This window comes from Rutidosis leptorrhynchoides, chromosome 7 (assembly GCF_046630445.1).
Source record: "Rutidosis leptorrhynchoides isolate AG116_Rl617_1_P2 chromosome 7, CSIRO_AGI_Rlap_v1, whole genome shotgun sequence".
In the NCBI taxonomy this organism is placed as follows: Eukaryota; Viridiplantae; Streptophyta; class Magnoliopsida; order Asterales; family Asteraceae; genus Rutidosis; species Rutidosis leptorrhynchoides.
Window position 1 is genome coordinate 267,047,875 of NC_092339.1, and position 144,179 is coordinate 267,192,053.

Below are 144,179 nucleotides of genomic sequence, written 5' to 3' on the forward strand. Positions count from 1 at the left end.
TATCATTTTTGTCAGAAATTATCTGCTTATCATTCTTAGTCTAGACACGTCTTACTGCATTGATTGCATGAATAGTGTATAGACAAAATTCATATCTTAGCGTATCTGCTAATTCACATCTTAGCATATCTGTTACTGTAAACTTTGCCTGTCATATTCTATAAATTTCTCCGTAATCAACGAAATCTTTTGCTCTATATATATAGATATTCTATGTAATTAGAAAACCATCCGATACCCGGAAATCATTTCATATCGAAAAATCCTTTATTCAATTGTACGAAATGGAATTCGCCACTAGTTCAAGTCCCTCGGATTCCGATATGGAGTTTCACTCGAGCTCCGAAAGCAGTGTGACCAGAATGGATCAACCAATTAGCCATCATCTATTCTGGATGAATTAGGGATGGGTTTGTAGTCTACTTAATCATTGGAGACAAGAAGAAGGTGATCCCTTCCATCCACCACATTTTCCTCTCGAGGAAGAACCTGAAGCACTTACCGGCGAACCTGTCCGTAATACCATTTTCTCTCTCATTTCCAGAGTATCTCGTTATGATTATATACTATCTCAAATTCTGGATCTTATTCGTCCGTTCGTCCGAACTGACAATCATACTGGTATAATAGAAGAAGTCAACGAGCTTCGCGCTCGAATATTGACTCTAGAAAATATGGTGCAATATCTACGAGCATCAGTATAACGACTCTCATTTTTCCATTCTATATTTCTCATTTTTCCATTCTATACTTTTCCTTATTAAATGCCCAACAAAATAATTAAACTTTAATCGATAAAGGTTAAGCGTTAAGAATTATAAAATATGAAAATTAACTTTGTACAAGTTAATAAAATAATAAGTTAATAACTTTTGTGAGTAAATAAATAACTATAAAGACTTGTCTATTTAAAATAAATAAACTTGGATAATTAAGGGTTATTAAGCTAAATTAAAGTGCAAGGTTTAAAGTGAAAAATGTAAACCCTAATCACCTAAAAGCCCTAGCCGATTTTTAAAGGGTAAAATTACCCATTTACCCCTCAAGTTTTCGGCACCCATCACCACCATAACCTCCTCATCAAGTCTAACTTGTTCCCTAAGTAATTCCTTATAAAACCCTAATTCTAGAATAATCCTAACACTCCTATAAATAGGGACCTAGGCTAAACCATTCCATGTACCAAATCACAAACAAATCCCTCACTCAAAAATCTCTCTCTCCCTCTCTAGATTTCGGCCAAAACCGAAATCCACCACCATCCATCGAAATCCTTGAGGGTTTCCAAGAAATCTTCAAGTGTTCTTCGCGTTCTTCGTGTTCTTCAAGAATCTTCAAGGTGTTCTTCAAGATATTCAAGGCTTTGATCTTCTATCTTCATCAAGTTCTTCTTTTCTTTGTTAATCTTCTTGGATCTTCAAAGGTATAACATAAACCCTAAACTATTTTCATAAACTTTGATCTTTGTTAATTCGTATGCATATTATAAACATGTTATACATAAGTAATTACATAAACACCTAGATCTTCACATGTAAAAAAAAAATATAAATATACACATATACATATACATGTCGACTAGAAAAAAAAAGGGAAAGAAACTTTGATCTTTAAAACCCTAGATACAATTAGGAGATTTGTTAGTGGTTAATTAAAGAAACAAAATAACTATATATACATATGCATATATATGGACACATATACATATATATACATGTACAAACTAAGTTTTTATATACATATATACATATACACGACATTATATACATATATACACTAAAACCCTAAACCCTAATTTAAATTATACTACTTTAATCAAAACCCTAGTTTTATTCAAAACCTAATTAATTATTAAACCCTAATTCATTAAACCTAACCCTAATTAATTAATACCACTTTAATTATTAAACCCTAATCATTACTACATTAAATAAAACCCTAAATTTACTAAACCCTAATTTATGAAACCCTGGGATATTAATTACTAAAACCTAGTTAATTAATTACTACTCTAATTAACTAACTTTAATTAATGAAACCCTAATGCTACTTATACTATTAATTAACATGTATACACTGTTACTATTATTAGCACCTATAACCTACTACTTATATTGTAACACATAAAAACCTTTTTGGGATATGTATTAGAGATGTATAGATCTTCGAAATTTCTTGACGAATGGTTTCTACGAGACTCTAGGCAGAGGGTTTGGATTTCCGATTTAAAGGGTCCTATGGCTTAACCCCCTAGATCTGAAAAGGCCATTCGAAGAGAAAGGGGTGATTGGAAGCTTATCTAATACGACAAGTATCCTAAAATGGAAAACACTCTTTAAGTAGAAACTTTCTAAGTATAGAAACCTACTAAAAATAGGAAACTTTCTAAAAATGGAAAGTTTCTAAAAATAGAAACTTACTAGGAATAGAAACTTACTAGGAATAGAAACTTAGTGAAACAAACTATACATAAACACGTACTTAAACTCAAACATGGGCAGAACACTTAACTACTCTTAAATGTCATAGGTTGACTTTTTTGCTCACTCGTTCAACTCTCTATTCCGAGGAATAACTCTCTCTTTACTTACTAAGGTGAACTTTATAGCCCCACTTTCTATTGTGCACAACTTACTTACTTTACTTGGGGTGAGACACATGCTGTTTTTACTTTTTACACTTTAGACACAAGTACCAAACTGTTAAACTATGCTATACCCGGCTATATCCGACTAAGTCCCTACAGTGATATTTTTAATTGCTGCGGCATGCTTAATTATTGGGGGTAGGCCTATCGGGAGTAACGTCCCCGATACATTTGACTAAATCTTTGTATTACTTGATAATGAAATTAAAACCGACATGGACAGACACAGCTTGTCATGAGGCAAACTTAAACGTTTAGTCTAAATATCACGCTTTGGAATAACTTTAGATCCTGCGGGAGATCAACTTTACAAACTAAATCTTGTGGTCTAAAACAACGGTCAAACTTTTTGTTAAACCTATGAACTTCACTCAACCTTTTTGGTTGACACTTTAGCATGTTTTGTCTCAGGTGCTGTCTGATTCAAGCTTACTTATCTACTGCTTATGTGATGCTACTTGGACATAGGATCAAGAGATTATCGCATATTTTACTATTGCATTTAAACATTTACTTATTTCCTTTGTAACGACATTTCATTTTCCACTGCGTACTCATCAAAGTTAATTTTCTCATTTAGTATTGTTCTCGTTATTATAATATGTTGGTATATTTTGGTATTAAGTCATATTTCGCCCAGGCCCTAACTGGAGGTGTGATAGATTGGTATCAGAGCATAACCAGGCTGTTATAGAGAACCAGGATTGCATTTTTATGTGTGCCTTATTTGCTAGCTAGGGTGCCTTAGTAATCTAGGAAACTATAACCTTTCCTACCTTAGACTTTAAAGCACTTAGGATTGCCCTATAATCTTAACATTTATGCTTTCCTAAACTTGACTAAAAGATTCTAATCAAAGTCTCTTTCCTAATGATAGGATGTCAAGCTCAAGCATTAATAAACCAACTCTCATCAAGCCAACCGAAGAAGATACTAAAGGGTCTTCCACGGAAAAATCAGTCCAAAGTCCACCTTATGGCTTTGGTGGTCCTCGTTCACCAAACTATAGTCCGGATACTCTACCTGCTCCTCTTGAATTTCACCCAACTCAAGGATCTGAAAGCGAAGGAAAAAGCCCTGCTGATTCTGTTAACTCTGGCTCTATTCACTCATTGGTACATAAATCGATGAGTACTCCTGAATGGGATGCTCTTCAAAACCTCCCTAACTACGACAGTGACTTCTCAAATGATGAACCTGAAGAAGAGCCTATTGAAGAATCGTCTAAAAACTCAATTCTAAAGAGAAAGTAACCCGAACCCGCTACCAGTCCATTATTCTGTAATAACGAGAAGCAAGTAAGGGTGAAGACTGATATCATCAACCTTCAGAATAGCTGTGAGGAGAATAGGGAGTTTAGTAGACGTCATGTTGCTCGAATGGAAGTGCGTCTAAACAACCTGGAAGAAGAAAACAAAATCTTGAAGGAAATTATCCAAGAATCTCTCGAATCTCAAACAGAAAGGATAGAGAAACTTGTGAAGGATAACATGGAAAAAGTGATGAAGCAGTTTGAGGACGAGAAGAAGAAATATGAAGACTATTTCAATCTTAATATTCTTTAGTTATCTTTCCTATTTTTCCATCTATGTAAAGGCTATGCCTTAAAACTATTTCAAATTCCGAATCATGTATTAAGGCTATTTAATGCCTCGTTCCTTAATAAAATAAAGTGTTTTATTTATATCATGTGATATTAATACTTCATCTTATTCCTACTTGTAATTGCTCAACCCTATAATTTGTTAACTTATCCGACTTATGTTCACTTATGTAGCGACATAATGGTTCGTCCAGCTGCAACCACTGTTAACAATATTGTCTTGACTACTGAGCAATTCCAACAACTACTCACTGTCGCACAAGGCAACAATCAAGCTAACAATGTTAATCCTCAACCAAAACCTTGTTCCTACAAGGATTTTTTCAAACTGTCATCCTCCTGCATTTAAGGGAACTGAGGAAGCTGTCGAACTAGTCCGTTGGTTCGAGAAGATGGAATCCATTTTTTGTATTTGCAACTATGGTGATGACGATCGAGTAAAGTATGCCACTAGCTCATTGGGTGGTAATGCTTTAACTTGGTGGACTGCTCATGCCAAGTCCGTAGGAATTGATAATACTAATCCAATTCCATGGGACAAACTCAAAAGCATGATGGTCAACAAATTTTGCCCGAGGAGTCAAGTTCAGAAACTTGAAGCGGAGTTCTGGGAACTCAAGGTCAAGGGTACTGATATTGAGAACTACACCAATCGTTATTTGGAACTTTCTACTCTATGTCTTGAGATGTTTCCTACTGAAGCTAGAAGAATTGAGCGGTATATTGAAGGTCTTCCCGAGGATGTTCAAGGGAATGTTATAGCTGCCGAGAAGGTTACTCTGGATACTGTGATTGATAATGCTAAAAATGAACATATATTTCATAGCATTATCCCTCAAGAAAGGCAAGCTTTTAGTTGCAATTGTTCTATTTACAAGTAATATTCGTTTAAATAATAAAAGGTGAAGACAAAAGATAGATTCGACGAATTGAAGACGCAAACGACCAAAAAGCTCAAAAGTACAAAGTACAATCAAAGTTGTTCAAATTATTGATGAGAAACGTCTCAAAATTACAAGAGTACAAGTCGTAAAACGCAAAATACAAGATATTAAATTGTACGCAAGGACGTTCGAAAATCCGGAACTGGGACCAGAGTCAACTCTCAACGCTCGACGCAACGGACTAAAAATTACAAGTCAACTATGCACATAAATATAATATAATATTTTAATAATTCTTAAAATTATTTATATATTATATATTATATTTAAAACCTTCGGCAAGATAGAAACAAGCTCATGTGAGCTGGAAAAAGTGGCCATGCGATCGCTTGGCCTGAAAGCCTAAACTCCATGCGATCGCATGGTGAATAGTACCAGGCCACATCCTATAAAAAGCAATGAATTTGGTCGAATATATCCATCTTTATCCTATCTCTCTATCTATCACGTATAATATATATAGATATATATATATATATATATATATATATATATATATATATATATATATATATATATATATATATATATATATATATTATAATTTTTATTTTTATTTTTATTTTAAATTCTAATAATAAGGGTATGTTAGCGAATGTTGTAAGGGTGTAAGTCAAAATTCTGTCCGTGTAACGCTACGCTATTTTTAATCATTGTAAGTTATGTTCAACCTTTTTAATTTAATGTCTTGTAGCTAATTTATTATTATGCTTATTTAATGCCGAAGTAATCATGATGTTGGGCTAAATATTAAAATTGGGTAATTGGGCTTTGTACCATAATTGGGGTTTGGACAAAAGAACGACACTTGTGGAAATTAGACCATGGGCTATTAATAGGCTTTATATTAACTAAATGATACCTCGTTGATTTAATATATAGACTTATAATTTGACGTATTTATGTATAACCACATACGCTTGACTGGGCACGGTGGACGGGATATCTATAAATACCAATAATTATTCATTTTACCGGACACGGAACTGGATTAATAGTTAATAGACTTGTTGAAACAGGGGTGGATTACATTCAAGGGTAATTGGTGTAATTGTTAACAAAGTAGTAAAAAACCTTGGTTTACACGCAGTCGATAACCTGGTGTATTCATTAAACAAAGTATTAAGACCTTGTTACAATTCGAATCCCTAATTAGTTGGAATATTTGACTTCGGAAATAAGAATAATTTGACGAAGATTTTCGCACTTTTTGATTATGACCGATGGACTATTATGGACAAATCCGTATGGACATATCGAATAATCCAGGACAAAGGACAATTAATCCATGGGAATAAACTAAAATCAACACGTCAAACATCATGATTACGGAAGTTTAAATAAGCATAATTTATATATTTCATATTTAATTGCACTTTTAATTATCGCACTTTTATTTATTGTCATTTTATTTAATTGCATTTTTAATTATCGTACTCTTTAATTATCGCAATTTTATTTTATCGCACTTTTATTTATCGCAATTTCATTATCGTTATTTACTTTACGTTTTACATTAAGTTATATTTATTTTTAACATTTTACATTAGGTTTTAACTGCGACTAAAGTTTTAAAATCGACAAATCTGTCATTAAACGGTAAAAACCCCCTTTTATAATAATAATACTACTTATATATATTTTTGTATTTTTACAATTATAAGTTAAAACTAATATAGCGTTAAGCTTGTTTAAAAGATCCATGTGGAACGAACCGGACTTACTAAAAACTACACTACTGTACGATTAGGTACACTGTCTATAAGTGTTGTAGCAAGGTTTAGGTATATCCACTATATAAATAAATAAATTACTTGTGTAAAATTGTATCGTATTTAATAGTATTTTGTAGCAAATATATAACTATTTTATACACCACCTCGCACACATCAAGTATTTTTGACGCCGCTGCCGGGGAACTTCTTGCTTAAACGCCGGAAGCGCAACGCTATATATAAAAAAAATATTTTTAGTTTCCTTTTGTAAAAATACGTTTTAAATTTTATTAAAAATTCAAAAATATAAAAAGAAAAGAAAAACAAAAATTATATATTTTTAATAGTTTGTTAAATATATATACAATTATAAAGTTTTTATTTTTATTTAAAAATTAAGTTTTTATTCAAATTATATATATATTCTATATAAATATTTTAAAATAGAAAAAAAAATTAAATATAAAAATTACTCGGTCCAGTACTGTAGTAGCCCAGCATTTGGCCCGAAACCCTAGCTCATGCGATCGCATGAGCCAGAAGGCAAAAGTACATGCGATCGCATGAACCCTTCTGACACGCCACATTTGACTGAATTCTGTAATAATTACGGTGTATTAATTATTATTATTATTTAATTATAACCCTAATTAGGTTTTACATATTTTAATATTTAGTTTTAGTGTTATTTAATTAATTTGTATTATTTAGTTTATTTAGTTTTAATAAATTATAAAATTAATAGTTTTATAAAATAAATAATATAAAATAAATAATATTTTTATAAAAATTGTACTTTTTACAACTTTAAGTTTATTTTTATATTTTGTATCTTTTTATTCGTTTTAGCGTAATTTTTGTATTTTTCGCTCGTAGTTAGTTTTAAGACATAGTTTTTGCCATAGTTATTTTTATTTCTAGATTTTTAGGCTTAGCCGTAAAATCCCTTAAGTGCTTTTTCTTTAGACTAAGATTTAGGTGCTTTAGAATTTTGCGACGCCGTTTTTATATTTTAGTACTTTTTAAGTTATTGCCGTTTTGGATTTAGTATTTCTTGTAAGCTTTAATATTTTTATACGCAACTTTTAATTATTAGTTTTTAGACTTTTAAGTTTAGACACGCTACGTTCTTTTTATTATTTTTCGACTATTTATTTTTCGACGTTTTTCGACGCGCTCTTTTTCTTTCTTATTTTTCGCCGCTCTAGTTTTTAGGACTTAGATTTTTTCTATTTCTTCTCTAAAATTTCTTTAAATTTCAACGAAAAATTATTTTAAGTGGTTAAATTGATAGACATCCCAAATTTTCTGCTTCGTAGTAATAGTTGGATTTGTTAGTGGCTGAGTTGTGAGCTTCCGATTTAAAGGGTTCTGGCTCCCTGCTGCATCTTTTGGCTATTCGAAACGTGGGGAAAAGCAGAAAAGTCTGTTAATTTGATAACTTATATAATTTTTATCTTTTATAACTAATAGGATATTCAGTGAATGCACCGAGCAAAACGTTCACCACCTTTTGTACGTTCACCACCTGTAACTCGACCAAGACATCTAGCAAATATTGTCGCCGTTGATTTTTCTTTAGAATCGTCATCCAGTCGACCAAGTACTCCAATTCAAATTTCCGATAATCTATTTTTTGAACCCGACCTCATAATTGAGAATTCGGAGAATATTCAAGGACAATTCAGAGATCCTGAACCATTAATCTTTCCTCCGGAACCACCAATCATTCAAACAGAGATTGTTAAAGGAACCTACCATTAAATCAGAATCCTATAGTGATTCAGATTCAACAAATTCAATAATGGAGAATCTGGAACCTCTAAGTATGGAAGACCAAATGAGAGCTAAACGCACTGGCCAAGGTCACGCAATTACTCAACCAGACATTAATGCCCCAGATTATGAAATCAAAGGACAAATCCTACACATGGTAACTAATCAATGCCAATTTAGTGGTGCGCTAAAGGAATATCCAAATGAACATCTTCGTACCTTTAATAGGATCTGTACTCTATTCAAAATCCGAGAAGTGGAGGATGAACAGATATATCTCATGTTATTTCCCTGGACTTTAAATGGAGAAGCCAAAGATTGGTTGGAATCGTTACCTGAAGGGGCGATTGATACATGGGACGTCTTAGTTGAAAATTTTCTTAAACAATTCTTTCCGGCATCTAAAGCCGTAAGACTTCAAGGAGAAATTGTTACGTTCACGCAAAAGCCAAATGAAACTTTATATGAAGCTTGGACCAGATTTGGAAAATTATTGAGAGGATGTCCGCAACATGGTTTAGACACTTGTCAAATAGTATAAATATTCTACCAAGGATGCGACATCACTACAAGGAAAGACATAGATATAGCAGCTGGTGGTTCCATTATGAAGAAAACCGCAACTGATGCTTACAAAATTATTGATAACACTGCTTCCCACTCACATGAGTGGCACCAAGAAAAAGATATCATTTGATCATCTAAAGCAGCTAGAGCCGATTCTAGCCATGACTTAGATTCCATTTCTGCAAAGATAGATGCTGTCGAGAGACGAATGGAAAAGATGACTAAAGATATTCACTCAATACGAATTAGTTGTGAGCAGTGTGGAGGACCACATTTAACAAAAGATTGTCTCAGTATTGAACTAACAATGGAACAAAGTGAGAATGTTTCATACATAAACCAAAGGCCTGGAAATAATTATCAGAATAATTATCAACCGCCAAGACCAATCTACAATCAAAATCATAATTATAACCGAAATGTTCCATACAACAACCAACAAGGTCCAAGCAATCAACAAGTATCCAATAATACTTAAAATCAGCAAAGACCTATTTTTCAAAATAAACCACCACAAACCGATGATAAAAAGCCAAATTTAGAAGATATGATGTCGAAGCTAGTTGAATCTCAAATGCAATTTTTCACATGTCAGAAACAAACTAATGAACAAAATGCTCAAGCATTTAGAAATCAACAAGCTTCTATTCAAAATTTGGAACAAGAAGTAAGTAACCTAGCAAGGTTAATAGGTGAAAGAAAACCGGGAAGTCTACCTAGTGATACAAATGCTAACCCCCGGAATGAAACAGCTAAAGCCATTATCACAAGAAGTGGTATTACACTTAAACCACCCGAAATACCTGTAATTTCTGATGACGCTATTTCTATTCCACAAGAACCACAACCTGAGCAAGATAAGGAAACAGAACCGGTAGTTGAAAAGGTTAATGAAGATAACACAGTTAAGGCTAAACCTTATGTTAAACAATACCAACCACCACTTCCTTACCCGAGTAAAATGAGAAAAGAAAGACTTAAAGCCGAGCAATCTAAATTCTTGGATATGTTTAAACAAATAAATGTCAATATTCCTTTCATTGATGTAATTTCAGGAATGCCTAGATATGCTAAATTTCTGAAAGATCTAATCACAAATAGAAAGAAAATGGAAGAACTCTCGGCTGTTACTATGAATGCTAATTGTTCTGCAGTGCTGTTGAATAAGATACCAGAAAAACTTTCAGATCCAGGAAGTTTCACAATTCCATGTTTTCTGGGAAGTCTTAGTTCAATAAAAGCATTGGCAGATTTAGGTGCTAGTATAAATTTATTGCCATATTCACTATACGCTAAACTAGACCTTGGAGAACTGAAACCAACACGAATAAGCATACAACTAGCCGATCGATCAGTAAAATATCCTAGAGGGATAATGGAGAACATGCTAGTTAAAGTTGGTAATTTAGTATTTCCAGTAGATTTTGTTATTCTGGACATGGAAGAAGATTCTCGAGTACCTCTCATATTAGGAAGACCATTCTTAAACACGGCCAAAGAAATAATAGACGTGTTTGGTAAGAAACTGACCCTAAGTATAGAGGACGAGAGTGTTACCTTTTCTGTTGATAGAGCCGTGCAACAACTGCAATCTGCAGATAATACATGCTATTATATTCAAACTATAGATTTACATGCAGAATTATTAGAAGAATTTCCAGAATTACAAGGAACAGGAGAATGTTCTTTAGGAGAAGGAACTGAACCAATTGATGAAACTGAAATGTTAGATACACTTATGGCTAATGGATATGAACCAACAATAGAAGAAATTCAAATGCTAAAAGAGGAAGACAGATATCGATACAAATCATCGATAGAAGAACCACCGACATTAGAGTTAAAGCCACTTCCAAACCATTTGGAATACATTTATTTACATTACCTGTAATAATATCGTCTTCTCTTACTGAAAATGAAAAATCTCAACTCATTTCTGTGCTAAAAGCTCATAAACCAGCTACTGTATGGAAAATTCATGATATTAAAGGAATAAGTCCTTCGTATTGCACACATAAAATCCTTATGGAAGAAGGTCATAAAACGTATGTACAACGCCAACGAAGACTAAATCCAAACATGCAAGATGTTGTTAAGAAAGAAATTATTAAACTGCTTGATACAGGTTTAATTTATCAAATCTCTGATAGTCCATGGGTAAGCCCAGTTCAATGCGTACCTAAGAAGGGTGGCATGACTGTCATCACAAATGAGAAAAATGAGCTTATTCCTACTAGGACTGTAACAGGATGGCATGTTTGTATTGATTATAGAAAATTAAATGAAGCCACCAGAAAAGATCACTTTCCCTTACCTTTCATTGATCAAATGTTGGAAAGATTAGCCGGAAACAGTTACTATTGTTTTCTTGACGTTTTCTCCGGATACTTTCAAATCCCAATAGCACCCGAGGACCAAGAGAAAACCACATTCACGTGCCCTTATGGTACTCTTGCTTACAAACGAATGCCATTTGGACTTTGCAACGCCCCTGCAACCTTTCAAAGGTGCATGATGGCGATTTTTCACGACATGATAGAAGAATGCATGGAAGTTTTCATGGATGACTTTTCAGTCTTCGGTGATACATTTGAATCACGTCTAGTCAATCTTGAACGAATGCTTATTAGATGCGAACAATCAAACCTAGTACTTAATTGGGAGAAATGCCATTTCATGGTTAAAGAAGGCATCGTTCTTGGTTATAAAATTTCAAAGGAAGGAATTGAAGTGGATAGAGCTAAAGTAGATGTAATTGCTAAACTTCCACATCCCACCAATGTTAGAGGAGTTAGGAGTTTTCTAGGGCATGCCGGTTTTTACCGACGTTTCATAAAAGATTTTTCTAAAATTGCCACTCCTATGAATAAACTCCTAGAAAAGAATGCTCCATTCATCTTTTCAGATGAATGCATCAAATCTTTTAATATTCTTAAAGAAAAACTCACTAATGTGCCGATCATGATAACTCCAAATTGGAATCTACCATTTGAACTAATGTGCGATGCAAGTGATTTTGCAATGGGAACCGTTTTAGGACAAAGGATTGAAAAATGATTTCAACCTATTTATTATGCTAGTAAGACGTTACAAGGAGCACAAACGAATTATATAACTACTGAAAAAGAACTCCTTGCTATTGTCTTTGCTTTTGACAAATTTCGTTCATATCTCGTTCTAGCTAAAACGGTGGTCTATACTGACCATTCTGCTCTTAGATACCTATTTTCGAAACAAGATGCTAAACCAAGATTAATTCGTTGGATCTTACTCTTACAAGTGTTCGATATTGAAATTTGAGATAAAAAGGGAGCAGAAAATCTCACCGCTGATCATCTTTCTCGTCTTGAAAATCCTGAATTAGAAGTTCTAAATGAATCGGCCATACAAGACAACTTTCCTGATGAATATCTATTGAAGATAGATTATAATGAAATTCCATGGTTTGCAGACTATGCAAACTACTTAGTATGTGGATTCTTTGAAAAATGATTATCGTACCAAAAACGAAAGAAATTCTTTAGTGATATAAAACACTATTTCTGGGAAGATCCACATTTGTTTAAAAGTTGTCCCGATGGAATAATACGCCGATGTGAATTCGGAGATGAAGCTAGTAAAATCTTAAACCATTGTCACACTGGACCAACAGGAGGGCATTATGGGCCTCAACTCACAGCAAGAAAAGTTTACGATGCTGGATTCTATTGGCCTACAATTTTCAAAGACGCACACCTTCTTTGCAAATCCTGTGATGCTTGTCAAAGGGCCGAAAAAATAAGTCAACGAGATGAAATGCCACAAAATGTCATTCAAGTATGTGAAGTATTTGACATTTGGGGTATTGACTTTATGGGTCCATTTCCAAAATCTCATAATAATCTCTACATTCTTATTGCCATTGATTATGTATCTAAATGGGCGGAAGCACAAGCTCTCCCGACTAACGATGCACGAGTTGTAGTCAACTTTTTAAAACATCTTTTTGCTAGGTTTGGAACACCGAAAGCTTTAATAAGTGATCGGGGTACTCATTTTTGTAATAATCAACTTGAGAAAGTTCTTAAAAGATATGGAGTAACTCATAAAATCTCCACTGCTTATCATCCACGGACAAGTGGACAAGTTGAAAATACCAACCGATCTTTAAAACGTATTCTAGAGAAAACCGTAGGATCAAATCCGAAGGAATGGTCCATGAAATTGGAGGATGCACTCTGGGATTTTAGAACAGCCTACAAAACTCCAATTGAAACCACACCTTTTAGACTCGTTTACGGAAAAGCATGTCATCTTCTAGTAGAAATTGAACACAAAGCATTTTGGGCTTTGAAGACATGTAATCTTGATTTATATGAAGCCGGACGTCTACGATTAAGTCAACTAAACGAATTAGAAGAATTGAGACATGAAGCATACGAAAATTCGTTAATCTATAAAGAAAGAACGAAGAAATGGCATGATAAAAGAATCAGAAGTACAAAAGAACTTAAGGAAGGAGACCGAGTTCTTCTTTTCAATTCACGATTCAAGCTATTTCCTGGAAAATTGAAATCAAGATGGTCTGGACCATTCATAGTCAAAAGAGTTTTCCCCTATGGAACAATAGAGTTAATTAATTCAAATGGGATTGAATTTAAAGTTAATGGTCACAAAGTTAAACATTACGTACATGATCCGATGGAAGTTGACAACGAAGTTAATCACAATTTCAACACCACATCTAACTAAGTGTGGGGAGAATCAAGTCTTTAAAGGATAATATGTATTTCTGTTAGAGTTAGATATTCTGTTTTCGTGTAGTTCTCGAGAATGGAATCCGAATGGTCTTTCCCTAGCAGACCCTAAAGAACTAGTCTTCTCCCCCCATTCTGAATTTTTAGTTTTTGGGTTTTACAAGATGAAGACTTCCTGTGAACTAAACCATGGTCTAATGCTACACGCTTTAATCACTAAACGGAATAATGACACCCTTCCAAGTGAATTGGTATCATTAATCAGAGGCAAATTGGACGGAGTAAGAAAAGAATCCAGGAACGAAAATAATAAGTTACATTTTGGTAAAGGAAAATCAAAATCCGCAGCGAAAAGAAGAGAACGACACTTTGAAAGATGTCACAAATGCGGAAAATGGTCACACGAAGGTAAATGTTCAAATAATCAAACATATTCAAATACCGAATTTGTTACTTTATGCAGAGAAGGACCGTTCATATGTTTCGAAGAAAAAACGTTGAATGCTCGAGGTTACGCCTATGTAGCTATGGAAAACCAATTAGTCCGACTATCTTATGAGTGGGCTAAAACAGGTCACTGAGAATTCTATCTCACAGGTAAGTATGTATAGTTTTTATTTTTATTTTTATTTTTAACCTCTTGATAATAAACGCTAAATCGTTCGCTATAAAGTATTAAATTGGTTTTCAATAAAATTAGGTTTTGCGACCGAAATTATTGATATCATACAAAAATTTATTACATCACTGCGAAATTTACCGTTTATTCTTAAGGTATAAATATCTTTAATCGATCAAACCAAAATATTTCAAAAATTCGTCATGAGTTAAACTAGGTTATGGAACCGAAATTACTTTACCGAAAAGAGGGGCGTATATTTTTGATAATATTTGATTGATTAAAGTGGGATAAAAGACCAAAAAGATTTTAAATTTTATTTTTACTTTATTTTTAAAATTAATATTAATTTATTAATGTAACTTTTTAAAATCAATATATTTAAGTTTGTAAATATTTGAAAAATTTATGTTTTTAATATAAGTTTGTATGTATAAAAACAAAATTATAATATAAATTTGGTGTGAATTTTTAAAATTTTAAATATATGAATTTTTAATTTTATGCATTTAAGTTTGGTGTGAAAAAAAAAAAATTTCTTTATTTCGTTAAGTTAAAAATATGATTTTTAAAATTCGTCGTGAGTTAAAAACTAGGTCGTTGAACCGAAATTGCTCTACCCAAGGGAGGGACGAGAACTTTTATTATCATTATTTTTAATCTTATTGAATTAAAGTAAGCCAAAAACATTAAAAAAAAAAAAACTCAAAAATCTTTACTTTTAAAAACCGCGCTTAAAAATGACAAATTTTAAAATTTTGTCGAGGGACGGACTAGGACATCGTTCCGAAACGCCCTCACTCCTAAAAAGAAACAAATTTTTAAAAATTAGTTTAAATATATGTTTTATTAAGTAAGGGTTTTTATAAAATAAAAAAAATGGTACTGTACTCGGACCTCATGCGATCGCATGGGGTTTGCACTGGAGCCTCATGCGATCGCATGGGGCTGGAAATCAGGCCAGAAACAAAAAGGCAGTCGTGAGAGGCATCACCCGGGGAAGAGAAGAAGAGCGTAGGCCAATAAGCAGGTTGAAACCAAGGGTAATGATGGTAAGAGGAAGTTTGAGCCATCTCAAGGTTCGGCTCAGAATGATAGTAAGAAGTCTGCAGATGGTACAAGGTCGAATTATAAGGGTACTTATCCCTTCTGTATTTGTTGTGAGAGGCATCACCCGGGGAAGTGTACTACGATTTGTGCGTTGTGTAAGAAAGTGAGACACGTTGCTAAGACGTGTAAGACTCCTCCAAAGGATAAGGCTATTATTCCAGCCAAAGCTCCTCCAACCTGCTATACTTGTGGAGAGAAGGGACACATTAGTCCTAATTGTCCTAAGAAGAAGGATAATCCCGCTCCTGGAGCTAATGCTACTGCTGCGAAGGGTTGTGTGTTTGTTATCACTGCTGCTGAAGCTCGAGATGAGGATGAGGTCATCACGGGTACGTATCTTGTCAATAATTGTGATGCAACTATTTTATTCGATACTGGTGCCGACCGAAGTTATGTGTCTAGTGATTTTTGTACCCTATTTACTGAAAAGCTTCAACCCTTAGAAACTAAATAATTAGTAGAAGTAGCCAATGGAAAGATCATGCAAGTCGATAAAATCTATAAAAACTGCAACTTAATCTTAGCCGATAAGGAATTTAAAATAGACCTTTTGCCGGTCGAACTCGGAAGTTTTGACGTTGTAGTCGGAATGGATTGGTTACGTCCATTACATGCTACTATCATGTGTTACGATAAAACTGTTCATGTTCCATTGGGAAATGGAGAGACTCTCATCATCCAAGGTGAAAAGAGAGGTTCCAATCTCAACATCATCTCCTGAATTAAAACTCGCAAATACCTTATGAAAGGTTATCCAGCTATTTTAGCTCACGTTAAGATGATTGAATCGAAAGAGAAGCTTATTGAAGATATACTGGTGGTTAAAGACTTTCCCGATGTGTTTCCCGAAGATCTTCCTGGTCTTCCACCTCCTCGACAAGTTGAATTTCAAATTGATTTAACTCCTGGTGCTGCTCCTATTGCTAAAGCGCTGTATCGTTTAGCACCCTCCGAGATGAAGGAATTATCCAACCAGCTCTAAGAACTATTGGATAAAGGTTTCATTCATCCTAGCTCGTCCCCATGGGGAGCTCCTATTCTGTTTGTTAAGAAGAAAGATGGTACGTTAAGGATGTGTATAGATTATGGCGAACTTAACAAGCTTACTATCAAGAACCGTTATCCATTGCCACGTATTGATGATCTATTCAACCAACTTCAAGGGTCAAGCGTCTATTCAAAGATTGATTTGAGATCTGGTTATCACCAACTCCAAGTCAAGGAATCCGATATTCCTAAGACTGCTTTTCGCACTCGCTATGGACACTATGATTTTTGTGTTATGCCTTTTGGTTTGACCAATGCTCCTACTGTATTCATGGATCTTATGAATCGTGTTTGCAAACCTTACCTCGATAAATTCGTTATTGTGTTCATTGACGATATTTTGATCTATTCCAAGAGTGAGAAGGAACATGAGCAACATTTGCATATGATTCTTGAACTCTTAAGAAAGGAACAACTCTATGCTAAATTTTCTAAGTGCGAGTTTTGGCTCAAAACCGTACAATTTCTTGGACATGTTGTTGATAGAGAAGGAATACATTTCGATCCAGCTAAGATTGCTGCTATTCGGAACTGGGAGATACCAAAGACTGCGAAACATATTCGCCAATTTTTGGGACTTGCCGGTTACTATCGAAGGTTCATAAAAGATTTTTCTCTCATTACTAAACCTCTTACGAAGCTAACTCAAAAAGGGAAGAAATTTGAGTGGTCCGAAGAACAGGAGTCTGCTTTTAATATTCTGAAGGAGAAATTGACCACAACCCCGATTCTATCTTTACCTGAAGGTACTGATGACTTTGTTGTTTACTGCGATGCTTCGAAGAAAGGCTTTGGTTGTGTTTTAATGCAATGAGAAAAGGTTATTGCCTATGCATCTATGTAGTTAAAGAAACATGAAGAGAACTATACCACACATGACCTTGAGTTAGGTGCCATGGTATTTTCATTAAAGATATGGAGACATTATTTGTATGGTACCTATTTTACGGTGTACACTAATCATAAAAGTCTTCGACACATCTTTGATCAAAAATAGCTGAACATGAGGCAAAGCCGATGGCTCGAGTTATTGAACGATTATCACTGTGAGCTGAAATATCATCCTGGCAAGGCGAATGTAGTTGCCGATGCCCTTAGTCGGAAAGACGATGTTAAACATGTTCGTGCTCTAAACGTGAAAATCAAATCAAATCTTATCTCACGAATCTGTGAAGCTCAATTGGAAGCCATTAAACCGACACTTATCGAAGGTGAAGGACCCATTGGTTTCAAGAACCAACTTTAAATGAAAGCTAATGGTATACGGTACTTTGGCAACAGAATTTGGGTTCCTCGTTTGGGTAATCTCCGTGAACTAGTCTTGGATGAAGCTCATAAGACTAGATATTCTTTTCATCCCGGTTCCAGTAAAATGTATCACGATGTGAAGCAATTCTACTGGTGGTCTAACATGAAAGCCGAAATTGCTACTTATGTTAGTAAGTGTCTTACTTGTTTGAAGGTTAAGGCTAAACATCAAAAGCCTTCTGGTCTGTTGACACAACCCAATATTCCGCAGTGGAAGTGGGACTGTATCACTATGGACTTTGTTACTAAGTTACCTAAGACTGCGAATGGTAGTGATACTATTTGGGTCGTAGTTGATCGTCTTACTAAATCTGCACATTTCATACCGATCAAGGAAACCGACAAGATGGAGAGATTAGCACAACTTTATATTAAAGAAATCGTCTCACGTCATGGTGTTCCTATCTCGATTATTTCTGATCGCGATAGTCGATTCGTATCCAGATTTTGGAAAACTTTACAATCTGCTCTTGGAACTCAACTCGACATGAGTACAGCTTATCATCCTCAAACTGATGGTCAAAGTGAACGGACTATTCAAACCATGGAAGATATGCTACGTGCTTGTGCAATCGATTTCGGCAAAGGTTGGGATAAACATCTACCTTTGATTGAATTTTCCTACAATAACAGTTATCACTCTAGCATTAAAGCTGCACCTTTTGAAGCTTTATATGGACAGAAGTGTAGATCCCCTCTGTGTTGGGATGAACTTGAGGACAGAAATTTAACTGGTCCTGAAATTATCCATGAAACTACCGAAAAGATCGTTCAGATTAAGCAACGTTTAGAAACTGCCCGTAGCCGACAGAAGAGCTATGCCAATAAGAAACGAAAAGACATCGAATACCAAGTTGGAGATAATCATGTTGAAAGTATCCCCTTGGAAAGGTGTTGTTCGCTTCGGTAAGTGAAGTAAACTCAGCCCACGATATGTAGGACCTTTCACAATCACTGAAAGGGTCAGTCCTGTGGCATATCGATTAGAACTACCAACCGAACTCAGTCAGGTGCATGATGTGTTTCATGTCTCAAATCTTAAATGGTGTCTTGCTGATGACACACTCGTTATTCCTCTGGATGATGTTCGCATTAATGAGCAAATGCATTTCGTTGAAAAACCTATAGAAATTATGGAAGGAGAAGTCAAACAAATGCGTAAAAGCAACATACCTATCGTTAAAGTCCGGTGGAATTTGCGTAGAGGCCCCGAATATACCTGGGAACGCAAAGACCACATGAAATGGAAATATCTCCATCTCTTCTCAACTGCTGATGCAAACGAGGAATCTACCTAAAAACTTCGGGACGTAGTTTTCAATAACGGGGAGGTACTATAACGACTCTCATTTTTCCATTCTATATTTCTCATTTTTCCATTCTATACTTTTCCTTATTAAATGCCCAACAAAATAATTAAACTCAATAATTAAACTTTAATCGATAAAGGTTAAGCGTTAATAATTATAAAATACGAAAATTAACTTTGTACAAGTTAATAAAAATAATAAGTTAATAACTTTTGTGAGTAAATAAATAACTATAAAGACTTGTGTATTTAAAATAAATAAACTTGGATAATTAAGGGTTATTAAGCTAAATTAAAGTGCAAGGTTTAAAGTGAAAAATGTAAACCCTAATCACCTAAAAGCCCTAGCCGATTTTTAAAGGGTAAAATTACCCATTTACCCCTCAAATTTTCGGCACCCATCACCACCATAACCTCCTCATCAAGTCTAACTTGTTCCCTAAGTAAATCCTTATAAAACCCTAATTCTAGAATAATCCTAACACTCCTATAAATAGGGACCTAGGCTAAACCATTCCATGTACCAAATCACAAACAAATCCCTCACTCAAAAATCTCTCTCTCCCTCTCTAGATTTTGGCCAAAACCAAAATCCAACACCATCCATCGAAATCCTTGAGGGTTTCCAAGAAATCTTCAAGTGTCCTTCGCGTTCTTCGTGTTCTTCAAGAATCTTCAAGGTGTTCTTCAAGATATTCAAGGCTTTGATCTTCTATCTTCATCAAGTTCTTTTTTTCTTTGTTAATCTTCTTGGATCTTCAAAGGTATAACATAAACCCTAAACTATTTTCATAAACTTTGATCTTTGTTAATTCGTATGCATATTATAAACATGTTATACATAAGTAATTACATAAACACCTAGATCTTCACATGTAAAAAAAGTATATAAATATACACATATACATATACATGTCGACTAGAAAAAAAAGGGAAAGAAACTTTGATCTTTAAAACCCTAGATACAATTAGGAGATTTGTTAGTTGTTAATTAAGGAAACAAAATAACTATATATACATATACATATGTATCGACACATATACATATATATACATGTAAAAAATAAATTTTTATATACATATGCACTACATTATATACATATATACACTAAAACCCTAAACCCTAATTTAAATTATACTACTTTAATCAAAACCCTAGTTTTATTAAAAACCTAATTAATTATTAAACCCTAATTCATTAAACCTAACCCTAATTAATTAATACCACTTTAATTATTAAACCCTAATCATTACCTAATCATTACTACATTAAATAAAACCCTAAATTTACTAAACCCTAATTTATGAAATCCTAGGACATTAATTACTAAAACCTAGTTAATTAATTACTACTCTAATTAACTAACTTTAATTAATGAAACCCTAATACTACTTATACTATTAATTAACATGTATACACTGTTACTATTATTAGCACCTATAACCTACTACTTATATTGTAACACATAAAAACCTTTTTGGGATATGTATTAGAGATGTATAGATCTTCGAACTTTCTTGACGAATGGTTTCTACGAGACTTTAGGCAGAGGGTTTGGATTTCCAATTTAAAGGGTCCTATGGCTCAAGCCCCTAGATCTAAAAAGGCCATTCGAAGGGAAAGGGGTGATTGGAAGCTTATCTAATACGACAAGTATCCTAAAATGGAAAACACTCTTTAAGTAGAAACTTTCTAATGATAGAAACCTACTAAAAATAGGAAACTTTCTAAAAATGAAAACTTTCTAAAAATAGAAACTTACTAGGAATAGAAACTTAGTGAAACAAATTATACATAAACACGTACTTAAACTCAAATATGGGAAAACACTTAACTACTCTTAAATGTCATAGGTTGACTTTTCTGCTCACTCGTTCAACTCTCTAATCCGAGGAATAACTCTCTCTACTTACTAAGGTGAACTTCATAGCCCCACTTTCTATTGTGCACAACTTACTTACTTTACTTGGGGTGAGACACATGCTGTTTTTACTTTTTACACTTTAGACACAAGTACCAAACTGTTAAACTATGTTATACCTGGCTATGTTCGACTAAGTCCCTACAGTGATATTTTTAATTGCTGCGGCATGCTTAATTATTGGGGGTAGGCCTATCGGGAGTAACTGATAAGGCTAAAAAGGAACATATATTTCATAGCAAAATCCCCCAAGAAAGACAAGATTTTAGTTGCAATTGTTCCATTTTCGAGTAATATTCATTTATTTTAAATAAGTGCGAAGACAAAAGGCGAAAACGAAGATTTGAAGACGCAAAGGTCCAAAAAGCTCAAAAGTACAAGATACAATCAAAAAGGTTCAAATTATTGATGAAGAACGTCTAAAAATGACAAGAGTACAAGTTACAAAACGCAAAGTACACGATATAAAATTGTACGAAAGGGCGTTCGAAAATCCGGAACCGAGGCATGAACCAACTTTCAGCGCTCGACGCAACGGTGTAAAAATTACGAGTCAACTATGCACAAGAATAAAATATAATATTTAAATAATTCATAATAAGAATAATATTAAATAATAAAAAGTTGTTAATTGAGCATAGTTCAGGGGTCGTAAATGAAAATTTCAATTCTAATTTCGCTATAAAAGCGATGTATTACGATCGATAGAGGGACTTTTCTTTCGATCAATTTTTCTATCTTTTTCTTACTTTTCTATATCAAATATCAATATCTATATTTATAATTCTCTATCATAATGTTAATGTAATAAGATATAACAATAATCTTAATTTTAAGTTTAAATTATGATAATAATAAGATTTATGATAGAGATCATTTGAGTGTGTAAGTCGAAATTCTGTCCATGTAACGCTACGCTATTTTTAATCATTGTAAGTTATGTTCAACCTTTTTACATTAATGTCTCGTAGCTAAGTCGTTATTATGCTTATTTAAAATGAAGTACTCATGATGTTGGGCTAATTACTAAAATTGGGTTATTGAACATTGGACCATAATTAAGGTTTGGGCAAAAGACCGACACTTGTGGAAATTGGATTATTGACTATTAATAGATGGGTGGTATTGTCTAATTGAGTGACAACTCATTGGAGTCTGTCGAACCTATCTTCAAATTAATTAACCTAATAATTAATAATGATTATGGTTGTCCTATTTAGTGACGTTCATATGGAATCTGTTATAATCATTTAATTAATCAATTGGGTTGGGTAATTGATTATTCATTCTGATCAAGTGGATGAATTAATATTCATAAACTAATTAAAACAGGGGTGGATTACATACAGTGATAACTGGTGTAATTGTTGACAGAAGTGATAGCTGCGTCACAGTTTAAATCCTTAATCAGTTGGAATATTTGACTTCGGGTATAAGGGTAATTTGACGAGGATACTCGCACTTTATATTTATGACCGATGGACTATTATGGACAAAAACCAGATAGACGTATCAAATAAACCAGGACAAAGGACAATTAACCCATGGTAATAAATTAAAATCAACACGTCAAACATCATGATTACGGAAGTTTAAATAAGCATAATCCTTTTATTTCATATTCTATCGCAATTTTATTTATTGTTATTTTATTTATCGTCATTTATTTATTTTACGCACTTTAATTATTGTCATTTATCTTTACGCTTAAAAATATAAAATCGACAAACCGGTCATTAAACGGTAAAAACCCCCCCTTTTATAATAATATTACTACTTATATATATATATATATTTATATAAATATAGTTTTATAAAAATATAGTACGTAATCACTAGCTCCCTGTGGAACGAACCGGACTTACTAAAAACTACACTACTCTACGATTAGGTACACTGCCTATAAGTGTTGTAGCAAGGTTTAGGTATTTCCCATCCGTAAAAATAATAAAACTTGTGTAAAATTTCGTCGAATTTCGTATTAAAAATAAACACTATTTCGTACCCCTCACGCTACATCATCAGTAACGTCCCCGATACATTTGACTAAGTCTTTGTATTACTTGATAATGAAATTAAAACCGACATGGACAGACATAGCTTGTCATGGGGCAAACTTAAACGTTTAGTCTAAATATCACGCTTTGGAATAACTTTAGATCCTGCGGGAGATCAACTTTACAAACTAAATCTTGTGGTCTAAAACAACGGTCAAACTTTTTGTTAAACCTATGAACTTCACTCAACCTTTTTGGTTGACACTTTAGCATGTTTTGTTTCAGGTGCTATCTGATTCAAGCTTACTTATCTACTGCTTATGTGATGCTACTTGGACATAGGATCAAGGGATTATCGCATATTTTACTATTGCATTTAAACATTTACTTATTTCCTTTGTAACGACATTTCATTTTCCGCTGCGTACTCATCAAAGTTAATTTTCTCATTTAGTATTGTTCTCGTTATTATAATATGTTGGTATATTTTGGTATTAAGTCATATTTTGCCCAGGCCCTAACTGGGGGTGTGATAATCAGCAGCACCAGCAGCATAACCAGTACCATCATCCACAACAACCACATCCGCACCGCAAACCTCAACTTCACAATCTGTTCCAAGGGCATCAAAGTCATACGCACCATAGATGCAAAGGAGTACCGACAATCATAACTGATGAAGTATTGATTCATAACTTCATTGGAGAAACATTTTGTGGCGATTATGTAATCTTCAAAGTCTTAGAGATTATTTATTCTAGCTCAAACCGAAAATCAAATGAGATTAATATCATATTAACTCATTAAATTCATGATTACATCTGAAGAAAATATATATGTATATATATTTTCATAAAGATTATAATTGAAAATTCTTTTGTACAAACTGTTAATGGTGAAAATATTTTAACGGGTAGGTAATACCCGAGGAACATTTAGATTTCACATTAATAATTTACACTGTACATTCTTTCAATCTGATTCAACAGCCATTTACTATCCTACTTACATCCACAAATATACGTATCCGTTCACCGCAGAATAACTATTTTCATTCAATTTCATATTTAGATTTTGACCTATCAGAATCGAACAAGTGGCATAATGAATAAAACATTGGACAAAATAAAATTGTTAGAAACAAACAAATTAACTATGAGAAATTCTGTTAAGCATCCATGCTAACTATTCCTAGCTAACTGTTTCCAGCTAACTATTAATTCCGTATTACATTTTAATTATCGCAATTTAATTACCGTAATTTATTTATCCCAAATTTAATTCTCAAAATTTTATTTATCGTCATTTAATTTCTGTTATTTATTTTACGCATTTTAAATATCGTCGTATAAATCGGGACACATATACAATGTTTTGATATATCATATTGACGTCATCTATATATATTATTTGGAATAACCGTAAGTCCCTCTATATCGCGGTAATGCTCGAGTTAGCATATAAAGGGTCGAGGTTGATTGTAAATAATATATATACTTTGAACATGTATACAATGGGTCACGATACGTATTAATTAATTCGAATATTATATATTAAACTATATCTGAATTATTGAATTACTAACTGTGGACTACTAACTGTGGACTACCAACATTAGACAATTACAATGAATTATAATATTGATTATAACATATGAAACTAAAAATTTCTTCAAGTTTGCCACTTGATTTCATCTTAAACCTCATTTGTATCTTGATGATTACAATCTGCGTTCAAACCTTTCATGATTCTTGAAAACACCTCAATTAAGAGGATGAACCAACCGCACTTCATCTACAGAAGGAAAGATTTATGCATATAGTTATGCACCTGAAAAACTCTCAGAAACTGAATAAACGTTTAACACGTAGCTGTGCTAATTCCTTTAGCGTTATTATTACCGAAAATAACTTTGCAACTCCTGTTTGAGGTAGCCAGTTTTGTCACAGCTCTAGCAAGCCAACTTCGACTTTTCGTTCGAAACAAATTTATTATAACCTTGATATATATGCGTGCTCTTTTATTGTTACTGGGAAACCTTTTATATTCTGCAATATTACCAACAGATGTACCAGCAACCTCGTTGCTCCTTGGCTTAAATATCTCCGACAAATCACTATATTTATCTATTGAAGTCTTATCATGAACTCATCAGCATCTGGTAACGATAATTAACATACCAAATACCGAGAAGCATCAATCGATAATCTCGGATTTCTCAGCGATTCTATGACAACAATTATATATATATATATATATATATATATATATATATATATATATATATATATATATATATATATATATATATATATATATATATATATATATATATATATATATATATATATATATATATATATATATATATATATATATATATATATATTATGAAATGCAATTCTGAATTTCTGAAAAGCTTTTTAGCCTACCAATCGGTTTTCCAAGTTTTGAAAAAGCTAATGAAGCAGTGAAAACTGAAGACTACCTTTATAGTCAAAAGTTTGATGATAAAGAATAGAGTGTTGAAAAAGCTCAAAGATTTAGATACTAAGAAATGAATTGAGCAAACCATGAAGGAGACTCTGAACAAATCACAAGGACTAAACTTGTACATAAAAAATCCTAATGATTATGTTCTGATGAAATCTTCAGCGAATACCTCGCTCCTTAATTATTCTATATCATTGTGAATTAATTTCTTCATCACAATTTGATTCTAAAATCATAAGATATCATCGTATCTTTCATTATAAATATCCTAAATATTTCTGAAGATATCTTCATAAATATTGTTGTCCGATATTAATTATCTCTCTACGCTATCTGCGTTATATCATAAAAGACAATTGTTTTAGTTTCTAAATCTCTTAAAACTTAGAGTTTGAATTATGAATTATTTTGAAGTAGTGTTGGAAATTGATGCATGAGTTAGTATAATATAATGACACTTGATCAACGTGATTGTATTACAGTAAGTCATGCTGAGTTTCTAATGAAACATGATGATTCACAGACTATAACGTCATCATGTGCCATGTTACACGACTCTTACATTCTACCTAATCTCTAAACATATCAAGAACATAATTTCTTGATAGTTCTATCTTTTCTCCTGAATTCTGGTAATTTAACCAATCAAGATCGTGCTATTACAATTTCTCTCTTGGAACGTTAATCATGTTCATTCGAAACTTCATACCTACGAATTCTGGACCATTATTTGCTGTACTTAAAATCAAGGAAAGAAAAGTATAGAAGTGATGAAGATAATGGAACGGTAGAGGTAAATTTATAATGGAAGTATCCGACAGCAATCGAGGCAGATGACCGCATTTAATTAAAGAGATCTTAATTTCTTTATTCACCGAAGAATCATATCTTATAGATTATGAAGAAATTTCTGTAAATTCCTTGAATTCCGGAAATCCACTGTGACTATGTCAAAAGTTAAATCCCTATCCCAATCTTTTGTGACAGCTTCACTCGTACGCTTCACCTAATCGAATCGTATTATCTATATTAATCTATAATGATAAAACTTTATTTATCAACTTATATTTGTCATGAAAACATTCTTATTGTTAGCCATGATGACCTCGATCAAATTTCGGGATGAAATTTATTTAACGGGTAGGTACTGTGACAACCCGGAAATTTTCGACCAAATTTAAACTTAATCTTTGTATGATTTCGACACGATAAGCAAAGTCTGTAATGTTGAGTCTCAAAATTTTTGAATTGTTTATATGGATTCATTTAATCTGTGACCATTTCTGACGATTCACGAACAATTATTTGTAAATAGATACATGAATATTAATTATAAATATATAAGATTAAATATTAAATTTATTTATTTGAAAATGTATATTTAATATATTTAGTTATATAATGAAATTGATATTTAAAATGTATTTATATATACATATAGTAAATTAAAAAAAATGATTTCGAGCTTAAATAGTAATACTCGGTTGGCATTTCGCTAGTGTTCATATAGATCTAATACATGTTTATGATGATTTAAAATAAAGGTTAGACTGTAAATTGATTACGAAGATTTTAGGTTTGATGAAAATATTTTTACCTTTTGAGTTTAAATTTTAGTACTCCGTACATAATATTTGGAATAGAAAATAAATAATTAACGAACCTTTTTGATCAGGTTTCAAACAGTTAATGACTGAAATAATTAAATATAATTAAACTAAAAATTTGGGATTTTTAGGAACACTTTTATATATTAACTGTTTAGCAATGGACACGATAGCACTCTGTGAGAAAACTGTCTATAGGATTACTCGGTTGCTAACTGCTCCTTTCTTTAAGTAAATATCAATTATCAATTATCATTATTATATTAATTGTAGTACCATTATTGTAACTATCCAATTATATGTACATTATTACATACATGATAATCACACACACAAACTCATCTATCTCTTCTTCTTCTTCTGAGATAAACAGCCAACATCCTCCAACCCACTTCAACCATCAACACCCAGGTTCATCTTCAATGGCCCCAGACAACCATCAAACTCAACCCACAAACTAATTATCTTATACTACTCGTGTACTAGTGTTTGTTTACTTTCGGTTAGAACTTACAACCACCCTCATCACCACCATAAACTTTGAATCTCCACCAACCCCACCTTTATAATGTTCAATCTAGCTATTTCTATTGCTAAGTATCCTTCTGTTTGTATTTGGTTTGAACAACCACTTGTTTGAACAACCATCATAACCAACGAAGGCCATCACCCTAAACCACCTTCAACGATCATTATCATTTTTTTTATGAAGAACAACTTGTTAATATCATTTTGTTTTCCTGTTTGAGTTTATCAGAACCCAACCACATCCACCAACATCTCTCGGTTACCACTCTCACCACCTAGTAAACAACTGACAACCATCCACCATGAGCAACCACCTTCTCCCGTTACCATCTTCCTTAAACCACCAACGTAAACCCACATAATTTTTAGTTTTATGTCGAGAAAAAATCAACCCATTTAAAACACCACCACCACCGGTGTAATGACCCGCACTTTTTCGATCGTTCTATACTTATAAGATTAATATTTACATAAATTAAACCTTACCAACATGATAAGCAATCCAAATTGTTGAGACTTATGTTTTCGAAAAGAGATTTACACAACGTTTGACCGTCTAGTTTGACCGATGATATCACGAACTATACAATATATGATAATTATACGTTTGTGTATATATATGTATATATACATATTTAACATGATCTAAGAATGTTTTAATATCTCATTTTGTATTAATAACAATAAGTTATAAGTATATTTTGAAACTACTAACTTAAGTTTTCAAAACGATAACCATACGTAACGTTATTTGACATTAATACTTATGACTTATAATGTTTATACATATATCGTATAAGTAATGTATTTAATCACTTTTAATAACTTAAATACATAAAACAATATAAGTGTATTTACAAAAGATAGCTATATTTGAATCCTCGTTCCGTTTTCTCAAAGATTTCTACACGTATATCTAGGGTATATGTACCCGTATCATACGCAGCTTCTAGATGTATTTACTATTGGTATATACCAATAAAAATCTGCTCCTTAGCAGCCTTAAATGATTAAGAAACATGTGGAACCAACCATTTGTCAAGTAGCATGAATTATTTAGCAAGAAAACAAAGTTAGGTATTTTTTTTTTCCTTTATAACCTAAAAACGTTTTTATGCATGCACACCATTTCTTCACCCCATTTTCTCATACTTACACTCCCATTTCTCTCTCAAAATACTCTTAACTTCATACTTGATCATCTCCAAGCATTTTCCCCATCATTTAGCTTCAAAAACATCACTTAATCACCATAAGAAAACCCTTACAAAAACACTTCAAGAATCCTTCCAAGAACACAAACTTACTTCCAATCTTTCATCCAATTCCATCACCCTTTTAGTTCTAGGTTCTTACTCCTCTTTTACAGCAACCTTGTCCAAGGAACTTGAGGTAGTAACTATGTTCATAACCTTATTCGATTCATATATATATAGCTATCTTATTTTGTGGTATAAAATTTTAACAACAAGAACATAGTTTGAAAGTTTTCAAACTTGTTTGCAAACTAAATAGAACCTTCTAACTTAACTTTTAAAATACTTCAAGACCTGTAATATAACTTAATTACATGCTAATTTAACAAGGTATAACTTGGTTTTTCAAAGAACACCTTAAAAACTGTTTTTACGACGTCGGAGTGCAACCGGGGACTGTTTTGGGTTGGATAATTAAAAACCATCTTAAACTTTGAATTGGAAGTTTATCTTCTGGAAAAATGATTTTTAATATGAATATGATAACACATAAAAATTTCATGATTTAATTCAAAGTATAAGTATTTTTAGAAAAATAATCATTTAAGGTTGTTTACATAAAGGAAAATGTTTAACTTCATAAGTTTCACTAAAGTTTCACCTATGCCGTGTGATTTTGAATACAAACCAAGGTATTTTCAGTTCATAGTCTTAAAGAGGAACTCGATCCAAGGAGATGGCAAGTTGAATCAACGAAAACGGATTTGTAACGAAGAAACTATGACCGAAACAAAATTGGTTATCCAAGACTTGTTTAACTTCGGGATTAATTGGGAAAAATTAAATAAAATCACATCTTTCTAAGATAACATGATATTTTATATATATGTACTTATAATTCAATTTTATATGGTTCAGGATCACCCATAAACAATACGAGAAGATTAATCATAAGATCCCATGTTTGTACGCAACACGTCATTTGACAACACCGGTACTTTATGTACGCAACACGTCATTTGACAACACCGGTACCGTGGGTCAAGATTAATCTCGACCAATACATATACGATGGGGTTTTATTTATTTCGTTGGGGGTTTTATTTATTTCATTGCGGGTATATTAAACATCTACAAATGAACCATTAAAATTGAATTACTAACAACGAAATGCTAACTACGGACTAAGGAATTATTCAAAGTATTAAAAGTATAACAAGTATATATATGAGACGTTTGTTTAAAAAGAAAAGGTATTGATATATTATATATGGATAGGTTCGTGATATCAACCGGAAGACCAAGTCAAAAATATATATATATCTTCAAGACGAACGTGAGTATATAGTCCCACTTTTAAACTCTAAATATTTCGGGATGAGAATACATGTATTTTATGTTTTACGTTATGGACACAAGTAACTGAAAAATATATTCTTCGTTGAGTTGTACCACTGGCATACTTCCCTGTAGCTTGGTAACTAATATTTACAGCGGTATTGTAAACGCGAATCCTGTTGATAGATCTATCGGGCCTGACAACCCCAACCGGACTGGACGACCAGTATTCAACGGTTGCACAGTACTTCGTTTTGTGACTACACTTGGTACGGTGTAGTAAGATTTCATATTAAAGGGAATATGCGACGTGATTAAATGTTAAGTATGGTTACCAAGTGCTCAACCACTTAGAATATTTTTATTAAACTGTTTATATACGAAATCTTGTGGTCTATATATATATATATTGCTGCCGGCACTAAACCTATATCTCACCAACTTTATGTTAACCTTTTAAAACATGTCTATTCTCAGGAGATTACTAAAGCTTCCGCTGCATAATGTTGAATTTGAGCAGGATCTTGCGTACGCATATTTGTGTCAAAAATAAAATTGCATACCCGAGGATCTGTGTTGTAAAATATGCTAGAAACCGTGTTGTTATCATTATATGTAAAGTTTGTAAGTCGAAGATATCGCTAAACGATAATCATTTTTATGTTGTCCAAAGCTTGTAACAAAAATAAGAATCATGGTTTGTAATGTATAATATATGCAGTTTTTCTTTTAAAAATGTCGCATATAGAGGTCAATACCTCGCAATGAAATCATACGTTATTTAACACGTTCTTATGGTTAAGGACGGGTTATGACATGTGGTATCAGAGCGGTTGTCTTAGCGAACCAGGTTTGCATTAGTGTGTCTAACCGAGAAGTCGTTAGGATACATTAGTAAGTCTGGACTTTGACCGGGTCTGATTTTAAAAACCATTGCTTATCATTGTTGGTTAAAATTTATATGTAAATATTATGTAGTACTAATGGGTTAGTTGTTGTAGATGTCGGGCTCAAAACTTATTATCACATTCAGCGACTCCGAATCAGAATCTTCAGATGTTGTTTCAGTCATTAACCTATCCGATGACGAAAATAATATCTTTGGGGAAGACTCACAAATTCCAGATGAACCAACTGTAAAGAACCCGGAAAGTGAACCCGAGGAGGAAAGTGAACCCGAGGAGGAAAGTGAACCCGAGGAAGAAATACAGGAAATTACGAAAGACAAGTTCGAACTAGGAAAGAAACGAAAGGCTAATGAATTAGAAAATTCAAATCTTGAGTTTAATAAGGATGATGTGGCACCAACTCCACTAGACACTACCACCCCTATTCCCGCTATTCCTATTCGTTCTATCCCGGCATCCAGTTCTTCAGTCCCACAGCCAAAATATAGGCAGACAGCTAGGATGAGCGTTAGGCGATTCATTGAACCTAAACGTCTTAGAAAATAGACCAAACGATGCGCTGCCTTATTAAACCATGGGATCATATAATGTTTTGTATAATATTATTAGTGTGGTTTGCTTAATGTTTGATGTAAGATAAGCATATGTAAAATAGTGAAGTGTGAAATGCAATAATTTTCCATGGTTAAGTATTATTTAGATGGTAGTAATTGATTCTGTACTAAGCTATTAAGTATGGACATTAACGGGTAGGTACTACCCTAGATATAATTATAAAACGCTAATAAGAAGAAAAGGCTTTTATAATAATACCTGGTTCATATAATTAATAAGCTATAATGTACTGTAAATATACACTACATCTATAATATTCCATGTGAATAATTATTTTCTTTTCATTCTTATAGAAGAATATGGCGCGATTGAACCGAATGACGGAACAAGAAATCCAGGAACTCATCAATCAGCGAGTGAACGACAGAATGTTATGGGTTGAGGCTGCAAGAGGTGCTGCAGTTAACCCAAATCCTCGTGTGGGGTGCACTTACAAAACTTTTCAAGCTTGCAAGCCCTCATCATTCAGTGGAACAGAAGGACCGATCGGTTTAACCCGGTGGATAGAAAAGATGGAGACTGTGTTTAAAATAAGTGGTTGTGTTGAAAAGGACATGACCAAGTATGCATCGTGCACTTTACAAGATAGTGCACTCACGTGGTGGAAAAATTATGTGAAGGCTGTAGGAGGAGATGTAGCTTATGATACTCCTTGGGAAGAATTCAAAACAATGTTAATCAACGAGTATTGTCCAAGGAACGAGGTTAGGAAGTTGGAAGATGAATTACGAAGCCTGAAGGTTGTTGGTACTGAAATCACCAACTACAATCAGCAATTCATGGAATTAGTTTTGCTATGTCCTGAATTGGTCCCAACCGAAGAACGGAAGATTGAAATGTACAAAGATGGTTTGCCCAAAAAGGTCAAGGCAAATGTTACAGCATCGAAACCTAAGACAATTCATGAAGCTATAACCATGGCAAACGAGCTAATGGATCAGGTCATCATGGATAAGAAAGTATCCAATACTGATGTGAAGGTATCAGGTAACAAAAGAAAGTGGAATGGAAATTATGATCGAGGTAACCAACAACAATCTTTTAAGAAACAAGAAATCACGCAAGGTGCGGGTAGTGGTTTAAGCTTTGGTTACAAATGACAAAATCCTTTATGTAACCGATGCCACAAACATCACTCTGGCTACTGTAATGTGGTATGCAACAAATGTAATCGAAAGGGTCATCTTGCTGAAGATTGTAGGGCCCTCGTTACAAATACAAATGGTACCAAGACTCCTGCCACCAATGCAAATAGAACTGCTTTGGCTACCATTACTTGTTATGGGTGTGGAAAACAAGGTCACTATAAGAGCCAGTGTCCGAATCCAGAGAAGAATAATGGATCTGCACGTGGAAGAGCATTTGTTATTAATGCTAGAGAGGCGTGTGAAGACCCGGAGCTTGTTACGGGTACGTTTACCATTAATAACTTATCCGCATCTATTATATTTGATACTGGTGCCGATAGAAGTTACGTGAGTAGAGGTTTTTACGCTAAATTGAATTGTTCATCATTACCTCTAGATGCTAAGTACATGATTGAGTTAGCTAATGGTAAACTAATTAAAGCCGATAAAATTTTCCGTGATTGTAAAATAAATTTAGCCGGAGAAACATTTAAAATTGACTTAATACCCGTAGAATTAGGAAGTTTTGATGTAATAGTCGGCATGGACTGGATGTCCAAAGTAGGAGCTGAAGTTGTGTGTGCCAAGAAGGCAATTCGCATTCCTTGTAAGGATAAAATGCCGGTGATGATTTATGGAGAGAAGGGTAACTCAAAGCTAAAACTCATTAGCTGTTTGAAAGCCAAGAAGTGTTTAGAAAAGGGATGTTATGCTATTCTAGCACATGTTAATAAAGTCGAAAAGAAAGAAAAAGAGAAGTGCATCAACGACGTGCCTGTGGCAAGAGATTTTCCTGAAGTTTTTCCGGAAGAGTTGCCGGGACTACCTCCATTTAGATCTGTAGAATTTCAAATAGATTTAGTACCAGGAGCTGCACCAGTTGCCCGTGCTCCATATAGACTTGCACCGTCCGAGTTAAAAGAACTTCAGAGTCAGTTAAAAGAATTACTGGATCGTGGATTCATACGACCAAGTACTTCACCGTGGGGAGCTCCAATTTTATTCGTCAAGAAGAAAGATGGATCTTTCCGAATGTGTATAGATTATCGTGAATTAAATAAGTTAACTATCAAAAATCGGTATCCACTACCGAGAATTGACGACTTATTTGATCAACTCCAAGGATCATGTGTTTATTCGAAAATTGACCTAAGATCAGGCTATCATCAATTACGCGTCAAAGAAGAAGATATACCGAAAACTGCTTTTCGGACACGTTACGGTCATTACGAATTTTTGGTCATGCCGTTTGGATTGACGAATGCGCCAGCTGTATTCATGGACCTCATGAATCGAGTTTGTAGTCCATATTTAGATAAGTTTGTTATTGTTTTCATTGATGACATTCTTATCTATTCCAAGAGTGAGCAAGAGCATGAGCAGCATTTAAGTTTAATATTAGAGTTGTTGAGAAAAGAACAGCTATACGCTAAATTTTCTAAGTGTGCTTTCTGGTTGAAAGAAGTGCAATTTCTTGGCCACGTTGTTAGTAGCAAAGGAATTCAGGTTGATCCAGCAAAAATTGAAGCCATTGAAAAATGGGAGACTCCTAAGACACCAATACAGATACGCCAATTTTTGGGTTTAGCCGGTTATTATAGAAGGTTTATTCAAGATTTTTCCCGAATAGCTAAGCCGTTAACAGCGTTAACGCAAAAAGGGAAGAAATATGAATGGACTTCTGAGCAGGAGAGTGCATTTCAATTACTGAAAAAGAAGTTGACTACGGCGCCTATTTTATCGTTACCAGAAGGGAACGATGATTTCGAAATATATTGTGACGCTTCGCGACAAGGTTTTGGTTGCGTTCTTATGCAACGGAAGAAAGTTATTGCATACGCATCCCGACAATTAAAGATTCACGAGCAGAATTATACGACGCATGATCTAGAATTGGGAGCAGTTGTGTTTGCATTGAAGATATGGAGACACTACTTGTATGGGGTTAAATGCACTGTGTTTACTGATCATAAAAGCCTTCAACATATTTTCGATCAAAAACAGCTGAACATGAGGCAACGTAGGTGGGTTGAGTTAATAAATGACTATGATTGTGAAATTCGTTATCATCCCGGGAAAGCAAACGTGGTGGCCGACGCTCTAAGCAGAAAGGAACGAGAACCAATTCGAGTACGAGCGATGAACATAAAAATTCGCATGAATCTCAACTCACAAATCAAAGAAGTTCAACGAGAAGCACTTACTAAAGAAAATATAGGAAATGAAATAATGAAGAAGTATGAGAAGCAACTCGTTATGCGGGAAGATGGAATTCGATATTTTGCAAATCGTATTTGGGTACCAAAGTTGGGTGGATTAAGGAAGTTGATATTGAACGAGGCACATAAGACAAGATACTCGATACATCCCGGAGTCGGAAAGATGTATCAAGATCTTAAGACACATTATTGGTGGCCTAATTTAAAGACAGACGTTGCAACATATGTTGGGGAATGTTTAACTTGTTCCAAAGTCAAAGCTGAACACCAAAAGCCGTCAGGGTTACTTCAACAACCAGAAATCCCAGAATGGAAATGGGATGGTATTACCATGGATTTCATCACGAAGTTACCAAAGACTGCCTGGGGATACGACACCATTTGGGTGATTGTTGATCGTCTCACCAAGTCTGCACATTTCTTGCCTATAAAGGAAACGGATAGAATGGAGAAACTATTACGATTGTATATAAAGGAAATTGTTTCAAGGCATGGAATACCTATTTCCATTATATCTGATCGTGATAGTAGATTTACCTCAAAGTTCTGGCAATCACTACAGGAGGCCCTAGGAACTCGTTTGGATATGAGCACCGCATATCATCCGCAAACTGACGGGCAGAGTGAAAGAACAATTCAGACTCTTGAAGACATGCTCAGGGCATGTGTGATCGATTTTGGAAACGGATGGGATAAGTATTTACCGTTAGCAGAATTCTCGTATAATAATAGTTATCATGCGAGCATTAAAGCTGCGCCATTTGAAGCACTGTATGGGAGGAAGTGTAGATCTCCTATCTGTTGGAATGAAGTAGGAGATCGACAATTAACTGGTCCCGAGATCATACATGAAACTACTGAAAAGATAGTACAAATTAAGGAGAGATTGAAAACAGCCCGTAGTCGCCAAAAGAGCTACGCTGATGTTCGAAGGAAACCATTAGAGTTTCAGATCGGTAACATGGTTATGTTAAAGGTATCACCATGGAAAGGTGTAATACGTTTTGGCAAAAGGGGTAAACTGAACCCAAGGTACGTAGGCCCGTTCAAGATCATCGAACGCATTGGACCGGTAGCTTATCGACTCGAGTTACCGCAACAACTCGCCGGAGTACATAATACTTTTCACGTCTCAAACCTTAAGAAGTGTCTTGCAAAGGAAGACCTCACCATTCCTCTTGAAGAAATCCATGTCGACGAGAAACTACAATTCATCGAAGAACCAATCGAAATCATGGATCGTGAAGTTAAACGGCTCAAGCAGAGCAACATACCGATCGTTAAGGTTCGTTGGAATGCTCGAAGAGGTCCTGAGTTTACTTGGGAACGAGAGGATCAAATGAAACAAAAGTATCCACACTTGTTTCCCGATGACGCAAAATAGGTACAATTTTAAAATTTCGGGACGAAATTTATTTAACGGGTAGGTACTGTAATGACCCGCACTTTTTCGATTGTTCTATACTTATAAGATTAATATTTACATAAATTAAACCTTACCAACATGATAAGCAATCCAAATTGTTGAGACTTATGTTTTCGAAAAGAGATTTACACAACGTTTGACCGTCTAGTTTGACCGATGATATCACGAACTATACAATATATGATAATTATACGTTTGTGTATATATATATGTATATATACATATTTAACATGATCTAAGAATGTTTTAATATCTCATTTTGTATTAATAACAATAAGTTATAAGTATATTTTGAAACTACTAACTTAAGTTTTCAAAACGATAACCATACGTAACGTTATTTGACATTAATACTTATGACTTATAATGTTTATACATATATCGTATAAGTAATGTATTTAATCACTTTTAATAACTTAAATACATAAAACAATATAAGTGTATTTACAAAAGATAGCTATATTTGAATCCTCGTTCCGTTTTCTCAAAGATTTCTACACGTATATCTAGGGTATATGTACCCGTATCATACGCAGCTTCTAGATGTATTTACTATTGGTATATACCAATAAAAATCTGCTCCTTAGCAGCCTTAAATGATTAAGAAACATGTGGAACCAACCATTTGTCAAGTAGCATGAATTATTTAGCAAGAAAACAAAGTTAGGTATTTTTTTTTCCTTTATAACCTAAAAACGTTTTTATGCATGCACACCATTTCTTCACCCCATTTTCTCATACTTACACTCCCATTTCTCTCTCAAAATACTCTTAAATTCATACTTGATCATCTCCAAGCATTTTCCCCATCATTTAGCTTCAAAAACATCACTTAATCACCATAAGAAAACCCTTACAAAAACACTTCAAGAATCCTTCCAAGAACACAAACTTACTTCCAATCTTTCATCCAATTCCATCACCCTTTTAGTTCTAGGTTCTTACTCCTCTTTTACAGCAACCTTGTCCAAGGAACTTGAGGTAGTAACTATGTTCATTTATTCGATTCATATATATATAGCTATCTTATTTTGTGGTATAAAATTTTAACAACAAGAACATAGTTTGAAAGTTTTCAAACTTGTTTGCAAACTAAATAGATCCTTCTAACTTAACTTTTAAAATACTTCAAGACCTGTAATATAACTTAATTACATGCTAATTTAACAAGGTATAACTTGGTTTTTCAAAGAACACCTTAAAAACTGTTTTTACGACGTCGGAGTGCAACCGGGGACTGTTTTGGGTTGGATAATTAAAAACCATCTTAAACTTTGAATTGGAAGTTTATCTTCTGGAAAAATGATTTTTAATATGAATATGATAACACATAAAAATTTCATGATTTAATTCAAAGTATAAGTATTTTTAGAAAAATAATCATTTAAGGTTGTTTACATAAAGGAAAATGTTTAACTTCATAAGTTTCACTAAAGTTTCACCTATGCCGTGTGATTTTGAATACAAACCAAGGTATTTTCAGTTCATAGTCTTAAAGAGGAACTCGATCCAAGGAGATGGCAAGTTGAATCAACGAAAACGGATTTGTAACGAAGAAACTATGACCGAAACAAAATTGGTTATCCAAGACTTGTTTAACTTCGGGATTAATTGGGAAAAATTAAATAAAATCACATCTTTCTAAGATAACATGATATTTTATATATATGTACTTATAATTCAATTTTATATGGTTCAGGATCACCCATAAACAATACGAGAAGATTAATCATAAGATCCCATGTTTGTACGCAACACGTCATTTGACAACACCGGTACTTTATGTACGCAACACGTCATTTGACAACACCGGTACCGTGGGTCAAGATTAATCTCGACCAATACATATACGATGGGGTTTTATTTATTTCGTTGGGGGTTTTATTTATTTCATTGCGGGTATATTAAACATCTACAAATGAACCATTAAAATTGAATTACTAACAACGAAATGCTAACTACGGACTAAGGAATTATTCAAAGTATTAAAAGTATAACAAGTATATATATGAGACGTTTGTTTAAAAAGAAAAGGTATTGATATATTATATATGGATAGGTTCGTGATATCAACCGGAAGACCAAGTCAAAAATATATATATATCTTCAAGACGAACGTGAGTATATAGTCCCACTTTTAAACTCTAAATATTTCGGGATGAGAATACATGTATTTTATGTTTTACGTTATGGACACAAGTAACTGAAAAATATATTCTACGTTGAGTTGTACCACTGGCATACTTCCCTGTAGCTTGGTAACTAATATTTACAGCGGTATTGTAAACGCGAATCCTGTTGATAGATCTATCGGGCCTGACAACCCCAACCGGACTGGACGACCAGTATTTAACGGTTGCACAGTACTTCGTTTTGTGACTACACTTGGTACGGTGTAGTAAGATTTCATATTAAAGGGAATATGCGACGTGATTAAATGTTAAGTATGGTTACCAAGTGCTCAACCACTTAGAATATTTTTATTAAACTGTTTATATACGAAATCTTGTGGTCTATATATATATATTGCTGCCGGCACTAAACCTATATCTCACCAACTTTATGTTGACCTTTTAAAACATGTCTATTCTCAGGAGATTACTAAAGCTTCCGCTGCATAATGTTGAATTTGAGCAGGATCTTGCGTACGCATATTTGTGTCAAAAATAAAACTGCATACCCGAGGATCTGTGTTGTAAAATATGCTAGAAACCGTGTTGTTATCATTATATGTAAAGTTTGTAAGTCGAAGATATCGCTAAACGATAATCATTTTTATGTTGTCCAAAGCTTGTAACAAAAATAAGAATCATGGTTTGTAATGTATAATATATGCAGTTTTTCTTTTAAAAATGTCGCATATAGAGGTCAATACCTCGCAATGAAATCATACGTTATTTAACACGTTCTTATGGTTAAGGACGGGTTATGACAACCGGATAATCCATGATTAATTAATTTTCACGAACGTTGCAGTTAAACCACAATCATCAACACACCTTTGTATACGCGGTTATGTTCTTGTTACCTGTAACTTTACGAACAACCAACCACCATCACAACCCTCATAAAGTTGCTGTAAGTTTTTCTGTTTTACTAGAACCATAACTCCACTTTAAGATCGCTACTGTAGTTGTTGTGTTTTTCTGTTTAAATCGTAGCAAACCACCACGAACCGTCGCAATTTTACTGCAACATTCTGCTGCTATGATTATTATTTTTCCTGTTTTCAGTCGACAAGAACCCCACAAAATTTTGGAATAACTCGCTGCTGTATTTTTTTTTCATACATTCTAGCCGACAAACTCTAATCATAAAACCACTTGATCAATTATTTATGTTGCTTTTTCGGTGGTGGGTCAAGATTATCAAACACACACAACTTGTGATTATAAAAGTAATGACTACCAACCTGCCACTAGTCATTTTTATTTTCTGTTTCTTTTATATTTTTGGTTCTCGAAAACAAACCATAAAGAGTCGGGCTGTTATGATTTATTTTTCTATATTGGACTGTAAAAGGGGTCGTGAGCTGTTATTGCAGATTGGGCCATGAAGCTTTATTTTACTGTTGGGCCGAGGGCCAACTTACATCTTTATTTGGGCCGTGACCCAAACTCAGGCTCTGTTGGGCTGTGAACAAATTTCTGGTTGCTTGTTGGACTGAATTCTGGCCCGTGCCTACTAAAAGTATAACTAGAGCTAGATAATGATAATTATGAAAACAATAATAATATATGGGTGATGATGATCATTATGATGATAATTATGAAAAAGATGATGATTATGATCGAAAAATTTAATGAGGATGAAGTGACGAAGATAATAATAAGATGATTAATTTACTAAATTATGATCATGATAATGATTAGACGATAGAGATGATGATAAAGGTTAAGTTTATGAGGATGATAATAATATGATAAAGATGATGATAATTAAGTTTGATAATATTCGCGGTATAGATGAACGAAATAGGTGATGGTGAGGAGTGTTGACAGTGAAAATTATATGATGATGATGAAGTAAGATGATGATAATGATCATAAAGATGACAATGTATATTGATTATGATAAAGCCGCATGAAAATGATAATGTTAATATGATACATGAAATCATGAAGGTGATAATGATATAAATGTGATCGATGATTATGATGATGTTAAGTATGATGATGAAATGATAAGTGTTTGATGAAGATGAACTAGTTAATCATGCGGGTTGATACCAAAACAAATCGTTGGTTCATGGGCTTAAAGGTGTTAACGGGTTAGCGGGAGGTCGTGGGTTCAAACCCGAACTTCGGCATTTTTTTAAAGGCTACTTCTTTGAGGTAATTTACTTATTACTCATTTTTTTTACTATTATTATTATTATTGTCATTATTAATTATTATTGCTATTAGGTTATTACAAATATTAAAAATATAATTATTAGTATCATTCATACAATTAATATTATTATCATTAGTATTAAAATGATTAATAAAATTTTTGTTATTCTTATTAATAACTTTAGTATTAGTATTAATATTATTATCAGCATTATTATGATTATTATCATTACTAGTATTAATATTATTATTAGTATTATTATGATTACTATCATTATTAGTATTAATAACATTATTAGTATCATTATTATTAAAAATTATAAATTTTCATTTTTGTTATTAGTATTACTATTATTAATAAAATTATTATTATTATTATTAAATCAATATTATCAAAACTATCATTCTAACAAATAAATATTTTGTAAATTAAAAATACATATTACATAACTATATTAATATTACGTATAACAAATTATTGATTTTTGATATAATACCAATTATATATATATATATATATATATATATATATATATATATATATATATATATATATATATATATATATATATATTAATATAACTATGTGTATAAATATTAATAAGTTTACAACATAAATATATATAACATATAACTGAAAATATAATATATCAATCTATTCGATTTCGATTATATGTGTTAATATATATAAATGGTATAGGTTCGTGAATCCAAGGCCAACCCTGCATTGTTCAGTTTCGTCGTATGAATATTTTTACTACAAAATATTGGATTGTGAGTTTTATTTGCTCCCTTTTTAAATGCTTTTACAATATATATTTTTGGGACTGAAAATACATGCGATGTTTTTATAAATGTTTGACAAAATAGACACAAGTACTCAAAACTATATTCTATGGTTGGATTATCGAAATCGAATATCACCCCTTTAGCTTGGGAACCTAAGAATTAGGGAACAGTACCCCTAATTGACGCGAATTCTAAAGATAGATCTATGGGCCTAACAAACCCCATCCGAGGTACGGATGCTTTAGTACTTCGACTTATTATACAGACGAGAGGATTCTGTTTTGGGAATATTCTATATGCATCTTTTAATGTCGATTATCAGGTGTTCACCATATAAATGATTTTACCTTAATGCAGACGAGAGGATTCTGATTGGGGATTATGTTTATAAAATGAAAATCTTGTGGTCTATTAAAATAATGGAAATGATTGTTTATGATAAACTAATGAACTCACTAACCTTTTGGTTGACACTTGAAAGCATGTTTATTCTCAGGTATGAAAGAAATCTTCCGCTGTGCATTTGCTCATTTTAGAGATATTACTTAGAGTCATTCATGACATATTTCAAAAGACGTTGCATTCGAATCGTTGAGTTCATCATGATTATTATTAAGTCCATTATAGTTGGATGTATTATGGAATGGTATGCATTCCATCAACTTTCGATGTAAAGAAAGTTTTTCTTTTAAAAACGAATGCAATGTTTGTAAAACGTATCATATAGAGGTCAAATATCTCGCAATGAAATCAACTATTGTGCATCATTTATAATCGGTATGAACGGGTCCTTTCATTGTACGAATCAAACAATCAACCAAAGATTACATCAAAAAACCTTGGTTATTAGTCTAGACAAACATATGGATTTAGCCAACAATCATGTTCAAAGAAACAATCACACAAAAATAAATCGATGAAATCATTATGAGAGAACAAGAGATCAAATTAGTAGTAATCGTATTCTTGAATGATGAATAGATCGAAGATTGTTACCAGAATGATTGAGGTGTTTAGATGATCTTGGAATTCCTCAAAAATCACCTATTTTCACCTCTCTATGCTCTAGAAATGCCCAAGTGAAAGTTAGAATGATAAATGACCTAAAAAGTGCTTAAAAATCCCGAAATCCCATCCAAAGTCGGCGCGGAGCGCAACAGTGAAACAAGGCTCCTGATATGAAAACACGTTAAGCTAACTTTTTTCTATCACACGTCGCGTAACGTAAAAGGCTAGTTTTCTAAACGTACGAAAGTGCGTTCGAAAAACCGAAAGTGGTACATGAGTCGAGTAACAATGTACGAGTCATTTGAAAAAAAATTACATTTTTACTACGCATGTAAATATAATATAATATTTAATTAATTCTAAAGATTAAATATATTATTTATTAAATATTATAAAAAAAGGGTGTCGGTAGCAAAATGTGCATATGTGCGATGTATATGGAGCTCATGCACTTGCATGAGAATCCTCTCACAAACTCATGCAAGTGCATGAGGGGGTTAGGTGAGTAAAACATGCATATAAACGGATCGAATTCTCATTTTGGTTACACAATTCATTTATCTATATCTCGAGTCCTCTACATATATATATATATATATATATATATATATATATATATATATATATATATATATATATATATATATATATATATATATATATATATATATATATATATATATATATATATATATATATTATTAAGATTAATATTATTATTATTAATCTTATTATTATTATTATTAAACTTAATATTATTATTAGTAGGATTAATATTATTATTTATACATAAAATACTACGACGAGGACATGAGCGAATTATTTCAAGACGGGTTTTTCGAGTAGAATAGGGCTAAGGAGATTATGGGTTATAGCTATGGAGGTTATGGGTATGAATCAAGGGTATAGCTCGTAAGGTTCATCTAGTGTTTATCGTCTCCATTGCGTCTACGTACCTTTCCTACAATATTGAATCTCAATATTGATACGTGAGCACTCATAACTTAACTTTTATATATTATTAGAGTATCCATGACTAGTGCTCGAGTATATAGGATTGTGCATGCTTGTATGTTTAATATTGTCGTTAGATAGGTTATGTTGAATCCTGAATTAGATACATATACTACTGAGATAAGGTATATGATATGCATGTCGTTGGAAAGCTAGCGAAAAATTAAGAACTTTTCATTTAGAACTCGTGTGATTTCGATGAACGGAATAGAAGTTATAGTCAACTGAATTTTAGTATTGTTGTTAAAATGATTATTATTACTATCGTCGTTATTATTATTATCTAATTATTATTATTATTATTATTATTATTATTATTATTATTATTATTATTATTATTATTATTATTATTATTATTATTATTATTATAATTAATATTATCATTATTAATATAAGTATTATTATTAAAAATTGTTATTTTCATTATTATTATTATTGTTATTATCAATAAAAATTATTATTTATATTATCATTATTATTATAATTATTAGTATTATCATAAATATTATTATAATACTTATTAGTATCATTATCATTAAAACTAATATTAGTATCATCTAATTATTATGATTACTATAATTATCATTATTATGAATGCGATATGAAAGAGTACTAAAAGCTATTAAACAAATCGATTAGGAAATAATAAGTATGAGTATCATGATGAAATTAAAATATTGTAAGATATTGATTTAGATAAAAATTATCGTTCTTATTATTTTTATCATCATTATTATTATTAAAAGTATTATTAATATTAAAACTATCATATTTACTAAAATTATTATTTTTAATAGAAATATATTTGTTATTATAAATTATCATTTTATCATAATTAATATCATTTTTAGTAAATATAAATTTTGTTATTTTTATTAGTAGAATAATAATAATTATTATTATTACAAGATAATACAACTTTTACTTATTATTGTTATTATCAATATTATTTTAATAAATAAATATGTGATTCAAAGATATTTTTACCACATGTAATATACCTACATTAATATTACATACCACTATATTTTTATGATATTAAGTGAACTTTATAAATTTTATTATTTAAGATATACAAAAGTATATTTTTATCATATATAGATTTTAAATATAATTTTATTAACAAATGACTTTTATTATTTACTTTAATAAAATCTGATAAATATATTTAAATATATATAAAATGACTATATTTAAGTTATATAATAATCATGTATAGATTTTGGAATTCATTTTGAGTCAAATTGATTTTTATTGACTTTTGCATATTAGTCTTGAGCATTAAGATTGTGATACACTACGGTTTAAACTAAATTGTTAGACAAATATTGACCAACATATAAATGTATATAATTAATTTAGGTTCGTGAATCCGAGGCCAACTTTGAACTTGTTCAATGACGTTATATGTATTTTTACTACGAAATACAATAGGTGAGTTTCATTTGCCTTTTTACCCTTTATATTTTTGGGCTGAGAATAATGCGCAAATTTTATAAATGTTTTACGAAATAGACACAAGTAATTGAAATTACACTATATGGGTGAATGATCGAAGCTGAATATGCCCCTTTTTAGCTTGGTAGCCTAAGAATTTGGGAACAGGCCCCCAAATTGACGCGAATCCTAAAGATAGATCTATTGGGCCCAACAAGCCCCATTCCGGAATTTGGAATGCTTTAGTACTTCGATTTTATCATGTCCGATGGGCGTCTCAAAATGATGGGGATATTCTATATACATCTTGTTAATGTCGGTTACCAGGTGTTCACCATATGAATGATTTTTGTCTCTATGCATGGGACGTATATTATGAGAACTGGAAATGAAATTCTTGTGGTCTATTAAAATGATGAAAATGATCGTAGCCTCCTCAATCATTGGAGACAAGCAGTGTGACCGGAATGGATCAACTAATCAGTCATCATCTATTCTGGATGAATTGGAGATGGGTTCGTAGCCTCCTCAATCATTGGAGACAAGAAGAAGGCGATCCTTTCCATCCACCACATTGCCCTCTTGGCGGAGAACCTGAAGCACTTACCGGCGAACCTGTTCGAGACGCCATTTTCTCTCTCATTTTCAGGGTATCTCGTCACGATTATATACTACATCAAATACTAGACTTTATCTATCCGCTCGTCCGAACCGACAATCACCCCGGTGTAATAGAAGAAGTCAACGAGCTTAGCGCTCGGGTAGTGGCTTTGGAGAATATGGTGCAGAGATTACAAACACCAGCAGCAGCACCAACAGCATAACCGCTACCACCATCATCAACGCCATCAGTACCATTGCCACCTCTAACCACAACCGCGTCGTAAACCTCAACTTCACAATCTGTCCCACGAGCATCAACGTCATACGCACCATAGATATTAAGAAGTACCAACAACAATAACTGACGAAGTATTAACTCATAACTTCATTGGTGAAACATTCCGCGGTGATTATGTAATCTCTAAAGTCTTAGAGATTATCAAATCTAGCCTTAACCATATATCAGTTAAGCGAACCAAAATGATAGAAGGAAGAGTGGAGACTCTGACAAAAATGATGTGTGATTAACAAGCTAAACTTGTTTTACCAACAGCATCAACAGTACCGTCAGCGTCACCAGCATCGCCAGTACTGTCAACATCAGAATCAACAACACCTATAACATCACAAACTCCGTCAGCTCAAGAATCACTGTGGACATCATTACGAATCAATAACGCGTATATTGTATCAATAAGTTATGAAGAATTAACTCATTCTCTCTGAAGAAATTATATGTATATTTTATATATATATTTTGAAATAAAAATAAATCCTTCTGTGCTAAGCTATTGTGTGTGAATCTTAACTACTCGGTTAATTCATATTACAAATATGCAATAATGTACGTCCCTCGCCCGTGACTTAACCATCGTTAACTACAATCTCTGTCTCAATTCAACAAATTCCAATTCCTAATAAATCAAGTATATATTTGATTTTACACTTCATCATTGATGTAACTGAAACTTTTCAGATAACATCATTCGTACTTTGCAAAGTTCACAAGAATTTAACGAAAACCAACATCATATCTCAACAAATAACGAAGTATTGATTCATAATTTCAATATTATTAAAGAAATACTTATGTAATCTCTAAAGCCTTCAAGGGATTATTCAATTCTAATTTCAACCATAAATCAAATAAGTTTAATTTAGTATTAACTCATTAAAATCTATATTACATCTGAAGATAATATATATACATATATATTTTCATAAAGATAGAAAAAAATTCTTTTGTACAAAATATTAATTGTGGAATTTTTTTTAACGGGTAGGTAATACCCGAGAGATATATATATTCACAATTAATATGTTACATTCTTCGAATTTGATTAAACAAATTATCAACTATACTTCCTACTTTCACAATAATATACATTCTTTCATAGAAATCAAAACAACCATACTCATTCAAACTCAATTACATATTCTGATTTTGAAACCTCAGAATTCAATTTGAGATATAACCGGTACCATCACTTTTAGATTCCTACATCTTTCAAAGCTATACTTTGACTTCAAAGCTGTGTTAGAACATTAAATTTATATTAACGATTACAATCTGTGTTTAAACCCTTCGAAAATTTCTGAAGACACTTTAAATAATGAGCAATCGAGATGATGATCCAACCACATATTACCCACAGTTATGTACTTAAAAAAAAGCTCACGAAACCAAAGTCATAATTCAACACATATCTGTGTCAGATCCTTTGGCATTTATTAGCAAAAATAACTTTGCAATTTCTTTTCAAATTAGCAAATTCTATCACCGCTCCAGTAAGACAACTTCGGTTTTTCATTCAGAGTAGCCTTATCATAATCTTGATATATATGGTTACCCTTTTGTTACCGGAGAACCTTTCATATTCCACCACATTAGCAATAAACTTATTCACAACTTCACTGATCTTTGACCTTCCAAAGAATCATTATATTTATCGAAACCCCATCATTTACTCATTCGCATCTTGTAATGAGAATTGCTATACGAATCATCAGGAATTAGCAATCAGTATTTTGAAATCTCACAGCATATCTACGCCAACAGTTATATGTGTACGTACAACGTCTATCTCCTAGACTTACATACTTTGAATGTGAAATTTTTGAGAAACACCATGAACTGCGAACTAGTTCTTGAAATGCTGACGAAGTAGCAACAACTGTAAACGATCTTAACAGTAAAAGGTTTGATGATAAAGAATAGTGTATTGGCAAAACTCAGAAAAAGAGAAGTTTTGGAACTGGAAAACGGATTGAGCAAAGTATGAAAGAGGCTGTGGACAAATCACAAGGACGAAACCTACATTCAAAGAATCTAAATGATTCAGTATCTACTGAAGTCATTAACAAATATCTTACTCCTGATCATAAACCCCTGCGGACAATATTCTTCATCATCCTCTGATATTAGAAATTCTAAGATATCATCGTATTTTTCATTATAAATATCCTCCATATTTCTGAAGATATTTTCTTAGTTATTCTTATCTAAAATTATTTACCTCTTCGCGCTATCTGTATTACATCATAAAAGAAACTATTTTAGTTTCTAAATTCTGAAACCTTCGAGTTTAAAATAAGAATATTTTTGAAGTAGTGTTGGGAACTGAAGCATGAATTAGTATAATATAATGACACTTGATCAACGTGATTATATTACAGTAAGTCATGCTAAGTTTCTAATGAAACATGATGATTCACAGACCATACCGTCATCATGTGCCATGTTACACGACTCTAGTATTCTACTTAACCTCTAAAATATCAAGAAAATATTTCTTGATGATTCGACTTTTTCCAAGGTATTCTGGTAATTTGACAAGTTAAGATCGTGTCATTACAATTTCCTTCCTAGAACATTAACAATGTTCATTCCGAAATTCATATCTGCGAATTCTGTACCATTACAAGCGGTGCTTAATCGCAAGAAGAAGAAACGAAAGGACAAAGCTTCGAAACAAAAATTGGGGTATAAATCGCAGCAAATAAAAGAAAACATTAACTGGAGATGACAATGTTTATGGGAAACAGAAGCGGGGACATTGAAATATAAGAGAAGATATAAAACCCAACAACCACCTAGAAATTATAAACCGTATATATCAATACATATAGCAATATAAAGACACAGGAGAACTAAAAACACTATAAAACCAAGTGTATAGTAGAAGTAAATAGATTCTTCCGGCGGTAGATGAAAAAGAAGAATGACAGATATGAAGGTAAGGAGTATATCAAGAATCAGAACTGGATGGAGCATATTAACAAGTACTTTAAAGTATGAGCTGAGAGAGAAAGAAGAGAAGGTGTGAATTGTAAGGAAACGAAGGATATGGATTTATAGTAAAATATTCGACAGAGCAATCAAAATGGATGATCGCATTTAAAGCGGATCCTAATTTTCCTTAATCAAATCCTATTACGAAGATTTTCTCCAAATCTATTGAACTTGGAAATCCACCCTATCTACGTCAAAAGATATGACGAATCTATACCTACTCATCTCACTCTTTTGGTAATAGCTTCACTCGTACTCTTCCCAAAATCAAATGGTTTTATCCATACTACTCAATGATGATAAAACCCTAATCTTCAGCTTATATGCGTCATAAAAACATACTTATTGTCAGCCATGACCATCCCAATCAAATTTCGGGACGAAATTTCTTTAACGGGTAGGTACTGTGACAACCCGGAAATTTCCGACCAAATTTAAAATTTTATTTTTTTATGATTCCGACACTATAAGCAAAGTTTGTAAGTTGAATCTCAAGAATTTTAAACTGTGTTCATACATTCATTTAAACTCGACCAAATTTCGACGATTCACGAACCATTATATAATTGAATATGAATATGTATATGTATGTATATGTATATATATTATAACTTGAGAACGTTAATAAAGTATTAAACGTATAATAATTTACGTGAACGTATTTGTTTCAATATGATTATCGATGGAATTAGAAGATAAGATCAAATGATTGATTTATCAGATACATTGTATGATTACGAGTCTCTGTTGAGAGGTCCACTTTGATTTAGGAAACTTTTTCTTTTTAACGGTATTCGGAATAAATGGTAAAGTGATTAATAGTAAGAACATAGTATCACTTAACAAGAGTTAGACAAAAGTTAGTGGAGATTCTTGTTTGATTTTTACAATACATGCTTTATTATATTTCACTCGTGACTTTTGTTAAGATAACGATTTAGTTTTCATATTATTTAACGTGAAAGTGAAATTAGGGAATGTAAATAACTTATAAAATAGATATTGACAAGTTAAATAGATCGACATTTTACATTAAGATGATTCCTTACGTTTGATTTTTCCTTTAGACTTAATCCTACGAGTCATGATTAAAATGGAAATTAAAACCTTGAAACCAGATATGATTCATATATGATTTTACTTTCTTAAACGGAAACGTCTTTTCGATATAATAGACTTTTATTATTAAAAACGTCTTATGACATAACAACTTCTACTATTATAACCTTTGTAATAAAATGATTTTTGAATATAAAATAATTTGGTTATTAAAATGTTTTATGAACGTTTGTATATAAATGAACTATATCAATTTTAAACTTTAAAATACAAATGTTACGAAATAGTAATTCTTAATATTTAAACGATTTCTAAATATATAAGTTTTGAATGACATTAGTTTTAAAAAACTATATTAATTAAATAATTCAAATTTATATTTAGAAATGAAAATATAAATATATATAACTTAGTCATAAAACGTCCTGATTTAAAATAATATATTTTGATAAACAATGAGTCACTGATTTATAGAAGCAAATGATCACAACGCTCAATTTTATAAGTTTCATTTTTTATAAGGTAATTTATTGATGAGTAAGTCAAATTATTAATAAGGGTACACGTCGCGTAACGTAAAAGGCTAGTTTTCTAAACGTACGAAAGTGCGTTCGAAAAACCGAAAGTGGTACATGAGTCGAGTAACAATGTACGAGTCATTTGAACAAAAATTACATTTTTACTAAGCATGTAAATATAATATAATATAATATTTAATTAATTCTAAAGATTAAATATATTATATATTAAATATTATAAAAAAAGGGTGTCGGTAGCAAAATGTGCATATGTGCGATGTATATAGAGCTCATGCACTTGCATGAGAATCCTTTCACAAACTCATGCAAGTGCATGAGGGGGTTAGGTGAGTAAAACATGCATATAAACGGATCGAATTCGCATTTTGGTGACACAATTCACTTATCTATATCTCGAGTCCTCTACATATATATATATATATATATATATATATATATATATATATATATATATATATATATATATATATATATATATATATATATATATATATATATATATATATATATATATATATATATATTATAGGATTGTGCATGCTTGTATGTTTAATATTGTCATTAGATAGGTTATGTTGAATCCTGAATTAGATACATATGCTACTGAGATAAGGTATATGATATGCATGTCATTGGATAGCTAGCGAAAAAATTAAGAACTTTTCATTTAGAACGCGTGTGATTTCGATGAACGGATTAGAAGTTATAGTCAACTGAATTTTAGTATTGTTGTTAAAATGATTATTATTACTATCGTCGTTATTATCGTCGTTATTATTATTATCTAATTATTATTATTATTATTATTATTATTATTATTATTATTATTATTATTATTATTATTATTATTATTATTATTATCATTATTAATATAAGTATTATTATTAAAAATTGTTATTTTCATTATTATTATTATTGTTATTATCAATAAAAATTATTATTTATATTATCATTATTATTATAATTATTAGTATTATCATAAATATTATTATAATACTTATTAGTATCATTATCAATAAAACTAATATTAGTATCATCTAATTATTATGATTACTATTATTATCATTATTATGAATGCGATATGAAAGAGTACTAAAAGCTATTAAACAAATCAATTAGGAAATAATGAGTATGAGTATATGATGAAATTCAAATATTGTAAGATATTGATTTAGATAAAAAATATCGTTCTTATTATTTTTATCATTATTATTATTATTAAAAGTATTATTAATATTAAAACTATCATATTTACTAAAATTATTATTTTTAATAGAAATATATTTGTTATTATAAATTATCATTTTATCATAATTAATATCATTTTTAGTAAATATAAATATTGTTATTTTTATTAGTAGAATAATAATAATTATTATTATTACAAGATAATACAACTTTTACTTATTATTGTTATTATCAATATTATTTTAACAAATAAATATGTGATACAAAGATATTTTTACCACATGTAATATAACTACATTAATATTACATACCACTATATTTTTATGATATTAAGTGAACTTTATAAATTTTATTATTTAAGATATACAAAAGTATATTTTTATCATATATAGATTTTAAATATAATTTTATTAACAAATGACTTTTATTATTTACTTTAATAAATCTGATAAATATATTTAAATATATATAAAATGATTATATTTAAGTTATATAATAATCATGTATAGATTTTGGAACTCATTTTGAGTCAAATTGATTTTTATTGACTTTTGCATATTAGTCTCGAGTATTAGGATTGTGATACACTACGGTTTAAACAAAATTGTTAGACAAATATTGACCAACATATAAATGTATAAAATTAATTTAGGTTCGTGAATCCGAGGCCAACTTTGCACTTGTTCAGTGACATTATATGTATTTTTACTACGAAATACAAAGGTGAGTTTCATTTGCCTTTTTACCCTTTATATTTTTGGGCTGAGAATACATGCGCAAATTTTATAAATGTTTTACGAAATAGACACAAGTAATTAAAATTACATTACATGGGTGAATGATCGAAGCCGAATATGCCCTTTTTAGCTTGGTATCCTAAGAATTTGGGAACAGACCCCCAAATTAACGCGAATCCTAAAGATAGATCTATTGGGCCCAACAAGCCCCATTCTGGAATTTGGAATGCTTTAGTACTTCAATTTTATCATTCCGATGGGTGTCCCGGAATGATGGGGATATTCTATATGCATCTTGTTAATGTCGGTTACCAGGTGTTCACCATATGAATGATTTTTGTCTCTATGCATGGGACGTATATTATGAGAAATGGAAATGAAATTCTTGTGGTCTATTAAAATGATGAAAATGATCGTTTATGATAAACTAATGAACTCACCAACCTTTTGGTTGACACTTTAAAGCATGTATATTCTCAAGTATTAAAGAAATCTTCCGCTGTGTATTTGCTCATTTTAAAGATATTACTTTGAGTCTTTCATGGCATATTTCAAAGAACGTTGTATTCGAGTCATTGAGTTCATCAAAGATTATTATTAAGTCAATTTATAGTTGGATAGTGGATATTATGAAATGGTATGCATGCCAGTCAATTTTTGATGTAAAGAAAGTTTATCTTTTAAAAATGAATGCAATGTTGGTAAAATGTATCATATAGAGGTCAAATACCTCGCGATGTAATCAACTATTATGAATCATTTATAATGTATATGAACGGGTCCTTTCATTTATGAGCAGAACAAGAACAGAACGAAGCGAAACAAGCAGAACAAGAACAGAATAAGCAGAAACAAAAAAACGTGTGTATTTTTTTGAATACATTTTTTATATTATATATAAATTTAATAATAATCTTGTTTAAGGTATATAAAATTTTATATTATTATAATTATATTATATATAGGATATACTTATCAAAATCCATTCCTAAATCAAATTATTTCCTGATTCAAACTCTTCTCTTACTAAGTTCCTATTAATTTGGTCCGTTAGTGATGTGTTAGTTTATTAGAACTGTTTGTTTAATTAGACGTGTTCGGTTGATTAAACAGAGATCGTTAACTTATATAACATGTTAACTTATTTAGACGTGTTCTAGTTAAAAGGCGTTTTTGCAAACTAATTAGACGTGTTTTTTGTAACTTATTAGACGTGTTCGGCATATAGACGTGTTCCTAGAAAAACTTATTAGACGTGTTTCCAATTAGACGTGTTGTATTTTCATTTAGACGTGTTTCAGGTAAAAGTTATTAGACGTGTTGTTAATTAGACGTGTTCCTTGAAATATTTGTTACACGTGTTGTCAATTAGAGGTGTTCCTGGTAAAAGTTATTAGACGTGGTTACCAATTAGAGGTGTTAAACTTTTTAAAACGTGTTGCAGGTTTCTAATTAGACGTATTGTGAATATTAATTAGACGTGTTCCGTGTTTTTTTTTTTTTTGTAAAAATCTTAATTAGACGTGTTCCGTTTGATAAATTAGACGTGTTATGTATTGAACACGTCTAAATGAAGGGCTCTAAATGAGCCGAAATGTAGTAGTGTAATTACAAGTGAATAAAAGACACATTTTATGCTGATTAAGACTTTTACGTGATGATTGGTATAGTAGATAAACTATGGGTGATGATCGGAAAGTAGACTTGATGTATTAGCTATTCTCAATTTAACTTTCTAATAAATAATTTCATGTGTATAGAATGCAAATATTTAGCATTCGAATGGTCATTTAGATACCGAATGCGATAGATTTGTTGTATTTATCTCATGTACCTAACTACCTATACATATAAACTTTTCATGCTGTCAAATTCAGAGTAACTAAATTTCATATATTATTGCATAAATTGGATGTACTAATATCAATTTTTAATTTTTCTTTATATATTTGATTTAAACAAACCCTTGAATTCGGGAGTCTATTTACTAATACAGAGTAATATAAATATACATATACACTATAATTCATTTGAGAACCCAAATTATGAACACACTACTACTGCCATTCTGTATGCGATCTGCACCTGCTGGCCAAAATCTAAAAAACATCATGTTGCACACTCTGTTATGCTTCTCGACCAGTCCTCATATTTCTAACTATCCCATTATTTCTAATTAGTTGCAGGTAGTAGTACTTGTAGTACTGATGGCTATCAGTTATTATTTAAGCTTTACTTTCAAGCTTCATGTTGATGAAACTAGGGGTTAGATGTTTACATCTCAAACTCATAGTCCCACATCGACTTGGGATAGAATTTCAAGCATATAAGACCACTCACATTCATGACACCATTCCGCACTTTTTTTAGCGCCACGCCAATTTTTCTCTTCACCATCCTCACTGCTTCCTCCATAACACTCTCATAGCACACCATTGCCAACCATGACATACTTCTTTAGAATTTATTATTATTATTATTATTTAAAAGATAGTGATGTACTATCTTATAAAAGACTAAAATGATGATGTCATGATATGCTTTAAAAGATAGTAACATGAGCTTTTAAAAGTTGTAATTTTAATTTAGTGATGTACTATTTAAATTATTAATATAAATAAAAAAGTTTCCTTTTTTGTATTTAATGCTTTAACTTTTTGATTAGTACTCATTAAGTTATCTACAAAATCATTGTCACATTTCTTCAATTGCCTTTTTTACCGTGTTTTTTTTTTCTTTAAATTTGAATTTGAATTCAACAATTACTAAAATTTATTAATCGATTCGGGTTCCTTAACCTGAGTTTATTTCTGCATCTTTTGCTACGGTTAGATATGTATCTATATCTCCAGGTCAGTACTTATTTAGGTTTATGTTAATTACTAGATTTACATTTGTGTACAGAAACCTATAAATGGCCTTAGTAAAATGCGTATCACTGATGAAAAATTTCAAGGAAATATTGGATGGTTTAGAAGAGATAAATCTTTGCGTATTCTTTATAGTATGTATATGTATGTATGCTATATAGATTTGGATTTTCTTAGATGAATTTGGCTATGGTACTGCGTTTTGTGTCCAACTTTCTTTTGATTTTTTTCTGATTGCTCAGGGGATGCCAAAGAAGGTATTATCTCATGTCCTCCATTGAATTACTATCTCCTTTTCTATTTATCTTTCAGAAGTAGTGCTTTGTAATTCATCAGCTAATTACAAGTGAATAAAAGACACATTTAATGCTGATTAAGACTTTTACGTGATGATTGGTAAAGTAGATAAACTATGGGTGATGATCGGCAAGTAGACTTGATGTATTAGCTATTCTCAAATTGACTTCTAATAAATAATTTCACGTGTATAGAATGCAGCTATTTAGCATTCGAATGGTCATTTAGATACCGAATGAGATAGATTTGTTGTATTTATCTCATGTACCTAACTACCTATGCATATAAACTTTTTATGGTGTCAAATTCAGATTAACTAAATTTCATATATTATTGTATAAATTGGATGTACTAATATCAATTTTTAATTTTATTTTATATAATTGATTTAAATTCACGGGTCTATTAACTAATACGGAGTAATATAAATATACATATACACGATAATACATTTGAGAACCCAAATTATGAACACACTACTACTGCCATTCTGTATGCGACCTGCACTTGCTGGCCAAAATCTAAAAAACATCTTGTTGCACACTCTGTTATGCTTCTCGACCTGTCCTCATATTTCTAACTATCCCATTATTTCTAGTTAGTTGCAGGTAGTAATACTTGTAGTACCGATGGCTATCAGTTATTTAAGCTTTACTTTCAAGCTTCATGTTGATGAAACTAGGGGTTAGATTTTTACATCCCAACCTCTCAGTCCCATATCGACTTGGGATAGAATTTCAAGCATATAAGACCACTCACATTCATGACACCATTCCTCACTTTTTTCAGCGCCACGTCAGTTTTTCTCTTCACCTTCCTCATTGCTTCCTTCATAACACTCCCATAGCATACCATTGTCAACAATGACATACTTCTTCAGAATTTATTATTATTATTATTATTATTATTATTATTATTATTATTATTATTATTATTATTATTATTATTATTATTATTATTTATTATTATTATTATTATTATTATTATTATTATTATTATTATTATTATTATTATTATTATTATTATTTAAATAGATATAATAATATTTTTAAACAACACTTTTATTAAAAAAACGCATATACAATTACATTATTTTAAAAAAACGACATAATTAAAAGACATTACAATCTAAAACGTGGGATCAGTATCATCTTTGTAACATCCCGCATTTTTCCGTTAAATTATTTTAACGCCCGTCTTTTTCTTTTTAAATAATACCCTTCGTATCTAGATTCGTATCCTTTGTTATGTAACATTTTAAATATTCTCGTTGTTGGAAGATAACGTCTCCCGTACTCTCGTGTAATTTAAAATAATTCGTTTGGTTAATTCACGCACCCGCACCCGAACTAGAGGGACCATTTTTGCCAAGTGATCAAAGGTGTGACTAGGTCAACTAGTCAACACCCTTTCTCATCCATTCATTCATTTCCATTTTCATTTCCATTTTCCTTTAACACTTTCAATTTTTCTTTCAATCTTCATCATCAAGATTCATCATCCATTCATGATCTAGCAAGCTTCAATCAAAACAAAATACATATTTGGAATCCTCTCTTCATCCTCTTCAATTTGATACCAACTTCATCTCATTTGGGTAACTTTCTAAAATCACTAATTTTATGTGTTCTTGAGATTTTTGAGTTATAAAGTTGTTAATTAGTGTCTATGGCTCATTGTGATGTCGTGTATGTAATTTGTATGCTCGATTCGTTATTTTTGGTGTAACTAGTTCAATATGAAATTACTTGCTAAATCCTTGATTTTGGATGAACAAATGTTGTTAGATTGTTAAAGTGCATGTTTTAAAAGTGTTACTAGTATCATTAGCTTCATTTTGATGTATAGGGTGATTAAGGAAACTCCAAAAACATGATTATTGATTTTGAGATGTTTGACTAGGGTTTGATAGTTCTTGAGATGAATTTTTGGATGCTTGAATGCCATGGAATGTTAATTGTTAGTGTTTTGTTGTAATGTATGTTTCATTACCTTCAAAACGGCATATTATATGTGTGAATTGGTTTCCCGAAACTCAAATTGCATTTGAAGAACTTGAAACCTTAAAAATGAACGTTTAATGATCACTTGATGAGTTTTCGGCTATTATAAATGATGTTTTTGTTTGGTGAAATATGTTTAGTTGTGTTCCTTGTCAAAAGAGCTTTCCAACGGTATAAGATACGCCTTCTAGTTGTTTACGGTTTGAGTTTTGCGTTTGTTTGAAAATTGACCAAGCCTTGAACAAGTGAAACAGGCCTGGGACCAGGCCACGGCCATTGTCGCGGCGCGACAGTCCTGGCCGCGGCGCGGCATAAGCCGTGCCCAGCTTCTGTCTCCAATGTCCGTTTCACGTGAAATGTTTGCCATGTTTTAGACTTCCAATTCGCATGCAACTTGTTCTAACATGCTTATATATGAATAACTAGCATAGAAAATTTGTCCGAGACCCGACCCGAACATGTTGACTTTTTCGTTGACTTTGACCAAGTTTGACTTTTTGTCAAACTTAACCAATTAATTATGCAATCTTTCTAACATGATTCTATACTTGTATCTTGCATGAAACTTGACAATTTGACTCACATGCTTCATAATCGAGTCGTAACGAGCCATAGGACTAATTGAACATCTTTGACCGTTTGTGTTTACCGTTATTGATATAACCTATATGTTTAGGTCAAGACTAGCCTTGTCCTTGCACACGGTTACTTGTTGAAGTACTTTATTAACTCTTGTACTCAAGGTGAGATCATAGTCCCACTTTTACTCTTTTTGAACTTATATTTGGGATGAGAAAACATAAACGATTCTTTTGAACTAAGTGAACACAAGAACGGGAAAACAAACATTCTACATACGAGTTTAGAACAAAATCCTCAATTCGATTATCATTAGTTACACTTGCCGGGTGTAAGCGAGAACTTATGTTATATGGCCATATGGGTTGACAACCCTCATCCTTGACGGTTCGCTACCGTCTACGGATGAAATATATTTTCGAGAATCAGTGTTTGTTCTAGCACTAAGTGATGGGGTATACAATGGAAGGAATGTTAAGCTTTGATAATTGGGTGCTCGTGAAACAAACTTTTGGAATGTATTACTATTATTTCATTGATGCAAATCTTGTGGTTCACTTGTACTTACTTACTTAAACCTATGATTTCACCAACGTTTTCGTTGACAGATTTCTATGTTTTTCTCAGGTCCTTGAACGATACATGATACATGCTTCCGCTCATTATTTGATACTTGCATTGGATGTCGAGTATACATGCATTTCATGGAGCGTCTTTTGACTTTACTTTAAACCGTGTCGCCTAGATTTCAATCGTATCTATAACGTTGTAACTTAACTTTTGGTTGAACAATTCTTGTAAACTTTGAAACAAGCTTTATTTTGAAATGAAGGCGACATATTTTGGTCAAACGTTATCTTAAAGACTTATAATCAGGTAATGGGACCCACGTAGCTGACGCCGTCACTTGACGATTTGTCGGGGTCGCTACAGGTGGTATCAGAGCCTTGGTTGTAGGGATTTAGAGTTCATTTGTGTTCACCCCGAGTCATAGGGTACATAGGTGAATCTAGACTACAACCGGCATATAGACTGAAGTAGGAATTATTTGACTAACTGTGCATTTATACTCGAACTCTTCTATCATATCTAACTCGTATTCGATCTTGATCTTACGTTGATAAATTTTGTTGGTGCGCCACCTTGACTTTATGAAGTAATGTTAAATGCACATGAGAATCAGGGTAATATAATTTCCGGGATTATATTACGGTGATTCACATGGACGTTCCGACATTATGACATAGAGAATTTAAGGCGAGTCAAGGAAAAATTTTCTCTCTATCCTTATTCCATGCCACGGTTAGTATTGTTGAAAATACTAACCAACGATATTCTTGTCTCATGAAGGAACAATGGCTCACCAAGGTCAACACAATACTCCTCTCGAAACTCTAGAACAAGCTCTTCAACGAATGATAACCACCGCCGTGGGTACGGCCGTGGCCGATCACTTTTCTAACAACAACAATCATGGAGCCGGTAATTCAATCGAAGGTTGCTCCTACAAGAACTTCATGAAGTACAATCCTCCCACTTTCGATGGAACCGGAGGACCGGTTACTCTCACCCGATGGTTTGAACAAATGGAGACCGTTTTTAACACAAGCGGTTGTCGAGACCAAGATAAGGTCAAGTTTTCCACCCTCACTTTCACCGGTATTGCTCTCTCATGGTGGAACACGTATGTACAATCAGTGGGTATCGATGAAGCCCTTACACTCTCTTGGACCGAATTAAGAGAAAGAATGATCACCGAATACTTCCCGCGCGATGAGACTCGAAGGCTCGAGCAAGGGCTAAGGAATTTAAGAACGGTCGGGAATGACCTCGGAGCTTATAATCAACGGTTTACCGAACTAGTCTCAATGTGTCCAAATCTCATGACTCCCGAATCCCTAAGAGTCGAACTTTACATGGATGGCCTCCCTAAGAGCATTCAACACAAGTTAATGACATCTCAACCCACTAACCTACAAGAGGCTTTAACAATGGCCCGCCAAGCCTTAGAAACGGTGAATGAAATGGAAGCACCGGCACCAATGGTCGAGAACCACCCGAGTAACAACAAAAGAACATGGGAAGCCTCTCAATCAAGCAACCACAACAATAACAACAACCCCGCCAAGAAGCCTTTTACCTCCAACGACAAGAGAGGCTATGCCGGAAAACTGCCTTTTTGTAACGAATGCCACAAGCATCACTTTGAAGGATGTGGCAGGTTTCGCCACCGGCGCCAAGGACCCGTCGCTCGAAAGATGCCCAACGCACACAGAACGGGTGCTTGCTTCGAATGTGGCCAACTGGGTCATTTTAGGAATGTGTGCCCAAATAAGAAAATCAACCCCAACGCACGCCGTTGAACCTTCGACATCGACACCAAGGATGCCCGGAATGACGATGGACTAGTAACGGGTACGTTTCTTCACAACAAACCGTATATTTCATACTTGTTCGATTCGATTACCGCTAGACGTTTTATAACCAAGGATTTGACTCATGCTCTTTATATTCCACCTCTTTCCCCCAGATACTATTTAGACGATTTAAGTGACCGACGGAAAAATATTGTGTGCCTATAAATTTTATTGGAGGAAATACGTTAAGACTTTTGACTTGACACCTATAGAACTAGGGAGCTCGGAACCTATTCGTAAAAAAAAAAAAAAAAAAAAAAAAAAAAAAAAATGTTTCCCCATCATCTTGTATAGATTATTGTGAACTGAGTAATTTTTGGGTTGGAAACCGATACCCTCTCCCTCGCATCCATGACCTCATGATTATTTGCACGAATCCCGTATGTTCCAAATCGACCTCCGTTCCGGTTATCATCAATTGGGGGTTAAGTGAGACGATGTCTCCTAAGCCACTTTCCGAACTCGCAACGTTAGTTGTAAACCTCTCTTAGTACCGCTTGATTTATTTAGGACTCGCCCGTATCCATAAACCTCTTGAACCGCGTATGCAAATTCATATAGACTAATCTGTTATCGTATTTATAGATGACATCTTAACTTATTTAAGTAAAGAAGGAAAACGAACAACATCACCATCTTACGCTCGAACTTTTGAGAAAAGAGCAACTCTATACCAAATTCTCCGAGTGAGAATTTCTGTTGAACGAAGTCCAATTTTCTAGACCATGATGTCAATGGTCAAGGCATTACAATCAATCTCGAAATCAAGCCACACGTGATCATGAAACTCTCTCAACTCAGACTTGTATTCGTAAAATCTTAGAACTCGCCTGTTATCACCGAAGATTCATTTCTGACTTTTCTCGTGTTACCCGACTTTTAAACTCGTTAACTCACTAAGGGAAAACTTTAAACCTCTCCGTGTTCGAACCTTGAGCGTGATTCTTCACACCAACATTTCTAGTTAAAATCGTATAGCAACAGATGGAACTCAAACATGGAAATATTTCTACATGAACGCCGAAAGGCATACTCTCTCGACTCAAAAATTAACGTAACTAAAATTCGTTATTTTGCACGAAGAAGTCGAATACTAAATTGTGGATCCGATCAATTTTCTCGTCATCACGTACCACACTACACACCTCTGATATTTCACCGTTACCGTCTGATATTACTGGAACTTAAGATAACACACAATCCAATGATACTTCACTCTTCTTTGACTTAATGTCATTGTGTTCCTGATAATCGGCCAACTATTATTCAACCCCGAACTATACAACTACGTGTACTATCTCGTTTCTCTTTCAGACTTCAACTTTTGACAACTAGAGGCACGTTATGGCAACCTCGAGATGTAAACTCATCCTATTCTAAGTCCTCATTTCACTCCTATCTTTATCGCTCGCATTTCCGTTTAAGGAAACTCCTTGTAACATTTCTCCATGGGTAGAGAAACTCCTCACATTACATTAGTATTCGCCACGAGGGTGAATAGTCCTAACGAACATTTTTTTGTGAACCCTAACTGACTTGTTCAAACATATCTTAAGAGATTCTATTCCAACACGGTGTATCCTTGTCAATTATCCCGTATCGAAATACTCGTTTCACTTCTAGTTTTACAAGAAACCTTGGAGACCCGCTTAGACATGAGTACCGCGTACCACCCACAAACAGACGAACCGAACAAACGAACGATTTACGTCTTCGAAAGACATGTTTCAAACTTGCATGGTCGCTTTTAGTAGATCCCTCTTACAACAGTAGTTACCACTCGTGTGTTCACACGCACTTTCCGAAACCCTATATGACCGCTAATGTCATACCCCTGTTCATTTAACCAAAGCATCAACCACCGAAATCTGAACTCCATCAAGAAACAACAATCGAGATCATTCAAGTCCGAGAAGGGCTCGAGACAACCCATTGTCGCCAGAAGAGTTATACCAAACTTAGAGGAGAACCTCACAAATCCCAGTGTGTAACCGCGTAATATTGAGAACCCGCACCTTGGAAGGGTGTAATCCGTTTCAGGAATCAGGGAAAGTTAAACCCGCGACATGTTAACCCTTTTGAAACCTTGGGGCGTATTGGAACCGCTCCCTACCGTTTAGAACTTCCGACTCAATTAAGTTTCCGTTTACCCTACATTTCGTGTAACAAACTTAGAAACGTGTCCTGCGGAACAGGAACGCGCAATCCTGCTGGATACATCAACTATCAATGACAAACTTCTCTTCATAGGAAAACCAGTTGAAACCGAGGATCGTAAAAACCGAACCTTAATGCAACGTAAAACCCTGACTATCCAACTCATGAGAACACTCAAGGACGTACTTTCACTTATTCATTGCATGGACAACGTAAAGTCTCGAGTAAGAGATATCGACTACTACTTCCAACTAAATTTCGGGACGAAATTTCTTTTGAGGTGTGGATAATGTAACATCCCGCATTTTTCCGTTAAATTATTTTAACGCCCGTCTTTTTCTTTTTAAATAATACCCTTCGTATCTAGATTCGTATCCTTTGTTATGTAACATTTTAAATATTCTCGTTGTTGGAAGATAACGTCTCCCGTACTCTCGTGTAATTTAAAATAATTCGTTTGGTTAATTCACGCACCCGCACCCGAACTAGAGGGACCATTTTTGCCAAGTGATCAAAGGTTTGACTAGGTCAACTAGTCAACACCCTTTCTCATCCATTCATTCATTTCCATTTTCATTTCCATTTTCCTTTAACACTTTCAATTTTTCTTTCAATCTTCATCATCAAGATTCATCATCCATTCATGATCTAGCAAGCTTCAATCAAAACAAAATACATATTTGGAATCCTCTCTTCATCCTCTTCAATTTGATACCAACTTCATCTCATTTGGGTAACTTTCTAAAATCACTAATTTTATGTGTTCTTGAGATTTTTGAGTTATAAAGTTGTTAATTAGTGTCTATGGCTCATTGTGATGTCGTGTATGTAATTTGTATGCTCGATTCGTTATTTTTGGTGTAACTAGTTCAATATGAAATTACTTGCTAAATCCTTGATTTTGGATGAACAAATGTTGTTAGATTGTTAAAGTGCATGTTTTAAAAGTGTTACTAGTATCATTAGCTTCATTTTGATGTATAGGGTGATTAAGGAAACTCCAAAAACATGATTATTGATTTTGAGATGTTTGACTAGGGTTTGATAGTTCTTGAGATGAATTTTTGGATGCTTGAATGCCATGGAATGTTAATTGTTAGTGTTTTGTTGTAATGTATGTTTCATTACCTTCAAAACGGCATATTATATGTGTGAATTGGTTTCCCGAAACTCAAATTGCATTTGAAGAACTTGAAACCTTAAAAATGAACGTTTAATGATCACTTGATGAGTTTTCGGCTATTATAAATGATGTTTTTGTTTGGTGAAATATGTTTAGTTGTGTTCCTTGTCAAAAGAGCTTTCCAACGGTATAAGATACGCCTTCTAGTTGTTTACGGTTTGAGTTTTGCGTTTGTTTGAAAATTGACCAAGCCTTGAACAAGTGAAACAGGCCTGGGACCAGGCCACGGCCATTGTCGCGGCGCGACAGTCCTGGCCGCGGCGCGGCATAAGCCGTGCCCAGCTTCTGTCTCCAATGTCCGTTTCACGTGAAATGTTTGCCATGTTTTAGACTTCCAATTCGCATGCAACTTGTTCTAACATGCTTATATATGAATAACTAGCATAGAAAATTTGTCCGAGACCCGACCCGAACATGTTGACTTTTTCGTTGACTTTGACCAAGTTTGACTTTTTGTCAAACTTAACCAATTAATTATGCAATCTTTCTAACATGATTCTATACTTGTATCTTGCATGAAACTTGACAATTTGACTCACATGCTTCATAATCGAGTCGTAACGAGCCATAGGACTAATTGAACATCTTTGACCGTTTGTGTTTACCGTTATTGATATAACCTATATGTTTAGGTCAAGACTAGCCTTGTCCTTGCACACGGTTACTTGTTGAAGTACTTTATTAACTCTTGTACTCAAGGTGAGATCATAGTCCCACTTTTACTCTTTTTGAACTTATATTTGGGATGAGAAAACATAAACGATTCTTTTGAACTAAGTGAACACAAGAACGGGAAAACAAACATTCTACATACGAGTTTAGAACAAAATCCTCAATTCGATTATCATTAGTTACACTTGCCGGGTGTAAGCGAGAACTTATGTTATATGGCCATATGGGTTGACAACCCTCATCCTTGACGGTTCGCTACCGTCTACGGATGAAATATATTTTCGAGAATCAGTGTTTGTTCTAGCACTAAGTGATGGGGTATACAATGGAAGGAATGTTAAGCTTTGATAATTGGGTGCTCGTGAAACAAACTTTTGGAATGTATTACTATTATTTCATTGATGCAAATCTTGTGGTTCACTTGTACTTACTTACTTAAACCTATGATTTCACCAACGTTTTCGTTGACAGATTTCTATGTTTTTCTCAGGTCCTTGAACGATACATGATACATGCTTCCGCTCATTATTTGATACTTGCATTGGATGTCGAGTATACATGCATTTCATGGAGCGTCTTTTGACTTTACTTTAAACCGTGTCGCCTAGATTTCAATCGTATCTATAACGTTGTAACTTAACTTTTGGTTGAACAATTCTTGTAAACTTTGAAACAAGCTTTATTTTGAAATGAAGGCGACATATTTTGGTCAAACGTTATCTTAAAGACTTATAATCAGGTAATGGGACCCACGTAGCCGACGCCGTCACTTGACGATTTGTCGGGGTCGCTACAATCTTCATGAAACAAAACGTCCGTGTGCTCAAACGGAACCTTTTCTTTCAAAATGGCTAACATGTCTTGCAAACCAAAGTCGCGCACGTCAATATATTCGAACGAAACTTTAGAACCGCACGGGGAATCCTAATTTTGATTCTCACTACAAAATGCACCACCGTAGTAAACGTCGAATGAAACAATAATTGGAGGAAGTACCGACATTTTTTAGTGAAATGTATGTTTTTGATTTTGATTTTGAAGTGTTTTGTTAAATGTGTAATGTAGTGTAGTGTTTTGTTTATGTGTGTGTGTGTGTGTGTGTGTGTGTATATATATATATATATATATATATATATATATATATATATATATATATATATATATATATATATATATATATATATATATATTTATATATTGAAGATAATATATCCGTTACACTTTAAAATATATCTGTTGAAACACAAAAAATCATCAAACTGGCGCGCACTCGAACATGCTTAGTGAGGAAATGAGGCAGGGCGGCGAGCTAAGACACTTGTCAGGGAGTTCGATAGCACAGGGATTGCCATCAGCGCCCTGGATAGCACATTTGAGGGAGGCTTCTATTCTTGTCCATTGGGAGTAGCCTAAGATGCCTTATAAATAGACATGGGAGATAATGTTAATACTACATTCATTTTTCCTAGACACATTGATTTAGACCATTCACAATGCAGCGTGATTATCGCCACCATCACACCTCGACGGCGCCCTAACGCGGTGTGATCGGAGTAAAATTGAGTCGGCGCGATGGCTGCATCACGGAAGAAGGTTGGTGGCGTGAGGGAGTCTTGCCCAATCAAAAGCTTCCATATGTATTTATATGTTCTATTTTGATTTTAATAGTTTCGTGTCTTGTAATTTTTATGGATGATAGGATGATGAAAACAAAGATGAACTAGAAAAGAAACAATTTGGGTGACTTGTAATTCTCTAGATCTGTACCGATGAAGGAGAAGATAAAAGAAACAAGTTTACACATTTTATCCCTATACTTTGTATAAGCTTACAATTTAACCTTAAATTTGAAAAAAAAATAAAAAAAAATACAACATAAATGGAATATCTATGTAATAATTATTTGACACCCATGCAACATAAATTAGTATATACTCCGTAATACTAAGTAACAAAAAAAATTAATTAATTTAATTAATATATTGAAACTAATAGTAAATAACTCAAACAAAAATGAAATAGAAAATATAAAATGTGGGACCAATTACTCCACCATACAACCACACAACCACACAACCATCACGTCATACCACAACAAATTTCATCACGTCATCACCCCATCACATTTGCCAAATCACTATTATACCCCACAAAAACACCCATCACACTCCATCACGCCCATCACCACTAATAATGGTCTTAGTGATCCTACTTTAGCACACGAGAATCTTTATAGATCAAGATTTTACAATGCGACATTTTCAATGAGGGCCTTATTTTTACAGCCGATTATTTTTTTGAAAAAGAAAAAAGCCAAATCGTATGTACATTACTACAAAAAATGACCTTTGGAACCGGTTTTTTGAAATGTCTCGTTCTTATTAATTAAAAACGTTCCATATTAATTGATTTTGTTGCGAGGTTTTGACCTCTATATGAGACGTTTTTCAAAGACTGCATTCATTTTTAAAACAAACCATAACCTTTATTTCATAAATAAAGGTTTAAAAGCTTTACGTAGATTATCAAATAATGATAATCTAAAATATCCTGTTTACACACGACCATTACATAATGGTTTACAATACAAATATGTTACATCGAAATCAGTTTCTTGAATGCAGTTTTTACACAATTTCATACAAACATGGACTCCAAATCTTGTCCTTATTTTAGTATGCAACAGCGGAAGCTCTTAGTATTCACCTGAGAATAAACATGCTTTAAACGTCAACAAAAAATGTTGGTGAGTTATAGGTTTAACTTATATGTATCAAATCATAACAATAGACCACAAGATTTCATATTTCAATACACATCCCATACATAGAGATAAAAATCATTCATATGGTGAACACCTAGTAACCGACATTAACAAGATGCATATTTAAGAATATCCCCATCATTCCGGGACACCCTTCGGATATGATATAAATTTCGAAGTACTAAAGCATCCGGTACTTTGGATGGGGTTTGTTAGGCCTAATAGATCTATCTTTAGGATTCGCATCAATTAGGGTGTCTGTTCCCTAATTCTTAAATTACCAGACTTAATAAAAAGGGGCATATTCGATTTCGATAATTCAACCATAGAATGTAGTTTCACGTACTTGTGTCTATTTTGCAAATCATTTATAAAACCTGCATGTATTCTCATCCCAAAAATATTAGATTTTAAAAGTGGGACTATAACTCACTTTCACAGATTTTTACTTCGTCGGGAAGTAAGACTTGGCCACTGGTTGATTCACGAACCTATAACAATATATACATATATATCAAAGTATGTTCAAAATATATTTACAACACTTTTAATATATTTTGATGTTTTAAGTTTATTAAGTCAGCTGTCCTCGTTAGTAACCTACAACTAGTTGTCCACAGTTAGATGTACAGAAATAAATCGATAAATATTATCTTGAATCAATCCACGACCCAGTGTATACATATCTCAGTATTGATCACAACTCAAATTATATATATTTTGGAATCAACCTCAACCCTGTATAGCTAACTCCAACATTCACATATAGAGTGTCTATGGTTGTTCCGAAATATATATAGATGTGTCGACATGATAGGTCGAAACATTGTATACGTGTCTATGGTATCTCAAGATTACATAATGTACAATACAAGTTGATTAAGTTATGGTTGGAATAGATTTGTTACCAATTTTCACGTAGCTAAAATGAGAAAAATTATCCAATCTTGTTTTACCCATAACTTCTTCATTTTAAATCCGTTTTGAGTGAATCAAATTGCTATAGTTTCATATTGAACTCTATTTTATGAATCTAAACATAAAAAGTATAGGTTTATAGTCGAAAAAATAAGTTACAAGTCGTTTTTGTAAAGGTAGTCATTTCAGTCGAAAAAACGACGTCTAGATGACCATTTTAGAAAACATACTTCCACTTTGAGTTTAACCATAATTTTTGGATATAGTTTCATGTTCATAATAAAAATCATTTTCTCAGAATAACAACTTTTAAATCAAAGTTTATCATAGTTTTTAATTAACTAACCCAAAACAGCCCGCGGTGTTACTACAACGGCGTAAATCCGGTTTTACGGTGTTTTTCGTGTTTCCAGGTTTTAAATCATTAAGTTAGCATATCATATAGATATAGAACATGTGTTTATTTTATTTTAAAAGTCAAGTTAAAAGGATTAACTTTTGTTTGCGAACAAGTTTAGAATTAACTAAACTATGTTCTAGTGATTACAAGTTTAAACCTTCGAATAAGATAGCTTTATATGTATGAATCGAATGATGTTATGAACATCATTACTACCTTAAGTTCCTTGGATAAACCTACTGGAAAAGAGAAAAATGGATCTAGCTTCAACGGATCCTTGGATGGCTCGAAGTTCTTGAAGCAGAATCATGACACGAAAACAAGTTCAAGTATGATCATCACTTGAAATAAGATTGTTATAGTTATAGAAATTGAATCAAAGTTTGAATATGATTATTACCTTGTATTAGAATAATAACCTACTGTAAGAAACAAAGATTTCTTGAGGTTGGATGATCACCTTACAAGATTGAAAGTGAGCTAGCAAACTTGAAAGTATTCTTGATTTTATGTAACTAGAACTTGTAGAATTTATGAAGAACACTTAGAACTTGAAGATAGAACTTGAGAGAGATCAATTAGATGAAGAAAATTGAAGAATGAAAGTGTTTGTAGGTGTTTTTGGTCGTTGGTGTTGAAATGTCCCGTTCTTATTGATTAAAAACGTTCCATATTAATTGATTTCGTTGCGAGGTTTTGACCTCTATATGAGACGTTTTTCAAAGACTGCATTCATTTTTAAAACAAACCATAACCTTTATTTCATAAATAAAGGTTTAAAAAGCTTTACGTAGATTATCAAATAATGATAATCTAAAATATCCTGTTTACACACGACCATTACATAATGGTTTACAATACAAATATGTTACATCGAAATCAGTTTCTTGAATGCAGTTTTTACACAATATCATACAAACATGGACTCCAAATCTTGTCCTTATTTTAGTATGCAACAGCGGAAGCTCTTAATATTCACCTGAGAATAAACATGCTTTAAACGTCAACAAAAATGTTGGTGAGTTATAGGTTTAACCTATATATATCAAATCGTAACAATAGACCACAAGATTTCATATTTCAATACACATCCCATACATAGAGATAAAAATCATTCATATGGTGAACACCTGGTAACCGACATTTACAAGATGCATATATAAGAATATCCCCATCATTCCGGGACACCCTTCGGATATGATATAAATTTCGAAGTACTAAAGCATCCGGTACTTTGGATGGGGTTTGTTAAGCCCAATAGATCTATCTTTAGGATTCGCGTCAATTAGGGTGTCTGTTCCCTAATTCTTAGATTACCAGACTTAATAAAAAAGGGGCATATTCGATTTCGATAATTCAACCATAGAATGTAATTTCACGTACTTGTGTCTATTTTGTAAATCATTTATAAAACCTGCATGTATTCTCATCCCAAAAATATTAGATTTTAAAAGTGGGACTATAACTCACTTTCACAGATTTTTACTTCGTCGGGAAGTAAGACTTGGCCACTGGTTGATTCACGAACCTATAACAATATATACATATATATCAAAGTATGTTCAAAATATATTTACAACACTTTTAATATATTTTTATGTTTTAAGTTTATTAAGTCAGCTGTCCTCGTTAGTAACCTACAACTAGTTGTCCACAGTTAGATGTACAGAAATAAATCGATAAATATTATCTTGAATCAATCCACGACCCAGTGTATACGTATCTCAGTATTGATCACAACTCAAACTATATATATTTTGGAATCAACCTCAACCCTGTATAGCTAACTCCAACATTCACATATAGAGTGTCTATGGTTGTTCCAAAATATATATAGATGTGTCGACATGATAGGCTGAAACATTGTATACGTGTCTATGGTATCTCAAGATTACATAATATACAATACAAGTTGATTAAGTTATGGTTGGAATAGATTTGTTACCAATTTTCACGTAGCTAAAATGAGAAAAATTATCCAATCTTGTTTTACCCATAACTTCTTCATTTTAAATCCGTTTTGAGTGAATCAAATTGCTATGGTTTCATATTGAACTCTATTTTATGAATCTAAACAGAAAAGTATAGGTTTATAGTCGGAAAAATAAGTTACAAGTCGTTTTTTTAAAGGTAGTCATTTCAGTCGAAAGAACGACGTCTAGATGACCATTTTAGAAAACATACTTCCACTTTGAGTTTAATCATAATTTTTGGATATAATTTCATGTTCATAATAAAAATCATTTTCTCAGAATAACAACTTTAAAATCAAAGTTTATCATAGTTTTTAATTAACTAACCCAAAACAGCCCGCGGTGTTACTACGACGGCGTAAATCCGGTTTTACGGTGTTTTTCGTGTTTCCAGGTTTTAAATCATTAAGTTAGAATATCATATAGATATAGAACATGTGTTTAGTTGATTTTAAAAGTCAAGTTAGAAGGATTAACTTTTGTTTGCGAACAAGTTTAGAATTAACTAAACTATGTTCTAGTGATTACAAGTTTAAACCTTCGAATAAGATAGCTTTATATGTATGAATCGAATGATGTTATGAACATCATTACTACCTTAAGTTCCTTGGATAAACCTACTGGAAAAGAGAAAAATGGATCTAGCTTCAATGGATCCTTGGATGGCTCGAAGTTCTTGAAGCAAAATCATGACACGAAAACAAGTTCAAATAAGATCATCACTTGAAATAAGATTGTTATAGTTATAGAAATTGAACCAAAGTTTGAATATGATTATTACCTTGTATTAGAATGATAACCTACTGTAATAAACAAAGATTTCTTGAGGTTGGATGATCACCTTACAAGATTGGAAGTGAGCTAGCAAACTTGAAAGTATTCTTGATTTTATGAAACTAGAACTTTTGGAATTTATGAAGAACACTTAGAACTTGAAGATAGAACTTGAGAGAGATCAATTAGATGAAGAAAATTGAAGAATGAAAGTGTTTGTAGGTGTTTTTGGTCGTTGGTGTATGGATTAGATATAAAGGATATGTAATTTTGTTTTCATGTAAATAAGTCATGAATGATTACTCATATTTTTGTAATTTTATGAGATATTTCATGCTAGTTGCCAAATGATGGTTCCCACATGTGTTAGGTGACTCACATGGGCTGCTAAGAGCTGATCATTGGAGTGTATATACCAATAGTACATACATCTAAAAGCTGTGTATTGTACGAGTACGAATACGGGTGCATACGAGTAGAATTGTTGATGAAACTGAACGAGGATGTAATTGTAAGCATTTTTGTTAAGTAGAAGTATTTTGATAAGTGTATTGAAGTCTTTCAAAAGTGTATAAATACATATTAAAACACTACATGTATATACATTTTAACTGAGTCGTTAAGTCATCGTTAGTCGTTACATGTAAGTGTTGTTTTGAAACCTTTAGGTTAACGATCTTGTTAAATGTTGTTAACCCAATGTTTATAATATCAAATGAGATTTTAAATTATTATATTATCATGATATTATCATGTATGAATATCTCTTAATATGATATATATACATTAAATATCTTTACAACGATAATCGTTACATATATGTCTCGTTTAAAAATCATTAAGTTAGTAGTCTTGTTTTTACATATGTAGTTCATTGTTAATATACTTAATGATATGTTTACTTATCATAGTATCATGTTAACTATATATATATCCATATATATGTCATCATATAGTTTTTACAAGTTTTAACGTTCGTGAATCACCGGTCAACTTGGGTGGTCAATTGTCTATATGAAACATATTTCAATTAATCAAGTCTTAACAAGTTTGATTGCTTAACATGTTGGAAACATTTAATCATGTAAATATCAATCTCAATTAATATATATAAACATGGAAAAGTTCGGGTCACTACAGGTGTATGGATTAGATATAAAGGATATGTAATTTTGTTTTCATGTAAATAAGTCATGAATGATTACTCATATTTTTGTAATTTTATGAGATATTTCATGCTAGTTGCCAAATGATGGTTCCCAAATGTGTTAGGTGACTCACATGGGCTGCTAAGAGCTGATCATTGGAGTGTATATACCAATAGTACATACATCTAAAAGCTGTGTATTGTACGAGTACGAATACGGGTGCATACGAGTAGAATTGTTGATGAAACTGAACGAGGATGTAATTGTAAGCATTTTTGTTAAGTAGAAGTATTTTGATAAGTGTATTGAAGTCTTCCAAAAGTGTATAAATACATATTAAAACACTACATGTATATACATTTTAACTGAGTCGTTAAGTCATCGTTAGTCGTTACATGTAAGTGTTGTTTTGAAACCTTTAGGTTAACGATCTTGTTAAATGTTGTTAACCCAATGTTTATAATATCAAATGAGATTTTAAATTATTATATTATCATGATATTATCATGTATGAATATCTCTTAATATGATATATATACATTAAATGTCTTTACAACGATAATCGTTACATATATGTCTCGTTTAAAAATCATTAAGTTAGTAGTCTTGTTTTTACATATGTAGTTCATTGTTAATATACTTAATGATATGTTTACTTATCATAGTATCATGTTAACTATATATATATATATATCCATATATATGTCATCATATAGTTTTTACAAGTTTTAACGTTCGTGAATCACCGGTCAACTTGGGTGGTCAATTGTCTATATGAAACATATTTCAATTAATCAAGTCTTAACAAGTTTGATTACTTAAAGTGTTGGAAACATTTAATCATGTAAATATCAATCTCAATTAATATATATAAACATGGAAAAGTTCGGGTCACTACAGTACCTACCCGTTAAATAAATTTCGTCCCGAAATTTTAAGCTGTTGAAAGTGTTGACGAATCTTCTAGAAATAGATGCGGGTATTTCTTCTTCATCTGATCTTCACGCTCCCAGGTGAACTCGGGTCCTCTACGAGCATTCCATCGAACCTTAACAATTGGTATCTTGTTTTGCTTAAGTCTTTTAACCTCACGATCCATTATTTCGACGGGTTCTTCGATGAATTGAAGTTTTTCGTTGATTTGGATTTCATCTAAAGGAATAGTGAGATCTTCTTTAGCAAAACATTTCTTCAAATTCGAGACGTGGAAAGTGTTATGTACAGCCGCGAGTTGTTGAGGTAACTCAAGTCGGTAAGCTACTGGTCCGACACGATCAATAATCTTGAATGGTCCAATATACCTTGGATTTAATTTCCCTCGTTTACCAAATCGAACAACGCCTTTCCAAGGTGCAACTTTAAGCATGACCATCTCTCCAATTTCAAATTCTATATCTTTTCTTTTAATGTCAGCGTAGCTCTTTTGTCGACTTTTGGCGGTTTTCAACCGTTGTTGAATTTGGATGATCTTCTCGGTAGTTTCTTGTATAATCTCAGGACCCGTAATCTGTCTATCCCCCACTTCACTCCAACAAATCGAAGACCTGCACTTTCTACCATAAAGTGCTTCAAACGGCGCCATCTCAATGCTTGAATGGTAGCTGTTGTTGTAGGAAAATTCTGCTAACGGTAGATGTCGATCCCAACTGTTTCCAAAATCAATAACACATGCTCGTAGCATGTCTTCAAGCATTTGTATCGTCCTTTCGCTCTGCCCATCAGTTTGTGGATGATAGGCAGTACTCATGTCTAGACGAGTTCCTAATGCTTGCTGTAATGTCTGCCAAAATCTTGAAATAAATCTGCCATCCCTATCAGAGATAATAGAGATTGGTATTCCATGTCTGGAGACAACTTCCTTCAAATACAGTCGTGCTAACTTCTCCATCTTGTCATCTTCTCTTATTGGCAGGAAGTGTGCTGATTTGGTGAGACGATCAACTATTACCCAAATAGTATCAAAACCACTTGCAGTCCTTGGCAATTTAGTGATGAAATCCATGGTAATGTTTTCCCATTTCCATTCCAGGATTTTGGGTTGTTGAAGTAGACCTGATGGTTTCTGATGCTCAGCTTTGACCTTAGAACTCTTCAAATATTCTCCTACGTATTTAGCAACATCGGCTTTCATACCCGGCCACCAAAAATGTTTCTTGAGATCCTTGTACATCTTCCCCGTTCCAGGATGTATTGAGTATCTGGTTTTATGAGCTTCTCTAAGTACCATTTCTCTCATATCTCCAAATTTTGGTACCCAAATCCTTTCAGCCCTATACCGGGTTCCGTCTTCCCGAATATTAAGATGCTTCTCCGATCCTTTGGGTATTTCATCCTTTAAATTTCCCTCTTTTAAAACTCCTTGTTGCGCCTCCTTTATTTGAGTAGTAAGGTTATTATGAATCATTATATTCATAGATTTTACTCGAATGGGTTCTCTGTCCTTCCTGCTCAAGGCATCGGCTACCACATTTGCCTTCCCCGGGTGGTAACGAATCTCAAAGTCGTAATCATTCAACAATTCAATCCACCTACGCTGCCTCATATTCAGTTGTTTCTGATTAAATATGTGTTGAAGACTTTTGTGGTCGGTATATATAATACTTTTGACCCCATATAAGTAGTGCCTCCAAGTCTTTAATGCAAAAACAACCGCGCCTAATTCCAAATCATGCGTCGTATAATTTTGTTCGTGAATCTTCAATTGTCTAGACGCATAAGCAATCACCTTCGTTCGTTGCATTAATACACAACCGAGACCTTGCTTTGATGCGTCACAATAAATCACAAAATCATCATTCCCTTCAGGCAATGACAATATAGGTGCCGTAGTTAGCTTTTTCTTCAATAACTGAAACGCTTTCTCTTGTTCATCATTCCATTCAAATTTCTTCCCTTTATGCGTTAATGCAGTCAAGGGTTTTGCTATTCTGGAAAAGTCTTGGATGAACCTTCTGTAGTAACCAGCTAGTCCTAAAAACTGGCGTATGTGTTTCGGAGTTTTTGGGGTTTCCCATTTTTCAACAGTTTCTATCTTTGCCGGATCCACCTTAATACCTTCTTTGTTCACTATGTGACCGAGGAATTGAACTTCTTCCAACCAAAATGCACACTTTGAAAACTTAGCGTACAATTCTTCCTTCCTCAATACTTCTAACACCTTTCTCAAATGTTCACCGTGTTCTTGGTCATTCTTTGAGTAAATAAGTATGTCATCAATGAAAACAATGACAAACTTGTCAAGGTATGGTCCACACACTCGGTTCATAAGGTCCATGAACACAGCTGGTGCATTAGTTAAACCAAACGGCATGACCATAAACTCGTAATGACCGTAACGTGTTCTGAAAGCAGTCTTTGGAATATCATCTTCTTTCACCCGCATTTGATGATACCCGGAACGTAAGTCAATCTTTGAATAAACCGACGAGCCTTGTAGTTGATCAAATAAGTCATCGATTCTCGGTAGTGGGTAGCGGTTCTTGATGGTAAGTTTGTTCAACTCTCGGTAGTCGATACACAACCTGAATGTACCATCTTTCTTCTTGACAAACAAAACAGGAGCTCCCCACGGTGATGTGCTTGGTCGAATGAAACCACGCTCTAAAAGTTCTTGTAATTGGCTTTGCAGTTCTTTCATCTCGCTGGGTGCGAGTCTGTAAGGAGCACGAGCTATTGGTGCAGCTCCTGGTACAAGATCTATTTGAAATTCAACAGATCGATGTGGAGGTAGTCTCGGTAATTCTTTCGGAAATACATCGGGAAATTCTTTTGCGGCGGGAATATCATTGATGCTCTTTTCTTCAGTTTGTACTTTCTCGACGTGTGCTAGAACAGCATAGCAACCTTTTCTTATTAGTTTTTGTGCCTTCAAATTACTAATAATATGTAGCTTCGTGTTGCCCTTTTCTCCGTACACCATTAAGGGTTTTCCTTTTTCTCGTATAATGCGAATTGCATTTTTGTAACAAACGATCTCTGCTTTCACTTCTTTCAACCAGTCCATACCGATTATCACATCAAAACTCCCTAACTCTACTGGTATCAAATCAATCTTAAATGTTTCGCTAACCAGTTTAATTTCTCGATTCCGACATATATTATCTGCTGAAATTAATTTACCATTTGCTAATTCGAGTAAAAATTTACTATCCAAAGGCGTCAATGGACAACTTAATTTAGCACAAAAATCTCTACTCATATAGCTTCTATCCGCGCCCGAATCAAATAAAACGTAAGCAGATTTATTGTCAATAAGAAACGTACCCGTAACAAGCTCCGGGTCTTCCTGTGCCTCTGCCGCATTAATATTGAAAACTCTTCCGCGACCTTGTCCATTCGTGTTCTCCTGGTTCGGGCAATTTCTAATAATGTGGCCCGGTTTTCCACATTTATAACAAACTACATTGGCATAACTTGCTCCGACACTACTTGCTCCGCCATTACTCGTTCCGACACCATTTGTTCCTTTCGTTCTATTAACCCCTGGTCCGTAGACCTCACACTTCGCCGCGCTATGACCATTTCTTTTACACTTGTTGCAAAATTTGGTGCAGAACCCCGAGTGATACTTTTCACACCTTTGGCATAGCTGCTTCTGATTGTTGTTGTTGTTGCGGTTATTATTGTTGTTGGGATGATTGTTGTAGTTGCTGTTGTTGTTGTTGTTGTTGTTGTTGTTGTTGTTGTTGTTGGGCCATTTGTTGTAGTTGCGATTGATGTTGCGATTGTTGGGATAATTGTTGCGATTATTGTTGTAATTGCTGTTGTTGTTGTATTGGTGATTCTTATCACCGTTTTCCTCCCACTTTCTTTTGACTTGCTTCACATTGGCCTCTTCACCAGCCTGTTCTTTAATTCTTTCTTCAATCTGGTTCACTAGTTTGTGAGCCATTCTACATGCCTGTTGTATGGAGGCGGGCTCGTGTGAACTTATATCTTCTTGGATTCTTTCTGGTAATCCTTTCACAAACGCGTCGATCTTCTCTTCCTCATCTTCGAATGCTCCCGGACACAATAGGCACAATTCTGTGAATCGTCTTTCGTACGTGGTAATATCAAATCCTTGGGTTCGTAACCCTCTAAGTTCTGTCTTGAGCTTATTGACCTCGGTTCTGGGACGGTACTTCTCGTTCATCAAGTGCTTGAATGTTGACCACGGTAGTGCGTACGCATCGTCTTGTCCCACTTGCTCTAGATAGGTATTCCACCATGTTAACGCAGAACCTGTGAAGGTATGCATAGCATACTTCACTTTATCCTCTTCAGTACACTTACGTATGGCAAACACCGATTCGACCTTCTCGGTCCACCGTTTCAATCCGATCGGTCCTTCGGTTCCATCAAATTCCAAAGGTTTGCAGGCAGTGAATTCTTTGTAGTGCATCCTACACGATTTCCTGTACTGCTAGATCCAAGGTTATTGTTGTTATGTAGCGCAGCCTGTACTGCGGCTATGTTTGAAGCTAGAAAAGTACGGAATTCCTCTTCATTCATATTCACGGTGTGTCGAGTAGTCGGTGCCATTTCCTTCAAAATAGTCAAATCGTAACAAGTTAATCATACAGAATATTAAGAGTAGTTAATAGTATTTCGTAGCATAATATGAACTTATTTATAAAAGCTTTTTCTTCATATTAGCGTTTTATAAGTTTAAATTCGGGTAGTACCTACCCGTTAAGTTCATACTTAGTAGCTAATATACAATTCAACTACTACAATTCTATATGAAAAACTGATTATAATAATATTTCGCGTTCAAACTTTTACACAATATTTTACAAACTTACAATACCGCTTATTTTACATATAGCATGAAATATAGCACACAATAAATTTGATACAAGATGGTTGTGAAGATAATTCTAGCTAGTACACAAGTCGTTCAGCAAAGGCAATAAAGACACGTAATTCATACGTCCAGAAACAAGTCATGCATTCTGGTTTTACTAGGATTACTTCCCATCCTTGGTCTTGTGGAACATAACCGTTATGGTCGTTGATAAGACAGCGTGTTGTAACGTCATCAAAGGGACGAGGGTTACGTAATGACCAACAGTCTCGTAATAACCTAAAAACCTCATTTCTTACCCCAATTACCGACTCCGTCACTTGTGGGAACGTTTTGTTTAATAGTTGTAGCCCGATGTTCTTGTTCTCACTTTGGTGAGAAGCGAACATTACTAACCCGTAAGCATAACATGCTTCTTTATGTTGCATGTTAGCCGCTTTTTCTAAATCACGAAGTCCTATATTCGGATATACTGAGTCAAAATAATTTCTTAACCCATTGCGTAAAATAGCATTTGAGTTCCCCGCAATATATGCGTCAAAGTAAACACATCGTAACTTATGGATTTCCCAATGTGATATCCCCCATCTTCCGAACGAAAGCCTTTTATAAACCAAGGCATTCTTGGAACGTTCTTCGAATGTCTTACAAACTGATCTCGCCTTAAATAGTTGTGCCGAGGAATTCTGACCGACTCTAGACAAGATTTCATCAATCATGTCTCCGGGTAGGTCTCTTAAAATATTGGGTTGTCTATCCATTTTGTGTTTTTATACTGTAAATTAGACAAGAGTTAGATTCATAAAAAAAATACTTAAAGCAATTTTTTTACATATATCATAAAGCATAAGCACACTATATTACATATATTACACCACACGAATATAACTATCTTATTCCGACTCGCTCGTTTCTTCTTGTTCGGTTTTGGTTCGTTTTGCCAAGTTTCTAGGGATATATGATGTTCCCCTAATACGAGCCGTCGTTATCCACATTGGTTTAGAAAAACCTGGTGGTTTAGAGGTTCCCGGGTCATTGTTACAACTTAAGGACTTCGGGGGTTGACGATACATATAAAGTTCATCGGGGTTGGAATTAGATTTCTCTATTTTTATGCCCTTTCCCTTATTATTTTCTTTTGCCTTTTTAAATTCAGTTGGGGTAATTTCTATAACATCATCGGAATTCTCGTCGGAATCCGATTCATCGGAGAATTGGTAATCCTCCCAATATTTTGCTTCCTTAGCGGAAACACCATTGACCATAATTAACCTTGGTCGGTTGGTTGAGGATTCTCTTTTACTTAACCGTTTTATTATTTCCCCCACCGGTTCTATTTCTTCTTCCGGTTCCGATTCTTCTTCCGGTTCCGATTCTTCTTCTGGTTCCGACTCTTCTTCCGGTTCCTCTTCGGGAACTTGTGAATCAGTCCACGAATCATTCCAATTTACATTTGACTCTTCATTATTATTAGGTGAGTCAATGGAACTTGTTCTAGAGGTAGACATCTATCACATAATATCAAACACGATAAGAGATTAATATATCACATAATATTCATATGTTAAAAATATATAGTTTCCAACAAAAATATTAAGCAATCATTTTTAAAGAAAACACGGTCGAAGTCCAGACTCACTAATGCATCCTAACAAACTCGATAAGACACACTAATGCAAATTTTCTGGTTCTTTAAGACCAACGCTCTGATACCAACTGAAATGTCCCGTTCTTATTGATTAAAAACGTTCCATATTAATTGATTTCGTTGCGAGGTTTTGACCTCTATATGAGACGTTTTTCAAAGACTGCATTCATTTTTAAAACAAACCATAACCTTTATTTCATAAATAAAGGTTTAAAAGCTTTACGTAGATTATCAAATAATGATAATCTAAAATATCCTGTTTACACACGACCATTACATAATGGTTTACAATACAAATATGTTACATCGAAATCAGTTTCTTGAATGCAGTTTTTACACAATTTCATACAAACATGGACTCCAAATCTTGTCCTTATTTTAGTATGCAACAGCGGAAGCTCTTAGTATTCACCTGAGAATAAACATGCTTTAAACGTCAACAAAAAATGTTGGTGAGTTATAGGTTTAACTTATATGTATCAAATCGTAACAATAGACCACAAGATTTCATATTTCAATACACATCCCATACATAGAGATAAAAATCATTCATATGGTGAACACCTGGTAACCGACATTAACAAGATGCATATTTAAGAATATCCCCATCATTCCGGGACACCCTTCAGATATGATATAAATTTCGAAGTACTAAAGCATCTGGTACTTTGGATGGGGTTTGTTAGGCCCAATAGATCTATCTTTAGGATTCGCGTCAATTAGGGTGTCTGTTCCCTAATTCTTAGATTACCAGACTTAATAAAAAGGGGCATATTCGATTTCGATAATTCAACCATAGAATGTAGTTTCACGTACTTGTGTCTATTTTGTAAATCATTTATAAAACCTGCATGTATTCTCATCCCAAAAATATTAGATTTTAAAAGTGGGACTATAACTCACTTTCACAGATTTTTACTTCGTCGGGAAGTAAGACTTGGCCACTGGTTGATTCACGAACCTATAACAATATATACATATATATCAAAGTATGTTCAAAATATATTTACAACACTTTTAATATATTTTGATGTTTTAAGTTTATTAAGTCAGCTGTCCTCGTTAGTAACCTACAACTAGTTGTCCACAGTTAGATGTACAGAAATAAATCGATAAATATTATCTTGAATTAATCCACGACCCAGTGTATACATATCTCAGTATTGATCACAACTCAAATTATATATATTTTGGAATCAACCTCAACCCTGTATAGCTAACTCCAACATTCACATATAGAGTGTCTATGGTTGTTCCGAAATATATATAGATGTGTCGACATGATAGGTCGAAACATTGTATACGTGTCTATGGTATCTCAAGATTACATAATATACAATACAAGTTGATTAAGTTATGGTTGGAATAGATTTGTTACCAATTTTCACGTAGCTAAAATGAGAAAAATTATCCAATCTTGTTTTACCCATAACTTCTTCATTTTAAATCCGTTTTGAGTGAATCAAATTGCTATAGTTTCATATTGAACTCTATTTTATGAATCTAAACATAAAAAGTATAGGTTTATAGTCGGAAAAATAAGTTACAAGTCGTTTTTGTAAAGGTAGTCATTTCAGTCGAAAGAACGACGTCTAGATGACCATTTTAGAAAACATACTTCCACTTTGAGTTTAACCATAATTTTTGGATATAGTTTCATGTTCATAATAAAAATCATTTTCTCAGAATAACAACTTTTAAATCAAAGTTTATCATAGTTTTTAATTAACTAACCCAAAACAGCCCGCGGTGTTACTACAACGGCGTAAATCCGGTTTTACGATATTTTTCGTGTTTCCAGGTTTTAAATCATTAAGTTAGCATATCATATAGATATAGAACATGTGTTTAGTTTATTTTAAAAGTCAAGTTAGAAGGATTAACTTTTGTTTGCGAACAAGTTTAGAATTAACTAAACTATGTTCTAGTGATTACAAGTTTAAACCTTCTAATAAGATAGCTTTATATGTATGAATCGAATGATGTTATGAACATCATTACAACCTTAAGTTCCTTGGATAAACCTACTGGAAAAAAGAAAAATGGATCTAGCTTCAACGGATCCTTGGATGGCTCGAAGTTCTTGAAGCAGAATCATGACACGAAAACAAGTTCAAGTAAGATCATCACTTGAAATAAGATTGTTATAGTTATAGAAATTGAATCAAAGTTTGAATATGATTATTACCTTGTATTAGAATGATAACCTACTGTAAGAAACAAAGATTTCTTGAGGTTGGATGATCACCTTACAAGATTGGAAGTGAGCTAGCAAACTTGAAAGTATTCTTGATTTTATGTAACTAGAACTTGTAGAATTTATGAAGAACACTTAGAACTTGAAGATAGAACTTGAGAGAGATCAATTAGATGAAGAAAATTGAAGAATGAAAGTGTTTGTAGGTGTTTTTGGTCGTTGGTGTATGGATTAGATATAAAGGATATGTAATTTTGTTTTCATGTAAATAAGTCATGAATGATTACTCATATTTTTGTAATTTTATGAGATATTTCATGCTAGTTGCCAAATGATGGTTCCCACATGTGTTAGGTGACTCACATGGGCTGCTAAGAGCTGATCATTGGAGTGTATATACCAATAGTACATACATCTAAAAGCTGTGTATTGTACGAGTACGAATACGGGTGCATACGAGTAGAATTGTTGATGAAACTGAACGAGGATGTAATTGTAAGCATTTTTGTTAAGTATAAGTATTTTGATAAGTGTATTGAAGTCTTCCAAAAGTGTATAAATACATATTAAAACACTACATGTATATACATTTTAACTGAGTCGTTAAGTTATCGTTAGTCGTTACATGTAAGTGTTGTTTTGAAACCTTTAGGTTAACGATCTTGTTAAATGTTGTTAACCCAATGTTTATAATATCAAATGAGATTTTAAATTATTATATTATCATGATATTATCATGTATGAATATCTCTTAATATGATATATATACATTAAATGTCTTTACAACGATAATCGTTACATATATGTCTCGTTTAAAAATCATTAAGTTAGTAGTCTTGTTTTTACATATGTAGTTCATTGTTAATATACTTAATGATATGTTTACTTATCATAGTATCATGTTAACTATATATATATATATATATATATATATATATATATATATATATATATATATATATCCATATATATGTCATCATATAGTTTTTACAAGTTTTAACGTTCGTGAATCACCGGTCAACTTGGGTGGTCAATTGTCTATATGAAACATATTTCAATTAATCAAGTCTTAACAAGTTTGATTGCTTAACATGTTGGAAACATTTAATCATGTAAATATCAATCTCAATTAATATATATAAACATAGAAAAGTTCGGGTCACTACATTTTTAAGGCCTTTGAAAACGGTTTTAGAAGAGGTTCCTATCACTAGGGGTTCCTAAAGTAGAGCACCGGTTATAAAAGAAGTTCCTTTGACTAACTTTAGAAACCTCTTTTTCCTTAAAAATAGATTCCTTTGCTTGATTAAAGAGAGGTGTTTCTAATTAAAAACTGGTTTCTATATGTTTTTAAAAAATATATATATATATATATAATAATCCATTTTCTGGTTGTTTTATAACCAACACAAGTTCTTGTGACAAACTTATTGTTGAGAACAGAACAATATTGAAGTTTAATGATAAACTTATATGTATATCAACAAAGTTGCACATATTAGTAATCTTGATAAGATGAATGAATTCAAATTTACAAAGAAATGTGGATTTTAAACACACGAGTAAACTACTAATAGTATTCAAAACGATATTTCTTGATGGCTTGAAGATCTGCTGCTTGATGGCCTTGGAGTTAATGGCTTGATGGATTTTTTGCTTTATCGCTGATGCAATATCAACTACACAAACAAGTGAGAACATAATTAAAAATCACAAATTATTTAGTCCCTGCAATATCAAAAGGTACATCCAGTTACAAAAATTGGCGGATATTTAAATACTAATGTATCACATACCATTATGGTCCCTGCAGTAACCAAATTAGATAATATGTACACAACCACTTTTTACACATACACAACCAAACATGTTTTACAGTGTTGTACAGTATAACACTGTAACACATATTTGGTTGTGTATGTGTAAAAAGTGGTTGTGTACATATCACTCTCCTAAATTTTAGCAAACACATCCGGATACCCCTAAACATCAACTTACTTTTCTCTAAACAATACGTAGTATCATATAAATTCAATTACTTTTGAATGTGTTTGTCCTTCTCATTCAATATCATATAAAAACACATATATGGGCTTACATCGTGGATTAATGTTAACAGCTAATGAGCTAACTAATACAAATATATAATTATACATATGTATAACTAATATCAAGTATTGTGCTTAAATTAAAATCTTACATGAATTTAGTTTCCTTGACAGCAAGAAAAGTACTCGTAGCCTATAGTCTCAATGAAAAAAATTGATATTAGCTATAACATCAGGCTAAACAAGAATGTGTGGGGGTTTGTTTGGAAAAGAAAGTGTGAGGTTTCAGTTTTGGTGCAGGTATATGAAATTCAAATTAGTTTTTGATTTTTCATTTCCCGCTTTTTGATCCCTCTAAAAAAAATGCAAAATTGGAACCGGTTTTAAATAAAAAAGAGGTCAGAAATTTGAAATCGGTTTCAGTAAAAAAGAGGTTCCTAAAGTGGATGTAAAAAAACCGGTTTTTTTAGGAAAAAGAGGTTCTAAAGGGTGGAAGAGGTTTTTAGTAAAAAGAGGTTTCTAAAGTTGATCAAAAAAACCTATTTCTAATTACATTCACGAAACCGGTCTCTTATGGTTTTTGAAACCTGTTTTTTTTTAAGTTTTTTGAAAACAGGTTCCTAATAAGGGTTTCTTTGCTCATTTTTGTAGCAGTGGTAATTTGAGCTTATGTTGCATGTACTTGTCATGATTTATCTTATTGAAAGGTACTGTTTTCTATTAGAGTGTAGATTAGAAATAAGCCCGGCCCATTTGAGGGTTTAGAGTTTTTTAGGATTTTATGCACTCTATATATCTAATGTAATCGATAATAATATAGGGGTTTATATTATCTTACATGATATCAGAGTGGTATGATCCCGACACCTAATCGGCCGCCATGTGCCGCCGTGTCTATACCACCCGTCAAATCCTTATCCTCAATCTCATATCTCATATCTCATATCTCATAGTCTGATAAAAAAAAAAAAAAGAGTTGTCATATTCTTCTTCTTCCCAACCCCAAGTTACTTTATGTTTTGTATTGTTTCTGTATTCATACAACCACTCATATTCAGCCACCAAAATTAATCGCTTTTATTCACTCTTTTTATTAGCGAAAAAAAAAAAAACAAAAATAAAGCAAAACAATCGGCGCATGCTCAAGAGGCAACCGTCGTTGTATCCGTTCACCATGTATCACCTCTTAATCTTAATATCTCTATCCTGCCACATCAATATTTAGTTGGTCAAACCATTTTGCCTCCTAGCTTTCTCATCGATTTTTTTAATTATCGTATTATTATATCCTTGATTAATTTACCTTTATTTTGATTTGAATGACAACCTCTTTTATCTTATAATTGCTTTTCTTTATTTCATTAATATTTACGATCATAATCGGCATGAAGCTGAGCATCTAGCTTGATTAGGTTCCAACCCCGAAAAAAAAAGAATTGATAAAAAAAAAAAAAAACTCTTTTTGCAGCTTTGATGAAGATTGGTATTGTGGACAAAGTTACTAGCCCAAGTCCTGCTCAATTCTTAGGCAAAGCAAGACGCGACGTAAAAAAAAACGTTACGGAAAAGGAAATGCAGTCACGCAACTGAAACAACCCAACCCGTATTTAAACCGGCCAGTAAATTTTTTTTTCTTTAATACATTAATATTTAGGTCCCAATACACAATTCCAAAACGTATTTTTTTTTATCAAAGTAAGCTCAACGAACTTAAAAAAACGTACAACAATAAGTTAAACTTCTTAATACAATAATACGCTAGTTAAATCATAAACCGGTTATAATCATTATGACCCGACTGGTTACGTTTACACAAAAACGAGCATGGTGATTTGGGACTACGCTACTCAAATCCTAATCGAGTCCAAAAGCAAGATCTTCTAAATCAACCTAACCAAGATCTCTAATCCCCACGCTTACCCGAGCCGCCACCACGCGAACCTATAAAAATATCAACAACGAGAGGGTAAGCTAATGCTTAGTGAATGTAAAGATACTACACACATACATATGCATAAAATGGCTACGCATCACCAAGCATCAAAATAACACATACCGTCTCCGCATAGTAAACAAACTACAAAAGGGCACAATTCACAAAGTAGCTACACGCTACGTAATCACCAAGCTAACATCACAAGATTAGCTACAACACAACAATAAGTAAATACGCGTATGTAACAAATAATCAACAACAAGAATAAGGTTAATGTAGTGACCCGAACTTTTCCATGTTTATATATATTAATTGAGATTGATATTTACATGATTAAATGTTTCCAACATGTTAAGCAATCAAACTTGTTAAGACTTGATTAATTGAAATATGTTTCATATAGACAATTGACCACCCAAGTTGACCGGTGATTCACGAACGTTAAAACTTGTAAAAACTATACGATGACATATATATGGTTATATATATAGTTAACATGTTTTTATTATAAGTATGTATCTCATTAGGTATTTTAACAATGAGTTATATACATAAAAATGAGACTATTAATTTAAGAAACTCGAAAACGATATATATAACGATTATCGTTATAACAACGTCTTACTAGGTACATATGAATCATATTAAGATATTGATACACTTGGTTAATTATGTTAAATGATAAGTAAATATATTATTAAGTGTATTAACAATGAAATACATATGTAAAAATAAGACTACTAACTTAATGATTTCGAAACGAGACATATATGTAACGATTATCGTTGTAACGACATTTAACTGTATATACATCATACTGAGATATATTATATATCATAATATCATGATAATATAACAATTTAATATCTCATTTGTTATAATAAACAATAGGTTAACAACATTCAACAAGATCGTTAACCTAAAGGTTTCAAAACAACATTTACATGTAACGACTAACGATGACTTAACGACTCAGTTAAAATGTATATACATGTAGTGTTTTAATATGTATTCATACACTTTTGAAAGACTTCAAGACACTTATCAAAATACTTCTACTTAACAAAAATGCTTACAATTACATCCTCGTTCAGTTTCATCAACAATTCTACTCGTATGCACTCGTATTCGTACTCGTACAATACACAGCTTTTAGATGTATGTACTATTGGTATATACACTCCAATGATCAGCTCTTAGCAGCCCATGTGAGTCACCTAACACATGTGGGAACCATCATTTGGCAACTAGCATGAAATATCTCATAAAATTACAAAAATATGAGTAATCATTCATGACTTATTTACATGAAAACAAAATTACATATCCTTTATATCTAATCCATACACCAACGACCAAAAACACCTACAAACACTTTCATTCTTCAATTTTCTTCATCTAATTGATCTCTCTCAAGTTCTATCTTCAAGTTCTAAGTGTTCTTCATAAATTCCAAAAGTTCTAGTTTCATAAAATCAAGAATACTTTCAAGTTTGCTAGCTCACTTCCAATCTTGTAAGGTGATCATCCAACCTCAAGAAATCTTTGTTTCTTACAGTAGGTTATCATTCTAATACAAGGTAATAATCATATTCAAACTTTGGTTCAATTTCTATAACTATAACAATCTTATTTCAAGTGATGATCTTACTTGAACTTGTTTTCGTGTCATGATTCTGCTTCAAGAACTTCGAGCCATCCAAGGATCCATTGAAGCTAGATCCATTTTTCTCTTTTCCAGTAGGTTTATCCAAGGAACTTAAGGTAGTAATGATGTTCATAACATCATTCGATTCATACATATAAAGCTATCTTATTCGAAGGTTTAACTTGTAATCACTAGAACATAGTTTAGTTAATTCTAAACTTGTTCGCAAACAAAAGTTAATCCTTCTAACTTGACTTTTAAAATCAACTAAACACATGTTCTATATCTATATGATATGCTAACTTAATGATTTAAAACCTGGAAACACGAAAAACACCGTAAAACCGGATTTACGCCGTCGTAGTAACACCGCGGGCTGTTTTGGGTTAGTTAATTAAAAACTATGATAAACTTTGATTTAAAAGTTGTTATTCTGAGAAAATGATTTTTATTATGAACATGAAACTATATCCAAAAATTATGGTTAAACTCAAAGTGGAAGTATGTTTTCTAAAATGGTCATCTAGACGTCGTTCTTTCGACTGAAATGACTACCTTTACAAAAACGACTTGTAACTTATTTTTCCGACTATAAACCTATACTTTTTCTGTTTAGATTCATAAAATAGAGTTCAATATAAAACCATTGCAATTTGATTCACTCAAAACGGATTTAAAATGAAGAAGTTATGGGTAAAACAAGATTGGATAATTTTTCTCATTTTAGCTACGTGAAAATTGGTAACAAATCTATTCCAACCATAACTTAATCAACTTGTATTGTATATTATGTAATCTTGAGATACCATAGACACGTATACAATGTTTCGACCTATCATGTCGACACATCTATATATATTTCGGAACAACCATAGACACTCTATATGTGAATGTTGGAGTTAGCTATACAGGGTTGAGGTTGATTCCAAAATATATATAGTTTGAGTTGTGATCAATACTGAGATACGTATACACTGGGTCGTGGATTGATTCAAGATAATATTTATCGATTTATTTCTGTACATCTAACTGTGGACAACTAGTTGTAGGTTACTAACGAGGACAGCTGACTTAATAAACTTAAAACATCAAAATATATTAAAAGTGTTGTAAATATATTTTGAACATACTTTGATATATATGTATATATTGTTATAGGTTCGTGAATCAACCAGTGGCCAAGTCTTACTTCCCGACGAAGTAAAAATCTGTGAAAGTGAGTTATAGTCCCACTTTTAAAATCTAATATTTTTGGGATGAGAATACATGCAGGTTTTATAAATGATTTACAAAATAGACACAAGTACGTGAAACTACATTCTATGGTTGAATTATCGAAATCGAATATGCCCCTTTTTATTAAGTCTGGTAATCTAAGAATTAGGGAACAGACACCCTAATTGACGCGAATCCTAAAGATAGATCTATTGGGCCTAACAAACCCCATCCAAAGTACCGGATGCTTTAGTACTTCGAAATTTATATCATATCCGAAGGGTGTCCCGGAATGATGGGGATATTCTTATATATGCATCTTGTTATTGTCGGTTACCAGGTGTTCACCATATGAATGATTTTTATCTCTATGTATGGGATGTGTATTGAAATATGAAATCTTGTGGTCTATTGTTACGATTTGATATATATAGGTTAAACCTATAACTCACCAACATTTTTGTTGACGTTTAAAGCATGTTTATTCTCAGGTGATTATTAGGAGCTTCCGCTGTTGCATACTAAAATAAGGACAAGATTTGGAGTCCATGTTTGTATGATATTGTGTAAAAACTGCATTCAAGAAACTGATTTCGATGTAACATATTTGTATTGTAAACCATTATGTAATGGTCGTGTGTAAACAGGATATTTTAGATTATCATTATTTGATAATCTACGTAAGGCTTTTTAAACCTTTATTTATGAAATAAAGGTTATGGTTTGTTTTAAAAATGAATGCAGTCTTTTAAAAACGTCTCATATAGAGGTCAAAACCTCGCAACGAAATCAATTAATATGGAACGTTTTTAATCAATAAGAACGGGACATTTCAGTTGGTATCAGAGCGTTGGTCTTAGAGAACCAGAATTTTGCATTAGTGTGTCTTATCGAGTTTGTTAGGATGCATTAGTGAGTCTGGACTTCGACCGTGTTTAGTTGAAAAATGATTGCTTAACAAATTTTGTTGGAAACTATATATTTTTAACATGTGAATATTATGTGATATATTAATCTCTTAACGTGTTTGATATTATGTGATAGATGTCTACCTCTAGAACAAGTCCCATTGACTCACCTAATAATAATGAAGAGTCAAATGTAAATTGGAATGATTCGTGGACTGATTCACAAGTTCCCGAAGAGGAACCGGAAGAAGAGTCGGAACCGGAAGAAGAATCGGAACCGGAAGAAGAATCGGAACCGGATGAAGAAATAGAACCGGTGGGGGAAATAATAAAACGGTTAAGTAAAAGAAAATCCTCAACCAACCGACCAAGGTTAATTATGACCAATGGTGTTTCCGCCAATGAAGCAAAATATTGGGAGGATTACCAATTCTCCGATGAATCGGATTCCGACGAGAATTCCGATGATGTTATAGAAATTACCCCAACTGAATTTAAAAAGGCAAAAGAAAATAATAAAGGAAAGGGCATAAAAATAGAGAAATCTAATTCCAACCCCGATGAACTTTATATGTATCGTCAACCCCCGAAGTCCTTAAGTTGTAACAATGACCCGGGAACCTCTAAACCACCAGGTTTTTCTAAACCAATGTGGAAAATTACGGCTCGTATTAGGGGAACATCATATATCCCTAGAAACTTGGCAAAACGAACCAAAACCGAAGAAGAAGAAACGAGCGAGTCAGAATAAGATAGTTGTATTCGTGTGGTGTAATATATGTAATATAGTGTTCGTATGCTTTATGATATATGTAAAAATTGCTTGTATTAATAAGTATTTTTTTTATGAATCTAACTCTTGTCTATTTTACAGTTTAAAAACACAAAATGGATAGACAACCCAATATTTTAAGAGACCTACCCGGAGACATGATTGATGAAATCTTGTCTAGAGTCGGCCAGAATTCCTCGGCACAACTATTTAAGGCGAGATCAGTTTGTAAGACATTCGAAGAACGTTCCAAGAATGTCTTGGTTTATAAGATACTTTCGTTTGAAAGATGGGGGATATCACATTGGGAAACCCATAAGTTACGATGTGTTTACTTTGACGCATATATTGCGGGGAACCCAAATGCTATTTTACGCAACGGGTTAAGAAATTATTTTGACTCAATATATCCGAATATTGGACTTCGTGATTTAGAAAAAGCGGCTAACATGCAACATAAAGAAGCATGTTATGCTTACGGATTAGTAATGTTCGCTTCTCACCAAAGTGAGAACAAGAACATCGGGCTACAACTATTAAACAAAACGTTTCCACAAGTGACGGAGTCGGTAATTGGGGTAAGAAATGAGGTTTTTAGATTATTACGGGACTGTTGGACATTACGTAACCCTCGTCCCTTTGACGATGTTACAACACACTGTCTTATCAACGGCCATAACGGTTATGTTGCACAAGACCAAGGATGGGAAGTAGTCCTAGTAAAACCAGAATGCATGACTTGTTTCTGGACGTATGAATTACGTGTCTTTATTGCCTTTGCTGAACGACTTGTGTACTAGCTAGAATTATCTTCACAACTATCTTGTATCAAAGTTATTGTGTGCTATATTTCATGCTTTATGTAAAATAAGCGGTATTGTAAGTTTGTAAAATATTGTATAAAAGTTTGAACGCGAAATATTATTATAATCAGTTTTTCATATAGAATTGTAGTAGTTGAATTGTATATTAGCTACTAAGTATGAACTTAACGGGTAGGTACTACCCGAATTTAAACTTATAAAACGCTAATATGAAGAAAAAGCTTTTATAAATGAGTTCATATTATGCTACGAAATACTATTAACTACTCTTAATATTATGTATGATTAACTTGTTCCATTTAACTATTTTGAAGGAAATGGCACCGACTACTCGACACACCGTGAATATGAATGAAGAGGAATTCCGTACTTTTCTAGCTTCAAACATAGCCGCAGTACAGGCTGCGCTACATACCAACAATAACCTTGGATCTAGCAGTACAGGAAATCGTGTAGGATGCACCTACAAAGAATTCACTGCCTGCAAACCTTTGGAATTTGATGGAACCGAAGGACCGATCGGATTGAAACGGTGGACCGAGAAGGTCGAATCGGTGTTTGCCATAAGTAAGTGTACTGAAGAGGACAAAGTAAAGTACGCTACGCATACCTTCACAGGTTCTGCGTTAACATGGTGGAATACCTATCTAGAGCAAGTGGGACAAGACGATGCGTACGCACTACCGTGGTCAGCATTCAAGCACTTGATGAACGAGAAGTACCGTCCCAGAACCGAGGTCAATAAGCTCAAGACAGAACTTAGAGGGTTACGAACCCAAGGATTTGATATTACCACGTACGAAAGACGATTCACAGAATTGTGCCTATTGTGTCCGGGAGCATTCGAAGATGAGGAAGAGAAGATCGACGCGTTTGTGAAAGGATTACCGGAAAGAATCCAAGAAGATATAAGTTCACACGAGCCCGCCTCCATACAACAGGCATGTAGAATGGCTCACAAACTAGTGAACCAGATTGAAGAAAGAATTAAAGAACAGACTGCTGAAGAGGCCAATGTGAAGCAAGTCAAAAGAAAGTGGGAGGAAAACGGTGATAAGAATCACCAATACAACAACAACAGCAATTACAACAATAATCGCAGCAATTATCCCAATAATCGCAACATCAATCGCAACTACAACAAACGGCCCAACAACAACAACAACAACAACAACAACAACAACAGCAACTACAACAATCATCCCAACAACAATAATAACCGCAACAACAACAACAATCAGAAACAGCTATGCCAAAGGTGTGAAAAGAATCACTCGGGGTTCTGCACCAAATTTTGCAACAAGTGTAAAAGAAATGGTCATAGCGCGGCGAAGTGTGAGGTCTATGGACCAGGGGTTAATAGAACGAAAGGAACAAATGGTGTCGGAACGAGTAATGGCGGAGCAAGTAGTGTCGGAGCAAGTTATGCCAATGTAGTTTGTTATAAATGTGGAAAACCGGGCCACATTATTAGAAATTGCCCGAACCAGGAGAACACGAATGGACAAGGCCGTGGAAGAGTTTTCAATATTAATGCGGTAGAGGCACAGGAAAACCCGGAGCTTGTTACGGGTACGTTTCTTATTGACAATAAATCTGCTTACGTTTTATTTGATTCGGGTGCGGATAGAAGCTATATGAGTAGAGATTTTTGTGCTAAATTAAGTTGTCCATTGACGCCTTTGGATAGTAAATTTTTACTCGAATTAGCAAATGGTAAATTAATTTCAGCAGATAATATATGTCGGAATCGAGAAATTAAACTGGTTAGCGAAACATTTAAGATTGATTTGATACCAGTAGAGTTAGGGAGTTTTGATGTGATAATCGGTATGGACTGGTTGAAAGAAGTGAAAGCGGAGATCGTTTGTTACAAAAATGCAATTCGCATTATACGAGAAAAAGGAAAACCCTTAATGGTGTACGGAGAAAAGGGCAACACGAAGCTACATCTTATTAGTAATTTGAAGGCACAAAAACTAATAAGAAAAGGTTGCTATGCTGTTCTAGCACACGTCGAGAAAGTACAAACTGAAGAAAAGAGCATCAATGATGTTCCCGTCGCAAAAGAATTTCCTGATGTATTTCCGAAAGAATTACCGGGATTACCCCCACATCGATCCGTTGAATTTCAAATAGATCTTGTACCAGGAGCTGCACCAATAGCTCGTGCTCCTTACAGACTCGCACCCAGCGAGATGAAAGAACTACAAAGCCAATTACAAGAACTTTTAGAGAGTGGTTTCATTCGACCAAGCACATCACCGTGGGGAGCTCCTGTTTTGTTTGTCAAGAAGAAAGATGGTACATTCAGGTTGTGTATCGACTACCGAGAGTTGAACAAACTTACCATCAAGAACCGCTACCCACTACCGAGAATCGATGACTTATTTGATCAACTACAAGGCTCGTCTGTTTATTCAAAGATTGACTTACGTTCCGGGTATCATCAAATGCGGGTGAAAGAAGATGATATTCCAAAGACTGCTTTCAAAACACGTTACGGTCATTACGAGTTTATGGTCATGCCGTTTGGTTTAACTAATGCACCAGCTGTGTTCATGGACCTTATGAACCGAGTGTGTGGACCATACCTTGACAAGTTTGTCATTGTTTTCATTGATGACATACTTATTTACTCAAAGAATGACCAAGAACACGGTGAACATTTGAGAAAGGTGTTAGAAGTATTGAGGAAGGAAGAATTGTACGCTAAGTTTTCAAAGTGTGCATTTTGGTTGGAAGAAGTTCAATTCCTCGGTCACATAGTGAACAAAGAAGGTATTAAGGTGGATCCGGCAAAGATAGAAACTGTTGAAAAGTGGGAAACCCCGAAAACTCCGAAACACATACGACAGTTTTTAGGACTAGCTGGTTACTACAGAAGGTTCATCCAAGACTTTTCCAGAATAGCAAAACCCTTGACTGCATTAACGCATAAAGGGAAGAAATTTGAATGGAAGGATGAACAAGAGAAAGCGTTTCAGTTATTGAAGAAAAAGCTAACTACGGCACCTATATTGTCATTGCCTGAAGGGAATGATGATTTTGTGATTTATTGTGACGCATCAAAGCAAGGTCTCGGTTGTGTATTAATGCAACGAACGAAGGTGATTGCTTATGCATCTAGACAATTGAAGATTCACGAGCAAAATTATACGACGCATGATTTGGAATTAGGCGCGGTTGTTTTTGCATTAAAGACTTGGAGGCACTACTTATATGGGGTCAAAAGTATTATATATACCGACCACAAAAGTCTTCAACACATATTTAATCAGAAACAACTGAATATGAGGCAGCGTAGGTGGATTGAATTATTGAATGATTACGACTTTGAGATTCGTTACCACCCGGGGAAGGCAAATGTGGTAGCCGATGCCTTGAGCAGGAAGGACAGAGAACCCATTCGAGTAAAATCAATGAATATAATGATTCATAATAACATTACTACTCAAATAAAGGAGGCGCAACAAGGAGTTTTAAAAGAGGGAAAATTAAAGGATGAAATACCCAAAGGATCGGAGAAGCATCTTAATATTCGGGAAGACGGAACCCGGTATAGGGCTGAAAGGATTTGGGTACCAAAATTTGGAGATATGAGAGAAATGGTACTTAGAGAAGCTCATAAAACCAGATACTCAATACATCCTGGAACGGGGAAGATGTACAAGGATCTCAAGAAACATTTTTGGTGGCCGGGTATGAAAGCCGATGTTGCTAAATACGTAGGAGAATGTTTGACGTGTTCTAAGGTCAAAGCTGAGCATCAGAAACCATCAGGTCTACTTCAACAACCCGAAATCCCGGAGTGGAAATGGGAAAACATTACCATGGATTTCATCACTAAATTGCCAAGGACTGCAAGTGGTTTTGATACTATTTGGGTAATAGTTGATCGTCTCACCAAATCAGCACACTTCCTGCCAATAAGAGAAGATGACAAGATGGAAAAGTTAGCACGACTGTATTTGAAGGAAGTCGTCTCCAGACATGGAATACCAATCTCTATTATCTCTGATAGGGATGGCAGATTTATTTCAAGATTCTGGCAGACATTACAGCAAGCATTAGGAACTCGTCTAGACATGAGTACTGCCTATCATCCACAAACTGATGGGCAGAGCGAAAGGACGATACAAACGCTTGAAGACATGCTACGAGCATGTGTTATTGATTTCGGAAACAGTTGGGATCGACATCTACCGTTAGCAGAATTTTCCTACAACAACAGCTACCATTCAAGCATTGAGATGGCGCCGTTTGAAGCACTTTATGGTAGAAAGTGCAGGTCTCCGATTTGTTGGAGTGAAGTGGGGGATAGACAGATTACGGGTCCGGAGATTATACAAGAAACTACCGAGAAGATCATCCAAATTCAACAACGGTTGAAAACCGCCCAAAGTCGACAAAAGAGCTACGCTGACATTAAAAGAAAAGATATAGAATTTGAAATTGGAGAGATGGTCATGCTTAAAGTTGCACCTTGGAAAGGCGTTGTTCGATTTGGTAAACGAGGGAAATTAAATCCAAGGTATATTGGACCATTCAAGATTATTGATCGTGTCGGACCAGTAGCTTACCGACTTGAGTTACCTCAACAACTCGCGGCTGTACATAACACTTTCCACGTCTCGAATTTGAAGAAATGTTTTGCTAAAGAAGATCTCACTATTCCGTTAGATGAAATCCAAATCAACGAAAAACTTCAATTCATCGAAGAACCCGTCGAAATAATGGATCGTGAGGTTAAAAGACTTAAGCAAAACAAGATACCAATTGTTAAGGTTCGATGGAATGCTCGTAGAGGACCCGAGTTCACCTGGGAGCGTGAAGATCAGATGAAGAAGAAATACCCACATCTATTTCCAGAAGATTCGTCAACACCTTCAACAGCTTAAAATTTCGGGACGAAATTTATTTAACGGGTAGGTACTGTAGTGACCCGAACTTTTCCATGTTTATATATATTAATTGAGATTGATATTTACATGATTAAATGTTTCCAACATGTTAAGCAATCAAACTTGTTAAGACTTGATTAATTGAAATATGTTTCATATAGACAATTGACCACCCAAGTTGACCGGTGATTCACGAACGTTAAAACTTGTAAAAACTATACGATGACATATATATGGTTATATATATAGTTAACATGTTTTTATTATAAGTATGTATCTCATTAGGTATTTTAACAATGAGTTATATACATAAAAATGAGACTATTAATTTAAGAAACTCGAAAACGATATATATAACGATTATCGTTATAACAACGTCTTACTAGGTACATATGAATCATATTAAGATATTGATACACTTGGTTAATTATGTTAAATGATAAGTAAATATATTATTAAGTGTATTAACAATGAAATACATATGTAAAAATAAGACTACTAACTTAATGATTTCGAAACGAGACATATATGTAACGATTATCGTTGTAACGACATTTAACTGTATATACATCATACTGAGATATATTATATATCATAATATCATGATAATATAACAATTTAATATCTCATTTGTTATAATAAACAATAGGTTAACAACATTCAACAAGATCGTTAACCTAAAGGTTTCAAAACAACATTTACATGTAACGACTAACGATGACTTAACGACTCAGTTAAAATGTATATACATGTAGTGTTTTAATATGTATTCATACACTTTTGAAAGACTTCAAGACACTTATCAAAATACTTCTACTTAACAAAAATGCTTACAATTACATCCTCGTTCAGTTTCATCAACAATTCTACTCGTATGCACTCGTATTCGTACTCGTACAATACACAGCTTTTAGATGTATGTACTATTGGTATATATACTCCAATGATCAGCTCTTAGCAGCCCATGTGAGTCACCTAACACATGTGGGAACCATCATTTGGCAACTAGCATGAAATATCTCATAAAATTACAAAAATATGAGTAATCATTCATGACTTATTTACATGAAAACAAAATTACATATCCTTTATATCTAATCCATACACCAACGACCAAAAACACCTACAAACACTTTCATTCTTCAATTTTCTTCATCTAATTGATCTCTCTCAAGTTCTATCTTCAAGTTCTAAGTGTTCTTCATAAATTCCAAAAGTTCTAGTTTCATAAAATCAAGAATACTTTCAAGTTTGCTAGCTCACTTCCAATCTTGTAAGGTGATCATCCAACCTCAAGAAATCTTTGTTTCTTACAGTAGGTTATCATTCTAATACAAGGTAATAATCATATTCAAACTTTGGTTCAATTTCTATAACTATAACAATCTTATTTCAAGTGATGATCTTACTTGAACTTGTTTTCGTGTCATGATTCTGCTTCAAGAACTTCGAGCCATCCAAGGATCCATTGAAGCTAGATCCATTTTTCTCTTTTCCAGTAGGTTTATCCAAGGAACTTAAGGTAGTAATGATGTTCATAACATCATTCGATTCATACATATAAAGCTATCTTATTCGAAGGTTTAACTTGTAATCACTAGAACATAGTTTAGTTAATTCTAAACTTGTTCGCAAACAAAAGTTAATCCTTCTAACTTGACTTTTAAAATCAACTAAACACATGTTCTATATCTATATGATATGCTAACTTAATGATTTAAAACCTGGAAACACGAAAAACACCGTAAAACCGGATTTACGCCGTCGTAGTAACACCGCGGGCTGTTTTGGGTTAGTTAATTAAAAACTATGATAAACTTTGATTTAAAAGTTGTTATTCTGAGAAAATGATTTTTATTATGAACATGAAACTATATCCAAAAATTATGGTTAAACTCAAAGTGGAAGTATGTTTTCTAAAATGGTCATCTAGACGTCGTTCTTTCGACTGAAATGACTACCTTTACAAAAACGACTTGTAACTTATTTTTCCGACTATAAACCTATACTTTTTCTGTTTAGATTCATAAAATAGAGTTCAATATGAAACCATTGCAATTTGATTCACTCAAAACGGATTTAAAATGAAGAAGTTATGGGTAAAACAAGATTGGATAATTTTTCTCATTTTAGCTACGTGAAAATTGGTAACAAATCTATTCCAACCATAACTTAATCAACTTGTATTGTATATTATGTAATCTTGAGATACCATAGACACGTATACAATGTTTCGACCTATCATGTCGACACATCTATATATATTTCGGAACAACCATAGACACTCTATATGTGAATGTTGGAGTTAGCTATACAGGGTTGAGGTTGATTCCAAAATATATATAGTTTGAGTTGTGATCAATACTGAGATACGTATACACTGGGTCGTGGATTGATTCAAGATAATATTTATCGATTTATTTCTGTACATCTAACTGTGGACAACTAGTTGTAGGTTACTAACGAGGACAGCTGACTTAATAAACTTAAAACATCAAAATATATTAAAAGTGTTGTAAATATATTTTGAACATACTTTGATATATATGTATATATTGTTATAGGTTCGTGAATCAACCAGTGGCCAAGTCTTACTTCCCGACGAAGTAAAAATCTGTGAAAGTGAGTTATAGTCCCACTTTTAAAATCTAATATTTTTGGGATGAGAATACATGCAGGTTTTATAAATGATTTACAAAATAGACACAAGTACGTGAAACTACATTCTATGGTTGAATTATCGAAATCGAATATGCCCCTTTTTATTAAGTCTGGTAATCTAAGAATTAGGGAACAGACACCCTAATTGACGCGAATCCTAAAGATAGATCTATTGGGCCTAACAAACCCCATCCAAAGTACCGGATGCTTTAGTACTTCGAAATTTATATCATATCCGAAGGGTGTCCCGGAATGATGGGGATATTCTTATATATGCATCTTGTTATTGTCGGTTACCAGGTGTTCACCATATGAATGATTTTTATCTCTATGTATGGGATGTGTATTGAAATATGAAATCTTGTGGTCTATTGTTACGATTTGATATATATAGGTTAAACCTATAACTCACCAACATTTTTGTTGACGTTTAAAGCATGTTTATTCTCAGGTGATTATTAAGAGCTTCCGCTGTTGCATACTAAAATAAGGACAAGATTTGGAGTCCATGTTTGTATGATATTGTGTAAAAACTGCATTCAAGAAACTGATTTCGATGTAACATATTTGTATTGTAAACCATTATGTAATGGTCGTGTGTAAACAGGATATTTTAGATTATCATTATTTGATAATCTACGTAAGGCTTTTTAAACCTTTATTTATGAAATAAAGGTTATGGTTTGTTTTAAAAATGAATGCAGTCTTTTAAAAACGTCTCATATAGAGGTCAAAACCTCGCAACGAAATCAATTAATATGGAACGTTTTTAATCAATAAGAACGGGACATTTCAGTTAACCCCTTAACCCAAACCACATGAAGGTCGGCTGAACTACCCGAGCCTTAGTGAATTCGCACTACCCGAGATTCACTTCCTTCACCACTTCTACAACCGAGGTTGGCCGAACTACCCGAGCCTTAGTGAATTCGCACAGCCCGAAATTCACCACCTCATCGCCAAGATGACCGAAACAACCCGAGTCATCATGAATCCGCACTAACCGAGATTCATTTCCTCAACAACAAATGCTAGAAACCCATCGCCAAAAGGGTTATCCAAAACGCTAGCCAAATCACAATACCAAGGGTAAAAACCCACAACGCATAAGCGTATCACATGGACCCGAAGCACAAGGTGCATTCTCCCACACGAACATAGAGTAAACCCGAACAAGGGTCACCCTACACACACGCACCCATTTTACACATACACATGTGCATAGTAAATTTACACTCACCTTGAAGTCTTGATGGATGTAACCGAACAATCCGCAACTCGCCAATGGAATGTACCTATTCTATTATCACATAACAAATAACACAATTAGGGTGGATTTACAAACCAACCCAAAATCGACAACTAGTGCAATTTCGACCCAATTGCACTTTCAAGCTCAAACCGCGCCCAAACTAACCAATAATCACTAACACTAGTGACAATGGTCCTAATAAGCCAATTAAACCCAAACACAAGTGTTAAACACTTGTCTTGCCCAATTTGACACCAAAACCCTAATTTTGACCCATTTCAAAATTAGTCAACCGAATGAACCCTAAAGGCTTCCAACACCTCAATAATCACTAAATACTAGTGATTACACCCATTTGCAAGTCTTACAAACTTACACTTGTTCACCAAACCCAAAACCCGCCAATAACAACAATAAGCCCGAATCTTGGTGTTAATCTTCAATTAACAACTAAATGGGTTCCATCTATGAACATACAAGCCAAAAGCCCCAAATTTGAATGATGAACACGAAAATGAAATTCGGAGTTAGAGCTTACCGCTAGTATCACCTTGTAGCTAAAAACGAGGAGAAAAAACTTGTCTCTTACGCTTTCGATCAAAACCCGCTTCTTCCTTTCCAAAGATCCCTTTGAATCAATTGGGGTGTTTGAGTTTTTGAGAGAAAATGAAGAAGAAAAAAGGAAAAGATAAAAAGGAAATGAAATGGATGGATGAGATTAAGATCTCAAATCTGGCTCAAACGCGAAATGACAAAAATGCCCTTGAGCATTTTTTAAAATCACAAAACTGGTACCAGTCCGCCCAGATTGCCGCACCGCGGCCTTAATCGTCGCAACGCGACCTATAACGTATTCTGGTGGTTTCCTTAACATGCTTCCTGGAATTGAAATCAGCCGAATGCCGCGCCGCGGCACCCTTCTTCGCGCCGCGAGATAAACTGTGGTCTGGTGCCCTTGTTTACATGCCTCCTGATCCTGATTCCAGTTAATTGCCGCGCTGCGGCCTCCTATGTCGCGCCGCGACATACAATATGACCTGACTCATTTTCTCATATACAAGACTTTAACCCTCGAACATGTCCCAAAGCCTTCATACACCTATCGTACATACACGATACACTTATAAATCATATACGTGGAAAACGGGGTGTTACAACTCTCCCCCACTTAGATTCGATCACGTCCCCGTGATCCTAATCACCTAACCAATCAGAACCTACATGCTATGGTTCTCAAACAAACATTTCTGTCCGACTTCCAACACATCACTCATTAACCCGAAGGTTTATCCATTAACTAAAATACACACTTGCACGCATTCCGAGACGTACAATACACACAAATCATCTGAAGTCTTATAACGATCACTTAGAATATGCGTAATCACCACGTATCCTTCCAACTCCTCTAGGCAATTCTTCTCATAGAGTTACCCCTAACAACTAAATCGTCACTCGCGATTTATCAAATCCACAAATCCGAGCACTAAAACTTGCTCAATCCCTCATATCAGGAAACACTCCACCAATCTCGTACCGAGACATCAACCCTTTAGCGTACCATACCAAGTACAATGCTAAAAGTAAACACGTCCCAACTAAAGTCAACGATCTAGTCGATGATGACCAAATAAAAGTGAAATCTAACGGATAACACTTACCACTTAACATCCCTTGTAGTGCGGAAACACTTCTAAAACGCAACTACCGCAAACACGTGAGCAAAATACGACTATTGCATCACTATTCACACTAAAATGGCCCTTACGACCCCACCATTGGCGTATAAAACAACCAATAGATCACACAACAATATGGTCCTTACGACCCCACCATTGGTGTATAAAACAACCAATAGATCACAACATGGTCCTCACGACCCCACCATTGGCGTATAAAACAACCAATAGTTCACACATCCAACATGGCCGAAACAACCCAAGCCTAAACACATATGGAGGATGGTCGAAACAACCCGAACCTTAGTGAATTCGCAACAACCCAAAATTCACCAACCCAATCCATAATTCCACAACAAAATGACCGCACAACCCGAGTCACCGTGAATGCGCGCAAACCGATATTCACTACCTCCACCCCATAGTATAACCGAGGATGGCCGTACAACCCGAGCCTTAGTGAATCCGAACTACCCGACATTCACTACCTCAAACTATGAGTCCAACCAACAGGGACAATCGTACAACCCGAAACATTGTGAATACGAACAACCCGATATTCACGTCCCAAACCACACACAAGGAAAGGTACTCGCATTTCCCACCGGTACTCGCATTTCCCGATAATGTTATACCATGCCGATATAACATTACTCCCATCACAAATATCCATTAGTATACTTAACACCGCGTACACTAATTCCCCGGGTGATGTCTTAAACACCGCGACTAACTCACCCCCATGACAATGTGGTGTCTTGAACACCGCGACGATTCCACATGTCATTCAAAACCATGAGTGGTGCCTTGAACACCGCGGCATCCACTCCCATGACAATGTGGTGTCTTAAACACTGCAACAATACCACATGTCAATCAAACAATGAGTAGTGTCTTGAACACCGCGACAATACTACTCGTTACTTAGAATGTGGTGTCTTAAACACCGCGACAATACCACATTCATACTACACAAATAAATATATTATATACGTACACGCATAATTATTCCACTCACTTGGAAATCTTTGCACACGCATCACACGTACGTGTACACAACGCTACCACAATCGAGCAAGTACCATCTATATCGCACATAGGCACAACACAATAATTCTCTAAAAGAGAATCCGAAACACACACGTCCCTTAACCGAGGGATCTCACCTTGCTCGTCAAACATACCCATTATCTTTCAACGAGATTCGCCACATTATCACCTTGGTGATAATTCAATTCCAAAAATCATAAGTACAATTTAACCGATATTGTACTTTTCCACAAATCGACCAAACCTAGGCCCCGTCACAAATTTCAGATCTACTAACATGTCATCCGAAATCTCACACTAAAACCTCCTAGTGCGGGAATGTAACTCCCCTACTTGGACATTACGTTCCATAACCACATCTTGTACACTCGTACAATGCTACCAAAGGTAGACTTTACTAACAATTGGGTTCACACGACCCATCACCACATCTTTCTCCCACCTTGAGCACACGAAGGATTTAACCTATCCATAAACAATTCGAACGAAGAGTTTACGACAAGTATACAAACTTTTACTCTCGCAATTATCCAATTGCTAAAGTTTGTCAAATTCCCACCTAGTCGCTCTTGTACCTAAGGGTTTCTCTCCGGTACCCTAAGTACAATGTAACCGCAACGCCATCTGAGTCGAACATCACGCTAGTAGGTATAAAAGAGGCACCTATCGTTGCATCACGTAGACTCCTTCGCCCATCATACATCGAGATTCAAAACACTCGATCACAAAAGTTTCATTCACCTGACGAACCTCACGGTCCATCTACTTCAACACGAGAGCGAACACGCTCTAACATCTGAACACCAAAGCCCATAGGCATGGCTTGGTAGAAACATTTCTCAAATACCAAGGAATGCTTGGTTGCACCAAGTCTTACGCCCTTCGCCCGCCAATCAAAACGTCACCATAGGGTACTCCCATTAGGAACGTCACATACACAACACAATGCATTTAACAAACCCGACACATAGGCACATAAATAAGTATTCAAAGGACATTTTTATTAAAACGAAACGTACCTCAACATCTCCTTGCGTCATTCGCCGCTGCCAACACAGGACAATCCGGCTTGCGATGTCCCTCCTTATGGCAATAGTAGCACATCCCGTCATCACTTCTCGGCATTGTTCTCTCCCATAACTTGTGGCCCCTAACACCACAATTGAAACATCTAGGTGCACGAGAATCCATTGTGCCTTTACCCACATTACCCGCACTCGCACTTGCACCCTTATTTTTCTTACTTGGTGCGCCGTACGAATCAACCCTTTTCTTACTTGAAGGTTCACAAATCCTCGATTGCGATTACGATTCGAAACCCCTAGCCATGTTGAATAACTCCACAAACGAGTTCACTTGACCAATGCTAATTTTGCCCTGTAAGTCATCATTCAAAGCTCGATAGAAATCTTCCATCAACATACGATCATTCCCAATATACTCCGGGCAAAAACGAGCCTTCGCCATAAAGGTCGTCTTGAGAGTATTCAAGTCCATAGATCCTTGTTGTAAATTTCGCAACTCATTACGCATTTCCGACAAATCGGCTGAAGTCCAGAACTCCTCAAAGAATTCCTTCTTGAAATCGCCCCATGATAACGCCATAAATGGTTCACCACCGACAAGATCAATCTTACCATCCAACCAATCCTTTGCCCTTCCCCACAACAAGCTAGTAGCGAGTCTTGTCCTCTTCTCGGGAGGGCATTCAATCGTGCGAAAACACCCTTCGACATTGAAGATCCAAGTTGTGCTTACCAGAGGATCCGGTTTCCCATCGTACATCGGAGGTTTAGTTCTCATGAAGCTCTTAAGACAACGCTCCATTTCACTACTACTCTGAAATCCGGAATACCTCCTATCCATTCTTTCTTCCAACGCACCCATTTGCTCCGCAACGGAGGCCACAACTCTAGTATTAAACTCCTCTTCATTCGCCTCGATCTCGTTTCGCGTCGTCATTCTAAAGAATGCAAAATGATTAGTCCACGAACGTATAAAACCATACGTACAAAACCGACCCATCTTGCGCAACACCCGTCGTACATCCCTTGTTCGACACGATTTGCACCCGTAATAAGGTTTGCAAGTCCTTATTACGAACACACGTCATATCGACTCGTTAGTACAATGACCGCCTCGCTCAATGATATAAACCAACACAATGCAATAATATATTAATAGAATCCACATATTAACATAAACGTTAGTCCACCTACAAACAAGGCACTAACTATAACTCGTTCTGACCCGTTCACCTACAAGTCCTGTAATAATAAAGCACACACAAAAGTCTAAGTCTAGGCACCTATCTCAAGTCGCCTAAATCCCTTAGATCATGCTCTGATACCACTAGAAACAACCCAACCCGTATTTAAACCGGCCCGTAAATTTTTTTTCTTTAATACATTAATATTTAGGTCCCAATACACAATTTCCAAAACGTATTTTTTTTATCAAAGTAAGCTCAACGAACTTAAAAAAACGTACAACAATAAGTTAAACTTCTTAATACAATAATACGCTAGTTAAATCATTAACCGGTTATAATCATTATGACCCGACTGGTTACGTTTACAAAAAATGAGCATGGTGATTTAGGACTACGCTACCCAAATCCTAATCGAGTCCAAAAGCAAGATCTTCTAAAGCAACCTAGCCAAGATCTCTAATCCCCACGCTTACCCGAGCCGCCACCACGCGAACCTATAAAAATATCAACAACGAGAGGGTAAGCTAATGCTTAGTGAATGTAAAGATACTACACACATACATATGCATAAAATGGCTACGTATCACCAAGTGTCATACCCCGTCCAAAATCTTCCTGAACGAATACAATAACATCTGGTATCATCGCGATGAACTGACTTCTATATGCCATAAACGACTCCATGTAAGTGAGCAAATGCATAGCGGAAGGTTTCTTTCATACCTGAGAATAAACATGCTTTAAAGTGTCAACCAAAAGGTTGGTGAGTTCATAGGTTTATCATAAACAATAAAATTCATCATTTTGATAGACCACAAGATTTAAATGTTGCATGGTACAAATGGGCCCGAATCCTATACCCACCTGTAATGTACATGCGATATCTTTTAAATACAGTACACCTTTCTCGTGTACGAAATCATCTTTCATAAATCTTAGTAACGGTACACATATCTCGTGCATAAAAATAACATACACATAACCTGTGTATAAAATCATTCTCTCGATACTTAACATTCATATCAATTGGTGGCAATTATCATGTCCACATAATTCAATGGTGGCAATTATCATGTCCACATAATTCAATGGTGGCATTTATCATGTCCACATAATTCAACAATAATTCGCAGAACTTCTGTCTGCATAATAATTCATTCGAGGAATGTTTTGCTTGTGTCTATCTCGTCAAACATTTATAAAAGCAAGTCATGTATTCGCAGTTCAAAATATATTTCAAAAGCATTTAATAAAGCAGTTGTAAAAAACAGCGCATGTATTCTCAGTCCCAAAAATGTAAAGAGTAAAAGGAAGCAAATGAAACTCACGCATATAAATATTGTAAAACAGTTAATAAAGCCTTTGCATGTATTCTCAGCCCAAAAATGTAAAGAATAAAAGGGATCAAATGAAACTCACAATACTGTATTTTGTAGTAAAAATACATATGACGAAACTGAACAATGCAAGATTGGCCTTGGATTCACGAACCTATATCATTTATATATATATATATATATATATATATATATATATATATATATATATATATATATATATATATATATATATATATATATATATATATATATATATATATATATATATTAACACATATAATTGTAATCGAACAATTTTATATATATATAAATTTATTAGTTATATCATCTTTATATTAATAACTTATATGTTTCATATATTTAAAAATAAAATATAAATTTTGTTATGTTATATGTATTTAATATATTTTTGTATACATATATATATATATCGTTTGTTTGTTAAAATTATATTAATACTAAAATAATATTAGAAATGATAAAAATAATAATAATGATAATAGAGTTAAAAAATGATACTTTTAATAAAAATGTTAATTTTAATAATAATACTAATAATAATAGTACTTATATAATAATAATAATAATAATAATAATAATAATAATAATAATAATAATAATAATAATAATAATAATCATAATAAAAACAATAATAATAATAATAATAATAATAGAAAAACTACCTTTATGTAATAAGCTTTAAAAATAAATAAACGTCCCTGCCTGGGCTCGAACCCGAGACCACTCGCTCATCAACAACACTCCTAACCATTACTCCATTTGATTCTTTTTGAACTAAATAAGATTTTAAATTCCTTTATTCTAATTTTCTGTAATATCATCACCATGTCATATCATCATCATCATGACCTCATACCCGCCTCATCATCTATCATGATTGGTTATCATCATTCTCTTTAACATTCCACCGTTAACATCATTATTCTTTATCATCATTAATATGTAATCGATTATGAAAACAGCATCTATATCGCCATCTTACCATCATCATCTTTACCATCTTAACTTCTAAATCATCATTAAACATAATCACCCTCTTATTTATTATCTTATAAATATCCTAACCATGAATCATAATCACTATTATCATATGCCCTAATCACACCCCTAATCATCAATAATTTTTCCTTATCACCATCAAATTAAACGTTCCATTAGCATTCATTTCCAATTAATTTGGACTTCGGCCCACAATCACTTAATCAAGCCTAACAACACAAAAGGTACACGGCCCAACATAAAATTTGGAAATATGATGGCCCAACATTACACTCAATTCACGGTCCACAATATAACAAAAAAATACCACAGCTCAAGTGGTTGAATTATGTAAGCCCACCCCTTTATTAAATTGTGATATGTTGTGGTTTAAAAACAGAAACGAATATCATTTCTTTTTGGTGGTGGGTTCGCTACAGGGAAAAAATGGAAAACAGCACAATAATGAATCAACTAACCATTATCACTTTTATTGTATATCACCATCATCTTTTTAAACTTTATCATCTTTATCAATCATTGTGGATATAGACACAGAAAGTGGCGAGTGGCAGCAACAATAATAGGCTGTTGTTTTCGCAGAAACATAAACAAAACAAAACAAAAAAATATAGATGGTGTCTTGATTGTTGAATCATAAATGGTAACAGAAAAAAATAGTGTACGGTTATGTGAGAGTGGAGGTGGTGTGATGGAGATGGTGGTAGAATCATGGTGGTATGGTGGCAGATCAATGGTGATCGAGTGGTGTTCACGGTTATTGTTGGGGTTGTTCTTCAACAGTAAAATGAAACAGGAAAATAGTATCGTGAAGGTGGCGTTTGTGGGTTCACAAAGAAGAAGGAATGAAGGGAGTTGGAGATAATGGTGGATGTTCTCGGTGGAGAATGGTGGCGACAACAGTAGCAAGTTATGGTGGCGAGGGGTGGTTGTTTGTGGTTTACAGTTTTATGAAGTGGGTGGAGGTTTGAAATGATGAAAGGTGTTTCCTAATGGTGGTGATATGATTGATCAAAATAGAAACCGGAAACAGCAAGATATGGTGGTTGAATGTGGACGTTTTAAAGATGGTGGTTGTACATGTTGGTCGGTCGTGGTTGTGGTTTGAGTCTGGTTAGCGACAGAGAAAAGGAACAACAAATGCATCATTCATCATTTGTCATCATAAATTGAAACTCGAAAAGGTAAACGGAATAACAAAAAAAAATAGAAATATAAATCGAATAAGATGGTGTGTATGTGATGGGTTCGATTGATGGTGGGTGTGGAGCTTTGCTTTTTGAACAGATACATAAGGAATCAGACAATACCAATAGTGATCGAGTATATCAACAGTTGCAGGTGACCTGGGTCTTGTTCGAGTAGTAGTAAACAGAAGGTAGCAGCTTATAAGGTTTCAGTTGGTTTGAACCGGAAACAAATTGGGAGGAACAAAGGTGTGATGCTAGGTTTGAAGTAATTGTCTTGGTGTGTTGTGGTTCATCACTCGTGCATTTAATGAAGGTGGTTTAGGTGATGGAAGTCGATGGTCGGTTGTGGTGATTTTGAGTAATGGTGAGGGTCGGCTATCAAGAAGAAGAAGTAGCATGGTTTTAGTTGGTATTCGACATCAGACAGCAACAATGAATTTCCGGTTCATGTTGATGAAGGTAGAATATAATAGAGGAGATAACATCAATTGTATTGTGATGGTTCTATTGAAGATGAAGTGGTGATGGTTTGGTGATATTTAATAATACAAAGAGTAATATAATAGATATATATATGAGTGGTAATGATTTGAGAGACAAAAACAAAAAGGAAAGGAAAGTAGTAGGTAATTTACATGTGAGAATTAACGGATGCATGAATGTGTACATCTATCTATATCTATTATATTATTATTCTAAGTGAAAACAAACACAGCAACACAATTATTACTAGTAAATATCTAGATTTCAAATAGGTAACAGTTTGGGTCGTGTATCAAGAAAACAAGAAACCAAAATTTTGTGTGTGGTTTGTAGTGAATGAAATGGACAAGTGCATGTATGCATAATTATATAATAATAATATTCTAACCATAAGAAAACATGTGTAAAGAAAATAAGTCTTAATCGAATAGCTAGTCATTACTTTAAATAAATCTTAAAGTAACAACATATGCTCTAGACTTATGTGCCAATTATATTATGTAATAATTCGTTTGAAATTGAAATATAGCCACTAGTCTAATAATAAATTAGGTTAGCACAAGTGCCCCTTATTTTGATTCATGATTTCAATTTATGTGAAGACTTTGTCATATTTTCTCAAAGCTACACGTGGCCATGACCATTTAATTGATCATCCTTTATTTTACAATTGCAATTGCAATATTAACAACAATACCTAATTATTTACAAACTATTGTTCGTGAATCGTCGGGAATAGTCGAAGGGTAATCGAATTCATAAAATAGTTCAAAAATTCTTGAGACTCAACATTATAAACTTTGCTTATCGTGTCGATATCATATGAAGATTAAGTTTAAATTTGGTCGGAAATTTTTGGGTCGTCACAGTACCTACCCGTTAAAGAAATTTCGTCCCGAAATTTGAGTGGAGTGGTCATAGTTAACAATAAGTATGTTTTTATGACGCATATGAGCTGAAAATTAGAGTTTTATCATCAGTGGGTAATATAGATAAACAATTTGTTTATGTGAAGAGTATGAGTGAAGCTATCACAAAAGAGTGAAATGAGAAAGTGCAGGTTCGTCTTAACCGGTGATGTAGTCAAGGTTGATTTCCGAATTTCAAGGAATATAAAGAAAATCTTCGATATCTATAAAATCTGATTCTTCGGGATTTAAGGGAATTAGGATCTCTATAATTAAATACGGTGATCTGCCTCGATTACTCTGTCTGATATTTCAATTATAAATTAAACTTTTCCGTTCCATTATTCTCACCATTCCTATAATTTTCTTCTTAGTTCATACATCCAAAAGATTGTGAAAATTCTTAATCCAGTTCTAATCCTTAATTGTTTTTCTAATTATCACTTCTGTCATCCTTCTTTTTAATCTTTCACAAGAAAATCTGTTTACTTCTACTATTACCTTGGGGTGATACTATTCTTAATTATACCGTGTCTTTATATTGCTATTCGTATTAATATCCACAGTTTGTAATCTATACGTTGTTATCGGTCTTTATATTTTCTCTTATATTCTGGAGCTCTTTGCCTTTTTATTATCTTCTCAATTTCTAGTAAAGCGAGTAACGGTCCAGAATTTGTAAGTATGGAATTTTGAATGAACTTAATGTTCTACACAAGAAAGAATGAAATCGCACGATTTAATTTGTCAAATTACCAGAATCACTGAGAATTGAACTATCAAGAATATACTTTCTTGATAAGTTCAGAAGTTAAGCAGAATGAAAGAGTTATGTAACATGGCACATGATGACATTATGATCTGTGAATCATCACGTTCCATTTAGAAACTCAGCATGACTTACTGTAATATAATCATGTTGATCAAGTGTCATTATATTATACTAACTCATGCTTCAGTTCCCAACACTACTTCAAAATCATTCATGAATTAAACTCGAACGTTAAAGAAATTTAGAAACTAAAGTAGTTTCCTTTATGATGTAATATAGATAGCACGAAGAGATAAATAATGTCGGACGAGAATATTTATGAAAATATCTTCAGAAATATCGAAGATATTTATGATGATATTTTGGAATTTCTAAGTTCGATGGTTGATGAAGAAAGATTTTCCGCAAGATTTTAACATGAGTACGGAGCAAGATATTCGTTGAAGGTTTCATCGGATCCAGAATTACCTGAATTCTTTGAATATATGGTATGGTCCTTGTATTTGGCCTTGGTCTCCTTTATAGTTTGCTCAATCTGTTTTTCAGTACCAAATTTTCTATCGAGCGTTCCTAACACTCCCTTCTTTATCATCAAACTTTTGGCCGTTTAGACCATCTATGATTTTTCTGTTTCCTCTACATTTAATGCTACCATACCTAAATCATCGGTTATCAATCCGAGGTGGTTTTAGGAGAATTGTGTTTTTAGATGATTAAACGCTGATGGTAATATGGTGGAATATAAAAGATTCCCCGGTAACTATAAAAGTGCACACATATATATCAAGGTTATAATAAGGTTGTCTCGAACGAAAAGTCGAAGTTGACTTGCTGGAGCTGTGATAAAATTGGCTAATTCTGGAAAAGGATTGTAAAGCTGTTTTCGGTAATAACAACGTCAAAGGAGTTAGCACAGATAGATGTTAAACGTTTACTCAGGTTCTGAGAGTTTTCAAGTGCATAACTATATGTATCAATCTTTTCTTTCGTAGATGAAGTGCGGTTGGTTCATCCTCTAGATTGAGGTATTTTCAAGAATCACGAAAGGTTTGAACGCAGATTGTAATCGTCAAGATACAAATGAGGTTTAAGATGAAATCAAGTGGCAAACTTGAAGAATTGTTTAGTTTCATATGTTATAATCAATATTTTAATTCATTTTATTTGTCCACTTTTGGTAGTCCTCAGTTGATTAGTCCACAGTTAGCTAGGAACAGTTAGCTAGGATTTTGTTAGCGTGGATTCTTAACAAAATTTCTCATAGTTAATTTGTTTGTTTCTAACAAATTTTATTCCGTCAAATGTTTTCTTCATTATGCCACTTGTTGGATTCTGATAGGTCAAAATCCAATTATGAAAGTTGAATGGAAATGGTTATTCTGTGGTGATCGGATTCATATATCTGTGGATGTAAGTAGGATAGAAAATGACTGTTGAATCAGATTTTGAAGAATGTACAGTGTAACTTATTAATGTGAAATCTAAATATTCCTCGGGTATTACCTACCCGTTAAAATATTTTCATCATTAACAGTTTATTATTTTTAAATCTTTATGAAAATACATATATACATATATGTTTTCTTCAGATGTAATTATGGATTTAACGAGTCAGTATAATATTAGACTCATTTGATTTTCGATTTGAGCTAGAATAAGTAATCTCTAAAACTATTAGGATCCACATATTTTTCGCAGAATATTGATGAAGTTATGGATCAATACTTCATCGTTAATTATTAGGATCCACATATTCTTCACAGAATATTAATGAAGTTATGGTTCAATAATTCATTGTTAATTGTTGTTGGTACTCCTTGGTATCTATGATGCGTATGATGTTGATGTTCATGGGACAGATTGTGATATTGGGGTGTGAGATGCGAATGTTGCTGTTGGTGGTGGTACTGTTGGTGCCAGTGATGTTGCTGAAGCTGGTACGTTTTACACCATACTTTTCAAGGCTACAACTCGGGTGCGAAGCTCGTTGACTTATTACTCCGGGATGATTGTCGGTAGGAACGGGCGAGTGAATAAGGTTTTGAATTTTAGATAGAATTTAATCGTGGTGAGGTATTCGGGAAATGAGTATGAAAATGATGCTTCTAATAGGTTCACCGGTAAGTGCTTCAGGTTCATTGCCAAGAGGGAAATTTGGTTGATGAAAAGGATCGCCTTCTTCTCGTCTCCATTGATTTAGTCGACTACGAACTCATCAGATGAATTGGGGATGGCTGATTGATTGATTCATTCTGGTTACACTGCTTTCGGAGCTGGAGTGGGACTCCATATCGGAATCCGAGGGACTTGAACTAGTTGTGAGTTCCATTTCGTACGATTGAATAAAGGATTTTTCGATATGAAATGATTTTTCAGATATCGGATGATATTCTAATTACATAGAATACCTATACATAGTACAGAAGATCCCGTAGATTACGAAGGAATTTTCAGAAGCTGTCAGGCAAAGCTTACAGTAACAGATACGCTAAGATATGAATCAGTAGATACGCTAAGATATAAATTAGCAGATACGCTAAGATATGAATTTTGTCTATACACTATTCATTCAATCAATACAGTAAGATGTGTCTAGACTAAATATGGTAAGCAGATAATTTTTGACAAGAATGATAAGCAAAACTTTTGACATGCGGACCAGGTTCAAGTCCAGACTCATTAATGTAACCTAACAACTACTAGGTCGAAGTCCAGACTTACTAATACATCCTAACAACTACCTGTTAGACACACTAATGCAGACCTGGTTCGCTAAGACCACCGCTCTGATACCACATGTCATACCCCGTCCAAAATCTTCCTGAATGAATACAATAACATCTGGTACCATCGTGATGAACTGACTTCTATATGCCATAAACGACTCCATGTAAGTGAGCAAATGCACAGCGGAAGGTTTCTTTCATACCTGAGAATAAATATGCTTTAAAGTGTCAACCAAAAGGTTGGTGAGTTCATAGGTTTATCATAAACAATAAAATTCATCATTTTGATAGACCACAAGTTTTAAATGTTACATGGTACAAATGGGCCCGAATCTTATACCCACCTGTAATGTACATACGATATCTTTTAAATACATTACACCTTTCTCGTGTACGAAATCATCTTTCATAAATCTTAGTAACCGTACACATATCTCGTACACAAAAATAACATACACATAACCTGTGTATAAAATCATTCTCTCGATACTTAACATTCATATCAATTGGTGGCAATTATCATGTCCACATAATTCAATGGTGGCAATTATCATGTCCACATAATTCAATGGTGGCAATTATCATGTCCACATAATTCAACAATAATTCGCAGAACTTCTGTCTGCATAATAATTCATTCGAGGAATGTTTTGCTTATGTCTGTCTCGTCAAACATTTATAAAAGCATGTCATGTATTCGCAGTTCAAAATATATTTCAAAAGCATTTAATAAAGCAGTTGTAAAAAACAGCGCATGTATTCTCAGTCCCAAAAATGTAAAGAGTAAAAGGGAGCAAATGAAACTCACGCATATAAATATTGTAAAACAGTTAATAAAGCATTTGCATGTATTCTCAGCCCAAAAATGTAAAGAGTAAAAGGGATCAAATGAAACTCACAATACTGTATTTTGTAGTAAAAATACATATGACGAAACTGAACAATGCAAGATTGGCCTTGGATTCACGAACCTATAACATTTATATATATATTAACACATATAATTGTAATCGAACAATTTTATATATATATAAATTTATTAGTTATATCATCTTTATATTAATAACTTATATGTTTCATATATTTAAAAATAAAATATAAATTTTGTTATGTTATATGTATTTAATATATTTTTGTATACATATATATATCGTTTGTTTGTTAAAATTCTATTAATACTAAAATAATATTAGAAATGATAAAAATAATAATAATGATAATAGAGTTAAAAAATGATACTTTTAATAAAAATGTTAATTTTAATAATAATACTAATAACAATAGTACTTATATAATAATAATAATAATAATAATAATAATAATAATAATAATAATAATAATAATAATAATAATAATAATAATAATCATAATAATAACTATAATAATAATAAAAATAATAGAAAAACTACCTTTATGTAATAAGCTTTAAAAATAAATAAACGTCCCTGCCTGGGCTCGAACCCGAGACCACTCGCTCATCAACAACACTCCTAACCATTACTCCATTTGATTCTTTTTGAACTAAATAAGATTTTAAATTCCTTTATTCTAATTTTCTGTAATATCATCACCATGTTATATCATCATCATCATGACCTCATACCCGCCTCATCATCTATCACGATTGGTTATCATCATTCTCTTCAACATTCCACCGTTAACATCATTATGCTTTATCATCATCAATATGTAATCGATTATCAAAACATCATCTATATCACCATCTTACCATCATCATCTTTACCATCTTAACTTCTAAATCATCATTAAACATAATCACCCTCTTATTTATTATCTTATAAATATCCTAACCATGAATCATAATCACTATTATCATACGCCCTAATCACACCCCTAATCATCAATATCTTTTCCTTATCACCATCAAATTAAACGTTCCATTAGCATTCATTTCCAATTAATTTGGACTTCGGCCCACAATCACTTAATCAAGCCTAACAACACAAAAGGTACACGGCCCAACATAAAATTTGGAAATATGTTGGCCCAACATTACACTCAATTCACGGTCCGCAATATAACAAAAAACTACCACAGCTCAAGTGGTTGAATTATGTAAGCCCACCCCTTTATTAAATTGTGATATGTTGTGGTTTAAAAACAGAAACGAATATCATTTCTTTTTGGTGGTGGGTTCGCTACAGGGAAAAAATGGAAAACAGCACAATAATGAATCAACTAACCACTATCACTTTTATTGTATATCACCATCATCTTTTTAAACTTTATCATCTTTATCAATCATTGTAAATATAGAAACAGAATGTGGCGAGTGGCAGCAACAATAATAGGCTGTTGTTTTTCACAGAAACATAAACAAAACAAAACAAAAAAAATATAGATGGTGTCTTGATTGTTGAATCATAAATGGTAACAGAAAAAAATAGTGTACGGTTATGTGAGAGTGGAGGTGGTGTGATGGAGATGGTGGTAGAATCATGGTGGTATGGTGGCAGATCAATGGTGATCGAGTGGTGTTCACGGTTATTGTTGGGGTTGTTCTTCAACAGTAAAATGAAACAGAAAAATAGTATCGTGAAGGTGGCGTTTGTGGGTTCACGAAGAAGAAGGAATGAAGGGAGTTGGAGATAATGGTGGATGTTCTCGGTGGAGAATGTTGGCGACAACAGTAGCAAGTTATGGTGGCGAGGGGTGGTTATTTGTGGTTTACAGTTCTATGAAGTGGGTGGAGGTTTGAAATGATGAAAGGTGTTTCCTAATGGTGGTGATATGATTGATCAAAATAGAAACCGGAAACAGCAAGATATGGTGGTTGAATGTGGACGTTTTAAAGATGGTGGTTGTACATGTTGGTCGGTCGTGGTTGTGGTTTGAGTCTGGTTAGCGACAGAGAAAAGGAACAACAAATGCATCATTCATCATTTGTCATCATAAATTGAAACCCGGAAAGGTAAACCGAATAACAAAAAAAAATAGAAATATAAATCGAATAAGATGGTGTGTATGTGATGGGTTCGATTGATGGTGGGTGTGGAGCTTTGCTTTTTGAACAGATACATAAGGAATCAGACAATACCAATAGTGATCGAGTATATCAACAGTTGCAGGTGACCTGGGTCTTGTTCGAGTAGTAGTAAACAGAAGGTAGCAGCTTATAAGGTTTTAGTTGGTTTGAACCGGAAACAAATTGGGAGGAACAAAGGTGTGATGCTAGGTTTGAAGTAATTGTCTTGGTGTGTTGTGGTTCATCACTCGTGCATTTAACGAAGGTGGTTTAGGTGATGGAAGTCGATGGTCGGTTGTGGTGATTTTGAGTAATGGTGAGGGCCGGCTATCAAGAAGAAGAAGTAGCATGGTTTTAGTTGGTATTCGACATCAGACAGCAACAATGAATTTCCAGTTCATGTTGATGAAGGTAGAATATAATAGAGGAGATAACATCAATTGTATTGTGATGGTTCTATTGAAGATGAAGTGGTGATGGTATGGTGATATTTAATAATACAAAGAGTAATATAATAGATATATATGAGTGGTAATGATTTGAGAGACAAAAACAAAAAGGAAAGGAAAGTAGTAGGTAATTTACATGTGAGAATTAACGGATGCATGAATGTGTACATCTATCTATATCTATTATATTATTATGCTATGTGAAAACAAACACAACAACACAATTATTACTAGTAAATATCTAGATTTCAAATAGGTAACAGTTTGGGTCGTGTATCAAGAAAACAAGAAACCAAAATTTTGTGTGTGGTTTGTAGTGAATGAAATGGACAAGTGCATGTATGCATAATTATAAAATAATAATATTCTAACTATAAGAAAACATGTGTAAAGAAAATAAGTCTCAATCGAATAGCTAGTCATTACTTTAAATAAATCTTAGAGTAACAACATATGCTCTAGACTTATGTGCCAATTATATTATGTAATAATTCGTTTGAAATTGAAATATAGCCACTAGTCTAATAATAAATTAGGTTAGCACAAGTGCCCCTTATTTTGATTCATGATTTCAATTTATGTGAAGACTTTGTCATATTTTCTCAAAGCTACACGTGGCCATGACCATTTAATTGATCATCCTTTATTTTACAATTGCAATTGCAATATTAACAACAATACCTAATTATTTACAAACAATTGTTCGTGAATCGTCGGGAATAGTCGAAGGGTAATCGAATTCATAAAACAGTTCAAAAATTCTTGAGACTCAACATTATAAACTTTGCTTATCGTGTCGATATCATATGAAGATTAAGTTTAAATTTGGTCAGAAATTTTCGGGTCGTCACACCAAGCATCAAAATAACACATACCTTCTCCGCATGGTAAACAAACTACAAAAAGGCACAATACACAAATGAAATGCCCCGTTCATATTAATTATAAACGTTTCATATTAATTGGTTTCTTTGTGAGGTTTTGACCTATATATGAGACTTTTTTCAAATCTTGCATTCGTTTTTAAAAACAACCATAACCTTTATTATTGAATAAAGGTCTTAATGACATAATTTAAATTGTTTATCAAAGACAATCTCCTCAAATAAATAAGTTTTTACACAACCCATTACAATATGATCAAATATATTACAACAAATACTCCGAATGCAAGTTTAAACAATATAAACAATTATGCCGACTCCAAATCTTGACCTTGGGTTGACATACGACAGCGGAAGCATTTTTAATATTCACCTGAGAATAAACATGCTTAAAACGTCAACAAAAATGTTGGTGAGTCATAGGTTTAATTTCTATATAATAATCATAACATTTAATAAGCCACAAGATTTTATTTGATTAAATGTGCAGGATCATTACAACTGCAAAAATCATTCATACGATGAGTCACCTGGTAATCGACCTTAACATAGAGCACTTAAGATATCTGGCATCATACATTCCACTATTCAAATGTATGACAAGAACCCTTCGAAGTACTAAAGCATTTCCACTATTCGAAAATGGGGGTGGTTGGTGCCCGTAGATCTACCTTTAGGATTCGAGTCAATTAGTATTTTTCACTAATTCTTAGGTTACCAAGCATAATAATAATAAGTACAGATATCCGGTGTAACAAAACAGTCGTAGAATGTAGTTTCATGAACTTGTGCTTATTTTGTAAAACATTTATAAATTTGCATGTATTCTCATCCCAAAATAATTTAGATAGTAAAAATGGGACTATAACTCACTTGTGATGATTTCCGAATATATGGTGATAAGACTTGGCCTTTTGACAAATTCACGAACCTAATAATAATATTCTTGTGTCAAGATATATATATATATATATATATATATATATATATATATATATATATATATATATATATATATATATATATATATATATATATATATATATATATATATAATTAATATTCCATACTTATGATACTTGTGATAATTTTAATTGTCCATTGTTAGTAGTCCAACGTCCGTAGTCCAATAGTCCAATAGTCCAATAGTCCAACAGTATAAATATATATATATATAAATATAAATGCGTATATTATGTTAGAGTTCACTAACACTATAATATATTGTCTTAATACAATAAGACACATAATATGTATATTGTCTGAAGCAATCCGCGACCCATTGTATACATGTCTCAGGCTCGATCACAACTCAAAGTATATAATATTTTGGAATCCACTTCGACCCACAGCTAACTCGAAATTACTGCCAATGGTGTCTTATAGTTCGTTCCAATAATATATATAGAAGAAATCAAAATGATATGTCAAAACGCTGTATACGGATCCACGATGATCAAGTCATATATATATGGTGTCTTACGATCTTTATTAAGACTATAATATATTGTCGTAGAACTTAATCACGACTATTATAAATTGTATTTCCATAAGTTCGGGAACAAGACATGTATAAATACATGTAGGATACAAGGTAAGTTAGCTAGGATAAGGTTAGCTTCCATTTTTATTAATCAACACCGTAGCTAAAAACAAGCAAAAATATCCAATTTTGTTTTACCCATAATTTCTTCGTTACAAATCCGTTTTGAGTGATTCGAGTTGCCATGGTTTCATATCGAACTCAACATTATTAATATTAATAGAAAAAGTATAAGTTTATAGTCAAAAATACAGTTTAGGTGTCAAATAAGAGAAGATAGTCATATTCGTCGTAAGAACGATATCTTGATGACCCTTTTGAAAAACATACATCCACTTAGAGTTTAACCATGGATTTTGGATATATTTCATATCCATATAAAATAAGATTTTTCACCAAAGGAAATCATTTAATTCAAAGTTTAAGATAGGTTTTTAAAATTAAACCCAAAACAGCCCCCGATCATCTACGACGGCGTATGTTCAGTTTTAAGGTGTTCTTCGTGTTTACAAGTTTTATATCCTTATGTTAGCTTGACATACTGTCATAATACATGTCTGGAAGTATTTTAAAAGTCAAGTTAGAAGGATTAAATTTGTTTGTGAACAAGTTTAGAATTAATCTAAACTATGTTCTTGTTGTTTTAAGTTATAAACTCATAATAAGATAGCTATATGGATATGAATCGAAAAAGATTATGAATAAGGTGACTACCTCAAATTAAATGAACAAAGTTGCTAAGAAAATAAGATGATAATCTTGTGATCAAAGATATCCTTGATGGCTTGTAATCCTTGGAGTAGAATCATAGAATGAACAAAAGTTCGAATAAGATTTCTATCTTGAATTAAGATAGTTATAAGCATATGAATTGAACCAAAGCTTATATATGATTCTTACCTTGATAAAGAGGAGTAGATGAGTTAACAAAGTGTTCTTGAAGCTAGTTTATTATCAAAGTGAATGAAGATTTTCTAGTACTTGAAGTATGTGTGTTTAAAGAGTGTTTAAAGAGTAAGAAATGGAGAGAATACTTGGAGTTCTTGTGTGTGAGTATTATGAGAGTGAAGGTAAGTTAAATAGCCGATATGAATGAGTAAAAAGTGTGTTAAAAGTTGAAATGTCCCGTTCTTATTGATTAAAAACGTTCCATATTAATTAATTTCATTGCGAGGTTTTGACCTCTATATGAGACGTTTTTCAAAGACTGAATTCATTTTAAAACAAACCATAACCTTTATTTCATCAATAAAGGTTTAAAAAGCTTTACGTAGATTATCAAATAATGATAATCTATAATATCCTGTTTACACACGACCATTACATAATGGTTTACAATACAAATATGTTACAACGAAAAAAAGTTTCTTGAATGCAGTTTTTACACAATATCATACAAGCATGGACTTCAAATCTCGTCCTTATTTAAGTATGCGATAGCGGAAGCTCTTAATAATCACCTGAGAATAAGCATGCTTAAAATGTCAACAAAAAAATGTTGGTGAGTTATAGGTTTAACCTATATATTCTCAAATCATAATAATAGACCACAAGATTTCATATTTCAATACACATCCCATACATAGAGATAAAAATCATTCATATGGTGAACACCTGGTAACCGACATTAACAAGATGCATATATATAAGAATATCCCCATCATTCCGGGACACTCTTCGGATATGATATAAATTTCGAAGTACTAAAGCATCCGGTACTTTGGATGGGGTTTGTTAGGCCCAATAGATCTATCTTTAGGATTTGCGTCAATTAGGGTGTCTGTTCCCTAATTCTTAGATTACCAGACTTAATAAAAAGGGGCATATTCGATTTCGATAATTCAACCATAGAATGTAGTTTCACGTACTTGTGTCTATTTTGTAAATCATTTATAAAACCTGCATGTATTCTCATCCCAAAAATATTAGATTTTAAAAGTGGGACTATAACTCACTTTCACAGATTTTTACTTCGTCGGGAAGTAAGACTTGGCCACTGGTTGATTCACGAACCTATAACAATATATACATATATATCAAAGTATGTTCAAAATATATTTACAACACTTTTAATATATTTTGATGTTTTAAGTTTATTAAGTCAGCTGTCCTCGTTAGTAACCTACAACTAGTTGTCCACAGTTAGATGTACAGAAATAAATCGATAAATATTATCTTGAATCAATCCACGACCCAGTGTATACGTATCTCAGTATTGATCACAACTCAAACTATATATATTTTGGAATCAACCTCAACCCTGTATAGCTAACTCCAACATTCACATATAGAGTGTCTATGGTTGTTCCGAAATATATATAGATGTGTCGACATGATAGTTCGAAACATTGTATACGTGTCTATGGTATCTCAAGATTACATAATATACAATACAAGTTGATTAAGTTATGGTTGGAATAGATTTGTTACCAATTTTCACGTAGCTAAAATGAGAAAAATTATCCAATCTTGTTTTACCCATAACTTCTTCATTTTAAATCCGTTTTGAGTGAATCAAATTGCTATAGTTTCATATTGAACTCTATTTTATGAATCTAAACAGAAAAAGTATAGGTTTATAGTCAGAAAAATAAGTTACAAGTCGTTTTTGTAAAGGTAGTCATTTCAGTCGAAAGAACGACGTCTAGATGACCATTTTAGAAAACATACTTCCACTTTAAGTTTAACCATAATTTTTGGATATAGTTTCATGTTCATAATAAAAATCATTTTCTCAGAATAACAACTTTTAAATCAAAGTTTATCATAGTTTTTAATTAACTAACCCAAAACAGCCCGCGGTGTTACTACAACGGCGTAAATCCGGTTTTACGGTGTTTTTCGTGTTTCCAGGTTTTAAATCATTAAGTTAGCATATCATATAGATATAGAACATGTGTTTAGTTTATTTTAAAAGTCAAGTTAGAAGGATTAAATTTTGTTTGCGAACAAGTTTAGAATTAACTAAACTATGTTCTAGTGATTACAAGTTTAAACCTTCGAATAAGATAGCTTTATATGTATGAATCGAATGATGTTATGAACATCATTACTACCTTAAGTTCCTTGGATAAACCTACTGGAAAAGAGAAAAATGGATCTAGCTTCAACGGATCCTTGGATGGCTCGAAGTTCTTGAAGCAGAATCATGACACGAAAACAAGTTCAAGTAAGATCATCACTTGAAATAAGATTGTTATAGTTATAGAAATTGAATCAAAGTTTGAATATGATTATTACCTTGTATTAGAATGATAACCTACTGTAAGAAACAAAGATTTCTTGAGGTTGGATGATCACCTTACAAGATTGGAAGTGAGCTAGCAAACTTGAAAGTATTCTTGATTTTATGTAACTAGAACTTGTAGAATTTATGAAGAACACTTAGAACTTGAAGATAGAACTTGAGAGAGATCAATTAGATGAAGAAAATTGAAGAATGAAAGTGTTTGTAGGTGTTTTTGGTCGTTGGTGTATGGATTAGATATAAAGGATATGTAATTTTGTTTTCATGTAAATAAGTCACGAATGATTACTCATATTTTTGTAATTTTATGAGATATTTCATGCTAGTTGCCAAATGATGGTTCCCACATGTGTTAGGTGACTCACATGGGCTGATAAGAGCTGATCATTGGAGTGTATATACCAATAGTACATACATCTAAAAGCTGTGTATTGTACGAGTACGAATACGGGTGCATACGAGTAGAATTGTTGATGAAACTAAACGAAGATGTAATTGTAAGCATTTTTGTTAAGTAGAAGTATTTTTATAAGTTTATTGAAGTCTTTCAAAAGTGTATAAATACATATTAAAACACTACATGTATATACATTTTAACTGAGTCGTTAAGTCATCGTTAGTCGTTACATGTAAGTGTTGTTTTGAAACCTTTAGGTTAACGATCTTGTTAAATGTTGTTAACCCAATGTTTATAATATCAAATGAGATTTTAAATTATTATGTTATCATGATATTATCATGTATGAATATCTCTTAATATGATATATATACATTAAATGTCTTTACAACGATAATCGTTACATATATGTCTCGTTTAAAAATCATTAAGTTAGTAGTCTTGTTTTTACATATGTAGTTCATTGTTAATATACTTAATGATATGTTTACTTATCATAGTATCATGTTAACTATATATGTATCCATATATATGTCATCATATAGTTTTTACAAGTTTTAACGTTCGTGAATCACCGGTCAACTTGGGTGGTCAATTGTCTATATGAAACATATTTCAATTAATCAAGTCTTAACAAGTTTGATTGATTAACATGTTGGAAACATTTAATCATGTAAATATCAATCTCAATTAATATATATAAACATGGAAAAGTTTGGGTCACTACAGTACCTACCCATTAAATAAATTTCGTCCCGAAATTTTAAGCTGTTGAAGGTGTTGACGAATCTTCTGGAAATAGATGCGGGTATTTCTTCTTCATCTGATCTTCACACTCCCAGGTGAACTCGGGTCCTCTACGAGCATTCCATCGAACCTTAACAATTGGTATCATGTTTTGCTTAAGTCTTTTAACCTCACGATCCATTATTTCGACGGGTTCTTCGATGAATTGAAGTTTTTCGTTGATTTGGATTTCATCTAACGGAATAGTGAGATCTTCTTTAGCAAAACATTTCTTCAAATTCGAGACGTGGAAAGTGTTATGTACAGCCGCGAGTTGTTGAGGTAACTCAAGTCGGTAAGCTACTGGTCCGACACGATCAATAATCTTGAATGGTCCAATATACCTTGGATTTAATTTCCCTCGTTTACCAAATCGAACAACGCCTTTCCAAGGTGCAACTTTAAGCATGACCATCTCTCCAATTTCAAATTCTATATCTTTTCTTTTAATGTCAGCGTAGCTCTTTTGTCGACTTTGGGCGGTTTTCAACCGTTGTTGAATTTGGATGATCTTCTCGGTAGTTTCTTGTATAATTTCTGGACCCGTAATTTGTCTATCCCCCACTTCACTCCAACAAATCGGAGACCTGCACTTTCTACCATAAAGTGCTTCAAATGGCGCCATCTCAATGCTTGAATGGTAGCTGTTGTTGTAGGAAAATTCTGCTAACGGTAGATGTCGATCCCAACTGTTTCCAAAATCAATAACACATGCTCGTAGCATGTCTTCAAGCATTTGTATCGTCCTTTCGCTCTGCCCATCAGTTTGTGGATGATAGGCAGTACTCATGTCTAGACGAGTTCCTAATGCTTGCTGTAATGTCTGCCAGAATCTTGAAATAAATCTGCCATCCCTATCAGAGATAATAGAGATTGGTATTCCATGTCTGGAGACGACTTCCTTCAAATACAGTTGTGCTAACTTCTCCATCTTGTCATCTTCTCTTATTGGCAGGAAGTGTGCTGATTTGGTGAGACGATCAACTATTACCCAAATAGTATCAAAACCACTTGCAGTCCTTGGCAATTTAGTGATGAAATCCATGGTAATGTTTTCCCATTTCCATTCCGGGATTTCGGGTTGTTGAAGTAGACCTGATGGTTTCTGATGCTCAGCTTTGACCTTAGAACACGTCAAACATTCTCCTACGTATTTAGCAACATCGGCTTTCATACCCGGCCACCAAAAATGTTTCTTAAGATCCTTGTACATCTTCCCCGTTCCAGGATGTATTGAGTATCTGGTTTTATGAGCTTCTCTAAGTACCATTTCTCTCATATCTCCAAATTTTGGTACCCAAATCCTTTCAGCCCTATACCGGGTTCCGTCTTCCCGAATATTAAGATGCTTCTCCGATCCTTTGGGTATTTCATCCTTTAAATTTCCCTCTTTTAAAACTCCTTGTTGCGCCTCCTTTATTTGAGTAGTAAGGTTATTATGAATCATTATATTCATAGATTTTACTCGAATGGGTTCTCTGTCCTTCCTGCTCAAGGCATCGGCTACCACATTTGCCTTCCCCGGGTGGTAACGAATCTCAAAGTCGTAATCATTCAACAATTCAATCCACCTACGCTGCCTCATATTCAGTTGTTTCTGATTAAATATGTGTTGAAGACTTTTGTGGTCGGTATATATAATACTTTTGACCCCATATAAGTAGTGCCTCCAAGTCTTTAATGCAAAAACAACCGCGCTTAATTTCAAATCATGCGTCGTATAATTTTGTTCGTGAATCTTCAATTGTCTAGACGCATAAGCAATCACCTTCGTTCGTTGCATTAATACACAACCGAGACCTTGCTTTGATGCGTCACAATAAATCACAAAATCATCATTCCCTTCAGGCAATGACAATACAGGTGCCGTAGTTAGCTTTTTCTTCAATAACTGAAACGCTTTCTCTTGTTCATCATTCCATTCAAATTTCTTCCCTTTATGCGTTAATGCAGTCAAGGGTTTTGCTATTCTGGAAAAGTCTTGGATGAACCTTCTGTAGTAACCAGCTAGTCCTAAAAACTGGCGTATGTGTTTCGGAGTTTTTGGGGTTTCCCATTTTTCAACAGTTTCTATCTTTGCCGGATCCACCTTAATACCTTCTTTGTTCACTATGTGACCGAGGAATTGAACTTCTTCCAACCAAAATGCACACTTTGAAAACTTAGCGTACAATTCTTCCTTCCTCAATACTTCTAACACCTTTCTCAAATGTTCACCGTGTTCTTGGTCATTCTTTGAGTAAATAAGTATGTCATCAATGAAAACAATGACAAACTTGTCAAGGTATGGTCCACACACTCGGTTCATAAGGTCCATGAACACAGCTGGTGCATTAGTTAAACCAAACGGCATGACCATAAACTCGTAATGACCGTAACGTGTTCTGAAAGCAGTCTTTGGAATATCATCTTCTTTCACCCGCATTTGATGATACCCGGAACGTAAGTCAATCTTTAAATAAACCGACGAGCCTTGTAGTTGATCAAATAAGTCATCGATTCTCGGTAGTGGGTAGCGGTTCTTGATGGTAAGTTTGTTCAACTCTCGGTAGTCGATACACAACCTGAATGTACCATCTTTCTTGTTGACAAACAAAACAGGAGCTCCCCACGGTGATGTGCTTGGTCGAATGAAACCACGCTCTAAAAGTTCTTGTAATTGGCTTTGCAGTTCTTTCTTCTCGCTGGGTGCGAGTCTGTAAGGAGCACGAGCTATTGGTGCAGCTCCTGGTACAAGATCTATTTGAAATTCAACAGATCGATGTGGAGGTAGTCCCGGTAATTCTTTCGGAAATACATCGGGAAATTCTTTTGCGACGAGAACATCATTGATGCTCTTTTCTTCAGTTTGTACTTTCTCGACGTGTGCTAGAACAGCATAGCAACCTTTTCTTATTAGTTTTTGTGCCTTCAAATTACTAATAAGATGTAGCTTCATGTTGCCCTTTTCTCCGTACACCATTAAGGGTTCTCCTTCTTCTCGTACAATGCGAATTGCATTTTTATAACATACGATCTCTGCTTTCACCTTCTTCAGCCAGTCCATGCCAACTATTACATCAAAACTCCCTAACTCTACTGGTATCAAATCAATCTTAAATATTTCGCTACCCAGTTTAATTTCTCGATTCCGGCATATATTATCTGCTGAAATTAATTTACCGTTTGCTAATTCGAGTAAAAATTTACTATCCAAAGGCGTCAATGGACAACTTAATTTAGCACAAAAATCTCTACTCATATAGCTTCTATCCGCACCCGAATCAAATAAAACGTAAGCAGATTTATTGTCAATAAGAAACGTACCCGTAACAATCTCCGGGTCTTCCTGTGCCTCTGCCGCATTAATATTGAAAACTCTTCCGTGGCCTTGTCCATTCGTGTTCTCCTGGTTCGGGCAATTTCTAATAATGTGGCCCGGTTTTCCACATTTATAACAAACTACATTGGCATAACTTGCTCCGACACTACTTGCTCCGCCATTACTCGTTCCAACACCATTTATTCCTTTCGTTCTATTAACCCCTGGCCCGTAGACATCACACTTCGCCGCGCTATGACCATTTCTTTTACACTTGTTGCAAAATTTGGTGCAGAACCCCGAGTGATACTTTTCACACCTTTGGCATAGCTGCTTCTGATTGTTGTTGTTGTTGCGGTTATTATTGTTGTTGGGATGATTGTTGTAGTTGCTGTTGTTGTTGTTGTTGTTGTTGTTGTTGTTGTTGTTGTTGTTGTTGTTGTTGTTGTTGGGCCGTTTGTTGTAGTTGCGATTGATGTTGCAATTGTTGGAATAATTGTTGCGATTATTGTTGTAATTGCTGTTGTTGTTGTATTGGTGATTCTTATCACCGTTTTCCTCCCACTTTCTTTTGACTTGCTTCACATTGGCCTCTTCACCAGCCTGTTCTTTAATTCTTTCTTCAATCTGGTTCACTAGTTTGTGAGCCATTCTACATGCCTGTTGTATGGAGGCAGGCTCGTGTGAACTTATATCTTCTTGGATTCTTTCTGGTAATCCTTTCACAAACGCGTCGATCTTCTCTTCCTTATCTTCGAATGCTCCCGGACACAATAGGCACAATTCTGTGAATCGTCTTTCGTACGTGGTAATATCAAATCCTTGGGTTCGTAACCCTCTAAGTTCTGTCTTGAGCTTATTGACCTCGGTTCTGGGACGGTACTTCTCGTTCATCAAGTGCTTGAATGTTGACCACGGTAGTGCGTACGCATCGTCTTGTCCCACTTGCTCTAGATAGGTATTCCACCATGTTAACGCAGAACCTGTGAAGGTATGCGTAGCATACTTCACTTTATCCTCTTCAGTACACTTACTTATGGCAAACACCGATTCGACCTTCTCGGTCCACCGTTTCAATCCGATCGGTCCTTCGGTTCCATCAAATTCCAAAGGTTTGCAGGCAGTGAATTCTTTGTAGGTGGATCCTACACGATTTCCTGTACTGCCAGATCCAAGGTTATTGTTGGTTCTGTAGCGCAGCCTGTACTGCAGCTATGTTTGAAGCTAGAAAAGTACGGAATTCCTCTTCATTCATATTCACGGTGTGTCGAGTAGTCGGTGCCATTTCCTTCAAAATAGTCAAATGGAACAAGTTAATCATACAGAATATTAAGAGTAGTTAATAGTATTTCGTAGCATAATATGAACTCATTTATAAAAGCTTTTTCTTCATATTAGCGTTTTATAAGTTTAAATTCGGGTAGTACCTACCCGTTAAGTTCATACTTAGTAGCTAATATACAATTCAACTACTACAATTCTATATGAAAAACTGACTGTAATAATATTTCGCGTTCAAACTTTTATACAATATTTTACAAACTTACAATACCGCTTATTTTACATAAAGCATGAAATATAGCACACAATAACTTTGATACAAGATAGTTGTGAAGATAATTCTAGCTAGTACACAAGTCGTTCAGCAAAGGCAATAAAGACACGTAATTCATACGTCCAGAAACAAGTCATGCATTCTGGTTTTACTAGGACTACTTCCCATCCTTGGTCTTGTGGAACATAACCGTTATGGCCGTTGATAAGACAGCGTGTTGTAACGTCATCAAAGGGACGAGGGTTACGTAATGACCAACAGTCTCGTAATAACCTAAAAACCTCATTTCTTACCCCAATTACCGACTCCGTCACTTGTGGGAACGTTTTGTTTAATAGTTGTAGCCCGATGTTCTTGTTCTCACTTTGGTGAGAAGCGAACATTACTAACCCGTAAGCATAACATGCTTCTTTATGTTGCATGTTAGTCACTTTTTCTAAATCACGAAGTCCTATATTCGGATATACTGAGTCAAAATAATTTCTTAACCCGTTGCGTAAAATAGCATTTGGGTTCCCCGCAATATATGCGTCAAAGTAAACACATCGTAACTTATGGATTTCCCAATGTGATATCCCCCATCTTCCGAACGAAAGCCTTTTATAAACCAAGGCATTCTTGGAACGTTCTTCAAATGTCTTACAAACTGATCTCGCCTTAAATAGTTGTGCCGAGGAATTCTGACCGACTCTAGACAAGATTTCATCAATCATGTCTCCGGGTAGGTCTCTTAAAATATTGGGTTGTCTATCCATTTTGTGTTTTTATACTGTAAAATAGACAAGAGTTAGATTCATAAAAAAAATACTTATTAATACAAGCAATTTTTTTTACATATATCATAAAGCATAAGCACACTATATTACATATATTACACAACACGAATATAACTATCTTATTCCGACTCGCTCGTTTCTTCGTGTTCGGTTTTGGTTCGTTTTGCCAAGTTTTTAGGGATATATGATGTTCCCCTAATACGAGCCGTCGTTATCCACATTGGTTTAGAAAAACCTGGTGGTTTAGAGGTTCCCGGGTCATTGTTACAACTTAAGGACTTCGGGGGTTGACGATACATATAAAGTTCATCGGGGTTGAAATTAGATTTCTCTATTTTTATGCCCTTTCCCTTATTATTTTCTTTTGCCTTTTTAAATTCAGTTGGGGTAATTTCTATAACATCATCGGAATTCTCGTCGGAATCCGATTCATCGGAGAATTTGTAATCCTCCCAATATTTTGCTTCCTTGGCGGAAACACCATTGACCATAATTAACCTTGGTCGGTTGGTTGAGGATTCTCTTTTACTTAACCGTTTTATTATTTCCCCCACCGGTTCTATTTCTTCTTCCGGTTCCGATTCTTCTTCCGGTTCCGACTCTTCTTCCGGTTCCTCTTCGGGAACTTGTGAATCAGTCCACGAATCATTCCAATTTACATTTGACTCTTCATTATTATTAGGTGAGTCAATGGGACTTGTTCTAGAGGTAGACATCTATCACATAATATCAAACACGATAAGAGATTAATATATCACATAATATTTATATGTTAAAAATATATAGTTTCCAACAAAAATGTTAAGCAATCATTTTTAAAGAAAACACGGTCGAAGTCCAGACTCACTAATGCATCCTAACAAACTCAATAAGACACACTAATGCAAATTTTCTGGTTCTCTAAGACCAACGCTCTGATACCAACTGAAATGTCCCGTTCTTATTGATTAAAAACGTTCCATATTAATTGATTTCGTTGCGAGGTTTTGACCTCTATATGAGACGTTTTTCAAAGACTGCATTCATTTTAAAACAAACCATAACTTTTATTTCATCAATAAAGGTTTAAAAAGCTTTACGTAGATTATCAAATAATGATAATCTATAATATCCTGTTTACACACGACCATTACATAATGGTTTACAATACAAATATGTTACAACGAAAAAAAGTTTCTTGAATGCAGTTTTTACACAATATCATACAAGCATGGACTTCAAATCTCGTCCTTATTTAAGTATGCGACAGCGGAAGCTCTTAATAATCACCTGAGAATAAACATGCTTAAAATGTCAACAAAAAAATGTTGGTGAGTTATAGGTTTAACCTATATATTATCAAATCATAATAATAGACCACAAGATTTCATATTTCAATACACATCCCATACATAGAGATAAAAATCATTCATATGGTGAACACCTGGTAACCGACATTAACAAGATGCATATATATAAGAATATCCCCATCATTCCGGGACACCCTTCGGATATGATATAAATTTCGAAGTACTAAAGCATCCGGTACTTTGGATGGGGTTTGTTAGGCCCAATAGATCTATCTTTAGGATTCGTGTCAATTAGGGTGTCTGTTCCCTAATTCTTAGATTACCAGACTTAATAAAAAGGGGCATATTCGATTTCGATAATTCAACCATAGAATGTAGTTTCACGTACTTGTGTCTATTTTGTAAATCATTTATAAAACCTGCATGTATTCTCATCCCAAAAATATTAGATTTTAAAAGTGGGACTATAACTCACTTTCACAGATTTTTACTTCGTCGGGAAGTAAGACTTGGCCACTGGTTGATTCACGAACCTATAACAATATATACATATATATCAAAGTATGTTCAAAATATATTTACAACACTTTTAATATATTTTGATGTTTTAAGTTTATTAAGTCAGCTGTCCTCGTTAGTAACCTACAACTAGTTGTCCACAGTTAGATGTACAGAAATAAATCGATAAATATTATCTTGAATCAATCCACGACCCAGTGTATACATATCTCAGTATTGATCACAACTCAAATTATATATATTTTGGAATCAACCTCAACCCTGTATAGCTAACTCCAACATTCACATATAGAGTGTCTATGGTTGTTCCGAAATATATATAGATGTGTCGATATGATAGGTCGAAACATTGTATACGTGTCTATGGTATCTCAAGATTACATAATATACAATACAAGTTGATTAAGTTACGGTTGGAATAGATTTGTTACCAATTTTCACGTAGCTAAAATGAGAAAAATTATCCAATCTTGTTTTACCCATAACTTCTTCATTTTAAATCCGTTTTGAGTGAATCAAATTGCTATAGTTTCATATTGAACTCTATTTTATGAATCTAAACAGAAAAAGTATAGGTTTATAGTCGGAAAAATAAGTTACAAGTCATTTTTGTAAAGGTAGTCATTTCAGTCGAAAGAACGACGTCTAGATGACCATTTTAGAAAACATACTTCCACTTTGAGTTTAACCATAATTTTTGGATATAGTTTCATGTTCATAATAAAAATAATTTTCTCAGAATAACAACTTTTAAATCAAAGTTTATCATAGTTTTTAATTAACTAACCCAAAACAGCCCGCGGTGTTACTACAACGGCGTAAATCCGGTTTTACGGTGTTTTTCGTGTTTCCAGGTTTTAAATCATTAAGTTAGCATATCATATAGATATAGAACATGTGTTTAGTTTATTTTAAAAGTCAAGTTAGAAGGATTAACTTTTGTTTGCGAACAAGTTTAGAATTAACTAAACTATGTTCTAGTGATTACAAGTTTAAACCTTCGAATAAGATAGCTTTATATGTATGAATCGAATGATGTTATGAACATCATTACTACCTTAAGTTCCTTGGATAAACCTACTGGAAAAGAGAAAAATGGATCTAGCTTCAACGGATCCTTGGATGGCTCGAAGTTCTTGAAGCAGAATCATGACACGAAAACAAGTTCAAGTAAGATCATCACTTGAAATAAGATTGTTATAGTTATAGAAATTGAATCAAAGTTTGAATATGATTATTACCTTGTATTAGAATGATAACCTACTGTAAGAAACAAAGATTTCTTGAGGTTGGATGATCACCTTACAAGATTGGAATTGAGCTAGCAAACTTGAAAGTATTCTTGATTTTATGTAACTAGAACTTGTAGAATTTATGAAGAACACTTAGAACTTGAAGATAGAACTTGAGAGAGATCAATTAGATGAATAAAATTGAAGAATGAAAGTGTTTGTAGGTGTTTTTGGTCGTTGGTGTATGGATTAGATATAAAGGATATGTAATTTTGTTTTCATGTAAATAAGTCATGAATGATTACTCATATTTTTGTAATTTTATGAGATATTTCATGCTAGTTGCCAAATGATGGTTCCCACATGTGTTAGGTGACTCACATGGGCTGCTAATATCTGATCATTGGAGTGTATATACCAATAGTACATACATCTAAAAGGTGTGTATTGTACGAGTACGAATACGGGTGCATACGAGTAGAATTGTTGATGAAACTAAACGAGGATGTAATTGTAAGCATTTTTGTTAAGTAGAAGTATTTTGATAAGTGTATTGAAGTCTTTCAAAAGTGTATAAATACTTATTAAAACACTACATGTATATACATTTTAACTGAGTCGTTAAGTCATCGTTAGTCGTTACATGTAAGTGTTGTTTTGAAACCTTTAGGTTAACGATCTTGTTAAATGTTGTTAACCCAATGTTTATAATATCAAATGAGATTTTAAATTATTATATTATCATGATATTATCATGTATGAATATCTCTTAATATGATATATATACATTAAATGTCTTTACAATGATAATCGTTACATATATGTCTCGTTTAAAAATCATTAAGTTAGTAGTCTTGTTTTTACATATGTAGTTCATTGTTAATATACTTAATGATATGTTTACTTATCATAGTATCATGTTAACTATATATGTATCCATATATATGTCATCATATAGTTTTTACAAGTTTTAACGTTCGTGAATCACCGGTCAACTTGGGTGGTCAATTGTCTATATGAAACATATTTCAATTAATCAAGTCTTAACAATTTTGATTGATTAACATGTTGGAAATATTTAGTCATGTAAATATCAATCTCAATTAATATATATAAACATGGAAAAGTTCGGGTCACTACAAAAGTCATGGTTCATGCATATGGTTAAGAGACTTTATCAAAATTTGGAATATAGCATAATAATGCAAACTAGAAGTTAAATGTTGGTTCCCACAAGTCTCCATCATGTTTATCCTTGTCTTGTGACTCATAGGGCTGCTAAGGAGGCTATAATTGGTAATTCATATTGGTATATACTCAGAGTATTTAAGTATGGAAGCTGGGTATGATACGGGTATAAATACCGAATGAATACGAATAGAATTCTTGATGGAATTGAATGAGATTATGAGTATAGCTATATTTGTTGAGTATAAGTATGTTAGTATATATGTTTAAGTCCTTCAAAAGTGTATTAATACATATTAATACAATACATATACATACATTTTAATTTAGAAGTTATTACAATGTTAATCGTTATATATATATATATATATATATATATATATATATATATATATATATATATATATATATATGTATATAATCTTGAAGTCTTTAAGTTCGTAATCTCATTTTATGTATATAACCAATTGTTATTATATGTAATGAGATACTTAAATATCATTTTATCAAATTATAAGTATATATATATATATATATATATATATATATATATATATATATATATATATATATATATATATATATATATATATATATATATATATCCATATATACATCATTATATAATTATTTCGAGTTATGACGTTCGTGAATTGTCAGACAAACTGGGTGGCCAAACATTTGAATAAAATTCGTTTCAAATAACCAAATCTTAATGAGTTTGATTGCTTAACATATTGGAAACATTAATTATGTAAATATTAATCTTCTATATATTAGCGGAAAAATCCGGGTCGTTACATTACACACCCGTTAAATTAAATTTCGTCCCGAAATTTAGAATTGTACCTAGTTAACGTGCGATATCGGGAAACAAATGTGGGTAATTCAGCTTCATTTGGTCTTCTCGTTCCCAAGTAAATTCTGGTCCTCTACGAGCATTCCATCGAACCTTAACGATTGGTATCTTTCTTTATTTGAGTCGTTTGACCTCACGATCCATAATTTCGACGGGTTCTTCGACGAAATTTAGTTTCTCGTCAATCTTAATTTCATCTAAAGTGATAATGAGATCTTCGGTAGCTAGGCATTTCTTCAGCTTCGAAACATGAAAGGTGTTGTGAATCTTTTCTAATTGTGGAGGTAGCTCAAGTCGATAGGCCACCGGCCCAATGCGTTTTTCAATCTTGAATGGCCCAATGTATCTTGGGCTCAATTTCCCCCGCTTTCCAAAACGAATAACACCTTTCCAAGTGGATACCTTAAGCATAACCATATCACCCTCCTCAAACTCTAAAGGTTTTCTCCTATCTGCATAGCTCTTTTGTCGACTCCGGGCTGTTTTCAATCGTTGCTGAATCTGAATGATTTTATCGGTGGTTTCTTGGATAATTTCTGGACCTGTAATATGTTTATCCCCCACATCACTCCAACAAATCGGAGACCTGCACTTCCTACCATAAAGTGCCTCGAATGGTGCCTCCTCAATACTAGAATGGTAGCTGTTGATGTAGGAAAACTCAGCGAACGGTAGATGTCGATCCCAACTGCTTCCAAAATCAATAACACATGCGCGTAGCATGTCTTCGAATATCTGAATCGTCCTTTCACTCTGACCATCAGTTTGTGGATGATAGGCAGTAGTTAAATCTAGACGAGTTCCCAACGCTTCGTGTAATGCCTGCCAGAATCTGGAAGTAAATCTGCTATCACGATCAGAGATAATAGAGATGGGTATACCATGTCTAGAAACAACTTCTTTCAGGTATAATCGTGCTAATTTCTCTATACCATCCTCTTCTTTTATTGGTAGAAAGTGTGCTGACTTAGTAAGACGATCGACTATTACCCAAATCATATCATAACCACCTGCGGTTCTCGGTAACTTAGCAATGAAATCCATGGTAATGTTTTCCCATTTCCATTCTGGCATTTCAGGTTGTTGGAGTAGACCCGATGGTTTATGATGTTTAGCTTTGACTTTAGAACAAGTCAAACATGCTCCTACATATGTGGCTATATCGACCTTCATTACTGGCCACCAAAAGTTTCTCTTGTGGTCATGGTACATTTTCCCCGCTCCGGGATGTATTGAATATCTGGTTTTATGTTCTTCATCTAGTACCACTTTCCTCAAATCTCCATTCTTTGGTACCCAAATTCTTTCAGCTAAATACCTGGTTCCGTCTTCCCGAATATTAAGCTGTTTTTCTAATCCTTTGGGTATTTCCTTTCCAAAACTTCCTTCCTTCAAAACCTCCTGTTGTGCCTCTTTTATTCGAGTAGTAAGATTAGTATGAATAATCATGTTCATAGCTTTTACTCGAATAGGTTCTCTTTCCTTTTGACTCAAGGCATCGGCTACCACATTCGCTTTTCCCGGGTGGTAACGGATTTCACAATCATAATCATTTAACAGCTCAACCCACCTACGCTGCCACATATTTAGTTGCTTTTGATTTAAAATATGTTGGAGACTTTTGTGGTCGGTGTATATAATAAACTTGACCCCATATAGATAATGTCTCCAAATCTTTAATGCAAAAACAACGGCGCCCTATTCCAGATCATGTGTGATGTAGTTTTGTTCATGAATTTTGAGTTGTCGAGAAGCATATGCAATCACCTTCTTCCATTGCATAAGAACACACCCAAAACCCATTCTTGATGCGTCGCAGTAGATAAAAAAATCTTCCATTCCGTCAGGTAACTATAAAATAGGTGTCGTAGTCAACTTCTTTTTCAACAATTGGAAAGCACCCTCTTATTCGGAAGTCCATTCATACTTTTCCCCCTTGTGTGTCAAGGCAGTTAAAGGTTTGGCTACTTGGGAGAAATCTTGAATAAATCTCCTATAATAATCGGCTAAACCCAAAAATTGACGCATTTGCGTTGGAGTTTTTGGGGTTTCCCAATTTTTGATGGCTTCGATCTTGGCGGGATCAACTTTGATTCCATTACTACTGACTACGTGGCCAAGAAATTGTACTTCATTTAACCAAAAAGCGCACTTAGAGAATTTTGCATAAAGTTGTTCTTTTCTTAACAACTCTAATACAAGTATCAAGTGTTGTTCGTGTTTTTGGTTATTCTTCGAATAGATACGAATGTCATCAATAAAGGCAATAACAAACTTATCTAAATATGGACTACATACTCGGTGCATGAGATCCATGAAAACTGCGGGTGCATTGGTTAGACCGAATGGCATAACCATGAATTCGTAATGGCCATAATGAGTTCTGAAGGCTATTTTTGGTATATCGGCTTCTTTAACCCTCAGTTGATGATAACTCGATCTTAAGTCAATTTTGGAGTATACGCTCGAACCTTGGAGTTGATCAAATAGGTCGTCGATTCGGGGTAAAGGGTATCGGTTTTTGATGGTTACTTTTTTCAGCTCACGGTAATCGATACACATGCGAAAAGACCCATCTTTCTTTTTAACGAACAAAATTAGAGCTCCCCATGGTGACGTACTCGGTCGAATAAAACCGCGTTCTAATAATTCTTGTAGCTGACTTTGTAATTCTTTCATTTCGGTGGGCGCAAGTCTATATGGAGCACGAGCTATTGGTGCGGCTCCTGGTACAATATCTATTTGAAATTTAATCGATCGGTGTGGAGGTAGTCCCGGTAATTCGTCCGGAAACACCTCAGGAAATTCTCTTGCAACAGGAACGTCATCGATTTTCTTTTCTTCTTTTTCAACCTTCTCGACGTGTGCTAGTATGGCATATCAACCTTTTCTTATTAGTTTGCGCGCCTTCAAACTACTAATAAGATTTAATTTGGCATTACCCTTTTCTCCGTACACTATTAAGGGTAACCCATTTTCTATCGGAATGCGAATCGCCTTCTCATGATAAACAACTTCGGCTTTCACCTTGGACATCCAGTCCATTCCAATAATTACGTCGAAGCTTCCCAATTCCACCGGTATTAAATTAATTGCAAACGTTTCGCTAACTAAACTAATTTTTCGATTTCGGCAAATTTTATCAACCTTAATTAGTTTACTGTTTGCTACTTCAACTATACACTTTTTATCCAAAGGCGTTAATGGGCAATTTAATTTGGCACAAAATTCTCTACTCATATAACTTCTATCGGCACCCGAATCAAATAAAACATAAGCAGGTGTATTGTTGATAAGAAACGTACCCGTAACAAGCTCCGGGTCTTCCTGTGCTTTTTCCCCATTAATATTGAAGGCTCTCCCACAGCCTTGCCTATTTCCATTCCTGTACTGGTTTATGGTATGGCCCGATTTTCCACATCCATAGCAAACAACGCCGTTATTATTTGTTCCGACATTATTTACTCCTTTGTTTCTATTTGGTCCATAGACTTCACACTTTGCCGCAATATGGCCATTCCTATTACACTTGGTACATAATTCTCTACAAAACCATTCCGGATGAAACGTATCACACCTGGGGCATATAGTTCTTTGCCTTTTGTTGTCGTTGTCGTTGTTGTTGTTGTTGTTGTTGTTGTTGTTGTTGTTGTTAGGGTTATTGTTGTTGAGTCGTTTGTTGTTGTTATTGTTGTGATTGGGATTGTTGTTGTTGTTATTATTATTGGGATGGTTGTTGCGGTTATTGTTACGGTTGTTGTTGCGATTATTGTTGTTGTTGGGGTGGTTGCGATTGTTGTTGTAGTTGTTGTTTTGATTGTTGTTGTTGTACTGGTGACCCTGATCACTGCTTTCCTCCCACTTTCTTTTTCCCTGTTTCATTATGGCCTCCTCGGCCGCTTCTTTCTTTATCCTTCCTGTAATTTGGCTTATCAACTTGTGGGCTATACGGCTCACTTTCTGCATTGTTGCAGGGTCGTTAGCACCTACATGCTCTTGGATTAGTTCCGGCAACCCTTTTATGAATGCTTCAATTTTTGCTTCTTTGTCCTCAAATGCTCCAGGACATATTAAAGCCAGTTCATTGAAACGTCGCTCGTAGGTAGTGACATCTAACCCTTGGGTTGTCAGTGCTTTAAGCTCTGCCTTGAGCTTGTTGATTTCGGTTCTGGGACGGTACTCTTCCATCATCATGTGCTTGAAAGCGGACCATGGAAGTACGTAGGCGGTATTCTGTCCTACGTAATCCATGTAGGTATTCCACCATGTCAAAGCAGTACCCCTGAAAGTATGTGTGGCATACTTAACTTTATCCTCTTCTGCGCAGTTGCTGATTGCGAACACGGCTTCAACCTTCTTTGTCCACCGCTTTAGTCCAACGGGTCCTTCAGTTCCTTAAAACTCATTGGGTTTGCAGGCCATAAAAGATTTGTAGGAACGTCCTACCCGGTTGCCATTGTTTCCTCCACTGCTGAAACCCAATTGGTTATTGTTGTTCATTGCATTCACCACTGCAGCCATATTTGCAGCAAAAGCTTGAAGTTCTTCTGTGTTCAATTGTTGTTGTCTAGTAGCTGGAGGAGCCATTTCCTTCAAAAATAGCCGACTGAGTTAATCATATAGAATTTTAGAAGTAGCCAAAAAGTATTTTGTAGCTTAATATGAACTTATTATTATAAAAGCCTTTTCTTCATATTAGCGTTTTATAACTATAATAATGTTCATACTTAGCAGCTAACACACAAATTAACTACTAAAATTCTAATATGAAAAACTATGGTAAGTTATTACGTTACTACGTAATAATAAGTTGTAATAATAATAATAAACCTTCCATGCTTATTCTTATTATTATACAATCATAAGGAAAATTACATTGCGGATTTTCTTACAAACTTAAACACATAATATAATACATATTATACAATGCATGGAATACAGGATAGCTGCCGATGGTTCAAGAACGGCGAGATTTCTTAGATGTTGAAGTTATTTCTTTCTCGGCCAAATGTTTGGATTTTCGTTTGGATAGTTCTTTTTCCAATTCCTCCCAATTGGTTCTTTCGGCTAATTGTTTGGGAGCAAAACCAACAGTCGTTATACGAGCGGTCATTTTATAAACTGATCTCTTAGGTGGTTCAGGTGGATGATCACAAACATTTTGGGTCATAATAGGTTCATAGGGTTTGGGATCGGGTATAACAGTCAAAGATTTTCCCAAATCACGTTGTGGTTCGGTAATTTCCACAACTTCTTCAGGATCCTCTTCTTCGGGTTCCTCTTCGGGATCTTCTTCTGGATCCTCTTCTGGAACCTCTACTGGCAATTGTGAATCTTCCCAATTTTTCCAACAATTTTCCACTTTAATGGTAGCACCAAAAGTTAACTTTTTCGTTGGTTCATAAGTCGTATGCTTTGACTCAACCTCCGAATCACTTGATAAGTAAATGAAATCTGAATCACTAGAGATGCTTATATGATCGGATGAAGTCATCTATCACATAATAGCAGGCACGTTAAGAGAATGATATATCTTATAATATTTATATGTTAATAATCTTATGTTTCCAACAATTATATTAAGCAATCATTTTTAAAATAATTACGGTCGAAGTCCAGACTCACTAATGCATCAAAAATTAGTTAGACACACTAATGAAAAACTTTCTGATTCTCTAAGACCAACGATCGCATACCAACTGAAATGTCCCGTTCATATTAATTATGAACATTTCATATTAATTGGTTTCTTTGCGAGGTTTTAACCTCTCTTCAAATCTTGCATTCGTTTTTAAAAACAACCATAACCTTTATTATTGAATAAATGTCTTAATGACATAATTTAGATTGTCTATCAAAGACAATCTCCTCAAATAAATAAGTTTTTACATAACCCATTACAATATGATCAAATATATTACAACAAATACTCCGAATGCAAGTTTAAACAATATAAACAATTATGCCGACTCCAAATCTTGACCTTGAGTTGACATATGACAGCGGAAGCATTTTTAATATTCACCTGAGAATAAACATGCTTAAAACGTCAACAAAAATGTTGGTGAGTCATAGATTTAATTTCTATATAATAATCATAACATTTAATAAGTCACAAGATTTCATTTGATTAAATGCACAGGATCATTACAACTGCAAAAATCATTCATACGATGAGTCGCCTGGTAACCGACCTTAACATAGAGCGCTTAAGATATCTGGCATCATACATTCCACTATTCAAACGTATGACAAGAACCCTTCGAAGTACTAAAGCATTTCCACTATTCGAAAATGGGGGTGGTTGGTGCCCGTAGATCTACCTTTAGGATTCGCGTCAATTAGTGTTTTTCACTAATTCTTTGGTTACCAAGCATAATAATAATAAGTACAGATATCCGGTGTAACAAAACAGTCATAGAATATAGTTTCATGAACTTGTGCTTATTTTGTAAAACATTTATAAATTTGCATGTATTCTCATCCCAAAATAATTTAGATAGTAAAAATGTGACTATAACTCACTTGTGATGATTTCCGAATAGATGGTGATAAGACTTGGCATTTTGACAAATTCACGAACCTAATAATAATATTCTTGTGTCAAGATATATATATATATATATATATATATATATATATATATATATATATATATATATATATATATATATATATATATATATATATATATATATATATAATTAATATTCCATACTTATGATACTTGTTATAATTTTAATTATCCATTGTTAGTAGTCCAACGTCCATAGTTCAATAGTCCAATAGTCCAACAGTATAAATATATATAAATATAAATGCGTATATTGTGTTAGAATTCACTAACACTATAATATATTGTCTTAATATAATAAGACACATAATATGTATATTGTCTGAAGCAATCCGCCACCCATTGTATACATGTCTCAGGCTCGATCACAACTTAAAGTATATAATATTTTGGAATCCACTTCGACCCACAGCTAACTCGAAATTACTGCCAATGGTGGCTTATAGTTCGTTCCAATAATATATATAGAAGAAATCAAAATGATATGTCAAAACGATGTATACGGATCCACAGTGATCAAGTCATATATATATATATATATATATATATATATATATATATATATATATATATATATATATATATATATATATATATATTTATATATGTTGTCTTACGATCTTTATTAAGACTATAATATATTGTTGTAGAACTTAATCACGACTATTATAAATTGTATTTCCATAAGTTCGGGAACAAGACATGTATAAATACATATAGGATACAAGGTAAGTTAGCTAGGATAAGGTTAGCTTCCATTTTTATTAATCAACACCGTAGCTAAAAACAAGCAAAAATATCCAATTTTGTTTTACCCATAATTTCTTCGTTACAAATCCGTTTTGAGTGATTCGAGTTGCCATGGTTTCGTATCGAACTCAAAATTATTAATCTTAACAGAAAAAGTATAAGTTTATAGTCAAAAATACAGCTTAGGTGTCAAATAAGAGAAGATAGTCATATCCGTCGTAAGAACGACATCTTGATGACCCTTTTGAAAAACATATACTTCCACTTAGAGTTTAACCATGGATTTTGGATATATTTCATATCCATATAAAATAAGATTTTTCACCAAAGGAAATCTTTTAATTCAAAGTTTAAGATAGGTTTTTAAAATTAAACCCAAAACAGCCCCCGATGATCTACGACGGCATATGTTTAGTTTTAAGGTGTTCTTCGTGTTTACAAGTTTTATATCCTTATGTTAGCGTGACATACTGTAATAATATATGTGTTGAAGTATTTTAAAAGTCAATTTAGAAGGATTAAATTTGTTTGTGAACAAGTTTAGAATTAATCTAAACTATGTTCTTGTTGTTTTAAGTTATAAACTCATAATAAGATAGCTATATGGATATGAATCGAAAAAGATTATAATTAAGGTGACTACCTCAAATTAAATGAACAAATTTTCTGAGAAATAAAGATGATAATCTTGTGATCAAAGATATCCTTGATGGCTTGTAATTCTTGGAGTAGAATCATAGAATGAACAAAAGTTCGAATAAGATTTCTATCTTGAATTAAGATAGTTATAAGTATATGAATTGAACCAAAGCTTATATATGATTCTTACCTTGATAAAGAGGAGTAGATGAGTTAAAAAAGTGTTCTTGAAGCTAGTTTATGATCAAAGTGAATGAAGATTTTCTAGTACTTGAAGTATGTGTGTTTAAAGAGTGTTTAAAGAGTAAGAAATGAAGAGAATACTTGGAGTTCTTGTGTGTGAGTATTATGAGAGTGAAGGTAAGTTAAATAGATGATAAGAATGAGTAAAAAGAGTATTAAAAGTCGTGGTTCATGCATATGGTTAAGAGACTTTATCAAAATTTGGAATATATCATAATAATGTAAACTAGAAGTTAAATGTTGGTTCCCACAAGTCTCCATCATGTTTATCCTTGTCTTATGACTCATAGGGCTGCTAAGGAGGCTATAATTGGTATTTCATATTAGTATATACTCATAGTATTTAAGTATGGAAGCTGGGTATGATACGGGTATAAATACCGAATGAATACGAATAGAATTCTTGATGGAATTGAATGAGATTATGAGTATAGCTATCTTTGTTGAGTATAAGTATGTTAGTATATATGTTTAAGTCCTTCAAAAGTGTATTAATACATATTAATACAATACAAATACATACATTTTAATTTAGAAGTTATTACAACGTTAATCGTTATATATATATGTATATAATCTTGAAGTCTTTAAGTTAGTAATCTCATTTTATGTATACAACCAATTGTTATTATATGTAATGAGATACTTAAATATCATTTTATCAAATCATAAGTGTATATATATATATCCATATATACATCATTATATAATTATTTCGAGTAATGACGTTCGTGAATCGTCAGACAAACTGGGTGGCCAAACATTTGAATAAAATTCATTTCAAATAACCAAATCTAAATGAGTTTGATTGCTTAACATGTTGGAAACATTAATTATGTAAATATTAATCTTCTATATATTAGCAAAAA